General features: G+C 35.4%; 9 protein-coding genes and 3 pseudogenes across 14 annotated transcripts; 9 read left to right on the top strand and 3 right to left on the bottom strand.

The window, feature by feature from the left end:
• LOC115958623 overlaps window positions 1–55 on the top strand; it is a 3,451-nt pseudogene extending 3,396 nt beyond the window's left edge.
• Window positions 56–3,566: 3,511 nt separating this feature from the next.
• On the top strand, window positions 3,567–6,635 carry LOC115958626 ((+)-neomenthol dehydrogenase-like). Of its 2 annotated transcripts, XM_031077053.1 has the most exons (5): window positions 3,567–3,678; window positions 3,807–4,053; window positions 4,426–4,473; window positions 5,255–5,428; window positions 6,058–6,635. In XM_031077053.1, the coding sequence occupies exons 1-5, from the start codon at window positions 3,659–3,661 to the stop codon at window positions 6,433–6,435; spliced, it is 867 nt and encodes a 288-aa protein (XP_030932913.1). In that variant the 5' UTR covers window positions 3,567–3,658; the 3' UTR covers window positions 6,436–6,635. The 2 variants fall into 2 exon arrangements, with proteins under 2 accessions (XP_030932913.1, XP_030932914.1); XM_031077054.1 differs by lacking the exon at window positions 4,426–4,473.
• Window positions 6,636–18,182: 11,547 nt separating this feature from the next.
• Window positions 18,183–21,887, top strand: LOC115958622 ((+)-neomenthol dehydrogenase-like). The gene is made up of 5 exons (XM_031077049.1): window positions 18,183–18,290; window positions 18,377–18,623; window positions 19,334–19,402; window positions 20,075–20,251; window positions 21,391–21,887. The coding sequence occupies exons 1-5, from the start codon at window positions 18,271–18,273 to the stop codon at window positions 21,769–21,771; spliced, it is 894 nt and encodes a 297-aa protein (XP_030932909.1). The 5' UTR covers window positions 18,183–18,270; the 3' UTR covers window positions 21,772–21,887.
• Window positions 21,888–50,911: 29,024 nt separating this feature from the next.
• Window positions 50,912–58,474, top strand: LOC115957010 (annotated as a pseudogene). The gene is made up of 10 exons (XR_004084318.1): window positions 50,912–51,068; window positions 51,156–51,402; window positions 52,118–52,186; window positions 52,870–53,046; window positions 53,774–54,159; window positions 55,492–55,642; window positions 55,754–56,000; window positions 56,441–56,508; window positions 57,129–57,305; window positions 57,887–58,474. The product of XR_004084318.1 is annotated as an uncharacterized LOC115957010 (transcript).
• Window positions 58,475–60,834: 2,360 nt separating this feature from the next.
• LOC115958627 ((+)-neomenthol dehydrogenase-like) lies at window positions 60,835–76,775 on the top strand. The gene is made up of 5 exons (XM_031077055.1): window positions 60,835–60,854; window positions 60,938–61,184; window positions 74,315–74,371; window positions 75,066–75,254; window positions 76,382–76,775. Exons 1-5 carry the CDS (start codon window positions 60,835–60,837, stop codon window positions 76,760–76,762), a joined length of 894 nt encoding a protein of 297 aa, XP_030932915.1. The 3' UTR covers window positions 76,763–76,775.
• A 1,861-nt stretch (window positions 76,776–78,636) lies between these two features.
• Window positions 78,637–80,824, top strand: LOC115957009 (annotated as a pseudogene).
• A 6,033-nt stretch (window positions 80,825–86,857) lies between these two features.
• LOC115958624 ((+)-neomenthol dehydrogenase-like) lies at window positions 86,858–90,528 on the top strand. The gene is made up of 5 exons (XM_031077050.1): window positions 86,858–87,005; window positions 87,146–87,392; window positions 88,129–88,194; window positions 88,923–89,099; window positions 89,720–90,528. The coding sequence occupies exons 1-5, from the start codon at window positions 86,986–86,988 to the stop codon at window positions 90,095–90,097; spliced, it is 888 nt and encodes a 295-aa protein (XP_030932910.1). The 5' UTR covers window positions 86,858–86,985; the 3' UTR covers window positions 90,098–90,528.
• A 2,982-nt stretch (window positions 90,529–93,510) lies between these two features.
• On the top strand, window positions 93,511–98,269 carry LOC115958483 (phosphomannomutase). Its single transcript, XM_031076895.1, has 12 exons — window positions 93,511–93,720; window positions 94,158–94,250; window positions 94,480–94,524; window positions 94,621–94,687; window positions 95,343–95,419; window positions 95,916–95,951; window positions 96,305–96,360; window positions 96,547–96,646; window positions 96,776–96,871; window positions 96,996–97,085; window positions 97,606–97,657; window positions 98,002–98,269. The coding sequence occupies exons 2-12, from the start codon at window positions 94,182–94,184 to the stop codon at window positions 98,058–98,060; spliced, it is 747 nt and encodes a 248-aa protein (XP_030932755.1). The 5' UTR covers window positions 93,511–93,720; window positions 94,158–94,181; the 3' UTR covers window positions 98,061–98,269.
• Window positions 98,270–99,957: 1,688 nt separating this feature from the next.
• LOC115958033 (putative threonine aspartase) lies at window positions 99,958–105,559 on the top strand. 4 transcript variants are annotated; one of them, XM_031076399.1, is made up of 12 exons: window positions 99,958–100,257; window positions 100,375–100,425; window positions 100,819–100,939; window positions 101,153–101,237; window positions 101,855–101,936; window positions 102,121–102,250; window positions 102,941–103,098; window positions 103,203–103,366; window positions 104,097–104,220; window positions 104,289–104,393; window positions 104,848–104,897; window positions 105,013–105,559. In XM_031076399.1, exons 1-12 carry the CDS (start codon window positions 100,114–100,116, stop codon window positions 105,056–105,058), a joined length of 1,260 nt encoding a protein of 419 aa, XP_030932259.1. In that variant the 5' UTR covers window positions 99,958–100,113; the 3' UTR covers window positions 105,059–105,559. The 4 variants fall into 4 exon arrangements, 3 of the variants coding, with proteins under 3 accessions (XP_030932259.1, XP_030932257.1, XP_030932258.1); XM_031076397.1 differs by having other exon boundaries at window positions 99,959–100,257; window positions 102,938–103,098; XR_004084437.1 differs by lacking the exon at window positions 104,848–104,897 and having other exon boundaries at window positions 99,960–100,257; window positions 102,938–103,098; window positions 104,296–104,393.
• Window positions 105,560–105,823: 264 nt separating this feature from the next.
• Window positions 105,824–109,447, bottom strand: LOC115958034 (bifunctional protein FolD 4, chloroplastic-like). Its single transcript, XM_031076400.1, has 5 exons — window positions 109,122–109,447; window positions 108,700–109,025; window positions 107,468–107,704; window positions 107,191–107,358; window positions 105,824–106,428 (listed from the first exon to the last, which is right to left on the bottom strand). The coding sequence occupies exons 1-5, from the start codon at window positions 109,327–109,329 to the stop codon at window positions 106,258–106,260; spliced, it is 1,110 nt and encodes a 369-aa protein (XP_030932260.1). The 5' UTR covers window positions 109,330–109,447; the 3' UTR covers window positions 105,824–106,257.
• Window positions 109,448–113,770: 4,323 nt separating this feature from the next.
• LOC115958032 (heat shock cognate 70 kDa protein-like) lies at window positions 113,771–117,288 on the bottom strand. The gene is made up of 2 exons (XM_031076396.1): window positions 116,989–117,288; window positions 113,771–116,055 (listed from the first exon to the last, which is right to left on the bottom strand). Exons 1-2 carry the CDS (start codon window positions 117,200–117,202, stop codon window positions 114,410–114,412), a joined length of 1,860 nt encoding a protein of 619 aa, XP_030932256.1. The 5' UTR covers window positions 117,203–117,288; the 3' UTR covers window positions 113,771–114,409.
• Window positions 117,289–123,449: 6,161 nt separating this feature from the next.
• LOC115957375 (K(+) efflux antiporter 2, chloroplastic-like) lies at window positions 123,450–139,479 on the bottom strand. The gene is made up of 21 exons (XM_031075603.1): window positions 139,163–139,479; window positions 137,121–138,851; window positions 136,403–136,586; window positions 136,213–136,303; window positions 135,885–136,021; window positions 135,731–135,790; window positions 135,530–135,649; window positions 135,009–135,077; window positions 134,409–134,474; window positions 130,179–130,268; window positions 129,545–129,649; window positions 129,343–129,471; window positions 128,763–128,972; window positions 128,335–128,484; window positions 127,027–127,080; window positions 126,838–126,896; window positions 126,116–126,182; window positions 125,867–126,043; window positions 125,700–125,756; window positions 123,953–124,027; window positions 123,450–123,776 (listed from the first exon to the last, which is right to left on the bottom strand). Exons 2-21 carry the CDS (start codon window positions 138,743–138,745, stop codon window positions 123,654–123,656), a joined length of 3,648 nt encoding a protein of 1,215 aa, XP_030931463.1. The 5' UTR covers window positions 138,746–138,851; window positions 139,163–139,479; the 3' UTR covers window positions 123,450–123,653.
• Between the last annotated feature and the right edge of the window lie 4,700 nt (window positions 139,480–144,179).

The following is a 144,179-nucleotide window of genomic DNA, read 5'->3' as shown; positions in this document are numbered from 1 at the left end:
TTCCCTGGAATTGTTTACTTTCTATGCTTTGAATCTCTATTTGATAGGCTATTTGAAAGCCAATGTCTAACGTGGATGTAATAAAATGTATGCAAAGAATATGTTTTTTCACTTGGGGTATGTAATGTCAATTATATGCATTTTGTAACGAAACTTTTAAGAATCTTTTGTTTGTTGGTGTGGATAAGTGTGATTCAAACACTTTTGCTCTTTTGTTGCTTGTTCCAAATTGGTTAGGAGTGAGTTCACTTATGTGTTTATAAGTAATTGCCCATGTTTTTTAATTTCTTGAAATGGTGGGCTTAGGGCTTATACATATAACTCATATGAGGGAATGACTTGTCACAATGCATGTGTGTAAGATCCAACAAGTTTTGTTTTGGGCCTTAATTTTTCTCTCTTTTTCATTCGGTTAGTGTTCGTTGACTATTTGGATTAGCACATTTAAAGTGCATAGTGACCGTTGAACTTTGGCCCATTGGAAACGTACTAATCTATTTTTTAATTGGCTAATATAACACACTTTTAGGCCTCTTTTTGCTCGTTGAACATTTAATATGCATAGTGACTGTTGGGCTTTGGCCCGTTGGAAACCCACTTATTTATTTTTTCCTTGTCTAATATAACACACTTTCATGATCAAATCTTTTAGTTTTTCAAGGGTACTCTACCGCATCATCTTGACCCTTCATTTTGAATTAAATGGTTGGTAGTATGCTATTTCATTAATAAAATCCTTAAAATAACAGTGCCACATTAGCAATTAAAAACCACATCTCTTTTATTATATTCTAATTTAGTATTTTGCATATGTTATCTTTGTATAATTTTGGAAGATATTATAAAAAACCAACCAATTAAGCATTTAATATATTTAGTAAATACTTGTTTTCAATTTTTAGCTTTATTTCAAGCAAAATAGAAAGTAGACAAAGGAGATGGTGATGAAAAAAAAAAGATGTGCTTATTGTTAGCCAACTTTAAGTCGGGTTTGTCGCCATCTGTTTTGATTAATGCTGAAAGTTGAACTTTTAAACCTCATCTATGTTGCTATGCACCAATCAGTAAGACAATATCAACTATAAAAATGTCGTCAAAATTTGTGTCCTATGCTTACCAAAACAAAAGCCAAAGTAAAATTTTGCACCAATCACTCGGATAATATCAACTATAAAAAAAAGATTGGTCAAATTTTGTGTCCTAGGCTTATCTTTGAATTCCCTTATTTCAAGAGAAAAAAAAAAGTGTCAAATATATTCACAAGAGTAACTAAATGCAAGAGAAGTTATTATCATGTTTCTAAGAGAAAATGTAGGGTTTAATTATTTTTTGGAAAATAAATAATGCTTCAAAGAAAGTATAGAATCATGTACATTGTTTGGAAAATATGTACATTGAATTTATATAATTATGCACATTCTTTGAAAATTTGTGTACGTTAAATGTACATAATTGTATACGATTTTGGAAAATCTATATGTGTGAAGAGTACTACTAGAAAATTGAAACCTAGAGTTGTTTGCGACTATAATTTGAGCATTATGGCAAACAAGGAACCAAGCACGTTTGCGCCAAATACTGAGTCCATTAGAGCAAGTGGCTCTGATAGCATAAGAGAACCTTCGTAAGTTTCATTCTCATCGGATGCACCACCCTGTTTCGTCTCTCAGTACTATTCGTGCTTGTTAGAAACCACCAAATAAGGGATATTTCAAAATCAATTTCGATGGAGCTCTATTCAAGGAAGAAGGAAGAGTAGGCTTGGGTGTTGTAATAGGAATTGACAAGGGTTTGGTAAATGCTACCATGGCTAAAAAATTACACTCCCACACATTGGAGAGGAAGTTGAAGCGCTGGTGTGGCTGGACACGCACTTTAATTATAGAGATTGGTGTGGATAAAGGCTGTGTTGGAAGGAGACTCAAAGTAGATTATCAAGGCTCTTCCGGTGAAGAACAATCATTTTCCCAGTATGGTCTGGTCATATTATTCAGGATGCAAAGTCTCTTGCATGCTCACTCAAGTGGTTACTAATTTACAATAAGTACTTCCATCCCATGTTTGATGTTGTAGCTCATATATTTGCAAGGCAAAGAAATTCTCTTCTAGTTTAACAATCTAGATGGACAAATTAATTTCCACCAGACATTGAGAGTGTAATTCATGCTGATTCAGCAGCTTAATCATTGATAATATCTGAATTTGTCTTCTAAATTTAATGATTTTCATTCTATAACATATAAGCAATTTAAGGACTTAAGGAAATTTAATTCTAAATAAAAAAGGACTTTAGAAAATTTAATTACCGAGTAATTGATAATTATTTTTATAGGAATTGATAAATTTTTAAAATGATACTAATCGATATAGTACAATATATAATAGCTTTAATTTGAGTAGAAAAATCTTAAGAATACCTTAAAATAAATAAATAAATACTTTCTTTAAGTAAAAAACAAATAAATACATTTTTTAGAAGGAAAAAAAATAAAGACTTCGCCGGTGCCTCCCAAATACCATTGACCAATAAATTCAATTAAAAAAAAATAGGTGTTTGGTGTGACATTCAATTTTTCTAGAACAAACCACCAAAACTAGTGCCTCCCAAATACCATCGACCACCAAACCATTGGCCCAGTCCATAGGACTAGTGACCTAGCCATTAGATTGAGAAGGAGAGTCATTGTGTGTTCTTGTAAAATATTTTATGAAGTTTTTTATTGGTAAAATGTTTTATAAAGAATTTTACAGTTAACAGAAAACATTTTCAAGTTTGACAAAATTTTATAATGAAAAAAACATGGTAAAATGCTCCCATAATAATAATTGATCATGTCTCCTTGCAATAAAATTAGGAATACGATAAAAATTCACAACATTCATAAATTAGTCTATTACTTCATTTTTTTTTTTTTTTTTGAGAAGTATTACTTCATATATAGATCCACTACAATCTGTAATTTAAATTTTTTTAAGAAACAATTTATAATTTAATTTTTTTTAATGACATAACATGCTAACTTGGAAATATTATAAAATCATTGTGAATTTTTGTTGTTTGCATGACTAATCTCGTCATACATCAGTCATGATCCCAAACTTACACACTCTTGCAAGGGAGGATGCTTCTAGGCAAATCTCATGGTTGTCTCTCCACCCCTATATCCTTTATCACTTGGCGGTCATTTAGGGATTGAAATTTTAACATTTGTCTCATTGCTCAATGCTTTACGTTAATACATATGGCCTACTTAAAAGGGGAAAAAAAATCTTATGGTCCATTTATACTGGATATTGTCAAACAATGAATTAATGCACAAAATTGTCTCCAATCTTAATGTCTTTCTCATTGCTAATCGCATAACATTACTTCATATGGGCTATGGCCCGACCATATATACAGGATATTATCATGCAATGAATGCCCGAAATACTGTGTCCATCCATTCCATACAGATACATTACAGACAAAAAAAAAATTTTTCTTTTTTTGACAAAAAATTGGAGGGAAAAAAAATGTAAAGAAGACCTGAAGATTAAAATATACTATAAAATAAGAAAGTAACGACAAAACATATTCTCCAAGTCCCAAACGGACACACATTACTTACTCATACTGTCTCATTCTCATACCAAGTCCCAGCCTCAGACATCATCAATGGCCGAAGAAACAAAGAGGTAGTCCTAAGGTCCTTCCATGGTGTCTCTATAGTCTATATACTAAATTTCCATCACATCTTCTAACCACAAACATAACACCCATCTCTCTCTTTTTTTGCATGTGATCATGTTGTTGTTGTTTTCAGGTTTGCAGTTGTTACAGGAGCAAATAAGGGGATTGGATTTGAAACAGTTAGACAGTTGGCTTCGAATGGGTTCGTAGTGGTGCTAACAGGAAGAGATGAGAAGAAGGGTCTTGAAGCTCTTGGGAAACTGAAAGACTCTGCTCTCTCTGATAATGTGCTTTTTCATCAGCTTGATGTGGCTGACCCTGCCTCCATTACTTCTTTGGCAGATTTCATCAAAACCCAGTTCGGGAAACTTGATATCTTGGTATGATTCTAAGCTAATTTCTTTATAGATTTCTATCTCTTTAATTTGAATATCATTCATCTTGAAATTAATTCTCTTTGAACTTAAACTTCCCATGTTATTGTGAAACAAAATTACTTAAATTCCTTATAATGAAAAAATCAACTATAGTCTATTACCTCATATCTACTAGATATGATAGAGCTTGTGAGATTCATCATATTTTAATTCAGTGGATAAAGTACAGAAGGGATAAGATTTGAGGACAAGTTTGCCGTTAATGAAATTCACTGATGTGATAACCTGACAGATTTAATAATGTTCCCTGTGTTCAAATCCAATTCTTGTTCGATGTAAACAAAATTAGTCATGTAGTGTTGAAACTATGTGCAGGTGAACAATGCAGGGATTGGTGGAGTCAAATTCGATTCTGATGGTGGGGTAAGTATTTTATGGATGATTTGTCTTTGAAGCAGAATACAGGTGGGCTTGAAATTCATATATGCGCCTTTGGCAAAAAGTTTAATTTACAACAGTTGCAAGTGTCTTGTGCAGTTTGTTTTCACTTTTGACGTCATAGTTGGACTTCTTCATGTAATTTACTTTGAGATCATTGTTAATTTAGAAATTAGAACTAACATAGGGAATACTTCTATGGGTTTATTTGGATACCGCTTATTGCTGAAAATTAAAAACTTATTGTTGAAAACATTGTAGTAAAATAATTTTTAAAGATATGAATAGTGCTGTGAGATCCAAATTTACCTAAAAATCTACATATTGCTGAATTTGGTGGTTCATGAACAGTGCCATGGGACCCCAAAAAAACGCAAAACACAGCTTAACAATAATTTCAGTGCTGGGTAAAAGCACACTATATCTTTCATGCGATGCCAAAGACCATTGGGGAGGTTCAAAGAGAATAATCTTTCATACCCGTACTGTTCCTTGGAAATATTAGTATCTATAAGTGCTCTGTTTTATAGCTTAACATGATGCCTATTTAGGACAATAATCAGGATTATATTTGTTTGCCACTTAGGCTTTTTGAATTTAGAGTTACTTCTCTTTTATGATCAAGGGGTAGGATATTAACGTTAAAGCTATGGTATTTTTGTTCTGTTTTGTATATTAAAGTTCAGTAGATTGTATCATTCTACCTTGGGCTTGGAAGTATTTGGTGATAGTTACCAAGTGGATTGAGTTCTTTTTACTGCTGCAGGAAGGAGATGGAATTGTTCAGCCTAAACTGATTCAAACTTATGAATTAGCAGAAGAATGCTTGAAAACTAACTACTATGGAGCTAAAAGAACGGCTGAAGCACTCATTCCTCTCCTCCAATTGTCAAATTCACCACGGATTGTTAATGTTTCATCCTCCATGGGTCAGCTAAAGGTATGGAAGTAACAAAATCCTTCTATAGAAATACATTGTCAGCGCGCCCCTTGGTAAGAAACTTGGTTGAGTTTGACACTAGTTTGGTAGGCTTGAAACTCACGCAAGTTAGCCATAGAGCAGATGACTCAATTTGAAGGTTAGATTGGCTTAAAATGAGTGAAATACGAACCAAATTTAAATTAACTCCTCTCATTAGTTGATCAAGCTGAGCCAACCAAGCCAAATCATTGCTAATGAATTCATTTTAGAACAATAACAGAGGTGACACATTTTCCCACTTTCTATCACTCTTTGGCTTGGACAAATTTCCTTGAGAAACAAGAGAGAGAGAGAGAGAGAGGTGTATCCCATAATATCAGCAGAAAATGCCCTTCCCATTAAACATTGGATGACCCTGCTTGTTTTCCTTAGTTGATTATGGAACACTTTTCCAACAATTTATTGTGATTCAGGTCTTCTTCTAAAATGGTTAGGAATCTTATTATACATTATTTTTCCCATCTTGTTCACTCCATCAGAGATTAAGATCTTATATCCATATTGAATTTGTAATTGTATTTCAAGAAAGAATTTACCTTAGTTTTTATTGTCAACAACATTTATAAATATTTCTTGTCATGTTTCAGAACATCCCAAATGAATGGGCTAAAAGAGTGCTATGTGATGATGAAAACCTTACAGAAGAGAAAGTGGATGAAGTATTAGAGGAATTTCTAAAGGATTACAAAGAAGGTTCACTGGAAGCCAAAGGCTGGCCTACTTTTCTTTCTGCCTATACAGTCTCAAAAGCAGCCATGAATGCCTACACAAGAATTATAGCCAAAAAGTACCCTAGCTTCTGCATCAATTGTGTCTGCCCTGGCTTTGTCAAAACAGATATAAATCGCAACACTGGCATCTTACCTGTTGAAGAAGGTGCTGCAAGTCCTGTGAGGTTAGCACTGCTGCCTGATGGCAGTCCTTCTGGCCTTTTTTTTGTTCAGCAAGAAGTGTCTCCTTTTTGATCGAAGACAACCCATTTATTTGGATGGATTATAAAACCACATGGATTGTAAGTTTTGAATTTAAGTCTGTTTTCTCTAATTTACGTAAGACCTTGATGGTGAACTTAATAACACCAATTTGGGATTTTAATGCCATAGTATAAGCTAGTAACTTTTTATGTCATGTGAAATATATGGTTTGCACAATGCAATCTAACTAATGGTCAACTTTCCCGTAGTACTAATAATTTTGCAAATATAGTGAGGGAAAAAAATGAAGAAACAAACTTAGCATTTGAGTATACTTAGAAAAGGGAGATCTCAAGATAATTTCTTGCATACCATTGTTCTTCTTTTTTTAAGAGAAGCATCCTGTTGTTTTCAATGGTGTTTACACTCAACAAAAATAAATATTAAATAAAAAGGAAGAAAAAGAAAAAGAAAGAAAGAGGTTTCCTGTTTCATGGTGAAAGGGAGCTGATATTATCTTTTAGAGAGAGAGAGAGAGAGAGAGAGAGATGAGACTATGAGAGAAATGAATTAGTAATGTCTTTTGTGTCCATTTGGCATTCATGTAGAAAATAGAGTTATAACTATTAGTGTTTTTGCGATATAGAGCTTCAATGGTAAAGTTCTTAACTATTTTTAGTGTTGGGCCTGTTGGCAAATTATAGTGAATAATGAATAATGTTTACATTCTTGGCATTGGCATGTGCTCCTGTAAAGTTGTGATTTACAAATATGTATTTTGTTGGCTTTTATTCCGTACCAAATTTGATTATAATTTTATTCAATTTTTTGTACCCTGTATTTATTGTGGGATTTGATTGTAAGGGTTGTGTGTTAAAGAGAGAGAGTGTGAAGACTCAAGCAATTGAAGCCAGAAGATTTCTCGTGGGTATCTCGCAACTAAGCATCCCACGAAGTGAAGCATATGTCTTGCACATGACTGGAATACGAAGTGTCAGTACAAATGGAGACAGCTGTGTTTCACGAGTAGCTCGCAGGTAAGACCTTCCCGTGAGACACCCGCAAAACATTCTGTTCTGCCAGACTGTACTATCTGATACACACTTTCTGTACCCACATTATATATACCACATTACCCACAAATGTTGAGGAGTGATCCTGAGAGAAAACTCTAGCCAAACACCTTGAGAGTTAGAGATTATCATACCCATATATCTCTACACATAAGCTTGTAGATTTCCTCAACTCCTATCTCCCCATTTCCATACCATTAAGAGGTTGATAGCTCAAACACTTACCACACCCTTTCAGAGTGTCAAGTGAGGTTTTGGTGCTACTGGGAAGTATTGGAAGAAACCAAGGATTGTAGATGTAACATGGAGCTTGTTGCGGGATCCGGAGAGCTAGACAAGACACGATTCCGAAAAGTCTTGTTGGAGTAAGAGCTTGGAGAGCTTAAGTACAGCGGATAGATTAGGCTTGGAGGGTCTCTTGCTAACCCATGTATCCCAACTGATTGTTTAGTGGATCAATTACCACTTGGAGGGCGGCAGAGAGGTTTTTCGCCAAATTCTTCGGTTTCCTCTTCAATAACACATTGGCGTGTTATCTGTGTTTGCTTTCTTCTTCTTTACTCTTTTGCATTTCATTTTACTGCTGTAATTATATGAATATGTGTTAGAGTAGCTTGTTTGTTTATCCACTAGCATTTACACTATTCCGCACTCAGAATTAAGTTAGTGTAAAATCTATCGAGCCGTAACTTTTATTTGGGAGTCTAAACAGCTCTTGTGTTTTTAACACATTTTGAAGCTTTCAGCTCCAAAATTTTCAACTAACCTTAAAGTTGTTTTTTAGTGTTAAAAGAGTCCTTAAAGCACCTTTTTAGTGGGTCAAAGCACTTTGTAGTTGCAAAACACACCAACACTTTGTATCACTAGCCATACTTGCCTATGAAAGGCAGCTTATAGTAGCAAAGTCTTTGTATGATTGTGTATCACTAACCATAGTTGCAAAGAAAATCTAAGAACTTTGTAGCTCAACGGACGCTTTCTAATGTTTCCAACAAATTTAACTAAGGTTCAAATGCTAGCTGCAAGGTGGCTATGAGGACATGTCTATTAACATTTTGGTTGTCTTCACCCCTATTCTCTCTTACATTTATGTTGATCTTTTTTTCTATGCTTTTCTTTGGCTTTTGTTGTGTTTCTCTTGAATTGTCTCTCATATGACCATATCCAATAGTCAATCCGCTAGAAGGAATCAAAAATGACTAGTAGCTTGGAATACAAGGCAATGTACCTTTGGCTTCTCAACTTGGAATGCATCCGATATTTTTGGGATCATGATCTTCTAGATATAAGTTCTTTTCAACGTATTTATTCCGGGATCAGACAAATAGTTGATTTTTTTCCCAATTGTGCTAGTCTGAAAAATCAGTGTTATACAGTGATGAGTGTGACTGTGCAAATTTGACAATTCAAAAGAAGAAAGTGTTCAAGGAGTTCCCTTGATAATAATTTCGGCGATAGCTAAATCTAGAATAAAGAAATCTGACTTTTTTTTTTTAAGACTAAGGGAGTCTAACTAAAAGATCACAGTAAATAGAATTGAATTACTTACCCCCCTAAATGAAAACAACAAAATTGTTAGAGGTGGCTCATATTTGTTAATCGGCCATAGAGTTGGAAGCCCTATGGGTGTTGCAAAAGAGTAGAGTGGCATGAGTGGAGTGGAGCACAGCAAGAAAAACAGAACAAAGCGAAGTTATAATGGATGAGATCTTAAAAAAAATACTAATATATATTTAGTTTATATCAATTTAGTAAACTCAAAAACCAACTTAGCCCAAGCCCGTTTGACGTATAGGGTTTTATGTTTTTCCTTAAGTATAAAAGGAAAAACTCTAGCCACGTTTTAGGTTGTTGCTTATGCTGTGTATGTGAATCTCTTGTGAGATCTAGAGATGTTTGTCTTCACATATACTTAGGGTTATCAAGAATTAAGATTGATGTCAAGAGCTTGATGATTAGTTCGGTTGCTGCATAAAGAGCTTAAAGATATACAAGCAAAAGTACTTGTGCTTGCTGTGAATCCAAGAAAGAAGTACTCTGTGGACTCGGAGCTATCACGTGGTCGTGGTAGTAAGTTTCCTCCTCGAGGTAGCAATAGGATGTTAGTGGTCTAAGTCACTATTGTGTAAATTTCAATTCTTTCATAGTGGATCTGTTTTACCTTGAGGTTACCTAGGTTAAATCCTTCCGAGATTTTTTACCGGTTTAGTTTTCTTGGGTCATCATATCTTTGTGTTATTTATTTTCCGCACTTTACAATGATAAAATATATTTGTGTTAACCTAGATTTGAATAATTTGACTAAGTAATCACTTGGCTAATTAACTAAATTAATTTGATTGTGTTTTAAGGGGTATCAGAACGGGTTAGCTCCAGTGTTTAGATCCTTTGGATTTGATCCTTGACCCCTGTTGTCATGGAATGTGGTCATTCTCTTGTGATCCCACCTCACTTTGATGGGGAACAACTATGCTTATTGGAAAGTAAGGATGAAAGCATTCCTGAAATCTATTGATGAAAGAGTTTGGAACTCCGTTAAATACGGATGGGAGAAGCCCACTACTCCAGCTGCTCTTAATAGCACAGCCATGAACACTATTTTTAATGTTGTTTCTATAGAGGAATTTAAGAGAATCTCAAATGTTGAGATTGTTTACACTGCATGGAATATTCTCCAAATTGTGCATGAAAGCACAAAGGTAGTTAAGATCAATAAGTTGCAGCAATTAACAACTAGATTTGAAAGCATTAGGATGTCTAATGATGAAAGTTTTGATGAATTCTATGCTAAGCTTAATGATATTGTTAATTCTGCTTATAATCTGGGTGAAATCTATGATCAACCTAAAATTGTTAAGAAGATTCTTAGATCCTTGACTGAGGACTTTAGACCCAAAGTGACTGCCATCACTGAAAGCAAGAAAGTGGACTTCATCCCTATTGATGAACTTGTAAGATCTCTTTAGTCCTATGAGTTGGACCTACCTAAGACAAGCAAATCCAAATCAATGGCTCTTAAGTCTTTTGATGATGTTGATGTGAATGAATTTGATGATAAGCTTTTTGCTACAAAGATTGCTTACCTTGCCTAGAACTTTAGAAATTTTCTTAGGAACAATAACAGAAGGGCAAGAGGTAAAAACAATATCGAACCTAGAAATTTTAGGAGGAATGATCCCACTAAGGTAAATAATACTGAAAAACCTAGAGAGAAAGTAGGTCAAACCCCTAATAATTCTATGGGTCAACAATGTTTTGGATGTCAAAGGTATGGTCATGTGAAATCGGAATGTCCTACATTCTTGAAGTCTAAGGGTAAAGCTATGGCTATAACCCTTAATGACGAAGAAGTTTCTGACAATGAGTCTAGTAGTGATGAGGATGGAAACTCCATTACTTTCACAGCTACTGCTGAAGTTGATGAAAGTGTTGCTGTTGAAGAGAACCCTTCTGATGGGAAACTCTCTGAGGATGTAGATTTGCAAGAAGCCTACAATAAACTTTGCAAAGTTACTACAAAGGATGCTATGAGTGTTGATTTAGACTTAAAGAAAATTGCAACTCTTGAACTTGATAAGAAAATTTTTCTTTTGAAACTGTTTGATGCTAATGAATTGTTAAATAATGTGAAGACCGAGAACATGCTTTTACGTGATAAAGTTAAGAATTTGAAATTTGAATTATCTGTTGCTAGAGAACAAACAAATAGGTCTGCTAGTTCTAAACTTAATCACATGCTGAGTGTTCAAAAGTCTCCTTCAAACAAAATTGGTTTAGGTTTTGTAGAAAGCATCTATGTGCCTGAAACGCATTCCACAAACTTTGTTCCTTCTTTTGAGCTCCCCATGAGTGAGATTGTCAAACCTGTAGAAGTTACACCTCCTAGGAAGATTAAGGTTGATCTTAAAGAGTCTAAACCTAAGACTCCTAACCCTCCTAAGGACATGGTGCATGATAGACCTGCTTGGGTTTGTGATTTTTGTTAAAAGTCTGGGCATATTCGTCCAAACTATATCAAGTTGCAAGCTGCTAAGCGAGCAAATAAACCAAAAGTACCTGTGCCTCAAGCACAAGATCCTATGGTACTTATTGGTGACTTGGTAGAGGCTTTAAACCTTTATTCCAATCCTGGAGTTGGTCATCATTCTAATGTGAATAATAACTCCAATGCTAGAGTTGCATTTAAAAGGTTTTGGATGCAAAAGGCTCAATTTAAGTGAGTCTTTCTGACATGATCCTTGTGCTTCATTACTCTACTCTTTGTGACCATTTTTTTTCTTTACTTTTCTAGGATTTGCATTGCATAACATTCATGCATTTCATTCTAGATTGGTTTTTGTTATTTCTTTTCAAAATAAATTTTTTTTTTCAAAAAAAGGAAAAGGGAAGCAAAATGTGTTTTTGCATTATTTCTTGGATTTGAAATCAAGGTTGGCCAATTTATCTTTACATAACATGTCTTTGTACCTTGTTTAGTTTGGATGAGTTTATTTATTGCACTTTACTAGTTTGAGATTTGTAGTACATATTGTGTGGGAAGATGTTTATAGTTTTTGATTATTTTTTATTGATCTTGAAGTCACATGCCTTTGATTGTTGGACTTGAACTTAATGATAAAGGCATAAATAATCATCTCATCACTATTTACTAGTCAATCATGAACACCTTAGTGCATATCATAAGATTTTGTGCTCGAGAAAGTGTAGCACATGCACAAAAAGAATATAAGGTGTAGCCTCGGTTTAAATGCTAAAATTGGTGTGTACATTATTGGACTATAATTAAATCAATCAAATAAAATTGGTGTGTACATTAAGATGTTTATAGTTTTTGATTATTTTTTATTAATCTTGAAGTCACATGCCTTTGATTGTTGGACTTGAACTTAATGAGAAAGGCATAAATAACCATCTCACCACTGTTTACTAGCCAATCATGAACACTTTAGTGCATATCATAAGATTTTGTGTTCGAGAAAGTGTAGCACATGCACAAAAAGAATATAAGGTGTAGCCTCGGTTTAAATGTTAAAATTGGTGTGTACATTATTGGACTATAATTAAATCAATCAAATAAAATTGGTGTGTACATTATCCTAGCTATTTTTAATAAGTTTCTGATCAAATAAAATTGGTGTGTACAATATGAGGCAAATCAAGAAACTTACATGATTGCAAACTTGTTTTCTAGGAGATGTGGGAGTTATATGATGTAACTCTTTAGGTGATAGTCTCTTTCAAATTTATGAGATGAATTTTGTAGAAACTGTGCTTGATTACTCTTCACATATCACCTCACATGTATCTCAAACTTTTGCTAGTTGCACATACTATACAAGTTACTCTTTGCTAAACTTTGTACATGTTATTGTGTGTGATCTTGTTTTGGCCATTCAAGATTGAAAATTCCTTGATTATAATGCAAAATGTGTTTGAAGTTTGAGAATTTAAGGAAAATTGATTGAAGATCTTATTTTTGGGAGATCTAGGTTCAATACAAGTGTTTTTGAAAAGCATTTCATTTCATACTCATGCATTCTATTCATAAAATACTATATTTTGAGGAGTTTTTGCATAAAATTGCTCTGTTTTTCAAAAAAAAAAAAATTCCAAAATTTCAATCGATCAAACCTGTCTCTCGACCGATCGAAATTGCGATTAAAAATTTATTTTGAATCTGCTTGGCTTGATTGGTTCTGGATCAATCGAATGTAATTTTCGATCCATCGAATCTGTTTTTCGATCAATTGAAAATCGTTCAGAGAGTTTTTAAAAACATAAGTTTTTCATGTGTTTGTCACTATTCAAACTTTTTCAAAAAGTTCTTTCTCTCTTTCTTTGATCGGTCAAGGTTCAAAGCAAATTTTTTGTCATTTTCCCTCAAATTTCTTCAAAGGTTTTTTACTTCTAAGGCCAGTAAGACCTTTTTGCCCTTCATTTTTCATTTATTTTCATGTTTCATGCATTTATTTTCATGCATTTTGGGAAATTTCGAACCTATGGAAAATTGGGGTTTTTGTTGATTTCAATCAATTCTTTCAATTTTGGTCATTAGGTTTTTGTTATGGGATTTTATTAAACTGTTCCTTGGTGTTTAATTTGATCAATTGTTGATTTGAGAAAAAATTGAATTTTTCTAAGGCTTGAAACTACCCGAATTGGGGATTTTGTTTAATTGAGCTTAATTTGATGGCTTGTTAGATTGATTGATTTGATCATTAAAATCTGTTCTCTATCTTGTGTAATGATCAATTGGTAAGTTTGTTGAAATTTGTGAAAGTGGGTTTTCAAAATTTGGGGTTTTTGGATATAAACTGTATGCTCAAGCCAATTTTGTGATTTTATAATGAAATTGAACTTATTCTCACTACATTAGAGCATGCATCATGGGTTGATATTGTTCATGCATCATATAGATTGTTATTTTCTATATTATTTATGTTCTAACTTGCAGTCCGCCCTTGGGTTTTCTTGTTTTTGTCTTTTGTCTCTTTTCTGACTGTCCTTTTTGCTCTTTAGCATCATGGTTAGGAAGACTAGAGCCCATAGGACATCATCTTCTTCTTCTACTCCATCATTTGATAGTGAGAGGTTTCTAAGTGAGAAAAACCAAGAGACGTATAAGAAGCTGAACATTCTTAGGAATGTGTGGGTTGAGCAAAAAGTAGTTTTAGATGAGCATGACCTGGAAATTAGAAGAAACTTTGAGCACAGGGGCTGGTTGCCTTTGTTGGATGTTGACCATCCTCCTCTTGCTACCTTGATCAGATAGTTCTACTCAAACCTCTCTGTCCACTCCTATGATTCCAACACTCAGGTGAAGAGTTGAATACGAGCTGAAGAGTACACCATTACTCATATGGTAGTGGCCTCTGCTCTTGGGGTGCCTATGGTCCAGCATCCTGTTTATCCTTACAATGAGTCTCCTCCCCTAGATGACATCATGTCATATCTTATTGGATCTTCTATCCAATGGGGTTCTGATCCTCGAATCACCTCTCACAAGTTGACCGAGATTCATTATCTATTTTTCCGGATTTCTTACCAATCGATCTAGCCCATCTCTCATTTGCACACTATTCCTATAGAGAGATGTGCATTTTTGTATGCTTTTGTCACAGACGCTCCTATGAGTTTTCCCCATCTTTTCATTCATTCTTTGGTTGAGGTTCATAGGAGTAGTTCTTCTACTCATGCTCTTTTCTTTCCTATTTTTATTTATAGGATTTTATTACATTTAGGGTTAAAGCATTTTCCGGCGTCTGAGCCCGTTCATATCATAGCTCCCATAGGTGCCACTTTCCTTTGACAAAGAGCTGCTCAGATGCGAGCTAGCTCTAAACGCCTTAGGGTCGAGTCTTCCTTTAGTGCACCTCCTCCTCCTTCTTCTTCAGGTGATCCAACTGCTGATGAGTTTATCGATCCGACTGCTGCTGATGCTCCTCCACCGTCTGCTTTGGATGTTTCTAGCATTTGTCGTACTCTGGACACTGTCATGACCGTTCAGGCGGCTCATGGTCAGCTTCTGGTGGATGTTCTCACGGAGCTTCAGGCTTGACATGCAGACTTGGCTAATTTGAGATGATTACCTCCACCACCTCCTTTTGATGATGTGTGATTGCCCTTTGGCAACTCGTCACAAAAAGGAGGAGTACATTTGGATAGGAGATTTTGTTGATAGGGAGATATCTTTGTTGTTTTGGAGCTTTGGAGCTTTTAGATTGTATCTAGGTGCTTCATCTTGTATTTATATTTTTTGGCTTTTGATGTATTTTGTTTTAGTTAAGTTGTCTATGATAGGGGGAGATACTATGATGTATTTATATCTGTTTCTTGTTCCACATTGTGCTACATTGATTATTGATTTATATTTATGAGGTTATTCATGATATATGTCTTGTAGTTTATGCTTATGTGAAATCAAGAATTTTTTTTTTTTACTTGTATTTTCCGCACATGCGTTTATATGTTTGTTAAGTGTTACAGGAATATACAGGTTGATTCAGTCGTGCTACTGTCTACACTTGCAACTGATAGATAGTAGTTAGGTTGAATTTATTTTTGTTGGGAAATGTTATTGTAATGGGCTGTTTTTGTAAACTTTGAGCATTTTGTTTATTTTGTGTTTTGTCACGGATTGCCAAAGAAGAAGTTTGTTGGGTTCTAAGACTTTAGGTTTAAATGTATTAGAACTTCATTATGTAATGTTGACAAACCATGATCAAAACGTTTAGTCTTATTTTAGACTTGCTCAAAGTATGTTTATGTGTAAAGTTGGAATCGAATAATTGCAGAAAATTACTGTTCAATTTCTGCAAGGCTCGATCGATCGAAAATTAGACTCGATCGATCGAACCTCGTGTAGAATGGTTTTTCTGCAGAATTTCCAACTCGGCCCAAACCCGTTTGATATGTAGAGTTTTATGTTTTTCCTTAAGTATAAAAGGAAAAACCCTAGCCACATTTTAGGTTGTTGTTTATGCTGTGTATATGAATCTCTTGTGAGATCTAGAGGTGTTTGCCTTCACATATACTTAGGGTTATCAAGAATCAAGATTGATGTCAAGAGCTTGATGATCAGTTCGGTTACTGCATAAAGAGCTTAAAGATATACAAGAGGGAGTGCTTGTGCTTGCTGTGAATCCAAGAAAGAAGTAGTTCGTGGACTCGAAACTGTCACGTGGTCGTGGTAGTAAGTTTCCTACTCGAGGTAGCCAAAGGATGTTAGTGGTCTAAGTCATTATTGTGTAAACTTCAATTTTTTCATGGTGGATCTGTTTTATCTTAAGGATAGTTAAGTTAAATTCTCCCCAGGTTTTTTACCGGTTTGGTTTTCCTGAGTCATCATATCTTTGTGTTATTTATTTTTCGCACTTTACAATGATTTGATATATTTGTGTTAACCTAGATTTGAATAATTTGACTAAGTAACCACTTAGCTAATTAAATAGGTTAATCTGGTTGTATTTTAAAGGGTCTAAAAACGTACACTAAGTGTGAGTTTGGATAGCGTTTTTTCTCTAGCATTTGTGTCTACGTTTGCGTTTTCCTGGGTCCTATGCACTGTTCACGGGACCCGCAAGTACAAAATCTAGCAAATTTTGCTTTAAAACTGGTCCCACGACACTATTTTCACATTTTAAAATTATATTACTATAGTATTTTTAGTAATAAATGATATCTAGGGCCGGCTGAATAGTGGAACAAGAAATGCAGTTGCCTAAGGCCCTAAGTAAAAAAAAGACCCCCAAATTTTAACCAATAGGGTTATTTATAATCAATAAATAAAATAAATTTTTTTTCACCAGATGTAAAACAAATAAAAAAATAGAGAAAAATGCAACGTTCATAATATTTTTCACAACACTTTTACAACTAATGCTAAGTAGCAGGTTGTTACAGCTTATTGTTGATGGCAAAAAAATAATTATAGTGATATTTTCAAATAGAAAACAAAAAGCAGTTTAAAATCTAGGATTTGTTGTAAAAACTATTGTGAATGTTGCGCTTCTAAAAAAAAAAAGAATAATAATAAGAGTTTAGATAACAAACTTTTACTAGTTTTCATCTAAGTCTACCATTAACACCACTGTTTTACTTACTACTATCAATCTACCACATCAACAAGTATGAAAAATTTTGTCAAATTTTTTCTATCAATAAAATTTCTAAAAAAAGAAAAATTTTACGTAGTTCATATTAATTAATAATAATTTTACATCTAAAACAAGATGATCAATTTTAACTTTAAGCCCCAAATATATCATGCCGCCCCTGATGATATCTAAATAAACCTTAAGATAAAGACGCAACCGACTAAAAGTAATCAGCTAATTGTTTAATTTGTGGTCCAAAACCACGTAGAAGAAGCAGCCTTTTTTATATTATTTTTTGAGGTAGAACGTTGAAGAAGCATTTTTATTTATTTTTTTATTTTTTTATGACCGTTGAAGAAGCATTTAAGTGCACATCATACCTCACCAGTGATGTCAACATTTATGTCCTCTAGCGTAATTCATAGATTTTTGGATTACTAGGCGTAATCAACGAAGACAATAAGAGAAGAAGCACCCTATTAAATTATTATACAAAAGAAAAGTGGTTTTCATATTCATTCGTTTAATTTTCTTCTTTTTTTTTTTTTTACGTGATCTTTATTTTTAGTCATGATTTATTCTAATATGATATTTTATTTTGACCTATATAAAATTAAAATTTCAACAATTATAAAAATATTATGACAATTTGTTGTATTATATATATATATATATATATGAAGGTCTCATATATATGTATGTAAAAAAAAAAATAGAAAAAAGAAAGTTGACCCGGCCAAAAAAAAAAAAAAAAAAAAAGGGCCAGGTATTGAACATACAAAAAAGTAATGTAGCTATTAAGTATTTGTGGAAAATGTTGTGGATGTCATTTCTTTTTTCACAATATTTTTTTTTTTTTTAGTTGTGATTGATTCTAATATGATATTTTATTTTGAATTATAAAGAATTAAAATTTCAAAAATTATGAAAATATTGTGACTATTTATTAATATAAACAGGTCTCATATGTATATAAAAAAATTAAAAAAAAAAAAAAAAACACCCGGCAATATTACCCAAAAAAAGGAAAAAAAGAATGCCAATAAACGGTAAATCATTTTTTTTGCTGAATAATAAACGGTAAATCTTGAACAAACCAAAAGCAGGTCTCATATTTATGAATGCTACTACTGTAGTTTTACACAGTCACGCTTTTATATATAGAAGAATTAAGCACAGCTTGCACTACTGCAAAAGTGTCCCAAGTTTCATCATCAATGGCAGAAGCTACAAAGAAGTACTTTGCTTCTTCTTTCATGGTGTTTTCGCAATAGTGCCGTGACAAAGTGTTTTATTTATACTTTTCTTTTTCTTTTTTCTCAGGTATGCAGTTGTTACAGGGGCCAATAAGGGGATTGGCTTCGAAATATGCAGGAAGTTGGCCTCAAATGGGATCGTGGTGGTGCTAACTGCTAGAGATGAGAAAAAAGGCCTTGAAGCAGTTGAAAAGCTGAGAGAGTTTGGGCTATCTGACCACGTTATATATCATCAGCTTGATGTGGCGGATCCTGCTAGTATAGCTTCCTTTGCAGATTTCATTAAAACCAAATATGGGAAGCTCGATATATTGGTACTTTTGAAATGTTTCTGGTGGTTTACCTAGCCATTTGAATTACTGTTTGGAAACCGAGATTCTTCTTCTTCTTATAATTATTTTTTATGTATGTTATTAGCATGCATGCTATATTTTGAGTCAATTGGATGTTATTTACTATTTAATCTATAAAGTTTTGTCTTTCATGCATAGTTTTAATATACAAAAACATGAAATTTAAGTATTTTATAGATGATATAGTCGCTGACCTTTTGATCATTCTCAAATTCTGCAAGCATGAAGGGAATAAGAAAAAAATACAATGTGATGGTTATCTTTGCATATATTGTGTTGTGTAACATTGCTTAAAGTTACTCTTGAATCAACTCTTTGAAAATGCATGACAGAGAAGAGGAATGAGGGGCAGAAAATATTGGAAATTTTAATATGATAAAAGTGTATACTGTAGAGACTAAACAGGAAGCACGACCTTGCTTTAAATTGCATAAAAATCTGCACATCAACTCCATCGATGAATTTTCAACATGAACTAAAGCTTTGTCGTAAATTGCTCTTGTTATAATCCCATCTTATGTTCAAATTTTAAAATTTTATGTGATTGGTCAATTATCAATATAATAGAGACTCTCAATAATACTTGCTTCGGGTCATCTTGTTCATGATCCTGTTTTTGGTTTAATTTACAAAATAAAATAAATGATGACAAATCTTAAAATTCTATGCAGGTCAACAACGCTGGGATCTATGGAACTATATTAGATGGAGATGCTTTAGCCACTTCAGGTCTTGGTAAGGTAAGTTATGAAAGTATGATATTTTTTCATTGCCAAAAAATAAGAAAAGGGTGAGTGGACTTGGATGTAACTTTGAGAAAGAGTGTCTTGACTGTAACTTCAGGATTAGACATTATGTTGTTATAACTCTTGTTGATCATTGTAGTTAATTCCTAACAAAGTAAGAAGGAATATTAAGCCAAATCATTATTATTCAGCCAAAGCCCTCTTGCAGGTTGAAATTAGGTTGCGGGGTTCTAGTCTAGAAATCAATCTCTCCAATAAAAATTAGGACTAAGGTTATCTACCAATCACCTCTCTAGACTCTAGAAAAAAGGGATTTTGTGCATTAAGTATGACTTTTTTATGATATTGGTCATGTTCTAGAAAGAAAACCCATATAGAACCACACTAGCATCAATTAACTTTGACTAAAGCGGCTTCAGTCAAAGTTAGTGTATTGTGTCTGGTAGCTGATTAGCTTTTTCGAATTCCTTGTTGCACTCCCTATGAAATCTTGCAATGTTTGGCCACAAAATTATGGATGCTTTTTCCATAAGTATAGTGTGTTTGGGTCTTCAGACTGGGGTTGGGAAGCTAACTAAGTACTGTTGTTAAGCAACCTATCTCTGCCTACCATTTTCTTTTTACAATTGGCTTGGAAGAGAATGAACTTTCTTCCCATTGATGCAGGAAGGTGCCAATGTGGATTGGAGTAAAATAGTGACCGACACTTACGAGTTAGCTGAAGAGTGCCTGAAAACAAACTACTATGGCGCCAAAGGAATGATTGAAGCACTTCTTCCAATCCTCCAGTTGTCCAATTCACCAAGGATTGTTAATGTTTCCTCTTCCTTTGGGCACTTAAAGGTATGAAACTGCAGATAAAATTTCCCGAACCCATATTAGAACTTTGAATTAAGTTTTATACAAGTTTTTTATTTGGTTTTGAAATTCATTACAAGCAAATGTCATGGGAAGAGCCAAAACTAAATCCCAATCAAAAGTAGATGGTTCAACTTATTACTGGCTTAAAATGGCTAATTAATCATTATCATGGTTTTTTAAGGAAATTACTATCTTTCTTTCTTGACAAATTGATGGGATTATACGAAGCAATCCTATCTCATTTACTTGGTTCATCTGGATTGAGGGGAAATGAGGGGGAATAGAGTAGAGTATAATGGAATTGATCCAAAATTATGCTATGTTTGGAAGTTTGGAGGTAGAGGAGAGTAGAGGGGAGGAGAGTAAAAGGGAATAGTTATTCTCCATCTTGTTTGAATGTTTTTAAAATTAATTAAGGGGGAGGGGAATAATTAGCATTTTCATAGTTTGTAATTTAGTTAATATGATAAGGGTAAATTAAGTAATTCATTTGGTCAGATATTTCTATGTTCTACTCTCCGAGAAATTATTTACACCGAGAGGACTGCTGATGTGATTCTCCTTGACTAGTGATGTGATGTCATCTATGCAAATGTATGTGTGAGATTCCTAACGAGCACAAGGAATTAAACATAAAAATTACTAGATGATGTCACATTTGAATAAATAACATCATTTTATTGGTTGGAAGGACCACGTCATTAATCCTCCTAATAGACCTAATAATTTCTCCTACTCTCCCTCCAAATCTCTCTAATTTGGGGGAATTAAAAATAAAGGGTTAAAAGTAATTAGAACCCCTCCAAATCCCTCTCCCTCCTCCCTTAAAAAAAAAAAAAAAAAATCCAAATAAGGTAATTTAACTTATTCTCCTTCCCTATACTCTACTCCCCTCTACTCTCCCTCAATCCAAACAAGCTATTAATTAGTTTATTTTCAGCCAACTCTACTCTGCTTCCCTTTACTCCCCCTCCCTCCTCCCTCAATCCAAACGGGCCCTAAGAGATGCAAAGTCTTTTTCTTCTTCTGCTTTTAATTTTTTTTTTAAATTAAACTATGATTCATTTTCCCAATAATCAAATTAAAGTGACTTTTCTACTTTTCTTCTTCTTCTGTTTCAGGAAATACCAAGTGAATGGGCTAAAGAAGTGTTAGGTAATGCTGAAAGCCTAACAAAAGAAAGAGTAGATGAGGTATTGAATGAATATCTAAAAGATTTTAAAGAGGGTTCCTTGGAAACCAAAGGCTGGCCAAGATATTCGTCTGCCTATGTGCTTTCAAAAGCAACTCTCAATGCCTACACAAGGATTGTGGCTAAAAAGTTCCCGTCTTTCCGAGTCAATTGCATCTGCCCTGGCTATGTCAAGTCAGATTTTAACCACAACACTGGCTACTTGACAACTGATGAAGGTGCTGAAAGTGTTGTAAAGTTAGCGCTCCTGCCCAACGATGGTCCTTCTGGCCTCTTCTTTTCTCGGAATGAAGTGACAACTTTTGATTGAGATTATTCATTTCTACCGCTTCTCAAAGATATAAATACTAATAAGTTTGTACTTTTCCTGGAATTATTTACTTTTTGTATTTTGAATCTCAATTTGATCGGCTATTTGAAAACCAATGTCTATATCGTTAGAATTGGTTAGAATTGAGTTCACTTAGGCGTTTATATCGTTTTTAATTTCTTGAAATATTGGACTTAGGGCTTATACATATAACTCATGAGCGGCTTGTCATGATGCCTGTGTGTAAGATCCAACAAGTTTTGTTTTAGGCCTTAATTTTTCTCTCTTTTTCAGCTTGTTAGTGTTCATTGACTGTTTGGATTAGCGAGTTGGGCATTTAATGTGCATGGTGACTGTTGGACTTTGGCCCATTAGGAACCCACTAGTCTATTTAATATAACATATTTTTAGACCTCTTTTAGGCAGTTGAACACCCACTTGTCCATTTTTTCCTTGTCTAATATAATACACTTTCAAGGATCAAATCCAATAGAGTTCCTAAGGTACTTATTGCATAAAGTTCTCTTCATCATGACCATTCATTTTGAGTTAAATGGTTGGTATTATGCCATATCATTAATTCATTAATAAAATCCTTAAAATAACAGTGCGACATTAACAATTAAAAACCACATCTTTTTTATTATATTCTAATTTAGTATTTTACATATATTATCTTCATATAATTTCAGAAGATATTATAAAAACCAACCAATTTGTTAGGACATATGTGATTCACTTGTTAAGAACATATGTCACTATTTTATGTGATTGGCTAATCCTTTGACAAAACACACTTTACTTATATTTGGGTAGGTCTAGGATGTGTTTATTACTTCAAGAAACATTATTTCAAGTTCAAGTGTTAAAGGCATGCAAGTCTGTCCAATATTCAAGTGTGAAAAGTGATGTTCATTAAAGCTCGACAACTAGCTATCTATCGAGACTTGTGGAGCTGTTGAAGCCTGTGGCTCGACAACAGCTTGACAGATAGGGTATCTATCGAGGTTTATGAAGTTCAGTTTTTCAAGACTGTTTTTCATTCAATCCGTGATTGTATGTTTGGGCTTTCTTTTCTCACAACCCTAGACATACAAAAGGATTATTTTAAGGGCCATCAAAGGTGACACAAATTGCATAAGTGTTGAGCAAAATTTGTTCAAGCAAATTGTAACCAGAGACAGAATTTGTCCTAGTTCATATTTCTTGTGAAGAAGCAGCTGTCTTTGTACACCGTGGGGTTTTGTGACCAAGCATGTTCTTGATCTTCATATTGTGATGAACTGAAGAACTTTGCAGCCAACAACCTTCTCTAGTTGGTGATTGAAGTCACGTATTGGGATTCGCGCAATTGGTTAGTTTTGGGAGCCGTGCATTATAAGGAGAGATTGTCATTACAAAATAAGTCCAACTGGGTATTGGGGTAAGGGTTCAACTGTAGGTTGGTATAAAGTACTAGAATTCCTTTACTTGTAACCGCTTGTTGTGATAATAGTGGATTCTCGAGAGTGGTGACCTTAAAATCACCCGGTGGGGTTTTTGCCGTATAGGTTTTTCATATTCGTAAACAAATCACCGTGTCAAATTTATTCTCTGCTGCATATTTAGTTATTTGGTAATTTGTTTGTGCTACCACACGCTTTGCATGTAATTAACTTAATTAATTCACTTAGCTAAATTAATTGGTTAATTTATCACAAGGGGTCAATACGTTTTTGGTCTATCACAATTAAACATTTAATATATTTAGTATATACCTATTTTCAATTTTTAGCTTTATTTCAAGCAAAATAACAAGTTAACAAAGGAGATGTGATGGGGGAAAAAAAGTGCTTATTAGCCAACTTTATGTCGGGTTTGTTGCCATCAATTTTGATTAATGTTGGAAGTTGAACTTTTAAACCTCACCTTTGCTACTGTGCACCAATTAGTCAGACAATATCAACTATAAAAATGTTGTCAAAATTTGTGCCCTATACTTACTAAAAGAAAAGTACTCTATTCATAATATTTTCACAATACTTTCACAATAAATTATATGTAGTTAGTTGTTATTGGTTCTAATTTAAACCTATTTCTCGAATTATTTTCATGCCCCATCAATAACAACTAGTAACAACCTATAGTTTAGGATTTGTTATGAAAATGTTGTATATATAGAATTTCTCTTACCAAAAACAAAAGCCAAAGTAAAATTTTGCACCAATCACTCAGATAATATCAACTATAAAAAATAAAAATAAAAATAAATAAAGTTTGATCAAATTTTGTGTCCTAGGCTTATTGAAAACAAAAACAAAAGTTACTTTTTGCTAACGAAGTTGTTATTTTTTATTTTTTGATGGGAACCCAGTCATTAGTATAAGGCACAATTCAACCCACACGTGAACATGTCTCACAACTGAATTTCTTCTTATTTAAGCAGTTTAGCATTGTTTTCTCTTGTTACAAAACTGTCCCAAGTTTTATCATCAATGGCAGAGCAACAAAAATGTACTTTGCTTCTTCTTTCATGGTTGTACGTTTTTAGACCCCTTAAAACACAATTGGATTAACCTAGTTAATTAGCCAAGTAATTACTTAGTCCAAATTTCAGATCTAGGTTAACACAATCATATAATCATATCAATGTAAAGTGCAGAATATAAAGAACACAAAGATATGATGACCCAGGAAACCACACCAATAAAAACTTGGGGAGGATTTAACCTAGTTATCCTCAAGGTAAACTTAAATCCACTATGAAAGAATTGAAGTTTTAAAATAGCGACTTAGACCACTAATATCCTATTGCTACCCACTAGTAGAAAACTTACTAACACGACCACATGACAGCTCCAAGACCACGGACTCATTCTTTCTTGAATTCTCCAGCAAGTACAAGCACTCCTGCTTGTGTATCTTTAAGCTTTTATTGCAGCAACTGAATGATCATCAAGCTCTCAATGAAATCTCCTTCTTAATAATCCTAAGCATGTGTGAAGGCAACCACCTCTCAGATCTCACAAGAGATTCACACACACAGCAAATAGAGCAACCTCAAAAACATGGTTAGGGTTTTCCTTTTATACCTAAGGCAAAACAAAAAACCCTACACGTCATATGGGCTTAGGGCTAAGTTGGAAATTCTGCAGAAAAAACATTATGCCTGACTTTCGATGGGTCGAGTCTAATTCTCGATCGATCGAGCCAGACCGAATTGCATAATGAATTCTGCAACAGCTTAATTCCAACTTTACATTAGACACATACTTTGAGCAAGTCTAAAACAAGACTAAAAACCTATTTTGATCATGGTTTGCCAATAATACAAATTAGAGTTCTAATACATTAGTTCCTAAGTACTTAGAACCTAACAAACTCCCCCTTTGGTAATCCGTGACAAAACACAAACACAATGCTCAAAGTTACAAGAGAAATCCATGTACAAAAACAATGCCCATTCCAAAATTATCCAATCTAACTACTATTCATCAGTTGCAAGTGTAGACAGCAGCATGACCGAATCAACCTATATATTTCCTAAAATACTTAACAAACGCATAAACGCGTGTGTGGAAAATACAAGTAAAAAAAAAAATCTTGACTTCACAAAACACAAAACAAAGACATATATGATGAATAACTCATAAATATAAATCAATGAGCAGTAAAACAAGAAACATAAATAACAATGTATCTCCCTCTAATATGAATAGCCCAAAAATAATACATCAAGAGCCAAAAAGATACATACATAGTGAAGCACCTAGATACAATCTAAACTCCACAAGCTCCAACAAACAAAAACTCTCCCCTAACTACAAAAAAAAAAAAAAAAAAAAAAAAAAAAAAAAAAAAAACTCTACAAGTGTCCAAAAGTACTCCCCCTTTTTTGTGACGAAATGCCAGAGGGCAATCAGAATCCATCATCAAAAGGAGGTGGCGAAGGTGAACGTCGAAGATGCGGCAAATCTGCTCGCAAAGCACGGAGCTCATCAAGCACGTCCACCAAAATCTGATCATGAGCCGCCTGAATGGTCATGATAGTCTCCAATGTACGACGAATGTCAAAGTCATCTAAAGTAAGTGGTGGAGGAATAGCAGCAGCACCACCACCAACAGGATCAGCAGACACCTCACCAGAAGTAGTACCTGTAGAAGAAGAAGGGGGTGCGGTACCAAAAGAGTCAACTCGAGGGCGTTTAGAGCTCTCTCTCATCTGAGCAGCCCTCTGTCTAAGAAAAGTGGCACCTATGGGAGCAATAATTTGTACGGGCTCAGAAGCGAGGAAGTCAACTAAACCTAAAAACAACAAAAACCTATGAACAGGATGAAAAAAAGCATGAGCGGTAGAGGAACTCCTATGAACTTCGTTCAAAGAACGAAGAAACAAATGAGGAAAGCTAATAGGAGCATCCGTAACAAGAGCATACAAAAATGCACATTGCTCCAAAGAAATGGTGTGCAGATGAGAGATAGGCCACAAGGAATGACACGCTATCCTAAAAAAAAGATAGGTAGTCTCAGTGAGCTTAGCAAAAGTGATCCAAGGATTAGAACCCCACTGGATAGAAGTACCAGTGACGTAAGACATGATGTCATCTAGGGGAGGAGACTCATCATAAGGATAAACAAGGTTCGGGATCACGGGTACCCCAAGAACATCAGCCACTACACGAGGAGTAATGGTGAACTCTACATCTCATATCCAACTCTTGATTAAAGTGTTGGAATCATAGACGTGGATAGAGAGGTTCGAGTAGAACTCTCTAATCAAGGTAGCAGGAGGAGGATAATCAATATCCAAAAGTGGCAACCAGCCACGACACTCAAAGTTTGCCCTAATGGCAGGATCTAGTTCATCTAACAAAACCTTACGCTTAGCCCAAATTTTTCTCTTAAGGTTTAGTGTCTCATACAACTCTTGGCTTTTCTCACTCCGAAACAAAGTGCCCATAGAGGAAGGAGCAGAAGAAGAGGAAGATGTCCTATGGGCTCTAGTTTTCCTAGGCATGGTGCTAGGGTAAGGACAAAGACACAAGAGAAAGAACAAAATAATAAATAATAAATAATAATAATAAAAAAATAAAAACCAAGGACAGACTACAAGTTAGCACAAAAAAATATAGAAATAACAATCTATATGATGCATGAATAGAAAAATGTCATGATGCATGCTCTAATGCAGTGATAACAAGTTCAACTTAAGTTTAGAATCACAAAATTGGCTTAAGCATAGAGTTTATAACAAAAACCCCAAAATTTTGAAAAATCACTTGTTTAATTTGAACTAAATTGACCAATTGATCATCACACAAGTTAGGAAATGGTTTATAATGATCAAATTAATCAATCCAACAAGCTAATTTCATCAATTAAACTCAATTTGAACAAAATCCCCAAATCGGGTAGTTTCAAGCCCTAGAATTTTCAATTTCTCACAATACAACAAATTGATCAAATTTAACCCCAAAGATCATGTTTATAACATCCCCCAACAAAAACCCATTGATCAATTGTGAAAGAAAAGACTTAATTCATCAAAAATCCAAAAATTTCATATGTTCGAAAATTCCCTAATAATGCATGATTTGATGCATGAAAAGTGAAAATAAATGCAAAAGGAAGGGTATAAAGGTCTTACCGGCCTTGGGAGAGAAAAACCTTGCAAAACGAATGGAGAAAAACGACAAAAAAAATTGATTGGAGCCTTGACCGCATCGTAAAGAGAGAAAAAAAAAAGTTGAAAAACTTTTGAAAAAGTGAGTTTGAACACATGAAAATCAGTTTTTATAAAAATTCTCTACACGATTTTTGATCGATCGAAAAACAGATTCGATCGGTCAAAAATGCTTCGATTGATCCACCACCAATCAAGCACCGATCGAAACAGACAGAGACTCACAAACATTTTTAATCGCAATTTTGATCGATCAAAATTCTGGAAAAAACAGTTTTTTTGAAAAACAAAGCAAAATAATGCAGAAACTCCTTAAAGCATTGAATTTTATGAATCACATGCATGAGTATGAGATGAAATGCTTTTCAAAAACACATGTTTTGAACTCAATTTTACCAAAATTAAGATTTTCAATCCAGTCTCTTAAAATCTTAACCATCAAATGTGTTTTGCATAAAACTCAAGAAATTTGGTCGGTCAAACCAAAAACACACACAATAACATCTACAAAGTTTAGCAAAAAGTAACTTGTGTAGTGTGTGCAACTAGCAAATACTTGAGATACATGTAAGGCGATATGTGAATAGAAATCAAACACAAAGTTTACAAAATTCATCACATAGTGTTTGAAAAAGACTATTACCTAAAGAGTTACATCATATAACTCTCACGTCTCCTAGATCATAAGCTTGCAATCATGTAAGTTTCTTGATTTGCCTCATATTGTACACACAAATTTTAATTTAGCAGAAACTTATTAAATTAGCCAGGATAATGTACACACCAATTTTATTTGATTGATTTAACTTTAGGTCCAATAATGTACACACCAATTTTAAGCAATTTACCTGAGGCTACACCTTATTTTCTTTTTGTGCATGTGCTACACTTTCTCGAGCACAAAATCTTACGATATGCACTAAGGTGTTCAGAATTGGCTAGTGAACAGTGGTGAGATGGTTATTTATGCATTTCTCCAAAGGTTCAAGTCCGACAGTCAAAAACATGTGACTTCAAGATCAAGACAAAGTGATCAAAAACTATAAACATCTTTCCCACACAACATGCACTACAAAGTTTCAACTAGTAAAGTGCAATAAATAAGCTCATCCAAGCTAAACAAGGTACAAACACATGTTATGTGAAAATAAATTGACCAACCTTGTTTTCAATGCCAAGAAAACAAATGCAAAACACAATTTGCTTCATTTTTTTTTTTTTTATAAAAATAAAACAAAAACAACCTAGAATGAAATGCATGAATGATATGCAATGCAAATCCTAGAAACAAAGAAAATAAAAAACTAAAGAACAATGGTCAAAAAAAGTATATCAAAGAAGCACAAAGACCATGTCAGAAAGACTTAATTTGATTGAGCCTTTTGCATCCAAAACTTTTTAGATGCACCTCGAGCATTGGAGTTCTTATTCACATGAGAATGATTACCAACTCCAGGATTGGAATAAAGGTTTAAAGCCTTTACCAATTCACCAATAAGTACCATAGGATCTTGTGCTTGAGGCATAAGTGCTTTTGATTTGTTTGCTCGCTTAGCAGCTTGTAGCTTGTAACAATTTGGTCGAATGTGCCCAGACTTTCCACAAAAATGACAAACCCATGCAGGCTTATCATGTGTCTTGCCCTTAAGAGGGTTAGGAGCCTTAGATTTAGACTCATGAAGATCAACCCTAATCTTCCTAAGAGGTATAACTTCTATAGATTTAGCCTCACTCACAGAGGGTTTAACAACCTCACTCACATGGGGTTCGGAAGAAGAAGAAGGAACAAAGTTTGTGGATTGAGGTGCAGGCACAGAGATGCTTTCTACAAAACCTAAGCCAATTTTGTCAGAGGGAGACTTTTGAACACTCAGTATGTGATCAAGTTTGGAGCTTGCAGACCTATCAGTTTGTTCTCTAGCAACAAATAGATCATGTTCCAAATTTTTAATTTTTTCAAGTAAAAGCATGTTCTCAAACTTTACATTATTCAAAAGTTCAGTAGCATCAAACAAATTCACAAGCAAATTTTTCTTATCAAGCTTAAGAGATGCAATTTTCTTCAAGCCTAATTCAACACTCATAGCATCCTTTGCAGCAACTTTGCGAAGTTTATTGTAGGCTTCTTAAAGATCTGCATCCTCAAAGAGTTCCCCATCAGAAGGGTTCTCTTCAACAGACAAGCTTTCATTGACTACAGTAATAACAGTGAAAGCAATGAAGTTTCCATCCTCGTCACAACCAAACTCATCATCACTAAGGGTTACAATCATAGCCTTACCCTTAGACCTCAAGTGTGTAGGATATTCAGATTTCACATGACCATACCCTTGACATCCAAAACATTGAGGACCCATAGAATTATTAGAAGATTGACCTACTTTCTCTCTAGGTTTTTCAGTGTTGTTAACCTTAGTGAGATCATTCTTCCTAAAGTTTTTAGGTTCAGCAGTGTTCGTACCTCTTGCCCTTCTGTTGTTGTTTTTAAGGAAATTTCTAGAGTTCTTGGCAAGGTAAGCAATCTCTGTAGTAGAGAGCTCATCATCAAATCCACTAACATCAACATCATCAATTGACTTAAGAGCCATTGATTTGGATTTGCCAGTTTTGGGTAGGTCCAACTCATAAGACTGAAATGATCCTACAAGTTCATTAATAGGGATGGAGTTCACATCCTTGTTTTCAGTGATGACAGTCACTTTGGATCTAAAATCTTCAGTTAAAGATCTAAGAATCTTCCTAACAATTTTAGGTTGATCATAGATTTCACCCAGATTATATGCAGAATTAACAATATCATTAAGTTTAGTATAGAATTCATCAAAAGATTCATCATCAGACATTCTAATGCTTTCAAATGTAGTTGTTAATTGCTGTAACTTATTGATTTTAATAGCCTTTGTGCCTTCATACACAGTCTGGAGGATATTCCAAGTAGTATGAGCAACCTCAACATTAGAGATTCTCTTAAATTCCTCCATAGAAATAGCATTAAAGATAGCATTCATAGCTTTGCTATTGAACGCAACTGCTTGTTTTTGAGAAGTTTGTCATTCACTAACAGGAGTAGTGGGCTTCTCCCATCCGTATTCAACGGAGTTCTAGACTCTCTCATTAATAGATTTCATTAATGCTTTCATCCTTACTTTCCAATAAGCGTAATTATTCCCATCAAAGTGAGGAGGAATAACTAGAGAGTGTCTGTATTCCATGACAACAGGGGTCAAGGATCAGCTCAGAGATCAAAAGATCTACAACAAGATAGCTACCTGCTCTGATACCACTTGTACGTTTTTAGACCCCTTAAAACACCTCTAAGATCTTACAAGAGATTCACACACAGAGCAAATAGAGCAACCTCAAAAACGTGGTTAGGGTTTTCCTTTTATACCTAGAGCAAAACATAAAACCCTACACATCATATGGGTTTAGGGCTGAGTTGGAAATTCTGCAGAAAAAAAATTCGTCCCGACTTTCGATTGGTCGAGTCCAATTCTTGATCAATTGAGCCAGACAGAATTGCACAATGAATTCTGCAATAACTCGATTCCAACTTTACATAAAACACATACTTTGAGCAAGTCTAAAACAAGACTAAAAACCTGTTTTGATCATGGTTTGCCAACAAACCTGTTTTGATTATGGACTACTAAACCAACCTGTTGGGTTCAAATATAAGGCCTTACGAATTGCTAAACCAGTCTGTTGGGTTCAATTATATTCAAATTAAGGGATGCATAACTTGCTTGTAGCCGTAGGTCACAATTACTCGATTGCAATACATTTTGTTAAATTATTGGTGCCATAATTAATGTAATTTCTAACAAAGTAAGAAAAAAATCATTGCACTAAAATGGGGGATGCTTAAATATCTATCTTTCTTCAGCCAAAGGCAATTGGAGGTTGAAAGTGGATATTCAAGCGAAATTGCCAAGAAAAGATGTACAAATAACTAAAGAAAGAAAATTCTTAGGGACTTTCAATGCCATACCTTTCTCTATATCTCATTTTCTTACTAGAATTCCTTGGAATCATCCTAACATCCAATAGTAAGTGATACGCCAAAAACGTATTAACCCCTTGTGATAAATTAATTAATTAATTAGCCAAGTTTATTGATTAATCAAATTAACATGCAATGTATGTGGTAGCACAAACAAATCACCAATTAAACTAAGTATGCAGTGAAAATTAAATTGTCAAGTTGATTTGTTTACGAATGAGAAAAACCAACACGGCAAAAACCTCACTGGGTGATTTTAAGGTCATCATTCCCGAGAATCCACTATTATCACAACAAGCGGTTACAAGTAAAGGAATTCCAGTACCTTATACCAACCTATAGTTAAACCCTTACCTCAATACCCAATTGGACCTGTTCTGTAGTGACAATCTCTCATTTTAATGCACTGCTCCCAGTACGTGACTAACCAATTGCACGGATCCCAATACATGACTTCAATCACCAACTAGAGAAAGTTGTTAGCTGTAAAGTTTTTCAGTTCATCACACGATGAAAATCGAGAAGCTCCTTGATTACAAAACCCTATGGTGCACAAACACAGCAGCTTCTTCACATGAAATATGAATTAAGGCAAATTCAGTCTCCGGTCACAATTTGCTGGAACTAACTTTGCTCAACACTTGTGCAACTTGTGTCACCTTTAACGACCCTTAAAATAATCCTTTTATATGTTTAGGGTTGTGAGAAAAGAAAGCTCAGGCATAAATCTCGACAGATACCCTATTTGTCGAGCTGTTGTCGAGCCACAGGCTGGAACAGCTCTTCAAGGCTTGATAGATGCTAATTATCAAGTTTTAATGAATAGCACTTTTCACACTTGAAACTTGGGACAGACTTGCATGATTTTAACACTTAAACTTGAAACCTTATTTCTTTAAGTATTAAACACATCCTAGATCTACCCAAATACAAGTAAAATGTGTTTTGTCAAATAATTAGCCAATTACATAAAATAGTAACATATTTCCTAACAAGTGAATCACATATGTCCTAAAAATCTCCCCCTTTGGCAATCCATGATAAAACCACAACTAACAAAAGAGATATGAGAGAAGTCATAAATCACTCAACCCATATTCACTTGTTGAATACAATAAAATCTATCCTAACACAAACTCTTGAAAAACTTTGCAAGAAGAGAGTCTATGGCAAGAAAGACTTTGACAACCTGTATTTTTGAAACACTTTAAACAAAACTCATCAAGGCATCTTTGTGTGAAACAGAAATAATAGATTACATACATAATATAAGAAACATGTGTATAAAGAAAGAAAAGAGACAACACATGGAGAGATAAGTGAAAAGAAAAAAAAAACATATATCACTATATAAGGAATATAAGAACAATGTATGTCAATAATGGTCACAAGACCCATGTACAAGAATAATGTATCTCAAATAAAAAGAAAAGAAAAAAATACATAGAGTCCTCACTTCATCCCTCAATGTGCACTCTCCCCCAAACAAAAATCTCTTATACTAACTCTCCCCTTAACTATGACTACTCTTATAACCAAAACTACTCCCCTTTTTTGTCACAAGTGACAAAGGGTAAGAGTGTCGAGTAGACATCTCGTCAGTGCCGGAAAAGCTAGCATTTCTATCCTCATCATCATCGTTGTCGTCGGAGTCGTCATCGTCCTCGGATGTCTCAGATGCCTCGGGAGGAGGAGAGGGAGACTCCACAAAGCCACCAAGGCGAGCTTGCCATCTAGCAATACGGTTGACACGGGTGTTCACCTGATACAACTCACTAGAGAGTGTATCAAGGCGAGCATCCATACGCTGAAGTTGCGCCATGATAGCATCCAGAGTCACACCTCCCGCTAAAGTAGAGGGAGCGGAGGTGGATGGAGCTAAAGGAGTGGAAGAAGCTGCCGTACCGAACCTCCATGAACGAAACTGCGCCTCACTCCATTTAACGATAGTGGCATCAATGGCACACATAATGTGAAAGTGGTCGGAAACGGGAAAGGGAACAAAAATATGGCATAAGATCCTCGTAATAGCCGAAGGGAAGATGAGCTTATCACGGGATGCTGAATCCCTATAGATATCTATGATAGAAAGAATGAAATGAGAGGGAAAATCTATAATGAGATGCTTTAACAAAGAAAGCAAAAATTAAGCACGTGACTCGGTATTAGAGTTATAATGAGAAAGGGGATGAAGAACAAAAGTCATAACCATGTTCAAAAACCGAAGGCCTTTAGCAAAGGCCAAACAGTAAGTGAACTGACACTCACCCCAATCAGAAGGGCACTCACAGAAAGCAAAAATAAGCTTGTCTTTGGACACAGTCCTCAGACGCTCACGACCGGGGTAGTCAGGATGCTCTACCCTCGGGACATGGAGCACATCAGATACAATATCCGATGTGACAACTATGCGCGTACCTCGAACGCGAGTAACAAAAAGAGTTACTGAATAATCAAATCCATGCATGTTGGAGTAAAACTCTTGGATCAGCACGAATGGACAGGTGACCGAGACGTCACATACTGACTCCCAACCCCGACTTTTAATGACAGTGGGTAGGTCAGTGTCAGAGAAGTTCGACAAAATGACTTGGAATTCTGAATGAATGCCTCGTCTAGAAAAGTTTTCCGAGAAGTCCTTTCAGGCTTACTCATCACGGAACCGAACAGAAGAGGGGGTGGGATCAGAAGAAGAAGAAGATGCCCCGGAACGAAAAGGGTTCCGTGACGAAGTAGACTTATGTTTTGGTGTCATAACGCACTAACGTAAACTAGAGAGTGAGGGGGGGGAGAAAGAAACACTTAGAAAAGTCCCAAAACAGTTCAAATATATAAAAATATATATTGATAAGAGAGTACGTATGCATGGGAATGCATGAACATGTGACATGCAAAGGAAAATTGCATCATGGGCTCAGCCCAATCCAATCCTACCAGCACACAATCAGATAACATATATAACACACATCTAAATGCATGAAAATATAGTTATAATGCTCATGAGATGCAATGTATGAAGTTTTTAAGATCAAATCTTCGAAACTCATTCACAAAAATTTTGCAAAAACCTCTTTGATTTTGAAAAACCCCATAATTTTCAAAAATCCCAAAAACTTAGGTTAAAAATCATGAAATGCATGAATATGAGGGATTTAGGACCCTTACCAAGTGAGGAATAACTTGATCTAGGCTGAAAACACCTTGAGGATGAGGTTTTGAGTGAGTGAGAGAGGTTTGGGAGGTGAAAGGACACGGATAGATCGAGAGAGATCGAGGAAAATGAAGACCGGATCGCGTTGACCCTATATATAGGTGTTCAGTAATTCTTGACAGATAGCAGGTGTCGAGAGTTGTCAAGCATTAAAAGGTTTCGAGATCCAGCTATCGAGCAGGTGTCTAGAGGTGTCCACAGCAAAACAAGCTCGATGGATCGAGGTAGCCATCGAAGAGCTATCGAGGGGATAGAAACTTTCTCGATCGATCCACCTAGCTATCGAGAGGTGTCAAGATGCTGTCGAGGTTGCTTTAAAACAGTTTTTCAAGAAGAGAAAAAACACAAATATGAATGCAATCAAACATGCAATTCAACCAAAGATCCAAACAACATTTTAACCTCTCAAAAGCATCTCTCAACAAAAAAAAATTTAAGCATTTTGATCCCAAAACACACACGCACACACTAAACAAGTCTAACCAATTTTATATTACAAAAACAAGTTAAGACAATTTAGTGAGCATACATTAACACATGTAAACCTTGTGATGGCCAAATCACATTGTACCTACACATGTATCAAAAGTAGCAAAGAATATTGCTTGTTGTGTGTGAAAAACATCGCAAGATTGCATAAATTTCTACATGTTATGGCGATTTGAGATATGAGAAAATCACTTTAACTCACACACAATCATAACTGTTTGATGGGGACTATCACCTTTGAGGTACATCCTATAACTCCCACATCTCCTAGAAGACACGCTTGCAATCATATATAAAACATTTTGATCTCTTTGCTTTTTATTTTTCTTTGCATATTTTTCTTTTAAGCAAATCATGCATGGGCATATAAGAGATAGAAAAGAAATACCCACTGATGTTAAGCTTTTGACATTACACTTTTGCTATGCCGAGGCATACAGATGTCATTTCATGCTTAGCGGGCAACAGTGATGAGATGGTTATTTATGCCTTTCTCTTAGGATTTTATAGTCTTTCCCATCAAAAAGAGTGATACGAGTGTTAAGTACAAGAGATTACTTAACCTTACTCATCACAAACACGAGCCACAAAGCTCACTTGCTTAGTTGTGCATAGAGATGCTCATCTAAGTTACAAAAGATACAAAGTTTAGAAAAATTTATTTCAATGGTCATTCAAAGTACACAAGTACCAATATACACAAACACACACTGTTTTTGTATTTTTCAATTTTTTTTTTTTAATGAAAAATGAGATAAACCAAAACTGAAAAGAAAACAAACAAAAACAAATTAAATAAAGCAATGCATAAAACTAGATTGACATAAAACAATAAAGCAAAACACACAAGTAATACAAACAAAAACAAGAAGAGGAGAGAGAAAAAGTGACAGAATCACTTAAAGCCCTTTTCCTTCCACATCTTGGAAGAACCTTTCCGTTTGGCAAACCCTTGATCCGGTGGTGAAGGGGAAGAATTGAAATCGTTCAAGTTCGAAAGGAATATGAGGGCTTTGAGAAGATCTCCAAGGTGAGCAAAAGAGGATAGAAATTGATTCCGGTTTCCCGATGCAATCATATTGTTGCTCTGTTGAGAGACTAACCACTTATAGCAATTAGGTCGAGTATGACCAACTGCTCCATAATGATGACAGAGATGTTGCTTCTTCTGTTTAGGCTTTTAAGAGTTAGCCTTCTTAGCCTTAGTGTTTTTAACTTCTTTCTTTTCCTACTTAGGGGGTGCTCCTAAGATAGATTTACCATTGTCTATGTTCTCACTAGCTAAGTCATTTTTAACAACATTGTTATTAGTTTCAATATTATTAGCAGGAGGAACAAAAACTGTAGTACTAGTAGAAGAAATACTAGGAGAAGAGAAATCATACCCTAAACTTGTTCGATCAGAAGCAGATTTCTGAAGACTGAGCATCTCATCAAGCTTTGCACTTGAAGTCCTCTCTAATTGAGCTCTGACTTGAAACAGCTCTGCTTCAAGTTTCTTGGTCTTCTCGGCCAAGAAATTATTCTCAAATCTCAGTGCTCCAATAGTCTAATTGGCTTCATCAAACTTTGTGGAAAGCTCTTCTGGTTCCAGCTCTACATCACTAAACTTTTTGGTGGTCAACCTATACATCTTCTCATGCTTCTTTGAGATCTTGTATAACTTTGCATAGGCCATGTGGATGTCATATTGTTCATCCATCTTAATAAACTTGGACTCCACCAATTCTTCTTCTTCATCCGCATCTTCAACAATCCCTTCAGTAGGATTGACAGTGGTAGTGAAGGCATTTAGGATTCCGTCATCCTTATTGTCGAAATAATCCTCAGGCTTGATGTCGCTCAAAGTAACAGCAAGTGCCTTGCTCTTCCTAATGGTCTTAAGATATGTGGGGCACTCTTATTTCATGTGACCGAAGCCTTGACACCCGAAGCACTTTGGTCTTGAGGGAACAGTATACTGACCGCCATTCCTAGCATCCTTCTTCCCTTTGTCTTGGCTTTTGAACTGAGAGGAACTAAATTGCTTACAATCCTTGTCGAAATCTTTCCCATTGGCATTCTTCATGAACTTCTTGAATTATCTTCTAATATAGGACTTCATCTTAGAGTCTTCATCGTTTGAAGACTCATCAGTATCACTACTCTTAGCCTTCAATGTCATGCTCTTGCCCTTACCCGACTTGCCAATTCTTGTTAAACCTAACTCATAGGTCTGCAGATTACCAACCAGCTCTGTCAAGGAATCTTGTCGATGTCCTTTGAATCCTCAATTGCGGTGATCTTGGCATGGAATCTCTCAGGTAGAGATCTAAGCACATTTCTCACAATCTTGGGTTCAGGAATGGATTCCCCAAGATTGAAAGTTGAGTTCACTATGTCCTTTAACTTGGCACAGAACTCATCGAATGACTCATCCTCCTCCATCTTAATCTTTTCGAAGCTTGTAGTGAGCCTCTGAAACTTCGAATCCTTGACAGCCTTAGTTCCTTCATAGGTTGTCTGGAGGATGGTCCATGCTTCCTTTGTAGTTTCAGTGAAGCATATCTTCTTGAATTTCTCATTAGTGACTACACTGAACAAAACATTCAATGCCTTGCTATTGAAGTTTGCCGCCTTGATCTTGGCATCATCTCAATCGGCCGGTGCTTCCTTTGGCTTGGTCCAGCCTATCTCCACAGCTTGCCACACTTTCTCATCTAGAGACTGTAAGAAAGCTCTCATGCGTACTTTCCAGTATGCATAGTTAGTGTCATCAAATGAAGGAGGTATAATGAGAGACTGTCCTCTATCCATGCAATGTACATGGTAGCACAAATAAATCACCCATTAAACTAAGTATGTAGCGGAAATTAAATTGTCAAGGTGATTTGTTTACGAATGGGGAAAACCTACACGACAAAAGCCCCAGCGGGTGATTTTAAGGTCACCAATCCTGAGAATTCACTATTATCACAACAAGCGGTTACAAGTAAAGGAATCCCAGTACCTTATACCAACCTACAGTTGAACTCTTACCCCAATACCCAATTGGACTTATTCTGTAATGATAATCTCTCCTTTTAATGTACAGCTCCCAGTACGTGACTAACCAATTGCGCGAATCCCAATACATGACTTCAATCACCAACTAGAGAAGGTTGTTGATTGCAAAGTTCTTTAGTTCATTACACGATGAAGATTGAGAAGCTCTTTGATTACAAAACCCTACAGTGCACAAACACAACAACTTCTTCACAAGAAAGATGAACTAGGGCAAATTCTGTCTTCGGTCACAATTTGCTTGAACAAACTTTGCTCAACACTTGTGCAACTTGTGTCACCTTTGATGGCCCTTAAAATAATCCTTTTATATGTTTAGGGTTGTGAAAAAAGAAAGCCCGAACATACAATCTTGGATTGGATGAAAAACAAACCAGAAATTCTGAGTTTCATAAATCTCGACAGATACTCTATCTGTCAAGCTGTTGTTAAGCCACAGGCTAGAACAGCTCTTCAAGGCTCGATAGATGCTAGCTGTCAAGCTAGCTATCGAGCTTTAATGAACAACACTTTTTACACTTGAATCTTGGATAGACTTGCATGGCTTTAACACTTGAACTTGAAACCTTGTTCCTTGAAGTATTAAACACATCCTAGATCTACCCAAATACAAGTAAAGTGCATTTTGTCAAAGGATTAGTCAATTATATAAAATAATGACATATGTTCCTAACAAGTGAATCATATATATCCTAACAAGTGAATCATAGATGTCCTAACGGTAAGTTGCTTCAAGGACTATTTTAGTTTAATCTAATTATTTAATTCCAAAGGCTCTTAACCAAATTAGATGCAGTTGTTTAGCTTCACAGCTTTACCAAATTCCTTGTGCCTCTGATAAGATCTTGCTATATTTAGCCATTAATTGGTGAACTATTTAAAAATATGACATGCCTGTAGCATTTTGCAGGTAAAATTTTGTTAGAAGGATTTTATTCTTGTTAGTGGGGGTTGTGGAGTTGGGCATTACAAGGAAAATAGTCAATCTACAGGGTCCTATCTAGTATAGGCTTTGAATTTGAAGTATGGCATGTTAACTTCTAGAAGGACTAAGTTTTTTCTTATCAATGCAGGAAGAAGTAGAAGTTGATTGGAGTGCAATGCTGACTCAAACGTATGAGTTAGCTAAAGAATGTCTACAAACAAACTACTATGGAGCCAAAAGAATGGTTGAAGCGCTTATTACCCTCCTCCAGTTATCTCATTCACCAACGATTGTCAATGTTTCTAAAAACTCACTCAGTGTATAAAACACTTGTGAATGTTTAGACTCCCAAATTCAAATTTTCCAAAACAAGCTTATATTCAAACAATGTATGTGCGGAATATGAACTACAAGCAATACCCAAAAACGCAAACTACTCTAAGCCATTAATTAATCACAACCAACAAAGATTAAAAGTAAAGAGTAAGGGAAAGAGAGATGCAAACACAATAACACCGGCACGTGTTATTGAAGAAGAAATCGAAGAACTCGGCGAAAAACCTCTCCGCTGCCCTCCAAGCGGTAAATGATCCATTAGAAAATCAGTTGGGATACATAAATAGCAATAGACCCAAGCCTAATCTACCTAATGTACCTAAGCCCACCAAGCTTCTTGCTCCAACAAGGTTACGCTGAACCGTGTCTTCTCTAGCTTTCCAGATCCTGTAATTAGCCCATTGCATCAACCAATATGAATTGGTTCTCTTTTGAACTGCTTCCTAAACACCAAGAACCTTCTCACTACTCTGAATTTGGTGAGGTAAGGATTTGGTTTATGATCCTCTCATGGGTATGACAATGGAGAGGGTGAGAGTAGAGGAATTTGGAGAATCAAGTGTATAAGATTGTGGATGAATCAATCTTGTTTTTCTCTAGGGTTTCTCTCTCAAAATTATTTCTTCCCCTTCTCTACATTTCGTGGGTATAAAGGTATTTATAGTAGGGTATGAGATGGAATGTGAAAAGTCATTTTTTAGCAAAACAGAGTGCACTGGCGAGTCACTTCGCAACTGGGATGAGTCGTGAGTTCCAATCACTAGTTACTAGACTAGGCCAGATTGTACTTTTTGTCCTGTAGTGATCCAGTTGTCCTGACTCTTCATCTTCCTGCATGTTTCACACGTGTGCTTCATTTTGGCAAGTCACCACTCGCGAGTCAGTCGCGAGTCACCTTTTTGTTGCACACTCTTGATCAAATCTTCACACTCTCTCACACACAACCCTTACATTATTCCCACCTAAATACAGGGTTTCTAAATGCTAAATTACAAGAAAGTTTGGCATAGAATAAAGCCAACACCTAGTTGAATAAATTCAACTTTACAGTTTCATCATTCATGGGGAAGCTAAAGGTATTAGAAAGCATCATTTGCGTATTTATGGCACCCTGATGAAAAGCTCAATCAAGTCTTGTACAAGTTATAAACTTGGTTTGAATACAACTATGCTGAATTGAAAGCAAATGATTCTGCTTGAGATTGGCTTAAATTGAGTCTTAGACACACATGATTAAATTTGATGCCACTGAAAATTTGGCCAACTTGAGTCTCTCTGATGATTTTTTTTTTATAATTGGAGAACTAACATAGACTCATTGTTTCACCTTGGTCTACTCCAATGATAAGAGTGATACTTCGAATACCAATGATCAACACTTTCGGTTAGGAGTGGTCCTATTATTAATTGCATAAAAAAAAGTTATTATTGATTTACGTTGTTGCTAATGTTGATTAAATACTGTTGTTAATTTAGTGGATACTGGATACTTTGAGATGAAAGCTACACATAACTAGATATAATCTGTTTCTATATGAATATGAGTATATTCCCTTGGAAAATTGAGGGGAACGCTTTCCTTCCATTTTTTTCTTATTAACTGTTAAATTTATTAGCAACGGTGGTTCTGTGTTATACCATGTCATATATGCTAGAGTGGATGCAAAAAGGAAAGTATAGAATAGGAATACTGAGAACAAGAGGGTTACGTGGTTCAACCTTGTCGGCCTACGTCCACAAAGGAATCCCTTAAGGGCTACATCTTTATTATGTAAGAGTATAGTACAATAACCTATGTTACAATGAACCCTAACATGAGTTTATATAGGCAACTAAATCCTAGACTACTAGTACAAGCAAGAGTGAGCTTAGGCCTATTACATTGGGCTAATATGTCTAATATATTTCTAACACCCTCCCTTAAACTCAAGGTGGAAGTTCGATGAAGGCTTGAAGTTGGATAAGTATGAGAAGATCCCTTGGAAATGTCTTGAAGAATGCCTTTGAAGAAATCACAACGAAGAATGTGCCAATTGATCGATTTTGAAGTTTCAAATGAAGAAATGAGTCCAAAATCAGAATTTACGTGAAAAACTAAGCAAGATAAGCCATTTCGGAAATTTTAACTTTTGGTTAAAGTCAAACCAAGTCAAAGTCAATGGTCAAGACAGACAGTGGTCAATGGTCTACACGGTCCGAGTTAGTTTCGGGGTTTTACGGATTGGGTCACAGATCGGACAGTAGAGTTGCTGACATCATCCTGATGATGTGTCTCTAACGTGGACTAGGGTTGACGTGGCTATGGCTTGCATGGAATTGGCGTGGCTAGATGACGTCATCGAATGACGTCAATCATAATGTTAGAAAGTTTTCTAGCAGTGTATGGCGCGTGCATTACCACTGACGCGTGGAAGCGAGGCCAGAAACCTAGGAAGTGCATGAGGGCACGTGTGATGTTAGATGAGAGCCAGATTCTTGAGTTCCGTTAAGCGGCGAACGACAAGGCCTACATAGAGGCACATGTGTCCAAAAGTTGATCTAGGAGTGAAGAATTTGTGGTGGCACGTGGAGTAAGTGCTGGAATTCTTTTTGGAGCGTGGTGGTGCGTAGAGATTCTAATGGAGACCAGCTTCCTGGGTTTTGGTCGTGAGAGGCCGCGGAGCATGTCTATGTGGTTGGTTTTATCAGTCGAAACCTCAATTTGCACAAATCTAAAAGGGGAGGCACAGATTGCTTGGGCTATGATTTGAGACACAATGGCAAGATAGTGACAGTGATCCGTGGAAGCTGTGTGATGCCATGGGGTTTAGATCTGAAAACAAGCAGGGGTACTGTGGATTTGTGCTATGCATGTATGAATCTTCTTAAATGTGTAGAGATGTTTTTTTGATGCCAAGAAGAAAGTTTGGCTCTGACACCAAGTTAAATATATTAGCAACGGTGGTTCTATGTTATACTATGTCGTATATGCTAGAGTGGATGTGAAACGGAAAGCATAGAATATGAATACTGAGAACACGAGGGTTACGTGGTTCAGCCTTTGGTATCAAAGCTCCAGATGGTCGGGTGTGTTGTGGCTCATATCATGTTGTATATGCTCTAAAACTAGTGTTCTTTCAAAATGGTATTCATGGAATCATATGAAACACTCCCTATAGATATGGAGTTTTTGTTATGACATTAAATTATGAATAATTCTCCCATTAAAAATTAAAAATTAAATTATAATGTTTTTCCAGGAGATACCAAATGAATGGGCTAAAGGAGTGTTAATTGATGCTGAAAGCCTTACAGAAGTGGAGGTCCTTCTGGCCTCTTCTTCTCTAATAATGAAGTGACACCATTTTAATTGAAGACAATCTGTTTCTATAGACTATCAAAATACATGGCCCTCTAATGGCTATACACTTCCCCTTGGGCTTATGTTCTCTGTCTATGATTTGTGATGCAATAATAAGGCTATACCTCTGTTAAGTTTCTTATCAATATGGGTTCTTTCATGAAGAATCAATATGTTTTTTGTGCTTCTTGGAAGCCAATGTTAGTTCTTGGTGATGATATGTTTCAAGAGAAATGTTATTGGTTTGCAAGGGATTGTCACAAACATTTGAGGGACCTTCCTCAATTACACTAGCTAAGAGAGAGAGAGAGAGAGAGAGAGAGAGAGAGAGAGAGAGAGAGAGAGAGAGAGAGAGAGAGAGAGAGAGAGAGAGAGAGAGAGAGAGTCATTGCAATTGTCAAACTTAATTATCCAATCTCTCACATTATCATACACCAAAATCCGATATACTCTCTCTCTCTACCAAAAATCAAAATTGGAAATTAAGTTTCTATTTTTCTTCATCATGCCATGCATCGCCTTGCCAAAGTTAAATTAAAAATTATATTAAAAACATAAATAAATTATCATAAAGAGCCAGCCCAGACACAAACCCAATTAATAACCAAATAGTTCCCTTAGTTAGTAAGAAACCATAGCAAAGAAATTGTCCAATAAAATGATAGGTTTCTTATGGTGCTAAATAGAATCGATCATTTTAAATTGAGAGACTTAAGCTCATACACCATGTCATGGTAAATTGATCAAGTACATATTTAGATAGATTTTTTTTTTTTTTTTTAAAGAGGAAAATACTTATTTAGATTGATCACGGTTAATACCTATTTTTGACAAAAAGGGCCCAACAGCAGAAAAACCCAACATCAAAAGAAAATGAAGAAGGAAAAGATTGAGGAACAAGATAAAAGAAAATAGGTCATGAGAGCCCAAAGAAAGAAGTAAAAGCCCAACAAGCCAGCATGCCCACGAGTCTAGTAAGAGGTAGAAGCAAGGCAAATGGGCCATGAGAACCCAAGGAAAGAGGTAAAAGCCCAATGGGCCAACATGGTAGGAAGTGACAACCAGCAAACCCATGGGCACAACGAGAGGTAAAAGTAAAGACCATGAGGGCCCAAGGAAAGAGGTAAAAGCCCAATGGGTCAACATGGAAGGAAATGATAGCCAACGGGCCCATAGGCACATAAGAGGTAAAAGTAAAGTAAATGGGTTATGAGAGTCCAAAGGAAGAAGTAAAGCCTAATAGGCTAGCAAGTCCATGAACACAGCAAATGGTGGAAAAAAAGGGAATAATGTGCAAGTTAGTAGGTTATGGAGGCCCAAGGAAATAAGAAAGAAGAAGAGCAAAAGCCCAACGAATTGGTCTAGCAAGAACTTATGCCAAGTGAACACACAAGCCCGGGAAGGGATGAAAAGAAATAAGGCAGCAAAAGCCCATGCCCTCTTTTGTAGAGGATAAATACGAGTAGAGACACGCAGCAGAATGAAACAAGGCTAGTTTGCTACGGCAGAAAAAACGTTAGAACGAAAGGAAACAAAAACAAAGGATAGTGGAGCAAGCACATAATGACCTGAGCACCACCAATCTGTACCCCGCCAATACAAGAGAGGTGGACCCACAGTCAAAGGGTTCAAAGGGTGTGGTTTGGTGGTGGGGGGAAAATGATTTATCTTTGGTTTCCAACCAAGGTTTCTTTTGGGAATATACTCTGCTAGGATGGTATCTTACCCAAAAGAAATGGTAGATGGCTAGGACCACCTAATGCATGCCATAGAGGTAGGTGATGAAGTAGCCAAATCCTTATCCATTCAAATCCAAAGATAGAGGTTTGTAGCAAAATCAAACAAAAGGGAATTTTGTCATGAAATGAGTAGTAACAAAGTGAGAATGTACTGAGCAATGGTAGTGGCTGGGCAACCAATGGATTGTTGGATAGTCCTAAAGAGATGCCCATAACAAACCAAAAACAGTTGATAAAACCCTAGGGGTAAAAGGGAGAAATTTCATGGAATCAATTCACTATAAAAAGGAGAAGTAGCCATAAATGAGAGGAGGAGCGACCCACAATAAGACAATAGTAAAAAGCTGAGAGAGAAAGGACTACGAAAAAAGAAAAAAAAAAGTGGTAAAAGAAGAGATAAAACATAGCAGAAAAAAAAAAGGCATGCATCAATAGACCATCTTTTCCCTCCCTCTTAGCAAACCCACTCTTTAGAATCACAAAAGTAGTAACAAGTAATCATTTAGGCCCATTCTCCAAAGTGCTCAACTTTGATGGAAAAATCTTATGACGAGGTTGTTCAAGTTGAGATTTGAGTTCCTTCTTAGTTCACTTTCCGCGGAAAGATTCAACACTCGACTTTGATTACAAATACATATAATTTTACTCGTTAGAACTTATATTTGTTGTATTAGTTGTTTTACTATGGCATCTTTTATCATATTTGCTATATTAGTTGTTTTGTCGTGGTATCTTTTATCATATTTGCTGTATTAGTTGTTCTACTATGACATCTTTTATCATATTTGTTATAATTGTTGTTCTACCATGACATCCTTTATTATATTTTCTGTGTTAGGTGGTCTTGCGTGGCATCCTTTATCATATTTGATGTATTGGTTGTTTTGTTGTGTCAACTATTTTGCCATTTTACTCCCTTCTATTGTAGTGACCCACCTGACCACACTCTTTGCTTAATTTGTTTCATCGTTTGCACCCTTAGAATGCTTGACTTGTGCACAAACTGGCCTGTAGCATGGTCCTGCTAAGGTACTAGGCTAGTCCCAACTTCCTGACCCACGATTCAAAAGGCCTAAACATAGCAAAACGAGCCCCAACCTATAAACACAAAAAAGGCACCCACAATCACTAAAGACTAAAAAGGTTGTTTGGTACTAGATTTTTAACAACAGTTTTCAGTGTTTAAATACTGAAAACTATTGTTCCAAAAAAAAAAAAAAAAAACATGTTTAGTAGACAAGTTTTTTTTTAAGAGTGTTTGAGTTATGTTACTCAAAATATGGTGTTCAAACACTAATTTTAGAAAGCTCCTCATACCAGTTTTCAAGATGCAAAAACAGTTGTTCAGTGTCATTTTCATAAATAATTAGAAATACATGGGTCCCACTTTGATTAGACTACACTTTTATTAACTCTTTCTCCCACACCATGTCAGCCCTACCCTTTGAGCCGTCTTTACTCTCTCTACCATCTCCATCCTTCACACTGAGTAAGTTCTGCAAACCCCAACCCTTGTTGCTATCCCTCTTGCACAACAGCAGCCTCACACACCATCTGCATTTAAGGCTCCATCATTAAGGAACAAAACATGAACATGAACCTAAACTTGAACCTAAACCAAAAATTTTGATGAGATCAAGAAAGAGAGATATATTACCTTATCAAGAGATGGGTTTTCTTAATTTGCTGCTAAAATCATCTATGACCTTTGGAGATAAAAATTTTTTTAAAAAAAAGATGGTCTCAGGTTTGAAGTGTCCGTTTGGGAACATTTTATTTAGCTAAAACTGAAAAAATTTTACTGAAACTTTTCTTTTCTTCCTGTGGCTGTGCATGGAAACTGCAGGTAAGGTTTCTCCTGCTCTAAATTTAGGAAGTTTGAATATTCAATGGCTAGCAATTGTCCCACACTTACAAGAAAGACATGAGTTTGTTATTTTAGTACCTGTAAGCCTCAGTCTGTGAACCTAATCTATCATTATATTAATGGAAAAGGCTACTATAATTATTATTATATTAGATTAGGAATGATGCAACGGTTGTATGTTAGCAAAAGGGTACTCCACAGGCTTTGAGAGTCGTATCTGATAAAGTAATAGGCTTGGACTTTATCAATTTAAGTTTGTCACCATGTGAAAGGGAAAAGATTGCTTTATGGTTGATATTTATCTTCTTTATCATCCTTCTAGTGACATGTATTCAACTCTAATTTATTGTAGGAGGCAGTAATGCTTTTCAAGCCTAGAATATCTTTTAGCCCCTATAACGTAGGAATAAAAAATTATATATTATCTAAGTTAACTGTCATCCACACACTACCATTGTTCAAAAATTTGACTAGCAATATTTTTAAGCTTTGCGGCATCAAGGGAATAATGGGTTAGTCATGGGATTGATAAATTAAAGATATAATATTAGCTTCAACTATAAATTAGATTGATCAGATATCTATCATTCAGTCATATTGAAGTTTCATGAATATCTATGATTATATTAATGGAAAAATCTGATTAGGCAGCAATATTTTTAAACCCAAAAATCTGATCAAAGCTAAAAGTGAATGGGATAGTTAAGTGAATAGATGGAAAATTTTGGAAATATCAGTGTTGTCCAAAATTATATTGTTTAAGTATGAAAACAGATTTTAGTTGGAAATTTGTGTATTGATGGACCTATGTTTGGTGTTGCTAGGTTCTAATTCTACTGATTTATTGTGACTCAAGGGTGGTTGATTTCATTTTTGCAACTAAGAATTAAGTGGTGTTTACTAATTTGGGGATTTTCCCAAAAACAATTTTGATTATGAAACTATTCTTAAATCAAAAAAATATGTTGACATTCGATAAATATATTGATATCCTATAAATGTTTGATGTGCACATTGTATGGAAACGTTGATTATTCATTATATGAAAAATTTGTGGGATAACCTAAACTTATTTAAACTTGCATGTGTGGATAAATCTTTGTAATTTTTATGAGTACTATGACTGGATTGTTTGTTGTGGGCATCTTGAAATTTGTTTTGAATCCTATGGCAAGTCGTGATTAAAAACTCAATATTGTATTTAGTCCTTAGCAATGGACAATCATACTGTAGCTAGTCCTTAGCAAGGGACAGTACCAGAAAAGGGGGCCAGTGCACATTTGGTAGCTCCTTAGCAAGAGAGTATACCATTGAGGATCCGAAAAGGGAGCTTCTTAGCAAGGGAATGCACATTTAGATTCCAAAGGAACTACCCTTAAGAAAAGGGATGAAAACAGAATTCCAGTCCTAAAAGGAGACAGCACAATCCCTGTCAATGGGGCGTAAATGTTGACCACAAGAAAAGTATAGGAAATTGTTTGTATAATGGTGTTGGTAAATCATAATGGCTCACAATATAATGATATTTTTATATGAAATATTTGATGTTAAAATTACATATAGTTTTGCAAGTTATAACTTTGTTGTATGGAATATTCATTTAAAAGGTTTGTTCTCACAGCCCAGTATTAGTGAATCCCACTTATTGAGTTATCTCACCCCCCCCCCTCTTATCTCCCTTACAGATACATTAGAGGGATCATTAGAGTAGAGATTCTTGGAAGACAACAGTTACAAATTATATTGTGAAATTGAGGATTTCATTATTATTTTTATGGTATTGAATATTGTACTGGAGAATTATTTTGAGAATATTTTATCATTGGTGGAATTAGAGCTCTGACAATTATGATGAGATTTTAGGTTGTTGGTTGCTTTTATTTAATATTTTTTTATGGATTATTTAGATTGAATAAACTTTTATTATTTATGTTTTTGGGGCGTTACAATTGAAACTCTTCATCAAATACCTTCAACCATACACAATAAAAATTTTTATCATTCATACTTTTTACTTTATCATTCTACATGAGTCTAGGTGCAATATTTAGCTTACTTAGTTTTTAATGAACACCCATTTTAGGCAAGGGAAAAAAAATAAAAATAACAAAAGGCATGTGTCATTGAATTTTCCATTAGATAAATTATAAGTTTCGAAGATTTAAACCTAGAAAATCAATGTTCTCTAGGTAATAAATAAAACATCTTATATCACAATTCAAACTTTCTAAGCATTATTTGTCTCCCAAAAAAAAAAAAAAAAAGTTTCTAAGTATTATTACCATCTAAAACTCAAAATACGTGAAGAAAATTTTTGGGATATTAAAATTTAGTGGGAGTATTTTAAACATTACACAATTGATATATTTTAAGAATCATAAGCTTTTATTAGGGTTTAACCGAGAGAATAATAATATGACATATTTGCTATTTTGCAAAATATTAATGGTAAAATTGCTTTATTTTAAAGTTTAAGAAGGAATTTTGAGCTACCCCAAACATGAAGGATGCAAAGTGTTTTAATCCCAAGTGTTTTTTTTTTTTTTTTCCTTTGTATAAAACTATGTGCTTTCACATAAAATGGTGCATAAAGATAAAAATACAATAAAAAATACAAAAAAGTCTATTCAAGAAAACTGTATGTAAAGCAATGAATTTTGGCTTAACAAAATTAACTAAACCAAAAAAAAAAAAAAATCTAGAAACACAACAGAATGGTATAATATTTTTATAATACCTTTATAATTTTGTTATATTTTATTTTGACTTGTATATAATTGATACTTCAACCGTTGTGAATATATTATGACGACAACAAGATGTCTTAACATTTTCACAAGAGAAATGCTATGTTTATAACATTTTTAAAATAAATCATAAGTAGTAGATTGTTACGAGTTGTTATTGGTAGGTAAAAAAGTAATTTCATTGATAAGTTTATATTAGAACCAATAATAATTTACCACAAATGATTTGTTATAAAAATGTTGTGAGAAATGTTGTGAACATAGACATAGCATGATGAGATGAAAAAAAAAATCATCAAACTTAAATTTACCACAAATGTTGTGTTGTGAGAAATGTTTGAAACTGTAATTTTTTTATGTATGTGGCAGTTATTATGGCATGATGAAAAAAAAAAAAAAAAAAAAAAAAAAAAAAAAAAAAAAACAAAACAAAACAGACGACGTTTATATTTCAGGTCCCAAGTTTTGCGTGAGTGCAGGGAAGTAAGTGACCAAAAAAAAACCAAAGGTGGTAGCTAAAAATGGCGAAGGATATTAAATAAAGTAATGAAAGAAACAAGATTCGGATACCCTGAACAGATGGAGAGATGTATGGTGGGTGACGTGTGTCCCCACTCTTCTAGTAATGTTTGCTTTTCGTATGGAAATCTCCCTCCCTCTCTAGACGTAATCAATGACGACAATAAAAGAAGAAGCACCCTATTAAATTATTATACAAAAGAAAAGTGATTTTTATCTTCAAGGTCTGTTTGGATACAATTTATTTTACTGAAATTAAAAATTGAAAATCAAAAACATTGTAACAAAATAATTTTTAAATGTATAAATAGTACCATGAGGCCCATTTTTAATAAAAAAGTTGCTGAAAAGTGAAGTTTATGGGACCCATAAACAGTGTACGGTACATTGTTCACTACTGACTTGGTCAACAACTGCGGACTTGGTCAACAACTGCAACTGAAGCAAAAAAAAAAAAAAAAAAATGGAAAACTCAGACTTAAAACATAAACTTGGATTCAAACCCACACCCATTCGTTTAATTTTCTTCTTCTCACTCTCGGTATGTTTAATTTTCTTCTTCATTTTTTTCAATATCTTTATTTTTAGTCATAGTGTGAGTTTGGATAGAACTAAAACTCGCTTTCAATTGCATTTGCATCAAAATTAGTGGATTTTGTGCATTGTTTACAAGACCTACAAGTACTTTTTTTTAGTAAAATTTTCATTAAAACTAATTCTCACAGCATTATTCATACATTTAAAAATTATTTTGTTACAATATTTTCTATTTTTAGTAATAAACAGTATCCAAACAGAGCATTAGTTGGTTCCAATATGATATTTTATTTTGACCTATAAAAAATTAAAATTTTAACAATTATGAAAATATTGCGACAATTTGTTGTATTAATATATTTTATATATATATATATATATATATATATATAAACAGGGTCTCATATGTATATAAAAAAAATTAGAGAAAAAAAAATTGACTTGGCAGTATTACCAAAAAAAATAAAAATAAAAAGCCAATGAACTATACATATTGAACAAACAAAAAAGTAATGTAATTAGTACTGTATCTATGGGAAATGTTATGGATGTAATATTTTTTTTTTCACAATATTTTTATTTTTAATTGTGATTGATTTTAATATAATATTTTATTTTAACCTATAAAGGATTAAAATTATAAAAATACTGTGACGATTTATTAATATAAACGGGTCCCATATGTATATAAAAAAAAATTAGAAGAGAAAAAAGACCCGGCGATGTTACCGAAAAAAAAAAGGATAAAAAGAACGCCACTATCTTGACAAAACCAAAAAGTAGTGTAGCTACTACCGTAGTAGATAGAAGAATTAAGCACAGCTTTCACTATTGCAAAAGTGTCCCAAGTTTCATCATCAATGGCAGAAGCTACAAAGAAGTACTTTGCTTCTTCTTTCATGGTGTTTTCGCAATAGTGCCATGACACAGTGTTTTATTTATACTTTTCTTTTTCTTTTTTTCTCAGGTACGCAGTTGTTACAGGGGCCAATAAGGGGATTGGCTTCGAAATATGCAGGAAGCTGGCCTCAAATGGGATCGTGGTGGTTCTAACTGCTAGAGATGAGAAAAAAGGCCTTGAAGCTGTTGAAAAGCTGAGAGAGTTTGGGCTGTCTGACCACGTTGTATTTCATCAGCTTGATGTGGCGGATCCTGCTAGTATAGCTTCCTTTGCAGATTTCATTAAAAACAAATATGGGAGGCTCGATATATTGGTACTTTTGAAATGTTTCTGGTGGTTTAACTAGCCATTTGAATTACTGTTTGGAAACCGAGATTCTTCTTCTTCTTATTATTATTTTTTATGTATGTTATTAACATGCATGCTATATTTTGAGTCAACTGGATGTAATTTACTATTTAATCTATAAAATTTTGTCTTTTATGCATAGTTTTAATATACAAAAACATGAAATTTAAGTATTTTATAGATGATATAGTCACTGACCTTTTGATTATTCTGAAATTTTACAAGCATAAAGGGTATAAGAAGAAAATATAATCTGATGGTTATCTATGCATTTATTGTGTTGTGTAACATTGCTTAAAGTTACTCTTGAATCAACTCTTTGAATATGCATGACAGAGAAGAGGAAAGAGGGGCAGGGCAGAAAGTATTGGAAATTTTAATACGATAAAAGTGTAGACTGTAGAGACTAAACAGCAAACACAACCTTGCTTTAAATTGCATAAAAATCTGCACATCAACTCCATCGATGAATTTTCAACAAGAACTAAAGCTTTGTTGTAAATTGCTCTTGTTATAATCCCATCTTATGTACAAATTTTAAAATTTGATGTGATTGGTCAATTATCAATATAATAGAGACTCTCGATAATACTTGCTTCGGGTCATCTTGTTCATGATCCTGTTTTTGGTTTAATTTACAAAATAAAATAAATGATGACAAATCTTAAAATTCTATGCAGGTCAACAACGCCGGGATCGCTGGATCTATAATAGATGGAGATGCTTTAGCTGCTTCAGGTCTTGGTAAGGTAAGTTATGAAAGTATGATATTTTTTCATTGCCAAAAAATAAGAAAAGGGTGAGTGGACTTGGATGTAACTTTGAGAAAGAGTGACTTGATTGTAACTTCAGGATTAGACATTATCTTGTTATAACTCTTGTTGATCATTGTAGTTAATTAATTCCTAACAAAGTAAGAAGGAATCTTATGCCAAATCATTATTATTCGGCGCCCTCTTGCAAATTGAAAGTAAATAACCTATTAGGTTGTGGGTTCAAATCTAGAAATCAGTCTCTCCAATAAAAATTAGGACTAAGGTTATCTACCAATAACCTTTCTCAGACTCTACAAAAAGGGGTTTTGTGCATTAGGTATGACTTTGTTATGATATTGGTCATGTTCTAGAAAGAAAACCCATATAAAACCACACTTGCATCAATTAACTTTGACTAAAGCGGCTTTAGTCAAAGTTACCGTATTTTGTCTGGTAGCTGATTAGCTTTTTCTAATTCCTTGTTGTGCTCCCTATGAAATCTTGCAATGTTTGGCCACAAAATTATGGATGCTTTTACCATAAGTATAGTGTGTTCGGGTCTTCAGACTGGGGTTGGGAAGCTAACTAAGTACTGTTGTTAAGCAACCTGTCTCTGCCTACCATTTTCTTTGTACAATTGGCTTGGAAGAGAATGAATTTTCTTCTCATTGATGCAGGATGGTGTCAATGTGGATTGGAGTAAAATAGCGACAGACACTTATGAGTTAGCTGAAGAGTGCCTGAAAACAAACTACTATGGCGCCAAAGGAATGATTGAAGCACTTCTTCCAATCCTCCAGTTGTCCAATTCACCAAGGATTGTTAATGTTTCCTCTTCCATGGGACACTTAGAGGTATGAAACCGCAGATAAAATTTCTGGAACCCTTATTAGAACTTAGAATTAATTTTTATACAAGTTTTGATTTGGTTTTGAAATTTATTACAAGAAAAAGTTCTGGAACGAGCCAACACTAAATCCCAATCAAAAGTAGATGGTTCAACTTATAACTGGCTTAAGAATAGATCCATGTATCATTATTTGTTTCGGTGCCACTTGAAACTTCACCAATTTGAGTCCCATCTAAGTGTTATGTGCTTTTTTTTTTAATGGACTGGATAGTGGATACTTATGTAGTTAAGCCATTTGTGGTTTGAGGCAGTTTCATTTCACGATCTAAAAAGTTGAACTTTGCCCTCCTGAGGTTATCTTCATTGTGCTTCCATAACACATTTCCATCCCAACAGTTAAAAAGTCGAAATAAATCCCATTCTCTCTCTCTCTCTCTCTCTCTCAACACACACACACACACATTCTGCCATCAAACTCAAATGGCTGCCACTCTGGAACCCAATGGCTGCCACTCTGTTTCTTTGTTGCTAATTAATCACTATTACTGTTTTTTAAGGAAGTTACTTCCTTTCTTTCTTACAAATTGATGGGACTATAAGAAGCACTCCTCTTATTTACTTTCTAAAAGAGGTGTAGAGTCTCTTTTCTTCTTCTTCTTCTTCTTTTTTCAAATTAAACTATAATTCATTTTCCCATGAATCAAAAATTAAAGTGTCTCCTGCTGTTTCAGAAAATACCAAATGAATGGGCTAAAGAAGTGTTAGGTAATGCTGAAAGCCTAACAGAAGAAAGAGTAGATGAGGTATTGAATGAATATCTGAAAGATTTTAAAGAGGGTTCCTTGGAAACCAAAGGCTGGCCTAGATATTCGTCTTCTTATAGGATTTCAAAAGCAGCTATGAATGCCTACACAAGGATTGTGGCCAAAAAGTACCCATCTTTTCGAGTCAATTGCGTCTGCCCTGGCTATGTCAAGACAGATATAAACTACAACAGATATAAACTACAACAATGGCTATTTGACGACTGATGAAGGTGCTGAAAGTGTTGTAAAGTTAGCGCTCCTGCCCAACGATGGTCCTTCTGGCCTCTTCTTTTATCGGAATGAAGTGACAACTTTTGATTAAGATTTTTCATTTCTACCACTTCTCAAAAGATATAAATACTAATGTCTCAAAAGATATAAATACAACTTCTGTACTTTTCCTGGAATTGTTTACTTTCTATGTTTTGAATCTCTATTTGACAGGCTATTTGAAAGCCAATGTCTAACGTTGATGTCATAAAATGTATGCAAAGAATGTGTTTTTTCACTTGGGGTATGCAATGTCAATTATATGCTTTTTGTAATGAAACATTTAAGAATCTATTGTTTGTTGGTGTGGATGAATGTGATTCAAACACTTTTGCTCTTTGTTGCTTGTTCCAAATTGGTTAGGAGTGAGTTCACTTATGTGTTTATAAGTAATTGCCCATGTTTTTTAATTTCTTGAAATAGTGGGCTTAGGGCTTATACATATAACTCATATGAGTTAGTGAAAGAGTGAATGGCTTGTCACAATGCATGTGTGTAAGATCCAACAAGTTTTGTTTTGGGCCTTAATTTTTGTCTTTTTTTCACCTCTTTTAGCCCGTTGAACATTTAGTATACATAGTGACCGTTGGGCTTTGGCTCGTTGGAAATCTATTTGTCTATTTTTTTTCCTTGTCTAATATAACCCACTTTCATAATCAAATCCTCTAGAATTTATAGGGTATTTTACCACATCATCTTGACCCTTCATTTTGAATTAAATGGTTGGCAATATGCCATATTATTAATTCATTAATAAAATCCTTAAAATAACAATGCCACAGTAGTAATTAAAAACCACATCTCTTTGCTATCATCAGAAACGGACGCCATAAGTTGAAATTCTCTAAAAAAACCACATCTCTTTTATTATATTTTAATTTAGTATTTTACATATGTTATCTTCTTATAATTTCAGAAGATATTATAAAAACTAACCAATTAAGCATTTAATATATTTAGTATATACCTGTTTTCAATTTTTAGCTTTATTTCAAGAAAAATAACAAGTAAACAAAGGAGATGGTGATGAAAAAAACAAGATGTGCTTATTGTTAGCCAACTTTAAGTCGGGTTCTTCGCCATCTGTTTTGATTAATGTTGAGAGTTAAACTTTTAAACCTCACCTATGTTGCTGTGCACACCAATCAGTCAGACAATATCTACGATAAAAATGTTGTCCAAATTTGTGTCCTATGCTTACCAAAAACAAAAGCCAAAGTAAAATTTTGAACCAATCACTCAGATAATATCAACTATGAAAAAATATCAACTATGAAAAAAAGATTGGTCAAATTTTGTGTCCTAGCCTTACCGAAAACAAAACCAAAAGTTACTTTTTGCTAACCAAGTCATTATTTTTTATTTTTTGATAGGAACCCAGTCATTAGTATGGGGCACAATTCAACCCACACGTGAACATGTCTCACAGCTGAATTTCTTCTTATTTAAGCAGTTTAGCACTGCTTTCACTTGTTACAAAAGTGTCCCCCAAGTTTTATCATCAATGGCAGAAGCAACAAAAAAGTACTTTGCTTCTTCTCTCATGTTGTTTTCGTAACAGTGCTATGACACTGCAATTTATTCACACTTTTCTTTTTATTTGTTTTAATTTTTATACTTACTTTTTCCTTTCAGGTATGCAGTTGTTACAGGGGCCAATAAGGGGATTGGTTTTGGAATATGCAGGAAATTGGCCTCAAGTGGGATCATGGGGGTGCTAACTGCTAGAGATGAGAAAAAAGGCCTTGAAGCTGTTGAAAAGCTGAGAGAGTCTGGGCTATCTGACCATGTGGTATTTCATCAGCTTGATGTGGCTGACCATGCTAGTATATCTTCCTTGGCAGATTTCATTAAAACCAAATATGGGAAGCTTGATATGTTTGTAAGTTTGAAAATGTTCCTGGTGCTTAAACGAGCCATTTGAATTTTGTAACTATTTGAAAGCTGTGATATGTGTTTTTTATTTATTTATTTTGAATATGAATGACATAGAATAGGAAAGAGAGGGGTAGAAGGTATTGGAAATATTGATATGAGTGTAGACTGTAGAGTCTAAACAGTTAACACTATACCTTGCTTAAAAATGCATAAAAATTTGCACATTGACTCAATCAATGAATTTTCAACTAGAACTAAAGCTATGTTGTAGACTGCTCTTGTTATAATCCCATCTTATTTACTTCAAATTGAAATTTTTGATATGATTGGTCAATTATCAAAAGATTAGAGATTCTCGACAATACTTGCTATGAGTCATATCTTGTTCATAAGTCGAACTTACAATATAAAATAAATGATAACAAATCTTAAATTTCTATGCAGGTCAACAACGCGGGGATTCTGGAGCTATAATTGATGGTGATGCTTTAGCTGATTCAGGTAATGATATGGTAAGTTCTGTAAGTATGATATTTTTTCTTTGCCAAAAAAGAACGGTGATTGGACTTGGATGTAACTTTGAGGAAGAGTGACTTGATTGTAACTTCAGGATTAGACATTATCTTGTTATATAGCTCTTGGTGATCATTGTTGTTAATTCCTAACAAAGTAAGAAAGAAACATAAGCCAAACCAGTTTAATTTGTCCAGCCAAAAGCCCTCTTGTAGCCTGTATGTTGAAAGTAAATAATCTATTTAAAACTCCCAAAGGAAGAATGTAATAAAAGTCTTATTATATTAGTCATATTCTAGAAAGAAAAAGAAAAAAAAAAAAAAATCCATGTCGAATCATACAAGCATCAATTAATTTGCCTTTTAGACTTATTTGGTTATATGAAGACCTTAATGTCAAGTTTCCTAAAACCTATTTAGTCAAAGTTAACGTATTGTATCTGGTAGCAATTCGCTTTTTGGCCACAAAATTATGGATAATTTTACTATTAAGTATAGTGTGTTTGTGTCTTCAGACTGGGGTTGGGAAACTAACTATTGCTGTTGGGAAATTTGTCTAGCTACCATTTTCTTTGTACTATTAGCGTGGAAGAGAATGAAGTTTCTTCTTATTGATGCAGCAAGGTGCCAACGTGGATTGGAGTAAAATATTGACTGAAACTTATAAGTTAGCTGAAGAGTGCCTGAAAACAAACTACTATGGTGCCAAAGGAATGATTGAAGTGCTCCTTCCAATCCTCCAGTTGTCCAATTCACCAAGGATTGTTAATGTTTCCTCTTCCATGGGGCACTTAAAGGTATGAAATTTATTACAAGTAAATGTCATGGAATCCCAATCAAAAGTAGATGGTTCGACTTATAACTGACTTGAGAATAGATCCATGTATCATGATTTGTTCAGTGCCACTTGAAAGTTCACCAAGTTGAGTCCCAGCTAAGTGTCCAATTAAGTAAAATTTTCTATCTTTAGGAAAAAGGATGCTTGTGTACTTTTTCTTCTTCTTTTTCATGATCTCAAAAGTAGAACTTTTCCTTCCTGGGTTTATCTTTGATATGCTTCCATAAGGATCATAACACATTCCATCCTAACAGTTAAAAAGTTGAAATAAACCTCCCTCTCTCAACACACAATCCTGCCATCAAACTCAAGTGGCTGCCACTCCGTTTCTTTGTTGCTTTTATAGGTTTTTTTAGGAAGATGCTATCTTTCTTTCTTAACAAATTGATGGGATTATATGCAGCACTCCTCTCTCATTTACTTTCTATAGATGCAGAGTTTCTTTTCATCTTTTTTACCATTTTTTTTTTTTTAAATTAAACCATGATTCATTTTCCCATTAATCAAATTAAAGTGAGTTTTCTTCTTCTGCTCTTTCAGAAAATACCGAATGAATGGGCTAAATAAAAGTTAGGTGATGCTAAAAGCCTAACAGAAGAAAGAGTGGATGAGGTATTGAATGAATTTTTGAAAGATTTTAAAGAGGGTTCCTTGGAAACCAAAGGCTGGCCTAGATATACGTCTGCCTATGTGCTTTCAAAAGCAGCTCTCAATGCCTACACAAGGATTGTGGCCAAAAAGTTCCCGTCTTTCCGAGTCAATTGCGTCTGCCCTGGCTATGTCAAGACAGATATAAACCACAACACTGGCTACTTGACAATTGATGAAGGTGCTGAAAGTGCTGTAAAGTTAGTGCTGCTGCCCAACGATGGTCCCTCTGGCCTCTTCTTTTATCAGAATGAAGTGACAACTTTTGATTGAGATTATTCATTTCTACCAATTCTCAAGGATAAAATGCTAATGAATCTGCACTTTTCCTTGCCTAGTTTACTATGTCTTGAATCACAATTTAATTGTCTATTTGAAAACAATGGCATAAAGTGTATGCAGAGAATAAGTGTTTTCACTTGGTGCATGTAATGTCAATTATATGCTTTTAGTAATGCAATTGTGAAGAATCTTTTGTTCTGTGCTGTGCGTGCAATGAAGCATATTTGATGGACAATGAATGGTGATTTGTGAACAAAGAGTAGGTCCAATTAGTCCGAAATTGATCGAATAGACAGAAGTGAACCAAATTAGACCAAATAAATCTAAGTGAACCGAAATGTGAACGGGACAAGTGGACTGAAATAGACCCTCTATTGTCACTACATTACATTAGATTCATGCATTCCATCACAAGAGAAGACAAACCCATATCCACACAGATACAAGTTGCTGTTTCTCACAAAAAAAAAAAAAACTATAGATACAAGTTGTTACTAGAGATTAAAAAAATTATATTTTAGTCAAATTCTACCATAATATCACAATATCCTAGTGCACACAACAACTTCAGCCCGTGTCTGATAGCCCAAAACTCAGCCAAACAGTAAGACGTTGCTGTGTGACTAAAGTCAGTAGCTAACGTCAAACACTATGTTGCTCTGTGATTAAAGTCAAAAGCTAAACTTGACTCCTTAGTCCTTCCTGTCAAAATCTAACGAAAATCCACTTCATTTTGCGGTTCTGTTACTTCTAAGAAAGTCCCCACTTCATCTTCAATGGCAGAAGCACCAAAGAGGTATTTGCCGCTTCTTTTTTCATTGAGTTTGTACACTTCCCAACACAACACAGCCTCTAAAGTCTAGCCAAACCACATAGTATTTATATAACAGAATAACACCCGTAGTTTTTGTGTTATTAAGGGATCATGTTTTTCAGTTATGCAGTAGTGACAGGAGGAAACAGGGGGATTGGGTTTGAAACATGTAGGCAATTGGCTTTTTTTTTTTTTGAGATCCAAACGATAGAATTGCATTAATATGGTAAAGAAATACATACAAAGGTGGGCCCAGGGAGGTGCCCAAAACAGAAATGGCTACAGTAGATTATGGAAACATATCACATGCAAACACAGTGAAACAAAACGTAGAAGTGGTATATGTTGTTTCTGTTGCATTTATCCTCCCCATCATATGGGAGTGGACCAAAGTACAACAGAACCAAAGTACTCTTACTTTTCATATGTGTAGAGAACATAAGGATGTAGAGCCATGCTGGCTTCAAACAAGTTCCAAAATTTTATTATTGAATTATCAATCCTAGAAATAAAGCAGTTTAGGAATTAAACCTGTAAAATAATTTAATATATCACTACTATTATAGTATCAACTATCAAGTATCTTCTTATGCACTTCCAGCTGGAAATTGGAAAACTGTGGTTAGTTATTACTGAAAGGATGTATATTAAATCTATGTCACAATTCTATTTTCTTATAGAATTTTATGGAAATGAAATGCTTGGAAGTGAAGGAATTATTTGCAGGTGAACAATGCAGGGGTTTGTGGAGCCATAGTAGATGGCGATACTTTAAGGAATTCAGGTTTTAAGGTAATCTTTCTATATATGATGTTACCAAAAACTAAAGGTTTGGCAATAAAATTTCCCTTTTTTTTCTTTGAGAAGTGAGGGTATCCAAAATTCTTCGAGAGCTTGATTATTCAGTCAGTTATGTGTAGTCCCTTGCTAGGTTTCGAACCCAAGACCTCTTGAATCATGAAGCCTAAGGAGCTACTAAGCCAACCCATTAGGTTCAATTAGATTCAAATTAGGGGAAGCATAATTTGCTTGTAGCTGTAGGTCACAATTACTCAATTAGAGACATTTTGTCAAATTAGTGGTACCATTGTTAATGTAAAATTTCTAACAAAGTAAGAAAAAATCATTGCACTAAAATGGGGGATGCTTAAATATCCATCTTTCTTCAGCCAAAGGCCATTGGAGGTTGACGTAAACAATTCACTAAAGAAAGAAGATTCTTGTGAACTTTCAAGTTTCAATGCCATACATTCCTCTATTTCTTTCCAAAATTCCATTTGAAATCATTAATTGCTGGGCTTTTTAAAAATATAACATGCCTGTAGCATTCTCCAAATAAAATTTAATTAGATGGACGAAATTTATTCTTGTTATGTATTGGGTTGTGGAGTTGGGCATTTCAAGGGATACACAAATGGAGTTTGACGTTCAACACTAATGAGATAGAGACAAAACCGACTAAAGTAGCTGGCTAGTAGTTTTGTGGTCCAAACCCAAGCATGAAACCACACTCTCACTTACAGGTGGACCCCACACAGCGCATGAGACTACTTTATAAATAAAATGTAAAGATTAAAAACCAATATGCCTTGTCATTGTATATTTAAAACAAAATGATATATCCAATTAAAAAAGTCAACCCAACCCCGTGAACATCTCTCACAGAAAACAAACTGAAATTCCTTCTATTTAAGCATTTAGCACAGCTTTCACTATTGCAAAAGTGTCCCAAGTTTTATCATCAATGGCAGAAGCAACAAAGAAGTACCTTGATTCTTCTTTCATGGTGTTTTCGCAATTGTGCCATGACACACTGGTTTATTTATACTTTCTTTTTCTTTTCTCAGGTATACAGTTGTTACAGGGGCCAATAAGGGGATTGGTTTCGAAATATGCAGGAAGTTGGCCTCAAATGGGATCGTGGTGGTGCTAACTGCTAGAGATGAGAAAAAAGGCCTTGAAGCTGTTGAAAAGCTAAGAGAGTTTGGGCTATCTGACCACGTTGTATTTCATCAGCTTGATGTGGCTGACCCTGCTAGTATAGCTTCCTTTGCAGATTTCATTAAAACCATATATGGGAAACTTGATATATTGGTACGTTTGAAACTGTTACTGGTGGTTTAACTAGCCATTTGAATTACTATTTTTAAACCGCAATTCTTTTTTTTTTTCTTTTTCTTTTTAATGTTGGATTATATGTTTTCTATGATCTTAATATGCTTGTCAAGTTTTAAGTTAATCGGATGCTGTTTACTATTTAATACATAAAGTCATCTTTTATGCATAACTAGCTACGAACCCATGCATTGATCGTGATAATTATTTTTATAGTGGTTTTATTAAAAAAAAATTACAATTTAAACTAATCTAATAATGAGTAATGTATTTTGTAATTATATTTTTATTTATTATAGGAAAAATCATAAATGTAATATAAGAACAATCCAAAACACTAAAAAAACATAAAATAAAAAAAAACTTAACAATGATTAATTGAACCAATATTAGGATAAAATTTTGTTTTTGATAATCTATTAAGGTTATTTTCTTTGTAGAAATTATAATTTTGGCTGCCCAAAATATATTATCAAATAAAAAATTATTAACAAAATCTAAGAATTAAATTTCTATACATGCATTGTTATAAAATAATAATAATAAAAATTGCAAAAGTTAAAATTTGTCACCTATCCAATTATTTTCATTTGGCTAACCTTTGCTTTTCTTTAAATAAATGACATTATAAAGTACTTCTAATACAACTATTAAAAATACTTTGTCCACCACAAATGATTAGAAAATAAACAAAAATTAGTAAAGTCTCATAATTTAACATCTAAATTGAGCACTATAAAAAATCATGCTATGTAACAGAATAAATACTAAATTATCCAAATCATGCTATGTAATATAATAATATTATATTTTTATATGCTATTTTTAATTCTTTAGAACGCAATAGGATAACTTTTAACAATCAAAGAGAATAAAAAAAATAAAAAATAATTATTAAAAAAAAACAATTTAAAAAACAAAACTAAATCGCATTAACCTAAAATAGAGTTTTAAAGAATATAAAAAATTATCAACCTAAAGTAGAAAAATTTAGAGAGAGAGCGGGTGGGGGGGGGGGGGGAAGAGAGATAGGGGACCTTTTTTTTTGTGAGGGAAAATTATGCATAGAATAGAATAGATAGTGACAAATTTATAGTAAGAGAGTGTGAATAAGAAGAGACAAAAATAAAGGAAGATAAAGAGAAAAATGAAGAATGATATTAATATAAAGGGTAGTGGGGAGATGAAAAGGTAAGGGAAAGAAAAAGATTGAAGTAGTGGGAAGATGAAATAGTAAGAGAGAGAGAAAGGTTGGAAGAAGTGTAAATATTAAAAAAATATGTGGGGCCAAAGAATTCGACAACCCCGGCCCACTTTATACCAAGCCCAAGGCCCATGCCGAGGAGGGAAAAATGCCCGAGGACGTACAAAGAAAGCCCAAATGGCCTAGAGATGTTGCCGAGGATGATCCTGTCCTCGGCACCCTAGACCCTAGAAGGAAAGAACGGCACACTCTCAAAAGCAGCTTCCCAGAACGCCCCTAGAAGAAAGGACGAGTACAGTAGGACACACGCAAAGGTATGGTGTAGGAGCAATTTAAGGAGAAGCTGTCACCTCTACATTAAATGCACCCAACTAACGTTCTGGCCGCATTAATGAGGAAAAAACCCCTAAACGGTGCGGCCTTGGTTGCCGCAAATCACAGAAGTTTGGGAAGGTGGCTGATGGGATGAGCACTCGAGTAATGACCTGCACGATTAACAGGTGGAGGGTCAAGATCGATTGGAAAGAAGTATATAATGTGAGAGACCCTCCAAGAATGGGGGATCACAGAAAAAGAGCAGGAGGAGAGAAAAAGGAGAAAACTATGGCAGTCTACATGGTCTTGAAAACTGCTGTAACCTAGTACTGAAAGTAGAAGAAGAAGAATACTAAGTTCCTCGAACGAAACGCCTGAGGACAAAATTCCATACTTTAACCCATTTCCTTATTGCTCAGCCCACACCTAACCGTGTCTAGTGATTGTGGTTCAAACTAAAACCTAGTTCTTAAACTCATTCTCTAAAAATTCATTATATTAGGCCAGTTGGGCTTGAGACCTTTCATCCAATAGAAGGAGCGCTCAAATCCACTCCCTACAATTGGCACCGTCTGTGGGAAGAACTTGTGTGATAGTAAGGACAACGATCCGGCATAGTAGGATCAGGCCCTCATCAAGCAGGCTCCCATCAACTCGAACCAGCCAAATCCCAACAACAGGGTAACTTCCCTAACCCCGAGCATGATCAAAATGAAGAGAATGGAAGGTTTCGAGAGGGAAGCGTAAACACCACTCAAACCAGCAAAAGCCACTCTCACGCAGGCAGCCACGTGCTTCAGAGATGAAATAACAACCGGGCCCCGCAACCAGAAGAAGTTAGGAGCCATATGTCTCAGAAACAGAACGATAAGCGGTCCATGCAACGAGAAATAGACGATCTGAAGAGAAAGTTGCACTATGCACAGCAAAGGCAATCTCGTTCTAAGCTTGACATGCCCTCCGACAATGAAAGTGACAATGACTATAGACGAAGATCGAGGACTCCCCCAAATGAGACCTTCTCCCATGAAGAAGAGCACTACCGAAAGTGTAGGCATAGGAGCCCATCTCCTAGGGACTTGGGAAACGATGCCATGAACAGGGCATTAGATCAACTCTCCAAGTTGCCTTTTACGCATCACATAGAAAGGGCCATACTTCCTCGACGGTTCCAGTAGCCAATCTTCGCCATTTATAACGGTAAAACAGACCCTATGGAGCATGTGAGCCAGTTCAACCAAAGGATGGTTGTCCATTCTAGGAACGAGGCTCTAATGTGCAAGGTTTTCCCGTCCAGCTTGGGACCAATGGCGATAAGGTGGTTTAATGGTCTAAAGAAGAACTCCATAGATTCGTATAAGCAGCTGACCCAAGCTTTTGGCTCCCACTTCGTTACAAACCGCAGAGCCCCTCGACCTTTGAGCACTTTGTTGTCGCTATCCATGCATGACGAAGAAACCTTAAAGGCCTACTCGGACAGATATTGGGAGACGTAAAATGAAATGGAAGACAATTTTGACGACATCGCCATCATCACTTTCAAAAATAGTCTCCCAGCCAATCACGGCTTGAGGAAGTCTCTGACTGGCAAATCCGCCACCAATATGCGCCAACTGATGGATTGGATTGACAAGTATAAGCGAGTGGAGTAAGACCAGTTACAGGGAAGAGGAAAAGAGAAGGTTATCCCTTAAGAGAGAAGGGATTTTAGGTCGGACCGGTATAACAACAACCGCCTAAGGAGGGACTTCGTAGGGCAACCCAGAACAACCAACGCACAGACTGTCAATGCCGTATTCCGAGAACCAGTACATCGGGTGTTGAAAAAATCAAGAACGAGGCATACTTTAGGTGGCCAAACAAGATGGCGGGAGAACCCTCGAGGCGTGATCAGAACTTTTATTGCCAGTACCACCAAGACCATGGGCATACCACGGAGAACTGCAAGAACCTCTGGAACCACCTAGACCAGCTAGTCCAGAAAGGAAAGCTGAAGCACCTTTTGCATCATTCCAGTGGTCATCAAGGCCATCAAGAAGCCAGGAGGGATCCTGCCTTGAGGCCACCCGCAGGAACGATCAACGTAATCGTGGCCATGCTAGGGAGAACAGGCACGCGCCCCACACGAGTGTTGTCAGTGGCTCAACTGCCTCCTGAGGAGTCCCAACCAAGGCCGAAGAAGACCAGAATGAACTTTCGCCTCATTTTGAGTTTTTCAAAGGAAGACAAGATCGGGACCATCTAGCCCCACAACGATGCGCTGCTAATCACCCTCAGAATCGGGGACTACGATGTGAAAAGAGTGATGAAGGATGGCAGCAGCATGGCCGAGGTTATGTACCCCGACCTCTACAAGGGACTGGGGTTAAAACCAAAAGATTTGATGCCCTACAACTCCCCTCTGATAAGTTTCAACAGGAAGCTTGTCATCCAAATGGGCATGATTAGGCTGCCTATTCAGACCGGCCCAAAGATAGTGGAGATAAACTTCATCGTGGTGGACACCTACTCCCCCTATACGGCCATCGTCAGTAGGCCCTGGCTCCACACCTTAGGAGTTGTTGCTTCCTCGTTGCACCAGAAGGTGAAATTCCCATCAGAGGACTAAGTTTTTGAAATCCATGGTTGCCAACCCACGACGAGGCAGTGCATAGTAGCGGCCGTCTTACATCAGCTCGATGCGAAGTCCTCGACCTCTACTGAGAAGAATTTATAACAATCAAAGGCCCTGATTTCGCCCCCTGACACAACTGCCGATGAGGTGAAATACGAAGATCTAGAAGAGGTGGTTATTGGCAACGACCCAGAGAAATTATTTCGAGTAGGGACTCAGCTACCTCCTCAAGAAAAGAAGGAGCTAATTGAGTTCCTTACAAGAAATATTGACGTATTTGCATGGGATGCCTGCGATGCCCCCGGGATTGACCCAACCTTCATCTGCCATCACCTCAATGTCAACCCAGTCATCACCTCCAAGAAGCAACCACCCTGTCGCCCCTCAAAAGAGCATGCCGACACGATTAGAGACAAAATGGCAAAGCTTAAGCGTGCTGGGGCTATCAAAAAAGTCTTTTACCCCGAATGGCTGGCCAACACTGTGGTGGTCAAGAAGAAAAGTGGGAAATGGCGAGTTTGCATGGACTTCACAGACCTAAATAAGGCGTGCCCTAAGGACCTGTTCCCAATGCCTCGGATAGACCAGCTAGTGGATACGACAGCAGGCCATCCTCGGATGAGCTTCTTAGATGCCTTTCAAGGCTATCATCAAATACCACTAGCGTTGAAGGATTAGGAGAAAACAGCCTTCGTGACACCAACTGGGAATTACCACTACAAGGTAATGCCGTTTGGTTTAAAGAATGCGGGATCCACTTATCAAAGGATGATGACAAGAATGTTCGAACCACAGTTGGGCAAGAGCATCGAAATCTATGTCGATGACATGGTGGTGAAGAGTAAAGTGGTGTCCGAGCATTTTAAGGACCTCGGTAGTACCTTTGGCGTCTTGAGGAAGCATAAGCTGCGCCTAAATGCTTCCAAGTGCATATTTGGCATGGGATCAGGCAAGTTTTTGGGCTACATGGTTACTCATAGGGGAATCGAGGTTAACCCCGACCAAATCAAGGCTATAAACGACCTGAAACCACCACAAAATGCAAAAGAGGTCCAAAAGCTTATTGGGATGATCGCAGCCCTCAATCGATTCATTTCCAGGTTGGCGAATAGATGTAGACCATTCTATCTCTTGATCAACAAGTGGAAGGGGTTTGAGTGGTTCAAGGACTATGTTGTAGCCTTCCAGCAACTCAAGGAGTACCTATCTTGGCCACCTATCATGTCCAGCCTCAAAGCCGATGAAGTTCTGTACGCGTATATCATTGTGGCCCCACATGCTATGAGCTTGGTGCTAATACGGGATGACGATGGCATCCAAAAGCCAGTCTATTACATGAGTAAGTCGCTACATGAAGCTGAGGTCAGATACCTACCCCTGGAGAAGGCCATACTAGCTGTGGTCCATGCTACGCGAAAACTTCTCCATTATTTCCAAGCCCACATAGTGGTTGTTCTAACCCAATTACCCTTGAAGTCTGTACTTCGAACCACCGATTATACTGAAAAGATCGCTATATGGAGCACAATTTTGGGAGCTTTTGACATCAAATACATGCCTCGGACCTCTATAAAGGGTCAGGTCCTAGCTGACTTAATAGCCGAATTTACTGAACCACTAGTAGAAATAGTGGCAAAGGAGCAAAACATGGATGGAAAATTGGTTGGAGTAATCTCTAAACCAGGACCCCCATATTGGAAGGTGTACATTGATGGCGCAGCAAATCAAAGGGGATCCGGAGTGGGGCTAGTCCTAATATCTCCCAAGAAAACCATCATAAAGAAGTCCCTAAGACTGGGGTTCTCGGCCACAAACAATGAGGCTGAGTATGAAGCCCTACTACAAGGAATTGCCATGGTACAGAAAATGAGAGGAAAAGCAGTGGAGATGTTCTCGGACTCGAGACTGGTAGTGGGCTAGGTAAAAGGAGAATTAGAGGTCAGAGATGCAAGGATGCAAGAGTACTTAAGCCGGGTCAAACGCTTACAGACTGGCTTCGACTTTTTCAGCTTGTCGCACGTCCCCAGAAGTGGAAACACTCATGCAAATTCGCTGGCCATGCTTGCCACCTCCTCGGCAGGGGATCTGCCTCGAATTATTCTTGTCGAGCACCTAGACAGAGCGAATGAAGTAACCAGAGGCATGGTCCATGTTCATGAGGTCAGAGTGGGCCCTAGCTGGATGGACCCTATGGTGAGGTTCCTCAAAGATGACATCTTGCCCGAGGAAAAGTCGAAGGCGAAGAAAATATGAAGAAAAGCTCCTCAACTCTGGTTGTCCGAGGACCAAATATTGTACAAATGCTCATATTCCGGGCCATACTTACTGTGTGTCCACCCTGAGGCATCAGAACTACTGCTTGAAGAGCTGCACGAAGGGATCTACGGGAGTCACACAGGAGGAAGATCTCTGTCGCACCGAGCCATTACCCAGGGATATTGGTGGCCAGGGATGTAGAAGGAAGCCCTGGAGTATGTTAAAAAGTGTGACCAGTGCCAAAGGTTCGCCTTGAATATTCATCAACCAGGCGAGGCCCTCAACCCTCTATCTAGCCCACGGCCGTTCGCGCAGTGGGGCTTGGATATTGTAGGACCTTTCCCAAAGGCTGTAGGAAATAAGAGATATCTACTGGTTGGCATAGATTACTTCACCAAATGGGTCGAAACTGAGCCTCTGGCGAACATCAGGGACGTGGATGCTAAGAAATTCATTTGGAGAAACATTGTTACATGATTCGGGGTCCCTCGCACCCTCATTTCAGACAATGGACTCCAGTTTGACACCAAGGCCTTCAGAAGATACTGCTACGAGTTGGGGATCACTAACAAGTACTCCACTCCAGTCTATCCTCAAGGAAACGGGCAAGCCGAGGCTGTCAACAACGTCATAGTTAACGGGTTAAAGAAGAGACTGGATGACGCCAAGGGAAGATAGGTGGAAGAGCTGCCACACGTCCTATGGACCTATCGGACTACACCACGACGGTTAACAGGAAAGACACCTTTTACCATGACCTATGGGGCCGAGGCTGTTATCCCTCTAGAGGAAAACTTCCCAACACTGAGGACAAGCTCATTCACCTCGGACAGTAACGACGAACTACTGGGGAAGAACCTAGATCTGATCGACGAACGAAGAGAAAAGGCAATGGTCCAGTTGGCCTATTATCATCAGAAGCTCAAACAGGAATATGATGCCAACATGAAGCTTAAACCGCTAGCACCAGGGAACTTAGTGCTGAGAAAAGTTGTGGGTGCTACCAAAAACGCATCATGGGGAAAGCTTGGACCCAACTAGGAAGGGTCATACCGAATTACTTCAATTGCAGGAATAGGAGCATATTACCTAGAAGACTTAGATGAAAAAGTTGTACCTCGTCCATGGAATGTAAATAACCTGAGAATGTATTATTATTAATAAAAGCATTTATCTAGTTCAAATTTTAAGTCCATCCTGATTACCGTCTAAGTGCTAGACAAAACCAAGGTCTTGCATGGTCCTCGGACTCAAACTTATGGGGAAACTAGTTACTCCAAAAACTTAAGTACTAGACAGAACCAAGGTCTTACATGGTCCTCGGACTCAAACCCATGGGGAAACTAGTCACTCCAAAAGCCTAAGTGCTAGACAGAACCAAGATCTTGCATGGTCCTCGGACTCAAACTCATGGGGAAACTAGCTACTTCAAGATTTGTAAAAGCTGCGGATATGACCTAAGTGCACGCTCGGCACCTCGGATTATACATTCAGCCCCCTAGAAATATGGGTAGATGCAAACTAAGTGTCTCCTTGACGTCGCTAAGTTAGAATTTAGGGATTTAATTTCAAATATATTATGTGCACAACCATTCATACCCATTAGGATAACTAATTCACAAGCCACAAGATTCGCAGTAATACTAATATCGGTGATGGCAATAAACGCATAATTCAGAAGAAAAAGGAAGAAAAGAATTTCATACATATAGTTGAAAAAAAACTTAATTACAAACCATTCCAAGGTCCTTAAAACAAAAGAGAACTAACTAAAAACTAAACTGAAATCAATACAAAAGCTGGCCGGGACCCCTACTTCTTCAACTTTATTTTGGCCCCTTCCTTGGGGAGCTGGGCAGGATTGGTCTCAGGACCCTGGAGACATCCCCTTCCTTGGAAAGCTGGGCAAGATTGGCCTCAGGACCCTGAGTGACATCAGCCGGGGAAATGGTTTAAAGGGGCTAAACCAAGAGAGGTGGCTCCTCAGCGTGAGAGACCTTAGCGCTGACTATAGATCCAGCAGCCTCCTAGGGCGCTTCAGGATTCGAACTACCACATGTTTCTGTCACCCCAGGAAGCTCGTCCCCCTCGGCTGGCTCGTTAGTGGTGGACACAACTAGGGCAGCCTCCTCTAGAGCACTCACCGTCTCGGAGTTGGTGAAGGCGGTCTCACGGATGGCCGGAGGATAGTACACCTTCTCCGCCTTCCACAGATTGGATGAAGCCTCCACCCCAACTTGCTTGAGGGCTTCATTCCATACCTGGGAGCAGTAGAGCCTGCATACTCCAAGGACTTGAGCCTTGAGGATTGCCTAGGTATCAGCTACCCCCATGTCATAGGCCTCCTCCTCGGCTTTCTCCTTGGAGGTCTCGGCCTCTGTCCTGGCAAATTCAGCCTCCGTCTTTGCCCTTAGAGCTTTGTCCCTAGCCCATTCCGCAACGTTTTTGGCTTCCTCCGCCTCAACCAGCTTCTTCTTAAGATCAACAATTTGCTCCTTAGCAATCTTCAGCTAATCTTCAGTTTCAAGTAGGTGTTTTGTCTGGTTTTCGGCCTACTTTTGCACGCCGGCGAGGCCTGATTCGACGCTGTCCCTGGCCCTGGTCATCTCCTTCAGATCCTCCCTGGTCTTAGAGAGGTCAACCTCGAAGTTCTTAAGGGTCCGAGCAGCGTCCACGCGCTTGTTATGTTCAAGCTCCAAAGACTTGCTCTACTCCTTAGCCTCATCCTCCAACCTATAAATGGCCTGGATGGCCTGCCAATTGGAACACACATACTATGAATGGGAAATTAAGGAGCAAAATTCGACGGAGTCACAAGTATCAAAAGTCTTACCATGGCCAAATACCTCTTCATGCTGAGGAAGACCTCCTGCCTCCTCGTATTCTTCAACTCGTCCATGTCAGTAGGGAGAAGCAGGGTCCTCTCCAATGCGTCGGCCACATAAGCGCCTTCGCCGCCTTGGAAGCCCCTCAGGGAGGCATTTTCCATCAATGGCTCCCCGTGGAGCATTAGGGCAGGGAGCTAAGCCTCGGGCACGAATTGAGCATCAACCTCTTTGTCCTAACCTTGATGCCCAATCTTTAGTTGCTTTTGAGCTCGCGGGGCTTCACCCTCTTCTTGAGATCTGTGAGACTTCCCCTCATCCATTGGCTCCTTACCCTTGGAACTCCTCTTCCTCTTTGGGTCGGTAGGCTCAAGTCGAGGAGGTAAAGTCAATTCAGCAGGAGCAGGAAGTTTGGATCAAGGAGAGGGTGGCTATGATCGGGAAGGAGAAGACCTAGTCCGAACAGGCTAAGGCTGTAAGGGAGGGGGAGGAAGAGGAAGGTTGGATTGTGACTTCCCTGGCGCATCCTTCCCCGGCTGGCCCTCAATCAAGTCGAATAGGCTTGCCTGGGGCTTCCTCTTAAAACCCATGTCCACCTTAGAAGATGTCCCCGCTAACAAGAGATCCGCCTTGGACAAGTCGGGGTCACCCAAGTCACCAGAAGGATCCTCGGACGGACTAGCTTGGTCGAACATACTGAATCCTTCTTCGGGCAAACCCAAATCACTCTCGACCTCCGCTGCTTGGTGGGCCGAAGAAGAGCCGACCAACGGGATGCCCTTTAGAACAGGGGATCCTTCAGGGATCAAAAATTGATGTTCTACCACAGTGATTTTCTGAAGCCGAGGATCGTTAAAACTGATCACGTGCTTCAGGGCTGCGAATGACCTCTGGATAGGATCGTACCCCAAGATCTTGTGAGCAGTTCTGACTTGGTTGTCCACCTCGTTTACAAAAACCGCCGCCCTGAGAATAGTCTCCAAATCTTCCCTGTTGGTCAGATAAAAGTGCTGCTAAAAGGCGTGTGGATCTACAAAAAGAAGACATGTTCATATTAGTAACTGAACCATGCAAATCATGATGGCAAAAAAGATCATCCCTTTCCTTCTCTCAATTCCCCACCTGGCTCCCCTTCCACCATTGGGCAAGGAAGGCCATCATTCCACTCCCCAGACACAACGAGAAAGTCCTTGTTTAACCCTTTGCTGGACTCAGGGAGGCACTGAATAAGCCGAACCTTATCGTCCATCGTCTTCATATAGTAGGATTTGCCCTTCAGGAGTTGGAGGTTGTAGCACCAGTTTACATCGTAGTGGGTTAATCGTAGCCCCATTTTCTCGTTTAAGGCATCCATACAACCCAGGATCCTAAACACATTAATAGCGCACTGGGTGGGAGCTAACCGAAAGTGCCTAAGGTAATCCCTCATTACCGGCTCCATGGGGATTCTCAAACCCCATTCTATGAAGGCAAGCAAGGGAATCGCCACCTTACCCGCGTTTCTCCTAAAGTGTCATTCCCCTTCCTCACAGTGCCTCAAACCTACATTAGAGGGTATCCTATAATCAGCGATGAATTTTTCCATCGCCTCTTCAATCTCAACCAACTTTTTTAATTTACCCATCTCTAGAAGCCACTAAAGAGACTCAGGGGATGACGAAAGAAAGAGAGGAACAAGAGAAAGATAAACTTAGAAGAGAGAAAACGCGAGTTGGAGAGAGAAGAAAACTTACAGAAATGAGGAAAAGGTCCTCGGAAAGGCTTTTTATGCTGGAAAGAGACTTGAGTTTGGCTGGAAGTTTGATTAAACTCAGGGTACGTGTGCAAGAAGAAGTCTTAAGTGCAAAGGTAAAGAGACAAGTCCATTCAAATGGGTATTTATACCTCCCATTAAAAATAACTGTGCGGGTTTTCTCACCCATAAAAGTGAGGAAATCTCCACCGTTAGATTATCATCGCACCGTTGAACGTGGGGAGCACAAAGCCGCTAGCATTTAATGAAGGCACGCCTCGTATACCAAGGAGTCAGGAATGTGCCTCAAGCAAGCGAAGAGGCTCTGGCATTGATGGAGGACAAGACTTGACAAGCCATGACAAAGGTCCAATGTCACCAAAACCCTCCTCTCTGCCCGAGAAGCCAGACAGCAGGATTTTGAGGGGCTATTGTGGGGCCAATGAATTCGACAACCCCGGCCCACTTTATACCAGGCCCAGGGCTGTGCTGAGGAGGGAAAAATGCCTGAGGACGTACAAAGAAAGCCCAAATGGCCTAGAGATGTTGCCGAGGATGATCCTGTCCTCAGCACCTCAGACCCCAGAAGGAAAGAATGGCACTACCCCCAGAAGAAAGGACGAGTACAGTAGGACACACGCGGAGGTATGGTGTAGGAGCAATTTAAGGAGAAGCTGTCACCTCCATATTGAATGCACCCAACTAATGTTCTAGCCGCATTAATGAGGAAAGAACCCCTGAACAGTGTGGCCTTGGCTGCCGCAACTCACAGAGGGTTTGGGAAGGTGGTTGATGGGACGAGCACTCGAGTAATGACCTGCACGATCAACAGGTGGAGGGTCAAGATCGACTGGAAAAAAGTATATAATGTGAGAGACCCTCCAAGAATGGGGGATTGCGGAAAAAGAGCAGGAGGAGAGAAAAAGGAGAAAACTGTGGCAGTCTGCATGGTCTTGAAAACCGTTGTAACCTAGTACTGAAAGTAGAAAAAGAAGAATACTAAGTTCCTCGGACGAAACGCCCAAGGACAAAATTTCATACTTTAACCCATTTCCTTATTGCTCAGCCCGCACCTAACCGTGTCTAGTGATTGTGGTTCAGACTAAGACCTAATTCTTAAACCTATTCTCTAAAAATTCATTGTATTGGCCCAATTAGGCTTGAGACCTTTCGTCCAATAGAAGGAGCGCTCAAATCCACTTCCTACAAAATAAATATTAAAAACAATTATAAGAAAATTGAAAAAAAAAAAAAAAAAAAAAAAAAAAAAAAAAAAAAAAAAACCTAAAGCTTGAAAGACTTCAACGTTTTTTTTTTTTTTTTTAAGCTGAAAGGGCTCACACAAAACTTTAAAACTGAATTGAAAAAGTTTTGAGTTGGGCTTGATTGTGGAACTAAATAAATAAGAGGTGGGCTGGATTAATTATACAAATTTATTATAGAGTGACAGTAGAAGTAAATAAATAAATAGTGGGCTACATTTATAGGGCTGAAAATTGTAAAAACCATTTTAAAATTGTAGGAAAAATTATATTTTAAAAAAGAAAAGAAAAAAAAGAATGACGTAACAGCTGATGTAGCGTAACATGAGAGCAACAGCATTAAACGGTACGCTTCAGCTTTTAGTAATATATAAATTTTAAAATACAAAAAACATGAAGTTTAATATTTGATAGATGATATAGTCATTGACCTTTAATCATTTTGAAATTTTGCAAGCATGAAGAGAATAAGAAAAAAAATGTAATCCAATAGCTATCTCTATATATGTTGTGTTGTGTGACATTGCCTAGTACTTGAATCAACTCTTTGAATATGAATGACAGAAAAGATGAAAGAGTTGTAGAAGGTATTGCAAACTTTAATATGATGAAGTGTAGACTGTAGAGACTAAACAACAAACACAACCTAGCTTTAAATTGCATAAAAATCTTTACATCAAATCCATCAATGAATTTTCAACTAGAACTAAAGCTTTGTTGTAATTGCTCTTGTTATAATCCCATCTTATATACAAATTTTAAAATTTAATGTGATTGGTCAATTGTCAATATAATAGAGACTCTCGATAATACTTGCTTCGGGTCATCTTGTTCATGATCCTGTTTTTGGTTTAATTTACAAAATAAAATAAATGATGACAAATCTTAAAATTCTATGCAGGTCAACAACGCCGGGATCGCTGGATCTATAGTAGATAAAGACGTTTTAGCCGCTTCCGTTCTTGGTATGGTAAGTTCTGAAAGTATGATATTTTTTCATTGCCAAAAAATAAGAAAAAGGGTGAGTGGACTCGGATGTAACTTTGATAAAGAGTGACTTGACTGTAACATCAGGATTAGACATTATCTTTTTATCATTTTCAGTGATCATTGTAGTTAATTCCTAACAAAGTAAGAAGGAATCCTAAGCCAAACCATTATTATTCAGCCAAAGCCCTCTTGCAGGTTGAAAGTAAATAATCTATTAGGTTGCGGCCCCGCGGGGTTCGAGACTGAAATCAGTCTCTCCAATGGAGGGTTATCTACCAATCACCTCTCCTAGACTCCACCAAAAGGGATTTTGTGCACTAGGAATGACCTTTTTTATGATATTAGTCATGTTCTAGAAAGAAAACCCATATAGGACCACACTAGCATCAATTAACTTTGACTAAAACGGCTTTAGTCAAAGCTAACGTATTGTGTCTAGTTGCTGATTAGCTATTTAGGATTCCTTGTTGCGCTCCCTATGAAATCTTGCAATGTTTGGCCACAAAATTATGGAAAATTTTACCATAAGAATAGTGTGTTTGGGTCTTCAAACTGGGGTTGGGAAGCTAACTAAGTATTCTTGTTAAGCAAACTGTCTCTGCCTATCATTTTCTTTGTACAATTGGCTTGGAAGAGAATGAAGTTGCTTCTTATTGATGCAGGATGAGGAAAGTGCCAATGTAGTTGTAGATTGGAGTAGAATAGCGACCGACACTTACGAGTTAGCTGAAGAGTGCCTGAAAACAAACTACTATGGCGCCAAAGGAATGATTGAAGCACTTCTTCCAATCCTTCAATTGTCCAATTCACCAAGAATTGTTAATGTTTCCTCTTCCTTTGGGCACTTAAAGGTATGAAACTGCAGATAAAATTTCTGAAACCCATATTAGAACTTAGAATTAAGTTTTATACAAGTTTTTTATTTGGTTTTGAAATTCATTACAAGCAAATGTCATGGAATGAGCCAAAACTAAATCCCAATCAAAAGTAGATGGTTCAAGTTATAACTGGCTTAAAATGGCTAATTAATCATTTTCATGGTTTTTTTTAAGGAAATTACTATCTTTCTTTCTTAACAAATTGATGGGATTATATGAAGCAATCCTATCTCATTTACTTGATTTGTCTGGATTGAGGAGAAAGGGAGTAGAGTAGAATAGAGTGGAATTGGCCCAAAATTATGCTATGTTTGGAAATTTGGAGTTAGAGGAGAGTAGAAGGGAGGAGAGTAAAGGGGAATAGTTATTCTCCACTTTATTTGGGTGTTTTTAAAATTAAGTAAAGGGGAGGAAAATAATTAGTCTTTTCATAATTTGTAATTTTGTTAATATGGTAAGGGTAAATTTGGTAATTTATTTGGTCAGGCGAAAAATCATTATTTACATTGGGAGGACTGCTGATGTGATCCTCCCTAACCAATGAGATGTTGTCATCTATGCAAATGTATGTGTGAGCTTCCTAATCAGCACAATGAATAAAAAATAAAAATTACCACATGATGTCACATTTGGATAAATAACATCATTTTATTGGTTCGGAGGTCAGGGTGGACCATGTCAGCAGTCCTTTTAGTGGACCTAATAATTTCTCCTACTCTCCTTCCAAATCTCTGAAATTTAGAGAATTAAAAATGAGGGATTTGAAGTAATTAAAACCCCTCCAAATCCCTCCCCCTCCTCCTTTAAAAAAACATCCAGATAAGATAATTTAACTTACTCTCCCTCTTTCTACTCTACTCCCCTCTACTCTCCTTTCATCCAAACAAGCTATCTATTAATTAGATTATTTTCAGCCAACTCTACTCTACTTCCCTTTACTCCCCCTCCCTCCTTCCTCAATCCAAACGGGCCCTAAGAGATGCAGAGTCTCTTTCTTCTTTTGCTTTTTTATTTTTTATTTTTTAAAATTAAACTTTGATTCATTTTCCCAATAATCAAATTAAAGTGACTTTTCTTCTTTTCTTCTTCTGCTGTTTCAGGAAATACCAAGTGAATGGGCTAAAGAAGTGTTAGGTAATGTTGAAAGCCTAACGGAAGAAAGAGTTGATGAGGTATTGAATGAATATTTGAAAGATTTTAAGGAGGGTTCCTTGGAAACCAAAGGCTGGCCTAGATATATGTCTGCCTACATAATTTCAAAAGCAGCTATGAATGCCTACACAAGGATTGTGGCCAAAAAGTTCCCATCTTTCCAAGTCAATTGCCTCTGCCCTGGCTATGTCAAGACAGATATAAACCACAACACTGGCTACTTGACAATCGATGAAGGTGCTGAAAGAGTTGTAAAGTTAGCGCTCCTACCCAACGATGGTCCTTCTGGCCTCTTCTTTTCTCGGAATGAAGTGACAACTTTTGATTGAGATTATTCATTTCTACCGCTTCTCAAATATATAAATACTAATAATTCTGTACTTTTCTTGGAATTGTTTACTTTTTATATTTTGAATCTCAATTTGATAGGCTATTTGAAAGCCAATGTCTAACGTTGATGTCATAAAATGTATGCAAAGAATACATTTTTTCACATTGGGTATGTAATGTCAATTATATGCTTTTTGTAATGAAACTTTTAAGAATCTTTTGTTCGTTGGTGTGGATGAGTGTGTTTCACCTTTCAATCACTTTTGCTCTTTGTTGCTTGTTCCAAATTGGTTAGAAGTGAGTTTGCTTACATGTTTATATCGTTTTTAGTTTCTTGAAATATTGGGCTTAGGGCTTATACATATGACTCATGAGCGGCTTGTCATGATGCATGTGTAAGATCCAACAAGTTTTGTTTTTGGCCTTAATTTTTCTCTCTTTTTCAGCTTGTTAGTGTTCATTGAATGTTTGGATTAGCGAGTTGGGCATTTAATGTGCATAGTTACTGTTGGACTTTGTCCCATTAGGAACCCACTAGTCTATTTTTTCATTAGCTAATATAACACACTTTTAGACCTCTTTTAGGCCGTTGAACATTTAGGGTCGGTTTGGGATCTGCTTATTTTACTGACATTGAAATTTTTTTACTGAAACTGAAAACTTTTTACTGAAAATACTGTAGATAAATGTAAAAAATAGATAAAATAGTACAGTAGGACCCATGAATAGTATCAAAAAGTGCAATGAGACTTATGAATAGTAATAAAAATAAATTGGCAAAAAAAAAATATTTGCTAAACAAACATTTAATGTACTTAATGATCGTTAGGCTTTAGCTCGTTGAAAACCCACTTGTCCATTTTTTCCTTGTCTAGTATAATACTCTTTCAAGGATCAAATCTTCTAGAGTTCCTGAGATATACTTTACCACATAAAGTTCTCTTCATCTTGACCATTCATTTTGAATTAAATGGTTGGTATTATGTCATATCATTAATTCATTAATGAAATCATTAAAATAATAGTGTCACATTAGCAATTAAAAACTACATCTCTTTTATTATATTTTAATTTAGTATTTTAAATATATTATCTTCGTATAATTTCGGAAGATATTATAAAACCATCCAATTAAGCATTTAATATATTTAGTATATAGCTGTTTTCAATTTTTAGCTTTATTTCAAGCAAAATAACAAGTTAACAAAGGAGATGTGATGAAAAAAAAAATGTGCTTAGCCAACTTTATGACAGGTTCGTCGCCATCTATTTTGATTAATGTTGAAAGTCGAACTTTTAAACCTCACCTATGCTGCTGTGCACCAATCAGTCAGACAATATCAACTATAAAAATGTTGTCAAAATTTGTGTTCTATACTTACTCAAAGAAAAGTGTTACATTCATAACATTTTTACAATACTTTCATAACAAATCATAAGTAGTTAGTTGTTATTAGTTCTAATTTAAACCTACTACTTGAATTATATTTTTACCCCATCAATAACAACTAGTAATAACCTACCGCTTAGAATTTTTTGTGAAAATGTCGTGAATATGGAATTCCTCTTACCAAAAACAAAAGCCAAAGTAAAATTTTGCACCAATCACTCAGATAATATCAACTATAAAAAATAAATAAATAAAAAAAAAAAGTTTGGTCAAATTTTATTTCCTAGGCTTACCGAAAGCAAAAATAAAAGTTACTTGTTGCTAACCAAGTCATTATTTTTTATTTTTTGATGGGAACCCAGTCATTAGTATGGGGCAGAATTCAACCCACACGTGAACATGTCTCACAGCTGAATTTCTTCTTATTTAAGCAGTTTAGCACTGCTTTCTCTTGTTACAAAACTGTCCCAAGTTTTATCATCAATGGCAGAAGCAACAAAAAAGTTCTTTGCTTCTTCTTTCATGGTGTTTTCGCAACAGTGCTGTGACACGGCAATTTATTTATACTTTTTCTTTTTATTTGTTTTAATTTTGGACTATCTTTTCTTTTTTTTCTTTTTTTCAGGTATGCAGTTGTTACAGGGGCCAGTAAGGGGATTGGTTTTGGAATATGCAGGAAATTGGCCTCAAATACGATCATGGTGGTGGTAACTGCAAGAGATAAGAAAAAAGGTATTACGAACTACTAAACCAACCCGTTGGATTCAATTATATTCAAATTAGGGGACGCATAACTTGCTTGTAGCCGTAGGTCACAATTACTCGATTACAATACATTTTTTTTAAATTATCGGTACCATTGTTAATGTAATTTCTAACAAAGTAAGAAAAAATCATTGCACTAAAATGGGGGATGCTTAAATATCTATCTTTCTTCAGCCAAAGGCCATTGGAAGTTGAAAGTGGATATTCTAGTGAAATTGCCTAGAAAAGATGTACAAATAACTAAAGAAAGAAAACTCTTGGGGACTTTCAATGCCATACCTTTCTCTATATCTGATTTTCTTACTAGAATTCCTTGGAATCATCCTAACATCCAAGGAGTAAGTTGCTTCAAGGACCATTTTAGTTTAATCTAATTATTTGGTTCCAAAGGCTCTTAACCAAATTAGATGCAGTTGTTTAGCTTCACAGCTTTACCGCCTCTGATAAGATCTTGCTATATTTAGCCATTAATTGGTGTACTATTTAAAAATATGACATACGTGTATCATTCTGCAGATAAAATTTTGTTAGAAGGATTTTATTCTTGTTAATGGGGGTTGTGGAGTTTGGCATTACGAGGAAAATAGGCAATCGATAGGAGGGTCCTATCTAGTATAGGCTTTGAATTTGGGGTATGGCGTGTTAACTTCCACAAGGACAAAGTCTTTTCTTATCAATGAAAGGAGTAGAAGTTGATTGGAGTGCGATGCTGACTCAAACGTATGAGTTAGCTGAAGAATGTCTACAAACAAACTACTATGGCGCCAAAAGAATGGTTGAAGCATTTATCTCATTCACCAACGATTGTCAATGTTTCATCCTTCATGGGGAAGCTAAAGGTATCAGAAAGCATCATTTGCGTATTTAATTCACCCTGATGAAAAGCTCAATCAAGTCTTGTAGAAGTTATAAATTTGGTTTGAATACAGCTATGCTGAATTGAAAGCAGATGATTCTGCTTGAGATTGGCTTAAATCGAGTCTTAGACACACATGACTAAATTTGATGCCACTGAAAATTTGGCCAACTTTAGTCTCTCCGATGATTCTGTCCATAACTGGATAACTAACATAGACTCATTGTTTCACCTTGGTCTACTCCAACGGGAAGAGTGATATTTCGAATACCAATGATCAACACTTTCGATTAGGGGTGGTCCTATTATTAATTGCATAAAAAAAAAAATGTTATTATTGATTTATGTTGTTGCTAATGTTGATAAAATACTATTGTTAATGTAGTGGATACTGGATACAATGGGATGAAAGCTACGCATAACTAGGTATAATCTGTTTCTATACTAATATGAGTATTCCCTTGGAAAATTGAGAAAAACGTTTTCCTTCCGTTTTTTCTTATTTAACTGACTGTTTTTCTTTCAAAAAGTAATTGGTGTTCTTTCAAAATGATATTCATGGAATCATATGAAACACTCCCTATAGATATGGAGTTTTTGTTTTGACATTAAATTGTGAATAATTCTCCCATTAAAAATTAAAAATTAATTTATCTTCCAATGTTTTTCCAGGAGATACCAAATGAATGGGCTAAAGGAGTGTTAATTGATGCTGAAAGCCTTATAGAAGAAAGATTGGATGAGGAATTAAGTGAGTTTCTAAAAGATTTTTAGGAGGGTTCCTTGGAAGCAAAAGGTTGGCCTGCTTATGCATCTGCTTATATAGTCTCCAAAGCAGTTTTGAATGCCTACACAAGGATTCTAGCCAAAAAGTACCCATCTTTCTGCATAAATTGCGTTTGCCCTGGCTATGTCAAGACAGACATAAACTACAACTATGGTATCTTAGCGGTCGAAGAAGGTACTGAAAGAATTCTAAGGCTAGCACTGGTTCCAAGTGGAGGTCCTTCTGGCCTCTTCTTCTCTAATAATGAAGTGACACCATTTTAATTGTAGACAATCTGTTTCTATAGACTATCAAAATACATGGCCCTCTAATGGCTATACACTCCCCTTGCCCCTTGGGCTTATGTTCTCTGTCTATGATTTGTGATGTAATAATGAGGCTATTCCTCTGTTAAGTCTCTAATCAATACGGGTTCTTTCTAGAAGAATCTATCTGTTTCTAGTGCTTCTTGGAAGCCAATGTTAGTTCTTGGTGATGATATGTTTCAAGAGAAATGTTACTGGTTTGCAAGGGATTGTCACAACAAACATTTGAGGGACCTTCCTCAATTACACCAGCTAAAAATAAAAAAAATAAAATAAAAGGAGATAGTCATTGCAATGGTCAAACTTAATTATCCAGTCTCTCACATTATCATACACGAAAATCTGAAATACTCTCTCTCTCTACCAAAAATCAAAATTGGAAATTAATTATTTGTTTTCCTTCATCATGCCATGCATCGCCTTGCCAAAGTTAAATTAAAACTTATATTAAAAACATAAATAAATTATCATAAAGAGCCGATCCAGACACAAACCCAATTAACAAACAAACAGTTCCCTTAGTTAGTAAGACACCAAAGCAAAGAAATTGTCCAATAAAATCATAGGTTTCTTGTGGTGCTAAATAAGTAGAATCGATCATTTTAAATTGAGAGACTAAGCTCATACACCATGTCAAGGTAAATTGATCAAATACATACTTAGATTTTTTTTTTTTTTTTTTTTTTTGAGAGGAAAATACTTATTTAGATTGATCACTATTGATACCCGTTTTTGACAAGGGCCCAACAGCAAAAAAAGCCCAATATCAAAAGAAAATGAAGAAGGAAAAGATTGAGAAACAAGATAAAAGCAAATGGGCCATCAGAGCCCAAAGAAAGAAGTAAAAGCCCAACGGGCCAACAAGTCCATGGGTGTAGTAAGAGGTAGAAGCAAGGCAAATGGGCTATGAGAGCCCAAAGAAAGAGGTTAAAGCCCAATGGGCCAGCATGGCAAGAAGTGACAACCAGCTGGCCCAGGGGCATAACGAGAGGTAAAAGTAAAGCAAATGAGCCATGAAAGCCTAAGAAAAGTGGTAAAAGCCTAATGGGCTAACGTGACAGAAAATGATAGCAAACAGGTCCATAAGCACATAAGAGGTAAAAGTAAAGTAAATGGGATATGAGAGTCCAAAGGAAAAAGTAAAGTCCAATAAGCTAGCAAGTCCAGGAACACATCAAGTGGTGGAAAAAAGTGAAAAATGTGCAAGCCAATATGTTATGGAGGCTCGAGGAAATAAGAAAAAAGAAGAGCAAAAGCCCAACAAATTGGTTTGGCAAGAACTTATGCCAAGTAAACACACAAGCTCGGGAAGGGATGAAAAGAAATAAGGAAAACACAAAAGCGCATGCCCTCTTCCATAGGGGATAAATACAAGTAGAAGAAACACGTAGTAGAATGAAACAAGGCAAGGCTAGTCTACTACGACAGAAACAACATGGGAACGAAAGAAAACAAAAACAGAGGATAATGGAGCAAGCACACAATGGCTAGAGCACCACCAATTTGTATCCAACCAACACAAAAGAGGTGGACCCACGGTTAAGGGGTTCAAAGGGTGCTTTGGTGGTAGGCAGAAAATGATCTATCTTTAGTTTCCAGCCAAGGCTTCTTTTAGGAATATGCTCTACTAGGGTGGTATCTTACCCAAAAGATGTGGTAAACGACTAGGACCACCTGATGCATGCCATAGAGGTAAGTGATGACGAGTGGTGGAGTGAGAATGTACTAAGCAATGGTAGTGGTCGGGCAACGAATGGATTGTTGACAATCCTGAAGGGATGCCTACAACAAACTAAAAATAGTTGGTGAAGCTTTAGGGGTAAAAGGGAAAAATCTCATGGAATCAATTCACTATAAAAAGAGAAAGTAGCCAAAGATGAGAGGAGGAGCAACCCACGGCAAGACAGCAGTAAAAGGCTGAAAGAGAAAGGACTGAGAAAAAAAAAAAAGTGGTAAAAGAAGAGAGAAAACACAGAAGAAAAAAGGCATGCATCAATAGACCATATTTTCCCTCCCTCTTAGCAAACCCACTCTTTAGAATCCCAAAAGTAGTAACAAGTAGTCATTTAGGCTCATTCTTCTTGGTTCACTTTCTGTGGAAAGATTCAACACTCAACTTTGATTGTGAATACATATAATTTTACTCATTAGAACTTATATTTGTTGTATTAGTTTTGTCGTGGCATTTTTATTATTATCATATTTGCTATATTAGTTGTTCGGCTTTGGATCATTTATCATATTTGTTGTATTAATTGTTCTATTGTGACCTCTTTTATCATATTTGTTGTATTAGCTATTCTGCCGTGACATCCTTTATTATATTTGTTGTGTTAGTCTGTCGTGGCATCCTTTATCATATTTGTTGTATTAGTTGTGTCAGCTATTTTTCCGTTTCACTCCTTTCTATTGTAGCTGGCCCACCTAACCACACTCTTTGTCTTATGTGTTTCGTCGTTTGCACCCCTAGAGAGCTTGGTTTGCGCACAAACTGACCCGTAGTATGGTCCTGCTTCCCAACTTCCCGACCCATGATTCAAAAGGCTTGAACATAGCAAAACGGCCCCAGCCTATTAACACAAAAAGGCACCCACAATCACTAAAGACTAAGCATGCAGGCAACTACATGTTGATTCACGGTTTCATTTTCATTACACGATTGAGGAAAAAATGAAGGGGGAAACAATTTTTTTTTTTTAAAGTATCCTTTTATTTATATTATATAATTACAAAACAATTAAGTCCCATGGACGACCTTGGACTTCCCATAAGTCCATAATCCATATGAAACATACTCATATTGTCCAGCCCAAATAGAATATTTTAATTTTAAAAAAATAATAATAGATAAATAAATAAAAACGTGCACATCTTTCATATTTTAGATTTTAGTACTTCATGGTATTCTTGTTAAAGGTGCCACCAAAGTTGTCAAAATCATGATCTTACGTAAAATTGTGAGAGGTAGGTGAGATCGTAAATCGTGGATCGTAAGATCTTACATTATTTGAAAAAAAAAAAACACATTAGTATCTTAAACAATTACATAAATTATACATTCATTCATAAAAAACCAAAAATTTGCATCCATTTGATGTAATTACCATACATCACTACATCCATTTGTAAGAATCATTTCAAGAGGCCAAAAACCTTAAAATGTGACATTATTGGGATGTTATTTTTCATTTGGATCAAACTAACACTCTATCTCTCTACATTAGAATAGCAAAACTTGGTCATTAAGGCTACGTTTGGTTTAATGTAAATCGAATTCCAAGTGTAAAATAAATGCAGAGGAAAGTGAATTCCCGTAAGAAAAATGAAATCCGGGAGTTTGGTTCTGCAATGGAAAATAGTCCGGAAAACGATTTTCGGTGTTTGGTAACATTCTAAAAATGCTATTTTTCTACAAATTTTTCATATTTTCTCAGCCATTTTCTCAGCATCCAAACAAATTTTATTACATAAAATTACAAAATATACACTTAACACAAAAATCAAAATAAAAACGTTGAGGAAGAGGAAGAAAGAGTGAGATCGAAGGGAGAAAGAGTGACAGAGTGAGGGACAAAGAGATAAATCGGGAAAGAGAGAGATCTGAGTGGATGGAGGACAACGGCGGCCAGATCGGATGGGTTTGGGTGTTGAGAACGAGCTCGGTCTTGGGTGGGTCGAGGACGAGATCAGTTTTGGGTGGATCAGTCTTTGGTGGTGACAATCTACAATTGCGGCACCGATGAGCTTCCAGCGGTGACTATGGATGCAATCTCGCCGGTGCTGGGGTGTGATCTCGCCGGTGCTAGGATGCAATCTCAGTGGTGCTACAAGCGGCACGATCTCAGCGATGCTTCAAGCGACTCGATCTCGCCGGTGCAAGGGTGCGACGAGATCAGTGCGATCTGGGGTTGGGGCCGGTGCTGGGTGCGATGAGATCGATGCTTCTGGTGCAATCTCCTTTCTGTTTCTCTCTCTCTCTTCTATTTTCCTAGGGTGGAAATCATTTAAAGGTAAAATAAAACTGAAAATGAATTACAGGTGAGGCAGGGTATTTTACAGTCAACGCGGAAAACGAATTCCATTTGACCCAATTTTCTGTAGCTACCAAACACAAAAGCTGGTGTAAAATGATTTCCTGAAATCATTTGAAGGCAAAACAAATGCAGCCTAAGATGTTATTTTCATTTGGGCCCAGTTGAACATTCTATTAAGTTAAAGAAGATTACAAGAAACCAGGATCATTTTGGATCATCAGAATCGTACGATCCTACCGATTCTGAACGACTGCAAAGATCCTTAAAAGATCCGGATAGTTTTGGGCAGGTAGGATCATAAAATCATAAAATCGTTAGATTCAAATTTGGATTTTGACAACTATGGGTGCCACTGCATTTTAGATTCATGGAATCTATCAAAATTCAAAATAGTTGACAAAGGGATCCGTTAACAGGGCTTCCTTCTTGCTGCAGCCGCCGGGCCTTGGAGTTTTGTTTTTGTTTTTTTTTTTTTTGGGTAAAGTTTTATCTAATAGGGCTTGTGTGGCTGTGGGTGGAGTCGCACTTCTGGCTGTGCCTTGGATTTTTTTTTTTTTTTTTAATTTTAATCTTGCGTTTTTATATATTTTGTTGTTATAGGGAATAGGATCCATTTTGTATTGTTGTGTATTAGTAGAATAGTCAATATTAATACTGTGTTATAGTCTCACCCAAAAAAAAAAAAAAAAAAACTTCAATCCAAAAAACAAAAACGTCTAACTAAAAGAAAGAAAAAATGTAATACTAAAAGAAAAAATTAAATAAAAAATTATACACGTGTGAATGAAGAATACCACACACGTTGTAGCACAATTTATTTTCTTGTACATTCGGGTACCAAAATGAATTAACAATAACAAAACTTTGGATTTGGCTTATCTCCAATATTTTTTTAACTGGAATCATTTTATTTTAAATGCATTATGGCAAGTAGTCTGAGTTTTAATCTCCACCTTTTATTTCATTAATGGATGATGTGGCAGTTTCTAATTAGAATAAAAGAATATTCTAGTTAAAAAAGTACTAGAAGTAAGTCAAACCCTACTTTTTATTAGTGTTAATTCATTGAATAATATAAGAATATGTCTTTATTTATTCAGGTTCAGATTGCTAGATACTTGTTATTATTCGGTGAAGCTATAATAGTACTTTTTATATACATCAGGTTCTATTGCTCTACACCTGAAAGTTATTTTTTATTCCAGTCATTATAAATATATTATAGATAGTGTTTATTTTATTTGTAAATATTGTTTGATTAGAAATATCTACTAAAAAATATGCATCTGGATATGAAAAACTTAAAAAAAAAAAAAAAACTTAATCAAGTCTAAAAAAGGATCAATGGATAAATTTGTTATTAATAATAAACAAAATACAACACAAAATGAGATGTTAATAAAATCATATCTAAAATCAACAATATCCAAAGAAAGATTAACTAATAGGTTAGTTATGTTATTAATTGAAAATAAGACGTTAGAATAACTTGAATACAAAAAATTTAATTAGTTAATTTACATCTTAAAAAGTAAGAAAAATAAATTTTAAATAAAATATATTTTAATATAAAAATAATAAATTAATATTAATTTAATTAATATATAAATAATTAAATATAAAAATGCCAATTTAGTTCTCCCGACGTAGACAGACGGGTTTAAAAACATTATTTGGCCCTTTGTTGCGGGATCTATTTGAATAAAATTTATTTTGTTAAAATTGAAAATTAAAAACTGAAAATATTGTAGTAAAATAATTTTTAAAATAATATTATGAAACCCATTTTTAATAAAAAAATTGATAAAAAATAAAATTTGGGGTATGTAAACAGTACAGATGCACTGTTTACTGTTTACTTGGCCAAAAAAAAAAAAAGGGGGGGGAAAAACGCAGACCTGTATCCAAACACATAAATATTATATATGACAAAGACTATGTTGGTGTGCTATGTGACCGGCAGTAGCTAACTTTCTTCTCATTGAAAAAAAAAAAAAAAAAAAAATTCCTTAAAAAAAGGTCAGCATACATAACATTTCAGTTTGAAGTTCTCTTACTTCTCAGAAAGTCCCCAGTTCATCTTCAATGGCAGAAGCAACAAAGAGGTATTTGCTGATTTTTTTTTTTTTTTTTTTCATTTGACACTTCCCATCACAGCCTCTAACCATATATGTAACAGTATGACATCCATAGTTTTTTTTTTTTTTTTTTAATAATGTTAAATTTTGGGATCATGTTTTTTCAGGTATGCAGTAGTTACAGGGGGAAACAAGGGGATTGGGTTTGAAACATGTAGGCAGCTGGCTTTAAATGGGGTCACAGTGGTGTTAACATCAAGAGATGAGAAAAGGGGTCTTGAAGCTGTTCACAAGCTCAAAGAGTCTGGCCTCTCTGACCTTGTGCTTTTTCATCAGCTTGATGTCACTGACCCTGCTAGTATTGCTTCCCTAGCAGATTTCATCAAAGCCACTTTTGGAAAACTTGATATCTTGGTATCATCCTAATTCAGTTTCTTGGAATATTTTCAGTTTCATCAAAACCAGATTTGGTATACATTTATTCGAACTTGTTTAGCTACCATGACTGCATGATTACATGACATGGTCCAAAGATGTGGATATTTTCTCCCTCTCTTATCTTAATTGAAGTATCTGCCAACATTTTTATAATAATCGTAGGAGGCTGTTTGTAGTATCCCTTATCTCCTTCCTCTAATTTATATTTCCTTATCAAATAATTCTTTGTACCATCATCAACTCCTAGATCTTGTGCATTGAATATATGCATCCTCCATCTCACAATGTGTGGGCCTCATAGTCGTGTGAGACCCACATGTTGTAAGAGTGAGGATGCATAAGTCAAATGCATGAGATACAATCTCCAGTTGTGTAGATGGCAAAACATGACCAAAATAATCTAACTTTTCATGCGTGTAGAGAACAGGAGAATGTACCCATGCTGGCTTCAACAAGTTCCAACTTTTTCTTATAATGATTTATCAATTCTAGAAATAAAAAGCAGTTTAGGAATTTAACTTGTAAAAAATTTTAAGAAATGTAATATGTTACTGCTATTATAGACTCTTCTTGTGTACTTACAACTGAAAATTGGAAGCATAACTGTGGTTAGTTATTACTGAAAGGACATATATGAAATCTAGATCACAATTCTGTTTTCTTATTTAAATTTATAGAAATGAAAGATTGGAAATGATGGAATACTGTGCAGGTGAATAATGCAGGGATTCTTGGAGCCACTGGAGATGCTGATACTATAAGGACTTCAGCTTTTAATGTAAGCTCTTTATATATGATTTATTTCGTTACCGCAAACTAACAGTTTGCAATTATATTCAAATTTGAGGAAGATCAACTTGCTTTTAGGTCACCATTGTTAATGTAAAATTATGGGTACCATTGTTTATGTAATTTCTAACAAAGTTAAGGAGAAATCTTATCACTAATATGGGGCTGCTTAAATATTTATTTTTCTTCAGCCAAAGGCTGTTGGAGGTTGTAAGTGGTTATTCTAGAGAAATTTCCAAAAAGGGACATAAACAATTTACTAAAGAAAGAAGGTTCTTGTGAACTTTCAAGTTTCAATGCCATACATTCCTCTATTTCTTTCTGGAATTCTATTTGAAATCATTCTTGCACCTAGTAAGTTGCGTCAAGGACTATTTTAGTTTGATATAACTATTTGCATTCTTAAAGGGAAGGTTATTTAGTCAAATTTAGATACAGTTTGTTTAGCTCCTCAGCTGCTTTACCAAATTCCTTGTGCTTCTGATAAGATCTTGCTATATTTAGCCATTTATTGGTGGGCTTTTTAAAAATATGACATGCCTGTAGCATTCTCCAAATAAAATTTGATTAGAAGGGAAATCTATTTTTGTTATGTATGGGGTTGTGGAGTTAGGCATTACAAGGTAAATAGTCAATCAACAGCTTCCTATCAAATATAGCCTTCAAAGTATGGGATGTTTAACTTCCAATTGGATTTTTTTTTTCTCATCAATGCAGGAAGAAGGAGAAATCACTTGGAATACAATGGTGACTCAAACATACGAGTTAACTGAAGAATGTCTGGAAACAAACTATTATGGTGCCAAAAGAATGGTTGAAGCACTTAATACCCTCCTCCAATTATCTCGTTCACCAACGATTGTCAATGTTTCATCCTTCATGGGGAAGCTAAAGGTATCAGAAAGCATCATTTGCATATTTTAGTCACCCTGATGAAAAGCTCCATCAAGTCTTGTACCAGTTATAAATTTGGTTTGAAATACGGTTTTGTTGAATTGAAAGTGGATGATTCTGCTTGAGATTGGCTTAAATTGAGCTCAGAAACACATGATTTAATTCGATGCCGCTTAAAATTTGACTGACTCGAGTCTCTCAGATAAAAAAAGAGTAAATATATTTCTTTTTATAAATGGATAATTGACCAACATAGACTTATTGTTTCACCTTGGTTTACCCTCAATGTGAAGAGTGTTATTTGGATTACAAATCATCAACACATTAATAACTTAAAAAATTGCATTGCTGATATTGGTTTTTGCTAAAGTTAATAAATTACTATTGTTAATGTAGTGGATACTTTGAGATGAAATCATGCATAACTGGACATAATCTGTTTCTATACTGGTTAACTAATTGTTTATCTTTCAAAAAGAAATTGGTATTCTCTCAAAATAGCATTCATGGAATTATATGAACCACTCCCTATAGATATGGAGTTCTTTTTTTAACATCAAATTCTGAATCATTCTCCCATTAAAAAATTAAACTCAATTTTGCTTCCAATGTTGTTCCAGGAGATACCAAATGAATGGGCTCAAGGAGTGTTAACTGATGCTGAAAGCCTTACAGAAGAAAAATTGGATGAGGTATTAAGTGAGTTTCTAAAAGATTTTAAGGAGGGTTCCTTGGAAGCAAAAGGTTGGCCTGCTTATACATCTGCTTATATAGTCTCCAAAGCAGTTTTGAATGCCTACACAAGGATTCTGGCCAAGAAATACCCATCTTTCTGCATAAATTGTCTTTGCCCTGGCTATGTCAATACAGACATAAACTTCCACCTTGGCCCCTTAACAGCTGAAGAGAGTGCTAAAAGAGTTCTAAGGTTAGCACTGCTTCCAAGTGGAGGTCCTTCTGGCCTCTTCTTCACCAAGAATGAAGTGACACCTTTTTAATTGAAGACAATCTGTTTCTATAGACTTATCAAAATATTTGGCTCTCTAATGTTCATGCACTTCGGCTTTGGCTATTGTTCTCTGTCTGGGATTTGTGATCTAATAAGGATATGCCACTGTTAAGTCTCTTATCAATTCTGGCTCTTTAATGAAGAATCAATGTGTTTCTGGTGCTTCTTGGAAGCCAATATTAGTTCTTGGTGATCATATGTTTCAAGAGAAATATTGTTGGTTTGAAAGGGATTGTCACAAACATTAGAGGGACATTTCTCAGTTACATGATGGTTAAGAAAAGACTCGATAGATTAAGGAATCTTCAAGTCCTATTGGCTTCAGAAAGATCCATCTGTTTAGGATATAGCATGGTTCAATGTACACTATGTGAGGGTTTGGATACACGTTTGTGTTTAAAGTTTGCGGTTTCTGGCTTCTTTTTTTTTTTTTTTTTCCCGGTGCATGAACAATAACATCACATGGGTTCACTGTGCAAGAGACAAAATATACTGTTCACACACTGTTCACGGGTCCCACGGCACTATTCACACATTAAAAAATTATTTTGCTACAGTGTTATCAATTTTCACTTTTTAATTTCAGCAAAAATAAGTTGTATCCAAACGGACCTTATAACAATGCTTCTTTTTCTTTTTCTTTTTTTTTTCTTTTTTTTTTTTTTTATTATTACCATAATGGACAAAGTTTGGCTCCCTGCTTGAGGCTAACTTTTTCAACCAATTATATTCTGAATATATCCATTGGAAATATTAGAAACTCTTACAACCAATTATATTCTGAATATATCCATTGGAAATATTAGAAACTCTTACTATGTTATATTGCTTGATAAATCTTAAGATAATCTTTGGATTATTTTGCTTGTCTAGAAATTTACTAAATAAATGAGTTTATGAGTTTCAAATTAGATAGTAAAGAACATTGAATTGAAATAAAATCTCCATACATAACAAACATATAAGGGGCATAAAACCTAACGAAGGACTTGAAAAATATTAATCTAATTGAAAATTTTTTAGAGATATAAAACCCCAAAAAGTCACATCTAAGTGTAAGCTACTGCATTTGAAATAGGAACAAAATAAAACCTATAGCATGTGCCATGAGGAGAATGATACATCCTGCTGCCTCTTCTCAAATAAAAGGCCAAGGAAGTCGCCAAAATGGACAATTGAGTAGGATTTGATAGCCCAAAAGGCCTTTTAGAAGAACCAGAGATAGTCCCTTGTGGGTGCTGAGAAATTTCCTCCCAACCAAAAGTTAGTGAAGAAAGTGCTGATCAATTTCCTGGGGGTCCGAGTCCAACCAAATCTTGGCTGACTTTTAGTGTTATAGACTCATCCAAACTTTACACAGCAATTGCTGCTCTGTGCTCTCGTGAATACTGAATAAGTGTTTGGGATTGCGGACCATCTATATATTGGAAAGGTGCTACAAAATAAATTTTCTATTCTCACTGGATCTGGATCTAGTGAGGTCGAATTGCAATCCTTAAGTCAACATTTCTTAACCTAACTTTGCATCATCATCATTATTTTTAATATTATTTTGCTGAATAACCTAAACTTGGCAGTTCCAAACTCACCCACACCTTAGTCTTCTTTATATATATACATATATATATATATAAGATAAAAATTTTATTCTAAGCTTAATCTAAGTACATATATATATATATATATATATATATATGTATGAAGCTCCCTCTTAGAAACTTAAACCTTTTGCGCTTACTCTCCACACCCCATGCTCCACACTCCACAAACACTTATATTTGTGAAATGACCATCACATTAAGAGTGTGCGGTGGTTATCTTCAATCTTAATAAGGCATGAAAATGATACGAGGCCAAACAAATTTGCCATAATAATAAATGGACAAAATTTAGGTACATAAGTTTTAATATATAAAAAATGTTATCCTTTTCAACAAAAATTAAATTCAAATTTACTATGTGTATAAATTTAATTGAAAAACTTAATGCATTGAAACTGTACCTAATACTAATGATTATTCAGATCATTTTTATCTTTAAGAAAAAAAAAATAGCCACCATATTGAGCAGCCATTAGAATGTAATGTTAGCAACCAGCAGACAAACACATGAATTTCTTCAAAGAGTATTAATCAGCTGGAAATGTCTCCTAACTTCTTCTTTTTAACCCTTTAATAAAAAAGGATAGGGGTGACCAGTCGATCTCATTTAGGCGTAATTATGTTTAGTTCATGTAACAATTAAGAAACCAATGTTTTTACAGACAAAACTAGGATTTTATGAATAGGGCAAGAAACTATAAACCAACAAACTTGTTCAATTTATTATATAAAAAATTACAATTCAAGAATATGAAAAGAAAATATACAAAATAAATGTCTTTTAGTACAATTTTGACTCAATCATCTATCGTAATGGAACCTGAGGTTCTTATAAATTTGGAAAATCATCTATGATTTATTTTATATTAAATTTATGACAATTTTCCCTTTAATGATCAAGAAAGCAATTTTGAAACCAATGCTTTTAGGGATTGAATTAAGAGTTTATGTTTAGGAGAAGAAAACATGAACCAACAAATTTTTTATATATAGTAAATTTCAACTCAATCATCTAGCATAATTGAACTCGACGTTGTTTTAAATTTTGAAAATCATGTATAAATAATTCTAAACTAAATTGATAGCAATTTCACCTCCCAATATACAAGATCAAAGAGTTAGTTTTGACAATATTCATGACTAAAAATATTTGTTTCGTAATTGCAATTAAAACTAAAAGAGTAAACATAAGTATAAAATACTTTATATATGGCACAATTCTTTTTTTCTTTTTCTTTTTTGAAAAATGAAATCTAAATGTCAAACTACATTATGCTCGTAATGGTGAATTCCATTTTCAACAATAGCTTTTAATGATATGTGATGTATTAGCAATTGGTAAATATCATCAATTCTAAAAGACCTACGTGCCTCTCAAAGATATGGTACTAATTTAAGAACAATCAACTCCATGGTAAGGTTTAAGCTCTCTCTCTCTCTCTCTCTCTCTCTCTCTCTCTCTCTCTCTCTCTCTCTCTCTCTCTCTCTCTCTCTCTCAAAGCTAAGAAAAATACGGACTTTAGACTAAAAAAAACTCGATTCTTTATAAAACAGACTTAATTGTATTTTAACTCGATTCTTTATAAAACAGACTTAATTGTATTATAAAATTATATCTTAATGAATGCACAAAGACACCCATTAATAGGACATTTTTATAAATAAATAAAAAAAATTTATATATATATATATATATATGATTTCAAACATATTACAGTCAACCATCATGAGATTTGATAATAATGGATTACCAATAGGTCCAATACATTAAAAAGAATCATATTGGGTAATGATCATTTTTTAATGAAAACGCTGAGTACCCTGTTTTGATTTATAGAACCCCCACAGACAATTGTACCGTGCGTTGTACAATACTCCACGTTCTCAGCCTTCACAACAATTTATATAATATCCTTTAGATCTGCTTCAAACTCTGTAGTCTGTGCTCAAAGGAGTCCCAACTCCCCAAGCTTCACATTCCCTCACTTCTTCATTAACTAACTTCCTTCAGGTAACTTCAATTCTCTCCATTTTATCTTATTTGCTTTACTTTCGTAATTGCTTCTTCTTAGCTTTTATTTAATTTTAATCTTGCACCATGAAATGGAATTCCAATTCCATGGGATTTGGAAGTGCGGATTCTGCAGTTGAATTTCTGTTCTGGGTTTTAATGATTTAGAACTTTATTTGAACATCCAAACCTTGCATTTGGAAATCGGAATTACAGCTTTGAATTCCAATCCCAGCTTTTTAAGTGCTTGCTGCTGCAACAAACAGCTGCAGATTTTGATTTGGAATTCAGTATGAGTTTCAAATTGATTTTAAAGCCCTTTTTCTATTTGGGTATTGGAAATTGAGACTTGTTTTCCCAGATAATTTTGGAGGAACTAAAATTAGTTAAGTCTTTGTTGCGTGCATTGTAATATTGTTGTGGATTTGGTTTGGCAGAAAAAAAAAATACATTTAAGTGCAATGGCTGTGAGGAAGCCTGGTGTAATTGCTTTGTTTGATGTTGATGGGACTCTTACTGCTCCAAGAAAGGTATTAATTTTCTTCTTTGATTATTAATTTTCATTTCATTTGGATATTGTTCCATCAGATTGTTTTTTTTATGAATATGATGATAGCAGCATAGGATCAATATCGCCAATTGTTATTTCATTAGATTTATTGCATAAAATTCGTTTACAAGCATATTTATATTGAACTATTCATTTTATTTGTGCTTTAAATTGTCTTTGATGCAATTTTTTTTTCACTCAAATGCTAGGTGGCCACTCCAAAGATCTTAGAGTTCATGCGGCAACTCCGTGAGGTACAGTATTAATTAGCATTTAGATTGGATTTTGTGGGACTTTTTTTCTTCATCTTTTACCAACCTCATATAAGGCATTGAATAACAATTGTGCAGGTTGTGACAGTTGGTGTTGTGGGAGGATCTGACCTTCTTAAAATATCAGAGCAGCTTGGGAAGACAGGTTTGCTCTATCTTTGCTTATAAGAGAAAGTATTTGGAAACAGGCTAGGAACTAAAAATCTGTGTGATCATACCATTTAATTAAATATGATCTGAAAATAGACTGTGGTGCTTAGCTTTGAACCATGTTTTTCCTGTGAATCAGAGGCAATGTTCATCATGAAACTTGACAGTCAGAACATTATCTTTTTCATGGATTAGAAATTGGTTTCAAATCTAACCTTTGCAAGGTTGTTTTTATTTTTATTTTTAAATGTGATGTTCAAAGTGTTTGGTATCATTGTTTTGGGCTATTAAAACTGCCTGCATTCTATATTTGAACAGTTCTTAATAGTTCTCAAATCCAAGGCCAAAATGCAGTCATTTACTTTGCATTTAATATTTATGTGTTGTGACTATTGACTATCTCTATTTTTATTCAAGTCGAGGGAACAAAAAGAGGTAGAGGAAGACCTAAAATAATATTACTAGTAGTAAAAATTGACATTGTAGTTACAGATGGTGATAGAGAGTATAATTTTGGATAAGGTAGAATGGTGAAGAAGAATACATGTGGGCAATCTCAATTAGTTTATTGAGGATCCTTAGAGATCTTAAATTTTTGGGACTAGGATACATGTTATCTTTTATTTTAACCCCCTCTTTTTGTTGTGCAGTTATTGATGACTATGATTATGCATTTTCTGAGAATGGCCTTGTGGCTCACAAAGACGGAAAGCTTATTGGCACTGAGGTATTAGTTACAGCATAAACCCAAAATAAAAGAAAGCGGTCACATTTGTAATTGATGTTTATAGCTTTAAATAGAAACAAAACACTTGGGCTAGAAGCATCAAGAAGGTTAAATTGCCATTGATGCTTGTATACTACATCCCCTATGGCCCTTTGCTCACCCACTGAGTACATTCCCCCATGGAAGTGTTTGTTGCTCTGGAAAATTATGCATCAATTCCTAGTCACTTTTTTTTTGTACGTTAAGTTTGAAAGTGTCTTTGGGTGCCAATGAGCTCTAGCTTCCTCCATAAAAATGGAACGGAGGCTGGGTTTAGGAGTTCATGAGTCAAGAGCCACTAGGAGCATGTGTAACTTGCCAATATAAAATAAGCATGGTGCTTGCTAACTATAATTTTTATCCTTAGGAACCATGATGAAACTTTATTATCTTTTGCATAATTATTGTTTATTTAATTTGATATTCCCTGGTGGGTTACATTTCTTCCTTTGTCCAGAGCTTAAAGTCATTTCTTGGAGAAGAGAAACTCAAGGTAAGACCTTGTACTAAACTCTTGAACTGTTTAGTTACTTATTTGGAAAACACTCATCCTATTATACTGTTAGAACACCTAGAACAGCCCTCTTGTAGCATGTTCTTGCATTTTCATGGGCTAGACAATTAATTTCCCCAATGTATGCTTGCCTTCATGCCAAAGAGCTCATTAACGATGACTAGAAGCATCTGGTTTATATTCCAAAACTGTTCTTCTGTAAGTCTATAATAATGATGGACAGGGAGAATGACTGTTGGATCTCTAGGTCATAGAGTTGTCTGATAGACTTAAATTCTTTTTACAGTACTAGATTTATCAATTTGTTGTCCTGATGGATTGCACATTTGCAGGAAATTATTAATTTTACTCTGCATTATCTTGCTGACTTGGATATCCCTATAAAAAGGTTAGTAGAACAAAAGCCTAAATATGTTTTTTGTGTATGTCAAGCATAATTTTTGGACCATATGATTGTATTTTGTAATTCTTCAAGGAAGCTTGCCATTTCAAGCTCATCCTTCTCTTAATAAAATATCTTATATTTAAAATATAAATATAAATCTTAGTAAGATTTTTCTTGCAATATCTTTAGGGGAACATTTATAGAGCTCCGAAGTGGCATGCTGAATATATCACCTATTGGGCGAAACTGCAGCCAAGAAGAAAGGGATGAATTTGAAAAGTATGACAAGGTAATGATACTCTTTTTTCATTTCTTTTTCTTTCCTTTTTTTCCCCAAAATATTAATTTTTAAGTTTTTCTTTTAGCTTTTATGTGTCTCAATATGTAATATGGAAAAAACATGCAAATGAGGTTTCAGGTTCACAATTTCCGCGCAAAAATGATATCCGCGCTTCGCGAGAAGTTTGCACACCTTAATCTGACATTTTCCATTGGAGGACAAATAAGTTTTGATGTGAGTATTACTTCAGGTTACACTAAAGCTTCATTATACTTTGATAATTCTTGGATTGGTGGTAAATTAAAAGGCAAGTGTAAGTGCCATTGTATCTAATTTTGGTGCATAAATTTTGTAACAGGTTTTCCCTCAAGGTTGGGACAAGACCTACTGCTTGAGATACCTAGATGATTTTCATGAAATCCATTTCTTTGGTGACAAAACATACAAGGTCAACCCTTTAGTCTCATCATTTATCTCTTTCAATTGTCTTAATAAATTTTAAATTTGAGTAATGGTTTAATCCTGTCATGTTGGAAAAAATAGTCCTTAGTTTCACATGTAATAATATTTTTGGTTTTGATTAGAAATGATTACAGCAATGGGGCAAGTTAACTGGTTTAGAAGACTAGGGGAAAAACACAAGACAAATATAGAAATACATCCCACACCACATAAGATTTGATTTCTAATTAAAAAAAAAAAAATACAAATATCCTCCAAATCTAAATTGTGCTGATCTTATTGTGAAACTCAATCGTGTTCTCACACTTTAAACTAAAAATAGGCCCTCAATTTTACTTCAGTTACCCCTTTGTGACATTTAAATGTGTTGTTGGTTGATGTCCACCTACAATCTTATTTTCCATATGACCAAATTTGTTAGTGATGTCTTCATTCCTTTATAATGCTTCATTTTATTCTTCTTTTATTCATGCTAATGGAAGAGTTCTGGTTTTTTGTTTGAGCAGGGAGGAAATGACCATGAAATTTATGAATCAAAACGAACAATTGGTCACACAGGTCAGCTCAAAACTTCAACTTGTATGCAAGTTCCTTTGGGAGTGAAAAATCATCTGGTCTTACATTTTAATAGCATCTGAATGTACAATTTTATCATATGGTGGAGTAATTACAGGACATAAGGGGTACGGACACCAAGATTAACAATAGAGAATGTAATATAGCATTATTTTTGTATGCAAAAGATTTCAAAAACTTGTTTCAAATGCCAAGCACAACCAAATGGAGTCATTCCCAAAGCCTATTAGAATGGGTTGATTCACGTAATCATGTCTGCTGAGTATCCAAAGATCAGTTGTTTCTATTGTAGTATAGTCTTGATGTTGACTGTTTTTTCTTTGCAGTTACCAGCCCTGAAGATACTATGGAGCAGTGCAAAGCTCTCTTCCTTGCATACCCCTGAACATCTACCAATTGTTTAATCTTTAGATTTATGCCATTTGTATTTTATATGTATGAATAAAAGTACTAAGTAGAGATACTGTAAAATTCATTTTTGAACTGTTATTCTTATATTATATGTATGTTTTTATTGGCAACCTAAATTGTGATTGTTTATTGTTTTACTGAAGTCAAATCTACTTACCAAAACAAAGGTGGAGGTTTTGTATTTATTTTTATTTTTTATGGACTAAAATATATAGTGCACCCAAGTTTGGAGAAATTTTTATTTTGGTCCCTAAAGTTTAAAATTTTGATTTGAATCCGTAATGTTTGAGACTGTTTGCAATATAGCCTTACATCCCCCGTTTTTGAACCTATCATCATTAATCTTTTCATTGATTCACTATTTTTTTTACTTTCAAATATCAATGGAGGCATTACTCTACAAAAATAAATAAATTTATGGATGCAGCACCCACTCCTCAATCCCCTTCATCTACTTACCCTCAAGTCATCAATTCCATCACTATGCATGGAAAAGGGAAAAACTGTACATTAGATTACCTAATTAAATTTAAATTCATGATGGCATTAACCTATGAAAGATAATTTGTATTATCTTTTCCAAGGGCAATCGAATTTAAAATTACTGTGTTTGAATTTAATTAAGAAATCTTTTCCAAGGGCAATCGAAATGTACCTAGATTTTCACGTTGTCTTTTGTTTTTATTTTCTAAAAATTATGGGTGGCATTGTATTATGTTTTCAAAAAATTGAATTCAAAATTTTTTGTAGGGAACAAAAAATTGAAAACAGGTTTGGGTGTTTTCTTGATACAAATATTGGGTTCGGTGGCATTTTTGTAATAAATAAAAAACTTTGGTACGGCCCACACAGCATAAGTCTCTGTTTACAATTCACTAGTTCACTCCCAAGTCCCAACGACTCTCTCTCTCTCTCTCTCTCTCTCAACCATTTCACCCAAATCTTACGTACACCCTTGGGCCCAGTTAATTAGATTCAACAACTAAATTCAAACGCTTGGTTGCAGACTTGCAGTAAGCCAATAACGAATAAAATTAGGTTTTACCATTGTTATTATTTTGAAAAAATTAATTTAATTAGAAAACCTAATGTACTTAACCTAAAATAATCTATACATAAATTTTACCCAATTGTTAATTGTGTTACAATTAACTGTTTATCAAAAACAATATATATTGTAAAACTCAACTTGTCATCATAGGAGCAACTCACTATTTATTTTCATAAATATATTTATCATATTATATAAAAATAATATTAAGGAGAGTTAAGTGTTACTCTCAAAACTTAAACGAAATTACGTATTTTATAAATAAATAAAAAACCCATATAGAGTTTTGTGTATTTTATCCTATAGAAAAAAATGGGGGTTTTAGTTTTAGAATTGGAACTAACGCAATGTTGAATGCCCTCTATAGTCTATAGTGGAGAAAATGGGCATTTATTTCTAATTTACAAATTATACAGTAAAATGCCATTATTTTGAAACTATTTAACAAAATGCCCTTATTTCTGTAACTCGATTTTAACAAAATCAAGTTTCAAGTGGAACTCGACATTAACTCGATTTTAACAAAATCAAGTTTCAAGTGGAACTTGACATTTGTAATGTCGAGTTCTGTGCATATTTAGTCACTTAAATTTTTTTTGAAAATTTAAGTGCAGTTAAAAATATGCATATAACTCAATTTTGAGAATATCAAATTTTACATATAAACTCGATTTTGTTAAAATCAAATTTTAAAAATAGGAACATTTTACTAAATAGTTTCAAAATATAGGCATTTTACTGCATAGTTTTAGGGACAAATGCCCAATTTTCCCGTCTATAGCTTACTCCTTTTACCTCGTCGAAACGACACCTCGTGTTCTCGTCAATTACTAAACGGCTGTCTCTTATCTAAAACGAGAAGGTGCGAAGAAGCCTAAAAAGTTCTTATCGTCGTCTTCTTCTTTCTCACTGATACTGTTTACTCTCTCTCTCTCTCTAAAGAGAGTTCAGTATACACTAAAAAAAGCCAAATCCAATGGCTTGCGAAGCAGAGGATGAAAGCCCTAGATTCTTTGTAGCAGTGCACGTAGGTGCAGGATATCACGCGCCTTCCAATGAAAAATCTCTCAGATCCGCCATGAAACGCGCTTGCCTCGCTGCTTCCTCTATTCTCCGCAAGGTCTCTCTCTCTCTCTCCATTTGCCTCCCTTGAAAGTTTTCAAAACCTAGGAATATCATTTCTCTATATATAATATATATGCTGTTTCTTACGTGGTTTGCTCTTTTCTTGGTTTAGGGCTCTGGAAAATGCTTGGAAGCTGTTTCCGCAGCTATTCAAGTCCTAGAGGTATGAATTTTATGTTGTTGTAATTGTTATGTTTAGGAGGTAATCATTTATAATTTGTAATATATTTCTAAATGTTGGAATGTTAGTATATTAAGGATTAACCAATATTTGAGCTTATACTTTAGGAAAGATTTTATTTTGTGGAGTAATTTTTCTATGAAATGTTCTTTTTCGAGTTATAAAATATGTGGCCCTCATGGAGCAATTCACAGGAAATTAGAGTAGGTTTTTTTTTTTTTTTTTTTTTTTGGTTATTGTGGATTTTCTTATTTGGTATGGTAATTTCGGATTTAAAAAAGATTAGACATTGCGTCTTATTTTTCTAATAAGTTTTCATGTAGATTGATTATATTATGTTTAATGAATTTTTATGATATGACTATTTTCATTAAGGATGATCCTTGCACAAATGCGGGTAGAGGCTCCAATTTGACAGAAGATGGTCGTGTAGAATGTGATGCCAGTATTATGGATGGTCATTCTGGGGCATTTGGAGCTGTTGGCGCAGTGCCAGGTATTCTTAATCCTGAGCATTACATATTCTATTGAATTAACGAATGGAATAATGCATCGCCAGCAATTTCTCTGGTTTATATGATTTTGCTTACAAATTGGAGGTTGTATTTCATTTAGAATCCACCTTTCCCATGAATTTTCTGAATGTCACTTGTGAAAAAGGGGACAAAGTTTTAAGTTATGTATGTCTGTTCCGTATGTTGTAGACCAGGCATTCAAAATGCGATCCAGATTGCTGCTTTATTGGCCAAGGAGCAAATGACGGGATCTCCTTTGTTGGGTCGAATACCTCCCATGTAATGATTACCTTGCTTTGCTTTTCCTTTAACCTATTGGAAGACTATAGCGAGTACCCTCCCATGAATATCATTCTTTTATTCCCATTTTCCTTATGCAAAAAATAAGATATTTTGTATACAATTGTGGAAGAATTATCATGCAACCTGGTCCATAGTAGAGCAGGCATTATGTTTAATGGTAATGTTTGACTTTATTCTGCCTTTCTGGACATGTTGAATTCTAAAGAATTAAATCTGTGTTCTGTATATTCAGCATGTCACTATATGATTACTTTCGTTTACCCGTTTTCTCTATATGTGTGAACTAGTGCTCAATCATTGTTGTAGATCCATTATATAAATCTGTCTTATTGTACTTCTAGATGTCTATATTCTGGCTTATAATATCAATCTCTATGAAATAGTCACTTCTAAATTTTTGGATACATCAGTTTGCTAATAGTTTGACCTCAGATGATTTTATCAAAAGAACATAGTTCACTACTGTTGAAAATCAATTATATTCTACTTGCATAATGAGTTAATGTGCCTCATAATTTCTCTTCATTTTTTTTTTTTTTTTTTTTTTTTTTTTACTTCAAACTTACACCTGCAAAAAACATCATGTTACACAGCTTCTTGGTTGGTGAAGGAGCCCGAACATGGGCAAAGTCCAAGGGCATTGCGTTGCCAGCAACTATAGCAGAGGCTGATGAGGTCAATATCTTTTATCTTTTCACCCTCATTTTTTTTAATCCCCAAATCTAACCCCAATGAGATTAGAGAATATTTATCCTGTTGAATATGTCAAGTTTGTATCTATAACTTCACTGATACTCAGCTGTAGAATTCTTTTTTACTTCTAAGGATGGGTAAGTTGATCTAGTGCATTTTGAAACAGTGGCTGATTACAGAAAGGGCAAAAGTACTGTGGAAAAAATATAAAGCAATGGTTGATGATGCCGAAAATAAGACAGATATTTCTGCCATGGAACTATCTTCTAGTCCTCAAGAGATTGTTGCCATTTTGGGTATTTCATCATCTTTTGATTTTGTATACATCAATCCATTCCATTTCAAAAGTAGATAATGTTTATAGTGCAAAACCATTGTCCGCATATTTCTGATTGGGGAAGTAGATAATATGATCCACCTTTTACTTTCCATGTGTTATTTTATCCTAAGTACAGACACAGACATGGCACAACATGGCGACAACAATTTTTTGAAAACTATGGGAAGTGACTTTGAGACCAGGTAGCATGATAAGAAATAACAAAAGCAAAGGGAAATTGGAGTGGGGTTTTCCATATCTAGAAAAATGTTTGCACCATATTATATTTTGACTTAATATTATCTTTATGTAAATCTTCATTCTTATTATTATTATTATTATTTTCTTTCTTCTTTAACCATCTGGCGTTACATTGAAATAGCACTGAATTTTTTGACATGTTATCTTGTTCAAGATAGATATAATAATCACATGGCTCTGTTATCATGTGTGAGCATTGTGTAGGAGCTCCTCCGTTTTCTAATTCTATACACTTACAAACTTTTACTTGATTTGTTGATATTGTTGATTTTTTCATCCTCAAAACCAAGCGCCCCCCCCCCCCCCCCCCCAAAAAAAGAAAAAAGAAAGAAAACACCCTTCTTGAGTATTATTCTGTTTGGGAGGCATGTTTTATGACAATTGCATTTGTTCTTGGATTTAGAAGCTCAACCGGGTGAGACTTCAAGGGGGAATGGGGGTGGTGAATTTTCCATATCAAGTGCTTCAGAAGAGGATTGCATCATGGACACTGTTGGAGTTATTTGTATCGACGCTGAAGGTCACATAGCATCTGGGGCCTCAAGTGGTGGTATTGCACTGAAGGTGATGCATGGTTCCTTTGATATGCATTTGTATTTTTTAAAGGCCTTTTAGTACTGTAGATAATTTTTTATCGGTCTCTCCTACCCTATGAAAAAAAAAAACAGGTTGGTGGGCGTGTGGGACTAGCGGCAACGTATGGTTCAGGTTGTTGGGCATCCTCAAAAGGCCCCTTTGGAGCTCCATTTATAGTTGGTTGCTGTGCTACTGGTGCAGGAGAATACCTCATGAGAGGTTTTGCAGCTCGGGAGTGCTGTGTCTCATCATCAATGTATGGGTCCCTGTAATAAGGAAAAGACAGTTCTAGCCTTTGTTTCTATGTTGCTTTAAATGCCCACAGGAAGAGGCAAAGTTTAGAGTCACCAAATTTAATCATAAATCAAAGTTAATTGTGTGGAAGCTATATCCTATTCTCGCAAATTTAAACATGAATGACTCATACCTAGTTTACCTCTATCCTTTTAACAATAGTTTGTCGGTTACAACGTAGTAGGTGCAATAGGGATTTGAAAGGATGACACACCAAGAGTGAGAATTTTCCAATAAGTCAGGCTGATCCTTGCTTTCGTGGATCATATTGAGGTGGCGAACCTTGATTTGAGCTTGATCCATATTCATTCATGCTACAGGAGAATCTGAACAGAAGTTGATCACTTTGTAGTATTTATAAAGTTTGTCAATATTTGGATTTGTGTTGTATATGAGCTGAGTTTACACAGCCAGTTGATTAAGTCTTCATTAATCAATTCTAACCAAATGATTCAATACTTAATTGTGCTTAACAAAACTGGTCTGTGATTACATGCCACTTTCAAAACTTGGACATGATTGCTTTGTTTCTGAAGATCTTTAACTTTCCCTTCATTTGTCTAGTTAATTGAGAGAGAGAGGGCTTATGTTATTTGTTCTTTTCACTGATAATTATGCAGTTTCTGTAAATGAGTTTTTTTATTCACATAAAGCCAGTATATGAATCTGACATTGTTATGATTGTTGCTTAGTTCACAGGTTGGTCCTGCCTCTGCTTGCATGAAAGTGTTGCGCTCTGTTATTAATGAGAGCAGACAGCATGGTGCTGATATAAGTGCTGGGATTCTACTTGTGCAAGCTGATGCTCCTATATTGGTGAGCTCCTGACTGGTTCTTCTTCATTAGCTTGTCTGGAAGGATTATGTATTTAAATATTGTTTTAGGTTCCAGGAAATTCAGCAAAGCTGAAAGCTATAGAGATTGCGGCTGCTTACTCTTCCTTGTCTTTTGGAATTGGATATTTTGGAAACTCTATGGAACGGCCCAAGGTAACATAATCTTTTGAATCATAAGATTTCAAATTTCTCATCATTTTGTATGTTTGTCTTCTTCTCTTTTTTGTTTTATTAGTTAGTATTGATTTTCAGCTCAAATGGGATGAAAATTGTTTGATGTCTGTGATACAAGAATATAAAAGCAGTGAACTATACGAGGGTATTCATCCTGGATACTATTTATATTCTTCTTTAATTAGATATTTTATTACCAATGTCATAAAATAATAATAATATAAAAGCCAGCGGCAATATTATATTTCTTTACTTATAATATATATATATAGAGAGAGAGAGAGACTTTGGGATAGTCTGAAATGCAAAAAATAATGTGACATGCCAAGAGACAGTCACAATGTTTCATGAAAATGAATGGCCTACATTGTGATCATCCAAAGAAAATATACGTTAAATAGTTTGTATTGCCTGCTGTTTACTTTCTTAATAGAATGAATGCGTTTTGGTACAAGAAGAACAGAAGTCTTGTTCAGCAACCTGGTAATCAACTCAAAATGCTGCATCATTGCCTGCTATCTATCAACCTCAGTTGATTTCTAATGTAGACTCCTCTATAAAAGCAAAATTCTCATTTTCTTCTAATAATAACTTTCAGGTTTCAATTCTTAGGAGTACAAAACAACAAAACAAATCCGGGATAGACCATTTTGAAGCACGAATTGATCTTGCAGGTGAAAAATTGAGGTGACTGCCTTTCTTCTTCAGGTTTGTCATGTTCTTTTTTTCAATGAAGAACAGGGCAACCTTGTTCATATTCGGAATTGACAAAAAAGATCACCATCTGCTGTTTCCTATTAGTGGTAATGGTAATTCCAAAGATCCCGATTGCTGCTTCACATGGTCCTGCCTTCAGCGGAAACACAACACTAGCGAGTAGTGACTGAGAATTAAGAGTCTAGCACAGGTGCTAAGAAGGCTCTAAAATTGACTGCAAATTGATAACGTTGTTCACAAATAATTGTATCGTGCCAAAGTTCAATCGATGGATTAAAGAATTTTGCTACAAATGACTTTTATATCTTTTAGTATTAATTTAAAGTTAGTTGTACCGACTCTGAAATTGTTTGTTGCAAATCTGCAATTGTTAAAATGGTGGTCGTTTTGATTGTTTCAATATAAGCCATCTTTAGTTATGGAGGAAACCTTGTGCATTGCTTCATGGGTTTTGGCAGTGTCTTGTGACTCTTGTCCATTGAGCAGATTTGACCAATTTGCATGAAGTTCTGGCTTCATTCACCAAAATCAACTTATCAAAGAAAAAAAAATGTTGACCAAAATCAAATGGACGTAAAGATTTTGAGAGTACAGCAATAAGTGAGCATTTGGATGCTAATTCGACATCTTGTGTGACCCTTTTTTTATCAAAGAAAATAATAACATGCTCACCGACATTCTCTATAAGGAGGTTCTCACAAGGCTCTTAAAACTATCATTCAAAACTTAAGCATCTAAAAATTGTATACAACTTTCAGTCGGCTCCAGGATTCACAGAAAACAAATCTAATCAAGAGTTCTAGTAGCTTATCTGTAAACACCATTCCTCTTCAAGAGTAGAGGCAGCTTTTCCCCACTTTCACTTCCGATGCAAAATACATGACTACCATGTTTTCAGAGGGCTAATCCTTACATAAAAATAATGCTGCTAAATTGCCCACTGGAAATCATTTTAAAACCCCTTTTTACTTCATCTAAAGACTATTAAGTAATTTATTTCAAAACTGTGACAACCAATGCTAATCTAGGCTGAAGTGAGAATACACCCCATGGTAGAGGACAAGGTGATTACGAAATGTAAGTTGTGAATGAAGCATCTTTCCTTGCAGCAAAAAACTCAGAAATTTCATTGGAAATTGTGTATCCTCTTTGCTGAGATAAGAGTATTTGAGAGAAGCATTGCTATTGTCATTGGACCCACTCCACCAGGAACTGGAGTGATAGCTGAAGCAACCTTGCAGGCCTCCTCATAACAGACATCTCCAACCAAACGGTAACCTCGAGGGCTATTTGTATCCTGCCAAATGCACAAATATGACCAGCTCAGTAACATGGAACCTTGAGTTAGAAAGCAACATCAAATTGGCACAAGCTATCATCTTTCATTCTTTTGACAACAGTCATATTTTAAAATGATCTAATAATCCTCCAATGGATAGCAAAATGGTTGGAGACCATGCCTCATGAAGCGGAGGTTTTTAAGGGAGACCATGTCACCAGTTCGTATTTCTCCTTTTCCCCTCCCTTCAGACTAAAACTTAAAAAAAAAAAAAAGGAATAATGCTAGGGACACACCCAACTACCACCCAAATCCAAAACATGCATAAGTGTCACCTTGTGGTTGGTGTACATAAATTTTTTTTCCAGCAAGTAGCTGTGTGTAAGAGCTGAAATCCAATCACAAGTAGACACCCAGGCATGTTGTCAAAGGAAAATGCTAGGACCACAACTTGCTCACATGGCAAGTAGAGAGTGGTGGAGTAAAAGTGGTGGGTCCACAACTCCACCACTCACAACTTGCCACGTAAGTAAGTTGTGACAAAAGTTGTGATCCTAACATTACTCATTGTGAAATCAGGTGTGTCCATAGGCGGATTGTAAAAGAAAAAAATGCTAACCCTAGACAATGCTTCATTGAGTAATTTCTTATATTTCACAAGTTTTTAAGGGAGGGATAAAAGCCAATATGAGAGAGAGAGAGAGAGAGAGAGAGAGCAAGAGAGAGAAGCACCAAAGATATAATCAAGTATGATGCAAAGGACCACAGGTTTCTGCTCACCTCAACAGGATTAATTCCAACATCAATAATAACTGCACCAGGCTTTATCCAGTTGCCCCTAACCATATTTGGTTGGCCTACAGCTGAAATAATAATATCTGCTTCTCTTATGAACTCCTCAGGGTTTTTGGTTCTTGAATGGACTATACTTATGGTAGCATCTTCCCTCTAACAATGTTAAAACATCACAATAGCATTAGAATCAAACAGAAATGAATCATAGCGAACTAATTATCTATTCTTCAATTAAGTGAAGTTTGGGCGAATAAAATCTCACTTGCAGCAATAGAGCGGCTGGCATTCCAACGATATTGCTCCGGCCAATTACAACTGCTTTCTTTCCTTTGATATTAATACCATATCTATGCAACAACTCTATACATCCCTTTGGCGTGCATGGAACAAACAAGGGTTCTCTACCTCGCATGGCTAGACGGCCAATGTTCAGTGGGTGAAATCCATCCACATCTTTCTCAATGCTAACAGCATTTAAGATGTTCTGCTCATTCATATGCTGGTACGAAATCCAAGAAGACAAAGAAACTCAGAAAGACTTTTTCATGAATCACAGGCAGAAATAACATTGAGGCTTCATACATGCTAACACAGAAATAAATTATAGCATAAATCTTTGTGTATAATATTTGGTATGACTTCACCAAAATCAATAATATCAGAATCATAAAGTAATAGGGCAGTTGGGCTTAGAAAGAACACTGCATTGTGCCAATGTTTACATGATTTATGAATAAATCAAGCTTAATGAACCACAGACCACAGAATCCACAAATCTCCAAAACTGCCCTGCTATGCACATGATGAGATCCATACAGACATGTTCAAATTTTTCTAGGCCAAAAAAATACACTATTGGTCTGTAAACTTTAATTTATAGCAGTTTTAGTCCCTAAAGTTTGAAGTAATTGCTTTTAGTCCCTAAGAATTTAAAGTGATCCATTTTAGTCCCTACCAAACTTAAAGGGATTGGTTTTAGTCAGTATGGAGTATTGACATCTTAGTTTTTGATTTGGCTATATCATCTAAGGGACCAAAAGCAATCACTTTAAACTTTAGGGACTAAGATCACTCTGGCTAAACTAGAAACAACAGTGTATGTTAATGTAAGCCGGAAAATACTTAACATAGGGTATACAAATACACACAATAATAATAAGCTATAGAATCAATTCTTCTACATCAATTAGTACAATGATATCAATGTGCAAATACATTAACATACCATGACATAAAACACATATTTTTCTCGAAATAAAAGACTGAACGACTAAGCATTAGTCCTAACTGACTGGGATTGGACCCATGGACGGTCTCGACATTTTCACGCACGTATATTTGTAAAGACAGCTAAATAAGAAAACTTGAAAATCCATACAACAAAAGAATAATTTACTTTCACACTAAAAAAAAAAACACACCCTTTTGTTTATCTTTGCATTATACCATGATTTTCAACAAAGGAAATAACGAAGTTGAAATTAAGAAGCATACAGAAGGCAGAGGTAGCTGAACGAGGATTCCATGAACCGTAGGATCATCGTTGAAGTCAGAGATAAATTTGAGCACTTCCTGTTCTGTACAATCCTCAGGCAAACGAACTTCAAAGGAATTAATCCCCACAGACTCACAAGCTTTCTTCTTGTTGCGCACGTAAGTTGCAGAGTCCTTCCTATCCCCAACAAGAATAACCGCTAATCCTGGAGTAACACCGATAGCATTCTTCATCTTTGATACTTCCTCAGTTATCTCATCTCTGATTTGCTTCGCAATTGCTTTTCCGTCAATAACTTTAGCAGATGTCTCAGTAGCCACTGATGCTGTTTGCCAAGAAACAAAAGAAATGAAAATGCGTTCAACATGTTCGACAAAATGCCACAATGAAAGAAAAACAGAAAAGACTAAAAGTAAAGTACCTGAGACGAGGGGCGATGGTGAAGGTGAACAATGGGTGGTGAGGGCTGTGAGAGAGGTGAGGTGACGGTGAGGGAGTCTCACTCCGACAAGGCGGTTAAAAGAAACGACGCCGTGTTGGCGGCTGAGGTTGCGGGTTAAGGGGAGGAGAAGGCGAGCCGTGGTGGAGGATTCAGGGGACAATCGGACTGCGCCGCAGATTTTCTCCATTCAGCTCCGAAATACTCTTTTCTTTTACTCTGATCTCTCTCTCTCTGATATCTTTTTTGTGAGGGAAGAACTCACGGACACACTCGCTGGGCGCCGTTTTGCTTTTTGAAGATACCTTTAATTTTTGTTCTCCAAAATTCCTTTTTTTTTTTTTTTTTTTTTGGATAAAAAAATTCTAAATTATTAGACAATGAGTTAATCGTACTCCAAATTATTTTTTATTTATAAAAAATTCTAAATTATTAGACAATGGGTTATTTATTTTATTTTATTTTTTTGTGATGACAATGGGTTAACTTAATTGTACTTTAACTACTCGTCCATTTCAATCTTTTCTCTAACAAAAATCAAAAATCCTTATGCCACAATTTATTTACATGCTGAGTTGTGAGTGGTGTAGTAAAAATAATGGGTTTACAACTTTAAATGGACACACACTCAAAAACCCCTTTAAAATTCCACATCCAAACAACCTAGTTTTATTCAAAGAGAAATCCACATGGACACACATCACAAACAACCCAATTATATTGCAATTAAATATTAAAAATCAACAAATTAAAGAAGAAGATAAAACTCCAATATATCATCTTTCCAAGCCAATATGTACAAATCAAAAGTCAACAAAAGCAATGAATTCACTTACGCTTTCTCCAAATGTATTATAAATTATTGTAATTATCATAGAGCAAATAAACATAAATTGAAATTCTATCATATTTTAAAAAAAAAAAAAAATTATTGCCTTATTTGTTTAGATGTTTTTTATTACATATTTTCCTTTTTAATCACTTTGAATGAAAATATATAACCGTAATTCATAATCCATAATTTATAATCTATATCTATATTAGTATTTATTGTTGTTATGTTCTTGTTAAGGCACATCAGCGTAGCATTTCGGTCCATTATGGTCTACTTCAGTCAAATTATATCTCTCTCAATCCAGTTCGGTCTACTTCATTACATTGCGGTCTAATTTGATACATTTCGGTCCACTTCGGTTTTCGGTCCATTATGGTCTACTTCAATCCATTTCAGTCTCATTCAATCCACTTCGATTTAGTTCGGTCCACTTTAGTCCATTATAGTCTATATCAGTCCACTTCGGTCTATTATGGTCTATTCGGGCCATTTCGCTCTATATAGGTTCACTTCAGTCCATTTTGGTCTTTTCAGTTTACTTCAATCCAATTTGGTCTTCTTCAGTCCACTTCAATCCAGTTCAGTCACATTCAGTTCATTTCGGTCCATTATGGTCTACTTCAATCTATCCCATCCATTTTGATCTATATAGGTCCAATTAGGTCTACTTTGTTCATTTCAGTTCACTTCAACAATGCTTTAGGAGGAGGGTTTTCCTTTTTTTTTTTTTTTTTTTTTTTTTTTTTTTTTTTTTGAGATGAGGAGTTTTAACCTATGGTGCTAGAAACAATTTCCAACTACACATTACATTATTAACAAAATATCTTGCTTTATATAATAATTGAATATGAAATGCATTATGTTTCCTATAAAAAAAATTACAAAATTTAAAAAAATTTCAAATAATAAACATAGATAGCTTAATTTAGAAAATATAATATATTGTATCAATTACTTAATTTTAAGAACGGTTTAAGACTAACACTTATACTCATCTACTATTTTCATTTTTCATTTAACAAAAAAACAAATCGTTAAATTTTTCAGAGCATCTCCCAAGTTTGCAACGATTTTTTTTTTTTTTTTTTTGACTTCTTGACAGTATGCACCTGAGCTTCAGATTCCTCACAAATTTAAACACCACCACTTTATTTATTTTCTAAAAAAATTTATTTTGGCTTATTTATGTCTTCAATTTTCTGTCCGATTCTTTGGTCAGCCAATCATTTCATGCGACATAGGTATCCGTATGTTTCATTACTTACAACTATTCTTAAATAGTTTGTAGTGCCATTACTTTTAGCTAATGTATGTGTAAAAACGTTGGATTTAGCATTTCTGTCTTTAGAGATTAGTCAGCAATCAGCATATGTAGTAGAAGCAAAGAGACTGAGAAAGAGAGGGATAGGTTTGCTTACCAATAGAGTGGAGAGAAGTGAATAAGTGATAGCAAACCCAGAGACCATATCTATAGTTTCAGAGTTGTCTTCGCCTATTCACATTATGATATCATGATCTCTAAGACCCAATTTTTATTTTATACTGTATATAATATTTATACCACTTGTTTTTACGAGGTGATTACATTTCATCTTGCAGTATATTGTTTAATATTTTATTTTAAGAAAAATTAAAACTTCTTCTTAAATGAAAAGGTCAAATTACACCGATTGAAATTCCCCACCAAATATTATAAAAAATTTGAAGTCTACCTTTTTTTTTTTAAGAAAGAAGTACTACCTAAATTCTTCAATTTGAAATCTTACTAAGGAAATTCTAATTAATAAAATTGATATCATTTTCCTCTTATCAAAAGTGTTATCTAAATCAATACAATTTCATATTCAGCAAAAAAAAAAAAAAAAAAAAAAATCAATACAATTTCATATTGTTAAAAAATATTAATAAAGGACATATATATTATGACTTTTTTTTTTTTTTTGAGAAACGACATATATATTATGACATGTGTTATCTTTTCATATTGATGTGTTATCTTTTCATAATTTTTTTTTTTCTAGTTTTTTTACATCAAAAAAAAAAAATTATTATGACTTGCTTGAGCATGAAATGTTCTTCTTTCTAGATAAATGCTAGTTTAATAAAAAAAGTTTGCTCTTACACATCAAAATAGTCCAGGTCACTCCAATATACATCTCATGTTCTTTCACCACGTGGATCACTACCAATTTTTCTTTTTTTCTTTCAAAATTTTAATATTTTTAATCCCTTACTCCATTCCTTAAAGCAGGAATGGCGGCATGGTTAACTGCTAAAAGAACATTACAGGTGCTAAAGCTGTAATGTTTTTAATCCCTTAATGCAGGAATGGCCGCATGGTTAACTGCTAAAGCTGGCTTTGAAGGCAGGAATCCAGAGGTTGATTGTGGAGTTGGATGCGAAAGTGGTGGTTGATCTTGTTAAGTCTAATGCAGTCACTGATAAACCTTATGCCCCTCTCTTACACGATTGCAGGTGCTTATTGAGAAGATTCCTCTAGGTCCAAGTGACTTGTGTATAGAAAAGGCAATAGATGCACAGATGCGCTTGCTAGATGGGGTGGTACCATGGCTGAAGTTTTTGTTGTGTTTGATTATCCACCAAGCCCTAATATTTTGTATTTAGTTAATTTAGATACTGTTGGCATGTATGTTAATAGGATAACTGAAACTGATCTCACCTCTAGCATGAGATAGTCTGTGTTTTGTAGTTCCTTTTAACCAAAAAAGAAAAAGAAAAAAAGAACATTAAATTTTTACAAATACTTCAATATTAGAAGAGATAAATTCATTCCTAAAAAAAGAAAAGAAAAAGATAAATCCTATGATATTTTTGGTGGTCTGGAACCCAAGGAATTCATTTCACTTATTGTAATCTCATACCCAAAAAATATTACAGGTACTATAGGACAGCCTCTATTAAGGCTCGGTTTGAGATCCGTTTATTTTGCTGAAACTGAAAATTTTTGCTGAAAGTTCGGTAAATAAAGGTAAAAGTTAGCTGAAATAGTATAGTGGGACTCATGAATAATATCAAAAAGTACAATAAAACCCATAAATAGTAGCAAAAATAAGCTGAATAGTAAGATAAATTGGCAAAAATAATTTATGCCAAACACACACTAAAAATAAATTATTTACAATATATATATTTTTGAGAATCAAAATATTTACAATATTGTTTACTTTGTCATAATTAAAATCTTTACACTTTTTTTTAATGACACGTGGAACCTCTCTAAGGTTGGGCCCTTTGAACCTGCTCTTATCACATAAATCCCAAATGCACAAAAACCCACCTAGCCCCATGCATCATTTGAGTTTGGATAAATTCCCAGCTAGAGGTTGAATTTAGGACATTTGGATTTACAACTCATCCTAGTCCGCCCCTTAGTCACTAAGGCAACACATTGGTATTTCGATTCCTTTAGTAATATTTAAATCAACATATATATATATATATATATGCCATCAATAACATAAGTTCATATGTAAACCTGTTATGAACACATAATTTTTTTAATAAAAAAGATGACATATAAATGGAGTCCATACCTGCATTTATGGATAGGTGCAAAGAAAGTAAGATAGGTGGTATTGAAATTGTAATTACAGATGATAAAAGAGAATCAATAACAGCTTTGGCAAGGAAAATTCCTACGACACCAAACTCATAGGTGATGGAGAGTATGGCTATCAAAGAAAAGAGTTATTATTAATAGAAGGCGACCTTTCCACAAATAAGACATCATCGTTAAAGACATCCTTTTTCGGAAGAAACAAGTCCCAGCTCAAGGCTTTAACTTACCAGTCGAATGTGTAACAAGGCTGCCCATAAGGTTGCACAATATGCTTGTAAAATTCTAGACTTGGAAACTTGGTTGCCACCACCATGATTGGAATTTGGAGGCTATAGTCTATCAAGAGAATTATTGTATCACATTCTCTACTCCTGTCACAAAATCCAAGCTCCAAATGCAGTCAAGGAAAGTTCTCTCTTACCACATTGGCTACAACACGCTACAGGAATTACTATTTTCTAAACTGTGTCAGAGGGCCAATGTTGTGTGTGTTTGGGTTGCTTTGTGGCTGGATTTTGCTCACTGAACAAGGCGAAAAAATGGTTGGTGTAATTATTTTACTTCAATTGGGCTTTTCTAGTTAGTAGCTCCCTACTTTACCCAGTTTCATTTTCATTTTTTCCTATTAAAACCTTACAAATTCAATTGCGTAGCTGTAATGCTGTATGATGAAACAGATAATTCAATGACCAAGCTATGGGTTGAAGGCTTGAATCTTAATCCTTATCATTTGACCGTAGACGTTTTCAAAATTTCCAACCGTTGCTGAACAAGGCCAAATAACTAGAAAGAAAACACTAGAACAAAAGGTTTTAGACACAATTTAGTCAAAATAGGAACACTGGTGACTCAAATTTAGAGTAGTTGCCTACAATCTCTAATGGGATTGCAGATTCTCTCGAGCCAATTCAGCTTGTCTTGATATTGTTTTAAATCCACAACCCGGATGTCATCTAATGACCATTGAATCGCATGTTCAACAGCATCTTTAATCTTTTTCTGAACTTCAGGGTCAAGCAAGGTGCCAATCATCTTGTCATTGATAGCATTTCTCATGTCATAGGCATAGTTATCCAAATCTAACTTAGCCTTAACCTTCTTCCTGTGCTCATCATCTTCATCCATATATGTCTTTGCATCACAGACCATCCTCTCAATCTCTTCTTTGGACAGTCTTGACTTTTCATTGGTAATAGTGACCTTCCTTGTCACACCAGTGATCATATCCTTAGCTGAAACATTCAAGATACCATTGATGTCAATTTCAAAACAAACTATTACATAAGCAGCACCCCTGTGTGCTGGAGTAACTGGAATCGTAATTTCTCCCAACAAGTTGTTATCACAAGATCTTGCTCTCTCACCCTCGTAAATTTGGAACCATATAGAAGTCTGGTTGTCAAAGACAGTGGTGTAGTCTCTCTCCTTCTTGGTGGGAATTGCAGTATTCCTTGGAATCAAAACAGACATCTCTAATCCATCAAGCTCTACACCGAGGGACAGAGGGGTGACATCTAAGAGTGTTATCTCTTGAATTTTCTCATTACCCGTTCCGGTCAAGATTGCAGCTTGAACAGCGGCTCCATAAGCCACAGCCTCATCCGGATTAATGCTCTTGCAGAGCTCCTTCCCATCAAAGAAGTCCTGCAACAACTGCTGCAACTTGGGAATTCTGGAAGAGCCACCCGTAAGAACAACATCATCAACTAAACTCTTCTCCATCTTAGCATCAGCCAAACATTTTTTCACAGGCTCGATACACTTCCTGAACAAATCAATGTTGAGTTCCGCAAATTTGGCACAATTAATAGTTGAAAAGAAATCAATACCACCATATAAACAATCAACTTCAATGGTAGTCTCAATTGCAGAAGAAAGAATCCTCTTTGCTTTCTCACAATAAGTTCTCAACCTCCTAAGAGCTCTAGAGTCTCCACTAATGTCCACCTTATGCTGCCTCTTAAATATTTCAACAAAATGCTTTACCATTCTGTCATCAAAGTCCTCACCTCCAAGATGTGTGTCTCCAGAAACAGCCTTCACTTCAAAGACACCCTCTTCAATGGTAAGTAGTGAGACATCAGCAGTACCACCACCCACATCAAAAATCAACACATTTCTCCTGCCAACCCTACCTGCCATCTTGTCAAGACCATAAGCAATGGCTGCAGCAGTTGGTTCATTGATTATACGCAGGACATCCAGGCCTGCAATGCTTCCAGCATCCTTTGTGGCCTTACGCTGAGCGTCATTGAAGTAGGCAGGGACAGTGATAACCGCTTTATTCACAGTTGTGTCTAGGTACGCCTCAGCAATCTCACGCATCTTTGTTAGGACCATAGACGAGATTTCTTCGGCAACAAAGATTTTCTCTTCGCCCTTATAGTTCACCATGATCAGAGGCTTATTACCAGGACCTTCAATGACCTTGAATGGCCAATGTTTGATATCTTTCTGAACCAAGGGATCACTGAATCTCCTGCCAATCAACCGCTTTGCATCTGCATAAACAGTAGAGGTTAAAACTATTTGACAACAAAGAAGTACAAGAAGCAGCAAAATTCAGGAATGGAAGTGGAAATTTTATAGCTAATAAATATATAAGCCAAAAAATATATATCAATAGAGCTGTTGATAACACTGATATTTCACATTGAAGTTTTAGATTTGATTACTGCTGATATATAATAAAAGTTTGGAAATTTTAAACTGAGAACCTTAATTGAGGTTTACTCAACTCCAATTACTAAGCAAGTAATATCATGTTCGCAACATTTACGCAACAAATCCTAAGTGAGAAGTTATTACTAGCTGTTGCTGGTAGGTGAAATTGTTGTGGACGTAGCATTTCTCTTACTAAGCCATGTGATATGCCATAAGAGTTGGTATTTAATGCCTATTCAATACACGTAATGGTTATTTTAACAAAATTTGGCTACATATTTGGTTGTAAACTTAGCATAACTAACAATAGGAAGACGAAAAATTGCAAAGACACAAATTATTACAATTATTAGTTATTACTAGTTTTTTTTTTTAACAAATTATTACAATTCCCATAATATTCATAAATTTAATTCCAACTTCATCAAATATAATTCTCAAAATATCAAAACCAATCAAACTAAAAACAAAAAAGGTCACGTTCGGTTAGGTTGGGTCAGATTGGGTTTTTTTTTTTTTTTTTTTTTTTAACACTTTAAATCTAAACCCAATCCAACTCGAGGCTAACCCATCAATGATCAACCCACAAACAACTTGAGCTAGGTCGATTTTGTCTGGTTATAGTGAGTTTTGGAAGCTGTGACAAATAAAAAAGAAAAAAAAAAGTTTACAACAAAAAACAGAAAAATAAAAAAATAAAAAATAAAAGTTTACAACAAAAAACAGAAGAAAAAAAAAAAGGCTTGGACTTTGGAGAATAGGATGAATACCAAAGATGGAGTTGGTAGGGTTTCTGGCGACTTGGTTCTTGGCAGCATCACCTATCAATCGTTCTTTGTCATTAAAGGCAACATACGAAGGTGTCATTCTGTTTCCTTGGTCATTGGGTATTATCTCTACACGATCATTTTGCCACACTCCCACGCATGAGTACGTCGTCCCCAGATCGATACCTATTGCAGGGCTCTCTCCTTTGCCACCCATAACAAACACCCTACAGTCCAAAATACCTTTCCCAATTGTCTATCACTGGAAGAGATGTACTACAACAGAGTCTATATGAATGTGTAGGGCAGTTTCTCAAAAAAAAAAAAAAAAAAGTGTAGGGCTCCACTCTTTTAGTATTTATCTTTTCCTTTCTGTAATACTCTTTTAGAGCACACACAGCAAATGTCATTTGTATCAAATGCTAAATATTTGGCACATTTGGCATATCAAACACTATTTGACTCGATTTATCAGATATGTCATATCTTATATTTTTTGTAATATGTTACAGTAGAGTCACAAATTTGTCACGATACAAACGAGTGTGGCATATGGATTTATTATTTTTTTATTCCTCTTTCTCTCTCACCTCTCTGTCAGTCTCACCCTCAAACTCCAATCCTCTCCTCTCTCTCACCCCAATCCTCTCCTCTCAAACCCCAACCCTCATTACTCTTCCACGTCAATGCCGACGCCAACGCCGATGATCGAGTCTGGGATCGAACCTGACAACGAGTTGGATGCTAAAGACACATTCTTCAGCGAAATCAAGTCCCCAAACGAAGTGGGTATTTCACCATCAAGCGCATTCGATGAAAGATTTAAAGACTCGAGGTATGCATTTAGTGTAACTGAACGTATCTTTCCTTTGAGCTTATTAGCTGGGTTTAGTTCCGACGGAGGTGGGTGGGTTCGGTTGGGAGTAATGTCGGTGTGGGTCTGTTGTGTGGGTCGGCGATGACGATGACGGCGATGAAGATGGTGGGTTTGGAGTCTGGGTTGACTTGGATTATGAAGGTTTTGGGTTTGGAAGTGGGTGTGGGTGAGGGTGTGGAGGCGGTGGGTTTGTCGAGGTTTGTGATTGAGGTGGTGGTGGTGGTGGTGGGGCTTCCGATTTGGTGTTGGTGGGCTATGGGTTTGTTTTGAATTGTGTTTTGGGTTGTGGGGGATGTGGTGGTTGTGTGGTGGTGGCTGTTGGTTGTTGGCAGCAGTGTGGTGTCTATTGATTGTGTTTGATTAGTTGTAAATATTATTTTAATGTGTAGTAAATATTATTTTAATGTATAAAATTGAATGATAAAACATCTGATAAATGGGATGTTGTAAAATGATATGGTAAAATAATAAAGTAGGCCTTTGGTATGGCAAAATGGCATAAATTATGCCACAGTTGCTATGGATGCTTTTACGATTTTTTTTTTTTTTAAATCACTATAAAAGCCAAACAATTTTATTAGTTAGCAACGTTTCTAAACTATTTAGAAAACTAGCAACTCGAGTATTTTAAACTCAATTTTTTGTAGCAAATCGAGTTTAAGAGACTCGATTTCTGTGTGCTGGAAAAGCTAAGGTGGACTAAGATCCACGTGGAACTCAAATCTTTAAGACTCAATTTCCTATTCACCATCTTCGTTTTTTTTCTCTTTTCTTTTTCTTTTTTTTTCCTCCATCTGCTATCCCACTCTCTTCTTCCAAGCCCCCAAAAACCTAAGACAGTTTTTCCTTCTTCATCTAAATCCATTTCTCAAAATCCCAAACCCAAATCACGATTTCACACCAGAGCGCCATGGGTTTGACAATCTCGACACCGAAGGAATATTTTCTATTGTGGGTTTGTGTTTTCAGTTCTTCCTTCTTCATCTAAATCCATTTCTCAAAATCCTAAACCCATTTCTCAAAATCCCAAACGCAAATCACAATCTCAATTGGAGGAAAAACTGTTGTGGGTTCGTGTTTTCTTAATCGAAGCAAAAACTGTTGAATCATGATCTCAATCAGAGCAAAAATTGTTGTGGGTTCGTGGTTCGTGTTTTCTAGGTTGGTCTGTGAGGTTCTGGAGGGAACTCGAGTCTTAGAGATTTGAGTTCCACATGGATTTTCTTAATCCACCTCAGCCACGAACCTCATGGAAATCGAGCATTTGAGACTCGATTTGCTACAATGAAATCGAGTTTAACAACTCGAGTTGTTACTTTCCTAAATAGTTTGGAAATGTTGTTAATTAATAAAATTGTTTGACTTTTATAGTTTTTTTTTTTTTTTTTAAAAACCCGATTTTTTTTCAAAATAGCATCCATTTTCAAACAATTTTGTTAGCTAGCATCCTTTTCAAACTATTTAGGAAACTAACATCTCGAGTCTGTTAGACTCGAGTTTACTGTAGCAAATCGAGTACAAAGGAGTCAATTTCCAGTCGAAGTCAAGTCTTTTGGAATCAATTTCCAGTGGAACTAGAGTATTAGACACTCGAGTTCCTGGTCTATACAAATAAAAAAGAGAAAACTAAGGAAAATGACCTTCGCCTGAGGAGCCACATTCGTGGGTTCAATCCGAGCTAGGTTCGTGGGTTTCGTCATCTGGGTTCGTGGGTTCGCCGCCTAAGTTTGTGGATTTTGGGTTTTGTTGCTTGGGTTCACCGCTTGGAACACTAGTTTAGTGTTTTGATCTCTTGTTTTCAGTGTTTCACAGACTATGATTGTCGTGGATTTTTTTTTTAGATGTTGTGGATTTCTTTTCAAATGGAGAAGATGAAGAACTAACTGAGGTGTTTTGCCGACTATGATTGTCATTGATTTTTTTTTTTCAGATGTCGTGGATTTTTTTTTAGAGGGAGAAGAGGAAGAAGGAGACTGAGGTATCTTGGGTCTCTTTTGTGGAAATCAAGTGTTTACTACTTGAGTTTCTTGTGAATTTTAATAGAAATCAAGTCTATGATACTCAATTTGCTACAGTGAACTCGAGTGTTTCAGACTCAAGATATTAGTTTGCTAAATAGTTTAAAAACATGCTAACTAAAAAAATTGTTTGAAAATGGGGATTATTTTGGAAAAAAAAAATCCTTCAATATACTCACTTTGTAAGACTACTATTGAATATTGAGATAGGTATTAATATTTTTTAATTTATATATATATATATATATATATATATATATATATATATATGTAATTCAAACAAATCTTGTCCTTTTACGGTAGAGGTTTCAATTCAAAAATAAAGTTTGTTTAGGTTAATTCATTTACCCCTTTTCGAAAAAAATTTAAAAAAAAGTTTAATTCATTTACCCTACTTAAAGTGATATAATTATTTTTTAACAAAGTATATATAGTTAATACAATATATTAAAGTTTTCAAAATTAAGTTATTTATATTTGAAATTTGAAATTTGCTTCCTCACTTAATAGATTTCCTTCTATATGAAGTGGCGACCTTTCCTCTCAAAGCTTCACTAAAACGAACCGAAATGCACCAAAATGCTACACTAAGGCTGCGTTTGTTTCGACTGAAAACGATTTCAAGAAATCCTTTTACACCACACTCCGTGTTTGGTACGTATTGAACAATTGAAATTGATTTTCTGCGTTGACTGTAAAATAAGGCCTCTCTGATATAAAACCATTTCAGGTCTTATTTTACCTTCAAATGAATTACACCCCAGGAAAATAGGAGAGAGAAACAGCCAGAGGAGATCGCACATCCAAGCACCGGCTCGTCGCACCCCAACACCGGCAAGATTGCACCCACTCAACCTCACCACCATGCTCCACCGCTACATGTCTCCAATCCACCACCGCCATCACCACCCCTACCATCATCCAAGCTACTCTCCTTCATGAGCTCCGATCCACATCCAAGCTACCCATCTACCCACATAACCCAATCCCCATTTCAGCAAACCCACACCCACCTGATCTAGCTGCCATCGTCCTCCGTTGGTACCGATCTCTCTCTTTCCCAATCTGGCCGCCGCCATCCTCCGTTGGTATCGAGATCGCACTTTCCCGATCTATCTCTCACTCTTTCTTCCTCCTCTCACTGAGTATATTATGTATATATTGTGAATAAATGGTTTTATTTTGATTTTTGGTTGTGTTAAGGCTGTATTTTGAAATTTTCTGTTATAAAATTTGTTTGGAAGCTGAGAAAATGTGAAGCATTTGTAGGAAAATAGCATTTTCAGAATGTTACCAAACACCGAAAATCGTTTTCTAGACTATTTTCCATTGCAGAACCAAACACCCGGATTTCATTTTCCTTACAGGAATTCACTTTCGCCTACATTCATTTTACACTCGGAATTCAATTTACATTGAACCAAACGCAGCCTAATATAATTCAATAGGACCATAATAATAATAAATTATACGCTCAAGTTTTTAGATACTATATAGATATAAATAAGCTAAGCTCAAACCTAAATTTAGGCTAGCTTATTAAACAAGCCAAAAACTCGGAGTCAAACATAAAATATGATTTTGATCAAACTTGCAAGTATATGAGACAACCAAAGTTTGTTTAGGTTCATTCATAAAGTATATATGATCTTCTATGTTTATATTTATAAAGTTCAAGCTATATTTATATATCCTTGAGATTGGATAATATAAGCTTATAAATAAGTTCATAAGGTATCAAATTCTTATTTATAATATAAATAGTCCATTTATAGTAAAATTATATGGTATAATATACTTTTTTTTGACATCTTCATTATATGGTACATAAGCTTTAGACTCCTCACAAATTTACACATTACTACTATTTTATATATATATATATATATATATATATATATATAAAATGATTTTGGCTAATTTCTGCCTGAATTTATTCGCGAAGGTGCCCATTCTCTCTCTGGCAGTCAACTTCCTTCACCGATGGTGTTACAAGAAAAGATAAACATATCAAATTTGATTCTTTGGTCTGCCAATCATTTCATGTGACATCGATATCCCATTATATTTTTTAGTAGATGCATGCGTACTACAAACGCACGCTGGATTTAGCATTTCTGTCATTTGAGATTAGTCAGCATATAGTATAAGTAGAAGCAGAGAGAGATGGGTCTACCATTTGATAATATGCTTTTAAACCCGTCTTCAATACATTTTAAGTTATAACAATGCATGTTTTGGTACTGCCAGTGAACGTGGTGGCAAAGGCAGCCTTGGATATTATAATGCATGTTTTAGTGAGGTTGGTGCTTGGTGGTGCCTATGAAGATACTTTTTGAGAATATGTATTTTTATTTTTATTTATTAATATATATATATATATATATCATCTCCTTCTTTAAGCATATTATGCATTTATGTAAATATTTTTTTAAGCAAACTATACAATGTTTTCTGGTCAATTATATATAATGATATGATGATTAAAGCAATTTCCATCTTAAAACAACATGTCAAACTAAAAGGGGATTCCGAGACAGTCCTTAACTACCTGAAGGCTGACTCTGCCTGTCTAGCTTCGTTTGGTAATGTCATTGAAGACACTCGGGCTCTGTCTTTGCAACTCAGCTCTTGTTCCTTTTCCCATGTTCGTAGAAAGGGAAACGTGGTACCTGATAGTTTAGCCAAATTAGCTAAGCTCTCCTCTGTACCCCAGGTCTGGTTAGAGGACATCCATAGTGATGTTATGCCTCTTGTTTTGTATGACAGTAATTTTACTGCAGTTTGAATAAAGTCTGTCTGGTTTCTAAAAAAAAAAAAAAAAACAAAAATATACTGTATATAACAATGTTCAATAGGAAAAAACAAAAAGCAAAACAAAACAAACCTAGAGATTTGTTCCTTTATTTTTTTCAATACATTTCCGGCGCCTCATATGGGTGGGTTTACGACTAATAAAAATACACAATGATATTAACTGCATCACATTGTCATTACATTTTGTTGGTAGTTACCCCTCACATTTTTATTTTTTGTTTGCAAATTCTTACTATGGTAATAACATTGTTACTTTCTTGTTTTTGTGTTTTTGTGTTTTTAAATTTTTTTTTTATTTTTTGGCTAATTTCCATGGTAATAAGATCACATGCATATATTTTATTTAGCAACTATTTCCTCCTCTTTTATTGATATCGCATATTGCATTTATAAAAATAAAAACAATAAACCCTCATGCATCGCATGTACCTGCCACAAGAATAGAACGATGTTTTAGGTGCATCTTTTGTTATATCTGGATGGGAATTTACTGATGAATTGGTTGAACCCCTCAACAGCACTTACAGATAGCCTATCACATATCTCTCCTTTCATCTTTCTGTTTCTCTATAACTCTTCTTCAATTCTGAGTCTGAACTGGACACTGCGTTTTCAAGTTATAGCCCTTTTTCTAATCCTACGTCTTCGTGGTAACTAAAAATAACAGGATGATTATATAGAAACGAATATCAGTAACAAGAAGGAAAGGTGTTCCGTGTCCGTTTAAAACAAAAACTTCAATGACAACAGTATATCAAAATTTATCGGGAATTCTAGAATTAAAAATAAAATAAAAAAATAAAATAAAAATGATTAATGGAGAGTATGTCTGTGTTTTTCGTTTCAGTATATATCTGTACAATTTACAAAAACATGTAATCCGCTGTACAGTTCTTTATGTTTCTTTTTTTCATTTTCCTTTTTTCTAGTTTTTTCCCTACATGGTTTATATTTCTCTATATTGCCAGCGTCCCTTCTGTGATCTGGTTCTCATCTGAGGAATCTGAGGATTGGGTTTTGGGCTTGGGCACAGCCCGAGCAAACCCATAACCAAGAGAACTTCCAGTAGTTTGACATAGCTGCACAAACAAAACCATAAATTATAAGTATAAAATATATCCCTTCATTCAGTTAAAAATTACTTATATTCCTTCAGAAATCACTCTTACATGAGACAAACAAAGTACATGGTTTTGCATTTCCTAGTCAAAGGCATACTGAATATGGTATATATATATTTGGGGAAAAATATTACCTCAGTCAGCTCTGAAAGATGCCGGGACCTAAATTCATTGATCGTCGCTGCAATTTCTGACATGGGTAGTTTTGCCTGAAGGGAAACAAGAAAAGCTAAGATGAAAGAAACAAGCTAGCCAGAAAGAGACATTTAAGCATTCATCTTCACGACATCGTTGTCTTAAATCTTACCATTTTCTGTAGGGCTAAAAGGAGACCTTTTCCTCTCTTTCATATTTCAAACCACAGTTTTGTTCAGTGGCAGAGCAGTGTGCATGCATTGTATAAAACAGGCAGTACCTAGTGCACAAAACTCCCAGTTTTTGCTGGGTTCAAGAGATGTGATATTATGTGTGTGTGTGTGTATGCACGCTTGTGGGTATATACACAAAGCATGTCTTTTAACATGATTCAATATATGTTATTATTTAATATATAGTAAAACCTGTATGAAGATAACCTTCCTGTGACTCAAACAAATATTTTCTTCCATAAATTGTTAAGTGTTAGCTTAAGAAAGTTGAGCTGTACATTCATTTATGGTACTAAACTATCTATAATTAATTTTGTACTAAATTTTCTAGCAATCTATCTTTTTATATACATAGTTAAAACAATCACACAAAACCAACCAACCCCCCCCCCCCCCCCTCCTTTTTTTTTCCCACCTTTTTATGAAGTTTTTGTTTTGACAATCTTAATGGCTAAAAATATGTGGTCTCAATCTAGAATCACGTTACAAGGAGGTAATATCTATTTATTTAGGATCAAATCTTTGAAACTTTCAAGGGTTTTAGTATCCATAGTTTATTTGACATTATCTTTGGATCTTGAATACTCTCTCTCTTAAAATATGCATCAATGAGGGATGATTTCCCCATTATTTACTTATACCGTCAAATAAGAATATCAATATTCGATAATATAGCCAAATTTAAAAATTTGTGAAGCCCATTCTACTTTTAAGCTACTTCTATCGTAATTAATGTTATTTAAAGTGGAGGTTTTTGCTTTTAGAAGAGAAAAGGTTTTTAAAAGGAATTTCCTAATTTATTCATGGAGGCATATGCTTTCTATTTACCTTATTTGAGCGATGTTCAAATGACACAAAAAATATATTGAGGCAACCAAATGACAAATTAGACCTTTACCAAGGGCCTTATAGCTCAATAGCATTGTATGCTCTCCTTTATAAAAAGAACCAGGGTTCAAATCCCCCCTCCCCCAATGTCAGCTCTATTGTATCAGGATAAACAATACATCTTACAGTAAGCTTAAGTCCCTCTTAGCACCAACACCAACACCAACACCCCCCCCCCCCCCTCTCTCTCTCTCTCTCTCCCTTTCCCCTTTTGCTAAAACAATTGCCCCCCTCTTAAACACACACAATCTTGAACTAATAGGCATGAGCTATCCTAGAATGTATCATAGAAAACTGATACTTATTGTTGGACCATCAAACCCAAAACCTGATCAATTTGCTCATTTATCATAATGTCAATATTAGTAAGAGAACTGTGGGTAACAGCTCCTTTCCATGAGACAGAATCTCTGCATAACTGACAAGAAGGGAATAATATCTCTTCTCCATCAATTATAAAATATGCAACTCAATTAACTGCATACAATTGCCATCACCCCAATTCGATGCACATTGCATGCCATCACTCAACAACAAAAAAAACATGACAAAGCACCAATGAAAAACCAGTACTTATTTTGCAGCAACTAATTATACGCACTATAGAGACATTCAAGTAATTTACCTGAGCAAGAACAGCAGCTGCTAACTGTAGACTTGGTTCCAAGGTCTCTGGGACAACCTGCAAGTTATTTGAAAGCATGAGCTCTGTAGGAAAGATGAAATCTAGAACAACCTTTCCTCTTCGTTCTGCTTAACTAATTGATAGATCATGGGCAGAAGACAACTTACAGCTGTAGCCCCTGCCTTTTCCAAATTAAGGCCATGATCAACATCATGAGCACGGACAAAGGTCTTCACATTGGGGAAATACTTGCTCAGAGCCCAAACAGTTCTATAATTTGCACCAGGGGTATCTAGAGTTATTGCAGCTGCACATGCTCTCTCAGCACCAACCTTATGAAGGACCTAGTAACCAATATAAAGCAAGTCAGATAATGAACATGCACATAAGATACTTTCTGATAAAATTTGCCATACCTCTCGACTGCCAGCATCTCCAAAATACACAGGAAGATCCAGGGCACGTCCAACAGCCACTCTATCACTAAAGACAAAATAGGGAACATAAGTGAAAAATCACATTCACTTTTTTGCCTTTCCTTTCAAAGTTGTATTCAGTCAAGGTTTTAAAGATGGTACAGAAGAGCATAGTTAAAAGAGAAATTTGAAAAAAAATTAGCAGTCCTCAAATGGTCAATCCTTGTTATTTACTTTCAGCAATATTTTATATGGCACCTACTTGTTATAACATTTCAGGCTAAAGGAAATATCATGAAACATTATTTTTGAATTCCCCTACATGTGAAGATATAATGTTCTCAGATAAGCTGAGTCATGCAGACACATAATTGACTGTGACATATAAATTGGCACATATATGCTATTAAACCAACACATTTAAGTCAGAATTCTACTTTAGCAACATTATGAATGTATCCTTTTCTAATAGAAAAGACACAAGTCCACGCGATCCAATTCCCAATTCTTCTTTTTATTGGTGACATACACACCCAGTAGGTCTTGAACTCACAATCTCACCTTCCAGTCCACCTTGCTCTTACATGGGTGGAGCCAGAGGGGAACCATTTGAGCTAGAACTCATTGGCAACCCAAGACCACAATAACATAATAATAATTACTAGTCCTGGAAGAGCAATGACCAATATAATGCCTAAGAGATTTAAAAGTCAATTGGTTACCTCCTTACATCAAGAGCAACAAATGGAATCAATCGCTCTGAAAGAAGCTGGGCAATGATCTGTGAACCAAAAGAAGAAAAAAAGATAGTGCTGTTATGAAAGCTCGTATGTTTTTCTACATAGTAGATTTGCCACATCAATGATTTAAAACAAGTTTATTAAAACAATAACTGCAAATTATGACTATACCTGACCAACCCGTCCAAATCCACAAATGATTATGTGATCTTGCAAATCGTCTGTCTGAAAAATAAAATCAAGACTAATGACTTAATATATCTATATAATTGCCATGTCAAACAGATAAAATATGGACAAATAATATGGCTACTGCAGTCACCATTTTAAGTAAAAAAAAAGAATAATACAATCAAATGAATCAAGGGTGAATTACATAAAACATAACAGGAGAACATACTACCATTTGAAATGCAAAGATTAAGAAAAGTAGTCAGATGTCAAAATGTTAGGTCGTCAAAAATAAAATATAGAAAATGATAGAGAGCTAATCAAACTTCCAGATCTTGAATGGGACAGAGCCCCAGCCCACACATAAATTGAATTACTGTTGGAGCCCATTTGTGTGGCTGGACCTATGAAAACATGGAAGTCATGACTGGCCAGTGACTTGTCACGAGCATACCTCATAAATTAAGGGCAAAAAAAACAAAGGAAAAAAAGAAGGAAACTTCCTTCTTAAAGTTGGATATATCACCCTACCTACTATCAAGAAACTCAATCCAACCAACCTCCCAATAAGATTATTCAGACACAAGTGAAGATCATAGCAAACTGACTACAGTTCATGGACTACATACTTTTGCTGCCTTTCACCCCCCCCCCCCCCCCAAAAAAAAAAAATGATAAGTACCATTTCTCTTTAGAAGTACAATTAATAGTTTTCTGGCCAGCACTTCAGTAAGAGAATTTCTGAAACTTACAATAATTCCAGTTCATTACTTCAATGAACTAGTACCGGCAACAATCAAAGAAGGGAATTTTACCCTATGTGTGGACCTGAATTAGATTACATATCGAGTACTTTCATAGAGTACTTTTAGTGATTTACCACAGCTAAGGACATTTGAAACTCCAAAAAGGGCATATGCTTCTGTAAAGAGGATTAAAAAAAAAATTCCACAACCTCAAAACAAAAGCATTTAGGAGCAGATCAAGACAATGCCATAGCAATGCAGTTAAGCAAAATGGTCAATCTGTAAACTATCCATCATTTTGGCCCCTCCCTTAGCACTTAATATAATTAGATTACATGGAATCAGTTAAATTTCATATTCTCAAGTATCTGAAAATCACTTAAATGTATCATAATGGTCAACATATGACTGGACTCCATTAATTGCAATTCACTGAATCCATTAATTGTAAACTACTGAAACAATATATGAAGTTATGTACTGTTAGTGATAATACCCAATTTAGCTGAAACTTCACAATTTTTGCAACCAATAGTAGTGTGTTCTCATATTAGACATTTACCTCACTCTCAACAGGTAATAAACTTCGAACATCATGCTGCTCAAATCGAGAGGCAATTAACTGGCCTCCAGCAGCTAGCCAAGGTGTGAGGGCCATCGAAATTCCCACTACCAGAAACAGCAATGATGATAACTGAGGAGACATTATACCCTGCAGAAAATACCAGTTAGAGAAATAGAACTTCTGCTAGCAAGGATATCATTTTTTTTACAGAACTTGTATTATTGACAGTCATGAAAAAGAAAACAATCTATATTCCCTTATCTCAACTAGTTACTCTGCTAGCCTTTTTTTTTTTACTTTTTGTGGAGAGAAAAAGGGTGGGAGGGGAGAGGACACAGTTGAAAATTGTTGTAAAGCAGGATAAACTGTCAAATGCAAACCACTAAGTCTTGCAGATAAAACTTCTAGTTTATAAGAAGGAAAACCTGATTAACAGCTTCACCAAAGGCCACAAATGCAAATTCTCCACCCGGAGCAAGAAGAAGACCAACTCTTATTGCAGATATGATTGAAATACCGAAAATTCTACCAACTAAAGCAACTAATAACATCTTGCCACCAATCAAGAGTCCCAATGACCCACTAATGACCGGAAAATTTGAAACAAGAAGTTTTGGATCGATAGACATGCCAACCTGAAAATCACAAATTGATTTCATCAAGTGCACATAACAAAGCATCGCTGCTCAATAAACTAACAATATCAATGGGCTCAAATCATAAACAATGTCCCAGTCAAATATCCAAGTAGCATCCTTCTAGCTGCTGAAGCATGATAATTAGTATGAGGTAAAAGTACCACAAATAACCAAATGATGCTTTACAGACAGATGGCCAACAGGCTGGAAGATATTAAGCAACGCAAAGAAAGAGTTTTACATCAAATTTCACTTAGGAATTATTATCTAATACAGATGATCAACAAGTAGCTTTATCATCAATAGAAACAAGGCTTATGGAACCAAAAAAAAAGATCTTAAAAGAATGCCAACATAAATTACCTACCGTCATGAAGAAAAGACCCAATAAAAGGCCACGATATGGTGCAATATCTGACTCAACCTGTAAGGAAAATTCAGTTTCTGCAAGAAGTAAACCTGCCAAAAATGCTCCCAATGCCATGGAAAGCCCAGCCTGCGCTACAATAAGGGAAGTTTGTTACTTAAAGAGAATACAATAAAACAATTAATAAAATGCAGAGTCATACCCTGGCTGTGAGGAGACTAGTCCCCAGAATAACTAGGAGCGTATTGGCAGAGAATATCTCTGCATTTTGATTTTCTGCAATTTGCTTATAGATAGGTCGAAGCAACTGCAAAAACCACAGAAAAGGAAAATAAAGGAGATACACAAGCTGTTTTCATTATATGAAAATATCATAGAGATAAAAATTAGCAGCCAGTGTAATCAAAGTGCTAAACAGAAAGACAACCATCCCAGACATCATCTTATGAATAGACACAAAAAGGAGAAGTAATCCTTGTTTTATTTAACAGTTCTGAGCAAAAGTTTTAGCAACAGGATTTTGATCCAAATCATAATTCATACATCAATAACCCAAAGAGGTACATTTTTCACTTGCAAATCCCAAATTCCCAATGGATCAACACAATAAAACTTATAAAAATAAAAATGGCTCAACAAATTAAAAAGAAACTTTATCAAGATCTCCTAAGATAATATTTAATGGTAACAAATAACCCCATATCAAATCTACAAAATTAATTCTGAACTTTAGCATTTCATACATCTGTAGCAGATTTAAGTCATAATATGGTCAGAAGTATCCACTGAAAAGTAGTGCCAACAGCCAATGTCGTCTCAGAGATATCTAAACTTACCAAGCGTCCACCAGCAATTATGGCAGCAATGGCAACTACTGCCTTAACAGCAGCCAGTCCAAGAGCTTCAGCAATGGCTTGGAAACCAATCTGAAAAACAACAGATAATGTTTCCCAGATTGACAGAATAAGTGGCACAAGAATGAATAGCCATGTCAATAACAATAATAACAGCAACAGCTACAGAAGCAAGTACATGATGTCCTGATTTATACTTCTAAAAGAACACATACATTAATCTGCATCCTATGATCAACATCAAACTGAATGTAGAAGGATGGACCTGGAAATTTAGGGTTGACCTATGAACACCACATGCTTATAGAAGGAACAACAACAGAGGCTGCATGTAATTCCTGGCATCTAAACATGTATGACTGAAAAAAAAACATCCATAAGTCTCTACTTCCCTTGATAATGAAATGTAGATGCAGTGCCAACAAAATTCCGTGGAGAGGGAAAGGGAAACAGAGATGAAAATATTGGATGCCGCTAATAAATTACCTTGACCTCGCCATGTGGATGGTTTTATATGGTAATGCTCAGGAGTTTATGGCCCAAATGATAACAATAAAAGGGGACACGTGTGGGATGAGTTGGTGGGTATTCAGCAATACTGGAGTATACTATGGTGTTGTTTTGGGGACTTTAATATTGTACGGTTTCCAAGTGAACGTTTGGGTGGGACACATCTAACTCCGGCTATGGAAAGATTCTCTAAATTTATTAAGGATCTTAATTTGATTGACTTACCACTGAAAGGAGGTAGCTATACTTGGTCTAGTGGTACAGAACCATCAACGTCTAGGATTGATAGAGCTCTGATCACTCATGATTGGGAGGAACACTACCTGGATGTTATTCAAAGGATTTTACCTCATCCCATTTCAGATCACAATCAACTTCTTTTGGAGGCGGGGGGAATGGCGAGGGGAAAAAAACCTTTCAGGTTTGAAAACATGTGGTTGAAGATAGATAGGTTTGTGGATAGAGTTCAATCCAGGTGGAATCGACATTCATTTGAAGGTACACCTAGTTTTGTGCTTGCCAAAAAATTAAAGGCATTGAAAGAGGAAATAATTCAGTGGAATCGTAGAGAGTTTGGTAATGTAGAGCGTCAAAAGAAACAATTGCTGGAAGAGTTGAAAATTTTAGATGCTAAGGAAGAGGAGGTTGGTCTCACTGATGGGGAGAAAAGTTATAGGGTAGATTTGAGGTCCAAGGTGGAGCATCTTCTTTCTTTGGAAGAAATTTCCTTGAGACAAAAATCTAGGATATTATGTATTAAGGGGATAATAACACCAAGTTCTTCCACAAGATGGCAAACTCCCATAGAAGGTATAATCATTTGAGGATCTTGGAGGTGGATGGGGTGGCTTTTGAGGAGGAATCCGAGGTAACTACTCAGGTAGTACTATTTTATAAAAATTTGTATCAGGAGTCCGAAGGGTGGAGGCCTTTTGCGGAGGGTTTGGAGTTTGGGGATATGGAGAGGGTTTGGCTTGAAAGGAAGTTTGAGAGAGAGGATATTTTTCAGGTTGTAAGACTTGGAAGGGGACAAAGCTCCAGGTCCGGATGGTTTTACTATGGCTTATTATTATCATTGTTGGAAAGTAGTAGAGAACAACGTCTTAGCGGTCTTTGAAGAGTTTTTTCATCATTGTAAGTTTGAAAAATCTCTTAATGCTACTCTCATTGCTTTAATTCCAAAAAAGAATTATGCCTCTAATATTAGAGATTTTCGGTCTATTAGCTTGGTGGGGAGTGTGTATAAGATCTTGGCTAAAGTTTTGGCAAATCGTTTGAGAATGGTTTTAGATCAATTGATCTCTGAGACTCAGAATAGCTTTGTGGGTGGAAGACAAATCATTGATTCAATTCTTATTGCGAATGAATGTACTGATAGCCGAGTGAAGAATCAGGTTCCTGGGGTTATATGTAAATTTGATGTTGAGAAAGCCTACAATCATGTAAATTGGGAGGTTCTTCTAGATTTGTTGGAGAGAATGGGCTTTGGGGTGAAGTGGTGTAAGTGGATTTGCACTTGTATATCCACGGTTCAATTCTCTGTTTTGATTAATAGGCCTCAAGCTGATTTTTTTGGTAGTTCAAGGGGTTTAAGACAAGGGGATCCGCTATCTCCTATGCTATTTTTGATTATGATGGAGGTTTTCAGTAGGATGTTAAGAAGAGTGGAGGGAGCTAACTTAATTCGTGGCTTTAAAGCTGAGGGTAGAAGGTGGGGAATGTGTTTCACATCTATTGTTTGCAAATGATACTATTTTATTTTGTGATGCAGATGCGAAGCAAATTCTTCATATTCGGTTGTTGTTACTTTGTTTTCAAGCTATGACAAGTTTGAAGGTCAACGTGCAGAAGAGTGAAATGGTTCCAATAGGGGAGGTAGATGATGTGCATGCCTTGGCTAAAATTTTGGGCTGCAGAGTTGGAACTTTGCCCATGTCTTATCTTGGCATGCCGTTAGAGGCTTCTCATAAATCTCCTTCAATTTGGAATCCTATACTGGAAAAAATTGCGCGAAAGTTGACCGGGCGAAAGAAGTTGTATTTGCCTAAAGGGGTAGATTGACGCTACTCAAGAGTGAGTTATCTAGTCTTCTTACCTATTTTCTATCATCTAGTCTTCTGACCTATTTTCTATCGCTATTCACCATTTCTACTTATGTGGCTAATAGAATTGAAAAGTTGCAAAGGGATTTTCCATGGGATGATAGCAAGAATCATTTAGTGGGGTGGGATAAAGTCTGTGCGCCTATATCCAACAGTGGTTTAGGTATAAGGAAACTTACTACTTTCAATATGGCCTTATTGGGGAAATGGCTGTGGCAGTTTGGGAAAGAGGAGAATTGACTATGGAGGAGCGTGGTAGCTTCAAAGTTTGGGGAAGAGTGGGGAGATGGACTTCTAAGTTAGGTAGGGGAGTACATGGGTGTGGTTTGTGGAAAATTATTCGTATGGGCTGGGAGGATTTTAGCAAAAATACTCAGTTTTTGTTGGGATGGGGAATAGGGTGAGAATTTGGCAGGATGGATTGTATGGGGATCAACCTTTCCAATTGGCTTACCCGAGGCTATATGGTATTGCTATTAACAGGGAGGCCTCTGTAGAAGCTTCTTTGTCAAGGCAAGGGGCGGAGGATAGAAGAAGTTGAGATGTTTGTTTTATCCGAGAATTTAATGATTGGGAGATGGAGGAAGGGCTGTATTTTCTTCGTATCTTGGGAGCCAATATTCCTTCAATTGACGTTGGAGACCAGATGAGATAGAAGTTGAAACCTAATGGGGATTTTGACATCCAGTCGTATTATAACAAGTTGCGAGATTCTCCCTAAGTTGTCTTTCCTTGGAAAGGTATTTGGAGAGTTAAGGTCCCTAGGCGTGTTTTCTTTTTCGTTTGGTCAATAGCTTGGAATAAGATCCTAACAAGTGATAACCTAAGATTGAGGGGCTTGGATTTGTGGACTGGTGCATTATGTTTCATCACTATGGGGAGATGGTGGAACACTTACTTCTTCATTGTGAGATGTGGCTTATTGGTTGTGGAGCTTTGTTTTCATAACTTTTGAATTGTCGTGGATCATACCTAGATTGATTCCAGATTTGCTTTTTGGTTGGTGGAATTGGTTGGGGAAGCATTCATCTCAGATATGAAATTTAGTTCTGTTGTGCCTACTATGGTGTCTTTGGAAGGAACGGAATCGACGAACTTCTGAGGATTTGGATAGTTCCGGTAATCAGATGCTTGCTTCTTTTAGTGGAACTCTTTTTGATTGGTCTCAGGCTTGGGAACTCATGACCAGTGATTCTCTCCCTTCTTTTCTTAGCGCTCTACTTTTTTGTAATTAATCTGCTGCCTGGTTTTCTTGTCTTTTTTTTTTTTTTTTTTTTTTTTTTTTTTTATCTTTGTAATTTTTGGGTTTGCTCTGTGCTTTTCATGCATAGAGTAGCCTTTCATATATATATCATTCTTACTTATCAAAAAAAAAAAAAATTCTTATGCTTTCATCTGATTGCTCATCAACTACATTTAGCCTTTATACACACACACACCTATATATATTTATATCATAATGGTTTTAACTACGTTTGATCAGAACATATTTGAATCACAATAGTAAAAGTATCAATAGTTGAAAAAAAAAATCAAAACATTCATCACCATATTTGACAAAATGATAAAATGGAAAAATTAAAGTACAAGAAAATTTTACCCCTCCTTTGGATGAATTAGGTGAAATAAGAGGAATGAGTATCAGCAAAACCACAACAGCCAAATCCTGAAAGAAACAAAAGAAAAGGAAAACAAATCATTTGAGTCAAAAATTCTTCTTTTTTTTTTTTTTTCCTCTAAGCTCAAAATGTATGAAATAATTCAAGGAGCAAAGTGTAGCTCAGGAAAACACAAGGAACCTATGTCTACACATTATTTTGAAAAATCAGGGCTACATGGAAGCTAAATACAGTCTAAAGAACCTTTTATACCAATAAAATAAAAATCATCTTAAATAAACAACAAAATTCTTGTTAAGTTTATGTAGTAGGATATTAACGCATAGGGTGAACATATGTTAATTTTCACAGCTAATTACAGAATCATGCATCTTTAGGTTTTAGTTTGGTACTATTATCCAAGCTTACTGTGAAGATACACAGACCACTATAGTAGAAAAAGCGACATTATTTATGTCAACAAGTAAGAAGCGGTTCCGTCAGGCATATTGACTAAATAAAAGAGCTGCAATATCTTGCACATGGCATTTGCTTCCAGACAAGATGCATTTGAAAAAAGAATGTCAAAACTGTAGAGCAACCTGGAAAAGCAAGACAGAAAATGTAGCGCGTCCATGTCGTGATGTGCTCTCACCTCGCTCCTGCAACACCTGCAAAGGAACTCAACAAAATTTAATTCACTTATCTATTAAATAAAATTTTCAAATAGTATGTTCCTGCAGGTTTGACCGATTTAGAAACAGAATTCGGTGACTGACAAGTTCAACAAGGGGCATCAGAGGCAGTGATGAACCACATGGTTATGTAATAATGGATCAAGTAAAACAAGAGGTTTTAAAAGACTATGCAAGACATCAGATATTGGAAACATGTAAGATAATTCAAATAATGACCAGTCTATTCAATGGTATAAGACATTTTAGCATATTACTCTAGTGAAATGTTTGGTTTAGAAGGCTTACATCACAATAGGTATTAATTTATTATAACATCTGTTTCTTAAAATAAAATAATAAAAAAAGGAGGGGGGAAAATCCTAGTACGAGGAAACTGGAATGTCTTGGAAATGGAAGCAAGATTTCAACCTATAGTTACCTCTTACCTGAAGGACAACAGCTGTGGATGATAATGCCAGGCCATTCCCAACAACAATTGCAGCAGGGCCAGGCTGCCCACAAACAAAATGAACAACCAAGCCAATCACCACTGCTGTCACCAAAACCTGCATTTGTAAGCATATTAAGAATCTAAGGTGTCACCAGGCACAAATAATAACCAAAAAAAGATTATATTTCCCAATCACCTGAGCAGAGCCTAATCCAAAAACATATTTCTTCATGGAACTTAACCTTTCAACAGAGAGCTAAAACATCGAGTTCAAAGCTTCAGTTTAATTCTTTTCATGAGGACACATAAAATGCAAAGGCAACAGCAAGACTTATAAAAATAAACCCCACCTCAAGGCCAATATTGAACAATAAGAAAACAACTCCAAATTCAGCAATTGCCTTTGTCCCATGCACATGACGAATAATAGAGAGACCATAGGGCCCAATCAAGATGCCAGCAGCCAAGTACCCAAGAACAGGACTTCCTATACGTTGCAGCAGGTAAGAAACACCACAATGTAACAATATATAAAATTTTGGTACTAAATACTAAAAAAGATTAAAAGTTATGTTCATTGATATATGGAATCTTGCACTAAATGCATTCAAATGCTTAAATTCAATAATGTTAATAAAAATTCCAAGGCCAGTGAAATGTATGTAGGAATTCAAATACCTCCAGGAATTTTCTGAAATATCGGCACAAATATAACACTAGCAAGCAATAACCACAACATGTCGAAGAGGGAAGCTTCCTCCTCATTCACCTAAGAAATAATTGAATTGATGGTCAGATCACAAAGTGCTAGATGTGCAGGACTTAAGAACAAAAGGCAAAAGTAATGAAGGGAAATATGATTGCATGCCTCTTGATGAGGAAGTGTCGCAATTAGTTTTTTAATTCTCTTCGGTAGTTTCTGTAATTGTTGAACCAGAGGCTTTGCACTTGAGGAAACTTCTTCAATACCAACTTCAATACTGGTGGTGATGACATCTGGAGGCTGAAGCAGCTGAGCATTCCTCTCTGCTCGATTAGCATAAAAGGTGACCCTGTGATAAATTTCAGCATCTTGTGATCAATGGAAGACCACCTTTTACACTGTACATAACACCCCAATGAAACAACCAAGGCAAAAAGTAGGCCTTCTGAAGAATTGAGGAAAAAAATCTATATATATAAGCCATTCAACTATTGACTTCTTCCTTTTTTATTCTTTTAACAAGTAAAAACCTTATTAGAAAACACCAAGAGGGCATAGTCCAAGTAAATGACCCAAGAATTATATAACAGAAGGCACAAATCGGAAAACTAGAAATATGAAGAAATGATGAAATTAACAAGATCAATTTTATTAGAATAAAAAATAGTCTGTCCTAAGCACCAACACATAATATTCGTAAAGAAATAAACTTCACTCTCTCAAAGTTGCTTAAAACACAGAAATGCAATGCCATTAGATCAGATGATTCATGAATGCAAACAATGACATATGAATTATCCTTTAGTAAAACAGTATTACAGGAAAGAAAACAAAAGATATAGTAATAATAAGTGAAACAAGAAGTTGCAATTCTCATACATACCCTGCACCAAATAGCAACAAACTAACAATTAGCTTTGGCCATTGCTTCCTTGCAGATTCCATGAAACCCTGGAAAACTGATGCTGGTGTGAACTCAGTCCCATCTACAGTAAAAGAGAAAAATGATGCAGAAAAGAAGCGAGAAGATTTCTTCAATGATGCCTTGGGAACATTAGAGTGTGAAGTCTCCTTCTGTGTATCAAGCTTTTTCATTTGAACCACAGTCTTTGATTTTTCAGCTTCTAGTTCAGCTTCTTTAGGAGAGTCTAAACTTAACTTTCCATTCTCATGATCACTCAGATCATCATATTGACTCAAATCTTCTGAACTCTGTTTAGATGGGCTATCTGGTAATGGCTTGACAACCAAAGAATCACCATCAAGTGGCACATCACTGTCTCTTTCAACAGAAACTTCATAAACTCCTTGGACCACATTCTCCTCCTCAACAATAACCTCATCACTCAAGACCTGTCCTTGGATAATTTCTTGAGAATCAAGATAAGAACCAGACAGAGATTTATCTGCCCTCTGTAATGCAATCTCTGCATCATTCACACGTTGTGTGGCCTCAAGTTCAAAGGCAACAGCTTGCTCTGCCAAAAGCATTATGTTTGCCACATCCTCCTCCGCTTTCAAAGCATTCAGCTGCGCCTTCTCTGCAACTTCATTCAACCTGTCCACTTCCATCTGCAACTCTTCCTTTTTACTCTGCAGGCGTCTCAACCCAATCTCACAATTTGCCAAATTCTCCTGACACTCCTTTATCTCTTCCTGAGCAACTAAAAGTGCTTTCTTCTCTTCGTCAATATTATTTTCCTCATCACTCTCTCTAGAAACTTCCAAAGAATCATCCCCTCTTTTTGCAGCATCCAAAGATTCTACTGCCACCTGAAGCCTTGCCTCAGCTAATGAAAGAGCCATTGTTGCATTTTGAACTGCTTCCTTGGCAATACACTCCTCATTCACAATCTCTTGAACAGTATCAAGGGTAGAATTAACATCATTCCAAGCACTTGCTGCTTCGTCCTGCAAGGCTATTGCAGCTTCCGATATTTTCTGAGCCTTTTCCTCAAACACAGTACTATTAAGTCGTGCAGCTTCTAGTTCTCTTATTGCCTTTTGCAACAATTCCCTCAATTCATCCAGACTAAGCACCTCCACTTCTTCTCCCCGTCCCTCTTCTTCTCTAGAATCATTTAGCTCACCACCATCAACCCTTGGGCTCTCATCACTACTTTCAATGAACTCCACGTTTCGACCATTCCCATTTACATATGCTAAAGAATCATTACCCTGACACCACGACCGAACTGTTCTTGACCCTTTAAAAACATTGTCCAAATTACAAAATAAAGAACGTCTCAGATTTGACCTCCACAATTGACTATCAAAGTCTCCTAAAGCAACCGTATTTGAATTGCTATAACCACTAGAAACAATACTCCTTTTCATCTTCTTACTCAAATGCGGTTTCAAAACAATTCTCGAATCACCCAGAAAGTTACACCCGAAACCTCTACTCTTAAATTGCAAATGCAAATCAAAACGAACCAAAGTCTTACAACTTGTGCCCTCGCAGCCATGAAACACACTTGGCTGCCGAAAACCACAGGCAATATCCATATTCTCTCAACCTTAGTAGTGAGACCAATACTCTACAGTGCACAATCTTTGACTTTACACACTAAAATCCATTCACACACTCACTTTTTCCTCTACTCAAAACAACCTGGTGATTCAAAATTAAATTTAACAAAAACAAAAAAAACGAATAATCAGTACAACGCAGCCAATCCTTACTACTTAGACATAAGAACTGAATTTTCTTAAACCCTAAAAACCACGTATACATGCATAGCGCAGTGATATCTCATACACACACTCGCACATACATAAATACATGTATTCATACAATACATAAACTAAAAATGTGATTGAATCCAATTTAAACAATATATTTACACATTCATGCGTACTAATACATATACATGCATGTAATACATAGCTAGATACATATGAAAACGAATGTGCTGGACTAACCGATCATACGGAGCAACTTCGAAGGATCGAGCTGAGAAAATCAGTGGCGGAGTGTTTGAGAAAAAATGACGGAGCTGAAAACAAATCGACTTGACCTTTTATACTTGGACTTTGCTTTTTAGTACTTAACGATTACAAATTTTTTTTCTTATTATTTTTTTTGGCTCTGTAGCTTTTGCTTTCACGCACTACTTTCTCGCCGTTTGTTTGGAAGGTGAGAAAGTGCGAGAAAATGAGAGCTAGCTGAGAAAATGTGGTTATTGGTAGGTTAGTTGTTTTTTTTTAATTGTGGAAGGAATTTACGAGAATGGGCTTGGATGCGTGATATTAATACTTAATAGTAGGTGACGCAGATATATACTGATGGATATTCTTCGAGAAATGAAATTTATACGCTCACCTGGGTGCCCGTGGAGAACACCGTCGAATGGTGCAATGAGCTGTGCTGCCGGACTTCGCTTGTCGGCTAATGCATTCGAAATAAGCTTGGACAGTGTATTTTGTCCTGGCACGGACCAGGGGGCTAGACCAATCTCTCTGATAGCGCGTGAGCTGAACCTCTTGTCTTTTTTTGGCCAAATCTTTCCAAAGAAACGTTACTTCTTTTTTTTTTCTTTTTTTTGACAAAAAAGAAACGTTACTTATGATAGTCAGATAGTGGGCACACGTCATCCTTATGTGGAGCTATTTGTTCATGGCAAATGCCAAATGTCGCGGCAGCGGCAGCACAGGTGCTTGTTAAGGTCGTATAAAAGAGGGTTTTATTTAATAAAAAAATTAAATAAATAAATAAAAAGAATATAAAACTAATCTTTTTGTTTATTTTAATATTTTTTTATTTCTATAAAATTGACCTCACACTGAAAAATATGACATAAAATTATAGAAAAAAAACAAAAAAATTATATAAAAAAGTCAAAAGGTGCTTGTTAAGGTCGTATAAAAGAGGGTTTTATTTAATAAAAAAATTAAATAAATAAATATAAAGAATATAAAACTAATCTTTTTGTTTATTTTTAATATTTTTTTTTCTATAAAATTGACCTCACACTGAAAAATTTGACATAAAATTATAGAAAAAAAACAAAAAAATTATATAAAAAAAAGTTAAAAGTTGCTGTTAACAAACACCTTGCGATGCCAGTTAACATAACCCTTTGTTTATTTTGGTAATTCCAATTTACTTCCTTATTTTTTAAAATCAACCATTTTTTTTTAAGAAATGAACAAATGCACCTAATTTTATTGAGAAAGAGAAAATTTTTAATATGGTATTGTTATTTTCTTAGATTGTATTTGTAATAATTTAACTAAAAAAAAAGTAATTGTTTGAGAGTATTTACTCATTTCCTAAACATAGAGAATGAAATTGGTTGGTTTTAAACGTAAGCGAGAGAATTGTGAACTATACGAAAGATAAAGGAAAATATCCCAAAAAAAGTATAGCTCATTTTAAATGATTTTTTCTTGTATAAAAAAATAATTATATAATCTTAAAGAATATAAAATTTAAAATTTTGAATATTTATTTAAAATTAAAAAAAATTACAATTAAATAAAAAGGCCAAGTAGCACAAAAATGGTTAAATTTCATCCGTGATCAATGTAAAAATTAAAGATACATATTTAATATTTTTGTTCTCCATATGATACTTGGGTGGTGAACTCATTGATTGGCTCGTAACGTAAACTCAAAGTTCTCAAATTCAATCCATTACACTATCGGTTAATGACCCTTCAAAGTGTCTTATGAGTAGGAAATGAAATAATAGTATAGTCAAAAATATAATACTTTTTTCAAAAATAGAATACTTATTTTTCATGAACAAGGCTAAAAATACATGTTACCTATCACTTTCTTATATAAAAAATAAACCTATATAAAAAAATAAAATACTTTTTTTTAACAAGGCTAAAAATAAATATTACTTTTGCCGTCAAGATACATATTAAAATAAGAAACCATTGGATTAAAAAAAAAAAAACAAATTAATGTAATTCCTTTTAAATCAAATTAGAATACTTTAAAAATGTATTGGCTTCTGTGACGTCGTCTATATTGAATTTCAGGATAAAACTTCAAAATGAAGTTTAGTAGGACCGGTAACAAAAATTTTGGAAAGTGAAATTCTATACATTAAATATGTCTTTATCGTGCATGCATTGTCATATCTTCCCTTAAAAAGAAATTGATTCGAAACTTACTTATTGTATTGGAAAAAAATGTCAACATGAAATTTTTATGGCATTGAATAATTTCATTTGTTCAAAAAGGCCAAGTTTAGTTGGGAGAATAAAAATATGAGTATGGTAATTATGAATTAGAAGCAATTTAATGATAAAAGTTCTCCATATAATTTTCACACAACTTTAAAATAACATAATAATATATTTGTAGTGGGCTTTTTGATTAAAGTGGATTGGGCTGCCAACTGCAGTATGGGGCCTGAGTATTCTGAGTATGAGAGTTGAGACCAGTCCAATTGGAACTCAACTTGGTTTGAAAACTAAAAATATTGTAGCAAAAAAAATTTTAAATGAGTAAATAATATCGTAGGACCCAATTTTAAAGAAAAAATTACTAAAATTACTAAAATCCATACTTGTAAGTAAACAATGCAAAAAATCCACGGGAAAAAACACAAACATGGATTGCTTTAAGGGCAATCCAAACCCAGCCTAAAACAATACGACACTTGATGTCTTTTTTACGTTATTTCCAAAACTAACCTTATGGTTTTACTTGAAATCGATTTTCCTAAAAAATCAAATCAGGGGTAACAAAGTCTTTTAATTTTACATATATCTAATTTTATATCTCAATCTGATCCACATCGATAGTAGTAACGGTCAATAATTTAACTTTTCTAAAATTTTGGAAACTTTTCCACCTTTGCAAACCACCCTAGCTTTTGTTGACTTATGTGCAAAATGGTATGGACAAGCTGATGTAGAAAATTCCTTCTGTTATTGCCTTTTTTTGCTTTAGAAACAATAGTTATAAAAACTGACAACGAAAATTTATCTTGAAAAGATTAAAAGTTACTTGAATAATATCCCAAAAACTGATACTCATTCAAAATTTTCAAAATAATACAAGAACGATTTTTCTGATATAGGGATTATTTTTTCTAATACAAGGAAGGATTTTTTTGGGACTGATAAGAGACGGATAGAGGGAAAATGATTGATAATTTTTTTGCTATGAGCTTCTATACTCTTGCACAGTGACAGAATTTCTACGTGAACAGTAACTGCATAGTGCATAATACATAGTGACGAATGAACTATGCCGCATAGTAACTGTCTAAGATAATTTCTAATTTGTCCAAATATTGATAAAGTGAAAAGTCTACAATAATTTATGATACTTGAAAAGTAAAAATTTCAATAATGCTTTTTCCAGCCAAAAAATAAAAAAGATGACCAATACTTTTGCAAAGCTAAAGTATCATATATATATATATATATATATACACACATTAGCCTCATCACATGCACTCCACACATGCGATTATGCTCTTTTTTTTATTTTGAGTTTAATGTAATTTTTCAATTTCAATTTATTGATTGTTAGTAAGGTTACACATGAAAGAATTTTTAAGAAATTAAAATTTATGATTTGAAATAGAGTAAACTGCTGGGTTTAGTGTGTGCTAGTTTTTAGGAAAAAATATATCAAACGTGCATGAGATATATTTAAATAGAGAGAGTGCTAATTTTTAAGAAAAAAGTTTCTTTGATAGTTTTTTTTTTTATTATTGAATTACAATTTTAACCCCATTTTTTTATTAAAAAAAATTAAGAATTATCTAATTAGATTAGGGGTATTTTTAACATTTTTTGAAATCATAACTAATTTTTTAAATCCTTTTAATATATAGAGATGAGTAACTCTATCTTTGAGAATTTATTAATTTTTATATTTCTCTTCTTTTGCATAACAAATCAAAGGAACATAAAAGAACCCACATTTTTGTGTATGTACGTGTGTGTGAAATAAGTCGCATGTACTAGTATTTACCCATTAGAAATAGAATAATGATAGTTCAGATTCAATGTAATTGTACGGCTCAAACTACATATTCTAACTTTTAGTATATCTTAGGATAAGTTTAAGCCTTTAAGGTTAACCTAGGGTTAGACTTTCTATATACACTTACTCTCAATGGTCTCATTGTAACACAATGGCTCCATATATGAAAAAGTTGTAGTTTTTTAGGGTTTTCTGCCCGTTAATCCTTACTTCCGCTTTCTCTTTCCTCCCTCACCCTCAACCCAACATCAACAACTCTAATTGAGAATATATATATTTTTGCCCCACATGACAGAAAAGTGGGAAGGGGGATTTGAATTTTACTGATTCTTTCTCATTCCCATGCCAAGTTATGATTGCCCAGCACAGTACGGAGTTATGGCTAATATCTAAACATGATCTATATAAGCTTGCATATAATACAAAATAGTACCACAACATTTGTTTCACAAATTAATTTCAGATAACTTGATCAGTCAGTTTAATTTTTCTTAAATTTTTAGTTTTGGATTTTGTTCATATATGGATTAGACCAAAGATCTATGCTTGCAATGAACTCCCTATTTTTAGTATTGTAGCTATAAATTATTTTTCTGGTATGTTAAAATATTGAGCATTCTGAAGATTTAGCTTATAAAAATTTGAGTCTCTCCCCCCCCCCCCAACAAAAATATTTGAGTTAGTGCAATGGTGTTCTTAAAACATATATTTTGCACTTTATAAGTTAAGAGGGGTAACAAATTGAATCATGTAATTTCATAACTAATAAATTGAATATTGGAATTTCAAAAAGAAATTAAGTATACCCTATAGTTTCAAAAGTAACAAATTAAATTCTGAGATTTCAAAAAGTAATATATTAAACTTCAACCCATTGTGTTTGAGGTTTAAATTGCTACTTTTTGGAACCCTCAAGATTATCATGACTAAAGTATTAGTACTTAGTATCACAACAAGACTCTCCCAAACAAAAATTTCTGG

This window comes from Quercus lobata, chromosome 8 (genome assembly GCF_001633185.2).
Source record: "Quercus lobata isolate SW786 chromosome 8, ValleyOak3.0 Primary Assembly, whole genome shotgun sequence".
Lineage (NCBI taxonomy): Eukaryota > Viridiplantae > Streptophyta > Magnoliopsida > Fagales > Fagaceae > Quercus > Quercus lobata.
This window is presented reverse-complemented; position numbering and strand designations above follow the sequence as displayed.

Coding starts and splice junctions, on each gene's coding strand:
- LOC115958627 (XM_031077055.1), top strand. CDS start 60,835: ATGGCAGAAGCAACAAAGAA. Junction 61,185..74,314: donor ATGGGAAACTTGATATATTG/GTACGTTTGAAA, acceptor AATTCTATGCAG/GTCAACAACGCCGGGATCGC. Junction 75,255..76,381: donor CTTCCTTTGGGCACTTAAAG/GTATGAAACTGC, acceptor CTGCTGTTTCAG/GAAATACCAAGTGAATGGGC.
- LOC115958032 (XM_031076396.1), bottom strand. CDS start 117,202: ATGGGTGGCAAAGGAGAGAGCCCTGCAATAGGTATCGATCTGGGGACG. Junction 116,056..116,988: donor CCCTACCAACTCCATCTTTG/GTATTCATCCTA, acceptor CTGTTTATGCAG/ATGCAAAGCGGTTGATTGGC.
- LOC115958483 (XM_031076895.1), top strand. CDS start 94,182: ATGGCTGTGAGGAAGCCTGGTGTAATTGCTTTGTTTGATGTTGATGGG. Junction 94,251..94,479: donor CTCTTACTGCTCCAAGAAAG/GTATTAATTTTC, acceptor CTCAAATGCTAG/GTGGCCACTCCAAAGATCTT. Junction 95,420..95,915: donor GAAAGCTTATTGGCACTGAG/GTATTAGTTACA, acceptor TCCTTTGTCCAG/AGCTTAAAGTCATTTCTTGG.
- LOC115958622 (XM_031077049.1), top strand. CDS start 18,271: ATGGCAGAAGCTACAAAGAA. Junction 18,291..18,376: donor ATGGCAGAAGCTACAAAGAA/GTACTTTGCTTC, acceptor CTTTTTTCTCAG/GTATGCAGTTGTTACAGGGG. Junction 20,252..21,390: donor CTTCCTTTGGGCACTTAAAG/GTATGAAACTGC, acceptor CTTCTGTTTCAG/GAAATACCAAGTGAATGGGC.
- LOC115958624 (XM_031077050.1), top strand. CDS start 86,986: ATGGCAGAAGCAACAAAGAG. Junction 87,006..87,145: donor ATGGCAGAAGCAACAAAGAG/GTATTTGCTGAT, acceptor ATGTTTTTTCAG/GTATGCAGTAGTTACAGGGG. Junction 88,195..88,922: donor TAAGGACTTCAGCTTTTAAT/GTAAGCTCTTTA, acceptor TCATCAATGCAG/GAAGAAGGAGAAATCACTTG.
- LOC115958033 (XM_031076397.1), top strand. CDS start 100,114: ATGGCTTGCGAAGCAGAGGATGAAAGCCCTAGATTCTTTGTAGCAGTG. Junction 101,937..102,120: donor CTATAGCAGAGGCTGATGAG/GTCAATATCTTT, acceptor ATTTTGAAACAG/TGGCTGATTACAGAAAGGGC. Junction 104,221..104,288: donor AAGCTGATGCTCCTATATTG/GTGAGCTCCTGA, acceptor ATATTGTTTTAG/GTTCCAGGAAATTCAGCAAA.
- LOC115958626 (XM_031077053.1), top strand. CDS start 3,659: ATGGCCGAAGAAACAAAGAG. Junction 3,679..3,806: donor ATGGCCGAAGAAACAAAGAG/GTAGTCCTAAGG, acceptor TGTTGTTTTCAG/GTTTGCAGTTGTTACAGGAG. Junction 5,429..6,057: donor CCTCCATGGGTCAGCTAAAG/GTATGGAAGTAA, acceptor GTCATGTTTCAG/AACATCCCAAATGAATGGGC.
- LOC115958034 (XM_031076400.1), bottom strand. CDS start 109,329: ATGGAGAAAATCTGCGGCGCAGTCCGATTGTCCCCTGAATCCTCCACC. Junction 107,705..108,699: donor TTCAGCTACCTCTGCCTTCT/GTATGCTTCTTA, acceptor ATTTCGTACCAG/CATATGAATGAGCAGAACAT. Junction 107,359..107,467: donor CAGCCGCTCTATTGCTGCAA/GTGAGATTTTAT, acceptor TAACATTGTTAG/AGGGAAGATGCTACCATAAG.
- LOC115957375 (XM_031075603.1), bottom strand. CDS start 138,745: ATGGATATTGCCTGTGGTTTTCGGCAGCCAAGTGTGTTTCATGGCTGC. Junction 134,475..135,008: donor TTTCTGTCTTGCTTTTCCAG/GTTGCTCTACAG, acceptor TGTTTCTTTCAG/GATTTGGCTGTTGTGGTTTT. Junction 125,757..125,866: donor AAAAGGCAGGGGCTACAGCT/GTAAGTTGTCTT, acceptor AATAACTTGCAG/GTTGTCCCAGAGACCTTGGA.